The sequence below is a fragment of the Pyrus communis genome, chromosome 17, assembly GCF_963583255.1.
Source record: "Pyrus communis chromosome 17, drPyrComm1.1, whole genome shotgun sequence".
Classification (NCBI taxonomy): domain Eukaryota; kingdom Viridiplantae; phylum Streptophyta; class Magnoliopsida; order Rosales; family Rosaceae; genus Pyrus; species Pyrus communis.
Window position 1 is genome coordinate 2,501,930 of NC_084819.1, and position 132,654 is coordinate 2,634,583.

General features: G+C 37.0%; 11 protein-coding genes and 4 pseudogenes across 21 annotated transcripts; 9 read left to right on the forward strand and 6 right to left on the reverse strand.

Annotated features, from left to right (window-relative positions):
- Positions 1-920: 920 nt before the first annotated feature.
- Positions 921-2,473, forward strand: LOC137721787 (UDP-glycosyltransferase 92A1-like; annotated as a pseudogene).
- Positions 2,474-7,498: 5,025 nt separating this feature from the next.
- On the forward strand, positions 7,499-9,048 carry LOC137721801 (UDP-glycosyltransferase 92A1-like). The gene has a single exon (XM_068460813.1). The coding sequence runs from the start codon at positions 7,500-7,502 to the stop codon at positions 9,021-9,023; it is 1,524 nt and encodes a 507-aa protein (XP_068316914.1). The 5' UTR covers position 7,499; the 3' UTR covers positions 9,024-9,048.
- A 3,313-nt stretch (positions 9,049-12,361) lies between these two features.
- On the forward strand, positions 12,362-14,298 carry LOC137723715 (UDP-glycosyltransferase 92A1-like; annotated as a pseudogene).
- A 4,046-nt stretch (positions 14,299-18,344) lies between these two features.
- LOC137721876 (probable glutathione S-transferase parC) lies at positions 18,345-19,204 on the reverse strand (annotated as a pseudogene).
- An 848-nt stretch (positions 19,205-20,052) lies between these two features.
- On the reverse strand, positions 20,053-30,032 carry LOC137723660 (transcription factor IIIB 60 kDa subunit-like). Of its 2 annotated transcripts, XM_068462859.1 has the most exons (19): positions 29,671-30,032; positions 29,462-29,583; positions 29,258-29,339; positions 28,899-28,974; positions 27,961-28,046; positions 27,790-27,866; positions 27,487-27,543; positions 27,237-27,349; positions 26,531-26,610; positions 26,330-26,416; positions 25,899-25,979; positions 24,920-25,075; positions 24,690-24,848; positions 24,024-24,164; positions 23,202-23,282; positions 22,011-22,124; positions 21,604-21,693; positions 20,779-20,832; positions 20,053-20,484 (listed from the first exon to the last, which is right to left on the reverse strand). In XM_068462859.1, the coding sequence occupies exons 2-19, from the start codon at positions 29,518-29,520 to the stop codon at positions 20,281-20,283; spliced, it is 1,797 nt and encodes a 598-aa protein (XP_068318960.1). In that variant the 5' UTR covers positions 29,521-29,583; positions 29,671-30,032; the 3' UTR covers positions 20,053-20,280. The 2 variants fall into 2 exon arrangements, with proteins under 2 accessions (XP_068318960.1, XP_068318961.1); XM_068462860.1 differs by having other exon boundaries at positions 29,462-30,032.
- Positions 30,033-30,840: 808 nt separating this feature from the next.
- Positions 30,841-34,534, forward strand: LOC137721882 (uncharacterized). The gene is made up of 6 exons (XM_068460909.1): positions 30,841-31,241; positions 31,656-31,851; positions 32,021-32,093; positions 32,611-32,660; positions 33,756-33,869; positions 34,299-34,534. The coding sequence occupies exons 1-6, from the start codon at positions 30,902-30,904 to the stop codon at positions 34,429-34,431; spliced, it is 906 nt and encodes a 301-aa protein (XP_068317010.1). The 5' UTR covers positions 30,841-30,901; the 3' UTR covers positions 34,432-34,534.
- An 883-nt stretch (positions 34,535-35,417) lies between these two features.
- On the reverse strand, positions 35,418-38,857 carry LOC137721881 (tyrosine--tRNA ligase 1, cytoplasmic-like). The gene is made up of 10 exons (XM_068460908.1): positions 38,689-38,857; positions 38,435-38,582; positions 37,898-38,187; positions 37,720-37,816; positions 37,170-37,275; positions 36,981-37,063; positions 36,646-36,791; positions 36,375-36,480; positions 35,868-35,927; positions 35,418-35,751 (listed from the first exon to the last, which is right to left on the reverse strand). The coding sequence occupies exons 1-10, from the start codon at positions 38,799-38,801 to the stop codon at positions 35,731-35,733; spliced, it is 1,170 nt and encodes a 389-aa protein (XP_068317009.1). The 5' UTR covers positions 38,802-38,857; the 3' UTR covers positions 35,418-35,730.
- A 2,633-nt stretch (positions 38,858-41,490) lies between these two features.
- On the reverse strand, positions 41,491-43,592 carry LOC137723419 (protein WHAT'S THIS FACTOR 9, mitochondrial). The gene is made up of 2 exons (XM_068462613.1): positions 43,514-43,592; positions 41,491-42,963 (listed from the first exon to the last, which is right to left on the reverse strand). The coding sequence occupies exon 2, from the start codon at positions 42,850-42,852 to the stop codon at positions 41,572-41,574; it is 1,281 nt and encodes a 426-aa protein (XP_068318714.1). The 5' UTR covers positions 42,853-42,963; positions 43,514-43,592; the 3' UTR covers positions 41,491-41,571.
- Positions 43,593-46,368: 2,776 nt separating this feature from the next.
- On the forward strand, positions 46,369-51,382 carry LOC137722723 (probable phospholipid hydroperoxide glutathione peroxidase). Of its 2 annotated transcripts, XR_011066786.1 has the most exons (8): positions 46,369-46,532; positions 47,337-47,413; positions 48,760-48,821; positions 48,914-49,032; positions 49,689-49,856; positions 49,946-49,986; positions 50,535-50,582; positions 51,106-51,382. XR_011066786.1 is itself a non-coding variant. In XM_068461795.1 (7 exons), the coding sequence occupies exons 1-6, from the start codon at positions 46,389-46,391 to the stop codon at positions 49,976-49,978; spliced, it is 603 nt and encodes a 200-aa protein (XP_068317896.1). In that variant the 5' UTR covers positions 46,370-46,388; the 3' UTR covers positions 49,979-49,986; positions 51,106-51,382. The 2 variants fall into 2 exon arrangements, 1 of the variants encoding a protein (XP_068317896.1); XM_068461795.1 differs by lacking the exon at positions 50,535-50,582 and having other exon boundaries at positions 46,370-46,532.
- A 224-nt stretch (positions 51,383-51,606) lies between these two features.
- LOC137721678 (B3 domain-containing protein REM10-like) lies at positions 51,607-53,749 on the reverse strand. 2 transcript variants are annotated; one of them, XM_068460703.1, is made up of 4 exons: positions 53,408-53,749; positions 52,600-52,888; positions 52,385-52,494; positions 51,607-52,100 (listed from the first exon to the last, which is right to left on the reverse strand). In XM_068460703.1, exons 1-4 carry the CDS (start codon positions 53,489-53,491, stop codon positions 51,774-51,776), a joined length of 810 nt encoding a protein of 269 aa, XP_068316804.1. In that variant the 5' UTR covers positions 53,492-53,749; the 3' UTR covers positions 51,607-51,773. The 2 variants fall into 2 exon arrangements, with proteins under 2 accessions (XP_068316804.1, XP_068316803.1); XM_068460702.1 differs by having other exon boundaries at positions 52,600-52,912.
- Positions 53,750-55,546: 1,797 nt separating this feature from the next.
- Positions 55,547-57,769, forward strand: LOC137723711 (B3 domain-containing protein REM10-like). 2 transcript variants are annotated; one of them, XM_068462904.1, is made up of 5 exons: positions 55,547-55,741; positions 55,963-56,064; positions 56,568-56,880; positions 57,026-57,138; positions 57,275-57,769. In XM_068462904.1, the coding sequence occupies exons 2-5, from the start codon at positions 55,981-55,983 to the stop codon at positions 57,593-57,595; spliced, it is 831 nt and encodes a 276-aa protein (XP_068319005.1). In that variant the 5' UTR covers positions 55,547-55,741; positions 55,963-55,980; the 3' UTR covers positions 57,596-57,769. The 2 variants fall into 2 exon arrangements, with proteins under 2 accessions (XP_068319005.1, XP_068319006.1); XM_068462905.1 differs by lacking the exon at positions 55,547-55,741 and having other exon boundaries at positions 55,763-56,064.
- A 1,368-nt stretch (positions 57,770-59,137) lies between these two features.
- On the reverse strand, positions 59,138-65,979 carry LOC137723135 (pentatricopeptide repeat-containing protein At1g06710, mitochondrial-like). 3 transcript variants are annotated; one of them, XR_011066854.1, is made up of 6 exons: positions 62,930-65,979; positions 61,267-61,561; positions 60,714-60,872; positions 60,476-60,537; positions 60,096-60,252; positions 59,138-59,604 (listed from the first exon to the last, which is right to left on the reverse strand). XR_011066854.1 is itself a non-coding variant. In XM_068462306.1 (2 exons), the coding sequence occupies exons 1-2, from the start codon at positions 65,924-65,926 to the stop codon at positions 61,517-61,519; spliced, it is 3,042 nt and encodes a 1,013-aa protein (XP_068318407.1). In that variant the 5' UTR covers positions 65,927-65,979; the 3' UTR covers positions 60,906-61,516. The 3 variants fall into 3 exon arrangements, 1 of the variants encoding a protein (XP_068318407.1); XR_011066853.1 differs by having other exon boundaries at positions 60,087-60,252; XM_068462306.1 differs by lacking the exons at positions 59,138-59,604; positions 60,096-60,252; positions 60,476-60,537; positions 60,714-60,872 and having other exon boundaries at positions 60,906-61,561.
- Positions 65,980-85,704: 19,725 nt separating this feature from the next.
- Positions 85,705-92,886, forward strand: LOC137722488 (disease resistance protein RPV1-like). Of its 5 annotated transcripts, none has more exons than XM_068461496.1 (7): positions 85,705-85,939; positions 86,691-86,912; positions 87,020-87,124; positions 87,239-87,964; positions 89,304-90,414; positions 90,842-91,123; positions 91,211-92,886. In XM_068461496.1, the coding sequence occupies exons 4-7, from the start codon at positions 87,369-87,371 to the stop codon at positions 92,540-92,542; spliced, it is 3,321 nt and encodes a 1,106-aa protein (XP_068317597.1). In that variant the 5' UTR covers positions 85,705-85,939; positions 86,691-86,912; positions 87,020-87,124; positions 87,239-87,368; the 3' UTR covers positions 92,543-92,886. The 5 variants fall into 5 exon arrangements, with proteins under 5 accessions (XP_068317597.1, XP_068317599.1, XP_068317598.1 ...); XM_068461497.1 differs by lacking the exon at positions 85,705-85,939 and adding an exon at positions 86,456-86,591; XM_068461498.1 differs by lacking the exons at positions 86,691-86,912; positions 87,020-87,124.
- A 17-nt stretch (positions 92,887-92,903) lies between these two features.
- Positions 92,904-94,700, forward strand: LOC137723224 (disease resistance protein Roq1-like). Its single transcript, XM_068462384.1, has 3 exons — positions 92,904-92,912; positions 93,196-93,910; positions 94,030-94,700. The coding sequence occupies exons 1-3, from the start codon at positions 92,904-92,906 to the stop codon at positions 94,698-94,700; spliced, it is 1,395 nt and encodes a 464-aa protein (XP_068318485.1).
- Positions 94,701-107,422: 12,722 nt separating this feature from the next.
- LOC137723226 (disease resistance protein RPV1-like) lies at positions 107,423-114,583 on the forward strand (annotated as a pseudogene).
- The last annotated feature ends 18,071 nt before the right edge of the window (positions 114,584-132,654 follow it).

Here is a 132,654-nt window from a genome sequence, read left to right on the forward strand (position 1 = left end):
ATGGAAGTTGGTGATTAAATTATTATTTAAATATTGATAATGGAAGTGTTATTAGCACTCCAAAAATCTCATTCTACACTCCTCACAAGTGTATTTTTCTTTCCTAATATAGAAAGTTTGGAATGTAGAATGTGATTTTTGGAGTGCTAATAACAATTCCCTATTGATAAACATGTTAATTTTTTATTAGTAGCACATCTTTTAATTTGTAAATATTGTTTAAAAATTAATCTTTCTATCATTTCTCTTAATTCCCCAACACAGAATGATGATTTTGAGTTTCCCTTACACAATAAATAATAAGAAAAATGAACAAGAATGATTGAAGAAACAATTTAATTGATAAAAATTAAATTATCTGATAATTCAGACGACTAAAAATGGAAAATAGTACTGAAAATATCTGTCTAGTCTCGGTTTCATCGTTGCCGATATTGTTGAGTTTGCTTATGAATTTAGTGGGTGTACGTTCGTGTATGTTCGTTGTACTTGTAACGGTGTTCACGTATGATCAAGGTCATGAAGGGTGATCTTGACCATAACATGTACTCTCTTTGAGTTTATGAAATAAAACTATCGTAATCATTAAAAAAAAAAAATCAATTTTTTAGTTTTATTTCATATATTTATAGCATTTGTTTTGTTATTTAAATTAACTTAGTGTAGCAAATGGTAGATTATTGAGGAGGTTAGTACCATTTTTTTAATACATTGTCTCACATTCAATCATTTTACTAACCGAGATGGTCAAGTAGTCAAAGACGAATTCTAAACTCGTATTTCATACGGCATGTCCTTAGTTCTGTTCCTTGAACTCTCTCGCACCCATCCTCATAAAAAATAGCAATATATTTTTCTTCTTCTTCCTCCACCTCCTCCTCCTCCTCCTCCTCCTCCTCCTCCTCCTCCTTACAGATAATTCAGAAAACCCTCAGAAAAAAAAAAATGGGATTTGAGAAAGAGCATATAGTGATGCTGCCGTTCATGGCTCAAGGCCATATCATCCCATTCCTAGCACTTGCAAAGCAAACCCAACAGTCCACAAACTTCACAGTCACCATCGCCACCACCCCTCTCAACATCAAATCCCTCCAATCCACCATTTCCTCCGTCTCATCCAATCACAACAACATCCACTTGGCCGAGCTTCCCTTTTGCAGCTCAGACCACGACCTTCCCCCCAGCACAGAAACCACCGAGAACCTCCCATTCGCCAAAATGATCAACCTTTCCGCCGCCTCACTCGCCCTCGAACCTCCTTCTCGCCGCCTCATCTCCTACATCATCGAAAAAGAAGGCTGCCCGCCGCTATGTTTGATCTCTGACGTGTTCTTCGGATGGGCTACTGATCTTGCAAACAGCCTAGGAACTGTCAATGTGACTTTCACCACGGGCGGGGGCTTACGGAACTACAGCCTACACATCAGTCTGGCTCAACCTCCCTCACCGCTCCACAAGCAACGAATACTTCACCGTCCCCGGCTTGCCGGAACGCTGCAGGTTCCACATCTCTCAGCTGCAGACGGTACAGATTCTTGGTCAAAATTTTTCCAGCCCCAGATTTCGGGTTCTACAAAATCTTTTGGTTGGCTGTGTAATACTGTGGAGGAAATTGAGCCGTTGGGATTGGATATCTTGCGGGATAACTTGAAGCTTCCTGTTTGGTGCATTGGTCCTCTAATTCCTACTGAGGCACTCAAAAATTCATCCACATTGGACTTAAAGGTCTCGAGGCAGCGCGCTGGAAAAGAACTGTGCTTTTCCGCCGAGAAATGCTTCAAGTGGCTTGACTCGCAAGGTTCGAATTCTGTAATTTACATCTCATTTGGTTCTCAGAACACAATCAGTGCAACCCAAATGATGGAATTGGCTGTTGGGTTGGAAGAAAGCGGAAAGCCTTTTGTTTGGGTGATAAGGCCTCCGGTGGGCTTTGATCTGAAGGGAGAGTTCAAAGCACAGTGGCTGCCTGACGGGTTTGAGGAAAGAATGAGTAAACGAAAACAGGGGTTGCTAGTGCACAACTGGGCACCCCAGTTGGAGATTTTGTCACACAAATCCACTGGGTTTTTTGTGAGCCATTGCGGGTGGAATTCAGTGATGGAGAGCTTGAGCCACGGCGTGCCGATTGTGGGGTGGCCGTTGGCGGTGGAGCAAGCTTATAATTCGAAGATGTTGGTGGAGGAGATGGGTGTGAGTGTGGAGCCGACAAGGGGTGTGCAGAGTAATATTGGATGGAAGGAGGTGAAGGAGGTGATTGATTTGGTGATGGATGAGAGTGGGAAGGGAGGGGAGATGAGGAAAAATGCCGGTGAGATTAAGGAGAAATTAAGAAAATCAATTAGAGGTAATGATGGTGATCAAGGAAAGGACAAGGGGTCTTCTGTCAAGGCCATGGAGGATTTTGTGGCTGCTCTTGTATCAAAGAAACAAGATTAGTCAAAAGTTACTTAGAGGTGATTAGGTTACCGGTAATTTCAAGTCAATTGAGAAATTCCTATTGTTAGCAAATGGATAGGTTTTGATTCAAAAGACGTTTAATCAATGTTTGCCACTTTAAAAAGTTATTTTGCTTTTGTTATCTATGAAAACTTGAAAAAGAACTATACATAAAATGTGAAAGCCTATTAGTCGAAATACCCCTAAAATGTCCTTGCACCATAAGAGAATATCATCCTAGCACCACAAATTGGTTAAGTGATGATGAATAGAGTAGTTTTTGTAATCGGAGGCCATAATTTTCCAATCACTTTGGGTTGTAATGTGACATCCCGTCCCGAAATTATCTAAATCGTGCATGTGAAATGACCCTTTTACCCCTAGTTTGTTTCGTTTTGTTGTTTAGTCATTTTGTGTGATGTTGGCATATGCTGGGCCACACACACACACACACGCTGTCATCTCCCTCTCCCTCTGTCTTTCCCTGTCTCTCTCTCTCTCTCCCGAGCTCCCTTCTTTCTTCTTCTTCCTTCTGTAAACGTACGGACACACACACATAACTACACCAAACCATTACAGATCGAGGAAACTAAGGGCACAGTCGAGATCGTGAAGCTTGTGGGAGCACGATCGCACCATTTTCAGGTAAGAAATCCGTTGTTTTCACGTCGATTCGACAATGGCAGATTTGAGCACTATTCATGGAAACTTATTTCATTACGTTTTTGGGAATTTGAAGTTCATAGATAGCTTGGTGGTGTCCCAAGGAGCCTCGGAGTGCTTCGTTGGAAGAGTTTTGACGTCGGAATAGCTTGGTTCGAAGTTGGCCGGTTTTGGTTCGTGTGGACAGGTATGATCTGGCGATTTTTAACCCTCGAAACTTGTATAGCGTTGTTCTACTAGTCTAGGGCTTTATTTTGGTGTTAGAATCGTGAAAAATGGTTGAGGAACGACAGAGAAAACGAGGTTTGAAGGTTTTTCCAGTTTCCGGCGCCGGCGACGTCGCCTGAGGCTCGCCGGAGAAGGTGACGGAATATTCCTGACGCCGTTGACGGAATCCGTTAGAACTAACGGAATATTCCTCACGGCGTCAGTTGACGCCGTCAGCGTGCCAGGCACGTGCCTGCGCGTGGCCGTGCCTTGGCCGGCGCGTGTGGCGGAGGAAATTTTTTCTAAAAATATGGGTGTGATCCTGAGGTTGTGTAGAGCACGTTGGTATATTCATTTGTCCAATTTGAGCAATGTATGAGAAGTTATCACAAGAAGTTGGTTATGTGCTTTAAAATTAACGTTTTTATAGTTGTTTCGCATATAGGTGATACGTATCTCGAGGACGAGCGTGGTCACTCGAGGCAGGAGGGCTACGACCCTTCCACATACCAGTGAGTGGGCTTTTGTTTTCCGTATATACCTATATACCATTATTTTCCCAGAAATTGAGTAAAAAGGGTTATTGTCTTATGCCATGCATATTATTATTATTGATTATGCACCCTTAGCTGCATTACTAGTTGCATACACATACATATGCATATTGGGTGCTGTGGACGCACAGGTAAGTGCCAGGTAAGTGTTATTCATGTTTATATTTCAGTAGTGGTTTGAGATGCTTAGAGAGCTCATAACCTGCACCCCCGGTGTTAGTGTTCCCGCCCAAAGTAGGGCACAGTCCTTCACGTGATGTTCACCTCCCGCACCACACGCTCAGCTTGGATCCAAGTTAGGTGCACAGTCCTGTCGTACAGACCACATTAGGTGGTTCCGACTCGTAGGTGACTCGCGATTATTCGCACAGCCTTCACGTGATCGTAGCACTAGAGCGTATATATGTTTTACACCCAGGCCTGTCGTACAGACCACTTTAGGTGGTTCCAACTCGTGGGCAGGTTCAGTTATTGAGTTTGAGATTTGAGCTCTATATGCAGCCGTACAGGTCACGTTAGGTGACTCCGGCTGCCAGATTATATGTTATCGTTATGAGATACACCTGAGCACTTGCATTCCATTATGAGGTTTTGATATGGCATATTGGTAAGCATGATTGGCATACCCTTGAGCATGTTTGGTATATCTATACATACGTATATATGTTTATCTTCTGGGAAGTATACAGGTTTTACAGCGAGGGGTTAGAATGTATTTTACTTAATGGTTTTCGAAAAGATTTGTTTTTGCCCACTCACGCTTTTGTTTTGTGCCCCTCCAGGTTCTAGTTGCTTAGCTGTTTCGGTGGTTTCCCAGAGGGCTTTTCTGGCATTTCTGACAGACGCTCACCAGCGTAGGGTCACCCTCGGGTGTACTATTGTCGTATCATTTTTCTTTGGACTGCTGTAGACTTATTGCTCTGAACTTAGCGTCTCACTTACGCTAGCACATGTTTCTAGTACTTTGTATGCTAGTTTTTAATTATTCGTACTTTTATTACTACTCTATTAGCTTCCGCACGTGCACATGGTTACGTCACCTTTGTGAGACGGCCAGCACTCCCTGATCTCGGTTGGGGCGTGTCATGTAATTTATTATTTATTGAATATAGTACTTTATGTTGTTTCCAATTTATTGAATATTTATTCAAATGATTGGTTAAACAATTCTTCCTCTTCCTGATCGAGTTCCCACATCATCCTTGAGGAAGAAGAAGACACTGTAAGAAAGAAGCAGAAACTATGAATAATGATAGAGATTTTTGTGAAGAATGAAGTAGAAACTATTAATAATGATAGAGATCTTGAGAAAATTGGTGTGAGATTTGTGAGGATGGATGATAGATTATATGGAGGATTCAAAAAGGATTAGGTTGTAGATAATGTCATGTGGCATGCCGTCATTCATTAAAAATCTTATGGAAATCTATCCTCAAATATTGTAAACAGATTATGATATGTGGTGCGATGTGATTGGTTAATAATCTTATCAGAAATCCATCACCAATAATTGTATTTTCGGATAATGACACGTGGTGCAACGAGTACGATTAAAAATCTTATCGGAAATCCATCCCCAATAATTCTCTTTTCGGATTTTATGACAAGTGGCGTAACGAGAATGATTAAAAATCTTATCCGAAATTACTAATAAAATTATTTTGTATTATTTAATAATACTTTGGATAATGACACATGGCACAATGAGAACGATTAAAAATCTTATCCGAAATTACAATTAAAATTATTTTGTATTATTTAATAATACTTCGGATAATGACACGTAGCACAACAGGAACGATTAAAAATCTTATCCGAAATTACAATTAAAATTATTTTGTATTATTTTATAAATAAATAAAATACTAATATTTTATTGTCTATTGCCAGGGCTATTGAAGTGTAACGGTAGAGATGCAAAAAGCGATTACTGTTCATTAAGGGCAGTTACTGTTCGCCAGGTGAATTGAATAGTAAATAGCCTGTGAAGAGGGCTCTCACGCTAGAGTTGCTCTCAAGGGAATGGAGGATTTCGTGGCTGCTCTTTTATCAAAGAAACAAGATTTGTCACAAATTAATGAGTGGTGATTATGTTACTAGTAATTTATTAACTAGTTTTTGTATTGAAATTGAAATTTAATGTGTATTCAATCATGATTTTAAGATAGTTTATTAAAAGGGAGTTTTAACGAAAAGTTTGCGATACTGTTCACTTTAACGAAAAACCACATTTTTGCACTAAAAAGTCAAACCTAGTACTATTCATTTTACCCTTTATTTTATCCTTATTGTTAAAACTCAAAGTTTTCAAAACATTTTCATTAGTTTTCTTTTATTAAAATTCTTAGAAATTTAGATGCATTCAATTAGGATTTTAATGAAGTTTATAACATTTTAGGTGTATTCAATTAGAATTTGATTTTAAATAATTTCAAAAAGTTGAGGAATTAGAAGGGAAAGATTTTGTAGTGTATTTTAAGTATCCACAAATCTCACATCTCCCTATGAGATTTTGAGGGAATTGAATCAAAATTTTACATGGAATATCTACAAATCAATTAAACTCCATAAAAATCTATGGATTTATAAATTCATTAAAATTCGTCAAATTCTCAACTGAATACTCCCTCAAATTTGTAGACTAAATTTTTTGTAAATTACATGGAAGTTGGTGATTGATTTATTACTTAATTGTTGATAAATGTGCTCATTTTTTATTGATGACATATCATTTGGATTGCTAATTTAGTCTACAAATTTAGTTTGCATAGCATTACTATTTGTTTATATGCCAAACCTAATTGGGCAAAGAAATGTATCCGGTATGGTCCACTTACTTTTATCATTCGCCAAACTCAAACTTCAAATGTGGCAACGTACGACACCCAGCCTTAGAAATGCAAAAGTACGCATGATATTGTTTCAACGTCCTAACCTTCCTCTTTTGTTTATGAGTAATGCTAAGGAGATTAAATTTGTAGACTAAATTTTGTAAACTAAATGACATAGAAGTTAATGATTGATTTATTACTTAATCGTTGATAAACCTGTTCATTTGCTATTGATGACACCTTGTTTGGTCTGCTAATTTTTGACTTCCGTAGCATAACTCTTTGTTATACGCCAAACCTAATTAGGCAAATAAATTTATCCGGCATGGTCCATTGACTTGGGAAGGGATCCTCTCCGGATCCCTTCCACCAAGTCCTCCCCATCAATCAACTGAGATCCTTGAAATTTGATCGAACTGTTAAAGTTATTATAACTTTTAAAATGATCTCTGTTTTTAGCTGTTGGATTAAATTTCAAGAACGAGATTAGTTAATGGGAAGGATTTGATAGATGGGATCGGAAGAGGAACCCTTTCGTTTATCATTCGCCTAACTCTAACAAATGTGGCAACGTCAGTCACCGTAAGAATTTCAAGGGATACAGAGTTGGCATTGTGATCGCATTTCCTACACCGACGACTTGTTTAAATCCTCAAAGATTACTGTCTACTTCAGTAGTACGAAAAATTAAAGAGTTTCAGTGTTTCTCAAATTGCGAAGACGGAAAATAATTCTTCTTCTTCTTCTTCCTCCCCCTCACCATTACAGATCATTCACAAAATCATCAGAAAAAAAGAAAAAGAAAAAAATGGGATTTGAGAAAGAGCATATAGTAATGCTGCCATTCATGGCTCAAGGCCATATTATACCATTCCTAGCACTTGCAATGCACATCCAACAGTCAACAAACTTCTCAATCACCATTGCCACAACCCCTCTCAACATCAAATCCCTCCAATCCACCATTTCCTCCGCCTCATCCAATCACAACAACATCCACTTGGCCGAGCTTCCATTCTGCAGCTCAGACCACGACCTCCCCCCCAACACAGAAACCACAGAGAACCTCCCCCTCACCAAAATGATCAAACTTTTTGCTGCCTCACTCATCCTCGAACCTCCTGCTCGCAGCCTTATCACTGATATCATCAAACGGGAAGGCCGCCCGCCGCTCTGTTTGATCTCGGACGTGTTCTTCGGATGGGCTACCGATCTTGCAAACAGCTTAGGCACTGTCAATGTGAGTTTCACAACAAGCGGGGCTTACGGCACTGCAGCCTACACATCAATCTGGCTCAACCTCCCTCACCGTTCCGCAAGCTGCGAATACTTCACCGTCCCCGGCTTCCCAGAACACGGCAGGTTCCACATCTCTCAGCTGAATCCGTTTGTAAGAGCTGCTGACGGTACAGATTCTTGGTCAAAATTTTTCCAGCCCCAGATTTCGGGTTCTACAAAATCTTTTGGTTGGCTGTGTAATACTGTGGAGGAAATTGAGCCGTTGGGATTGGATATCTTGAGGGATAACTTGAAGCTTCCTGTTTGGTGCATTGGTCCTCTAATACCTAATGATGCACTCAAAAACTCATCCACATTGGACTTAAAGGTCTCGAGGCAGCGCACGGGAAAAGAAATGGGCTTTTCCGCAGAGAAATGCCTAGAGTGGCTTGACTCGCAAGGTTCGAATTCTGTAATTTACATCTCATTTGGTTCTCAGAACACAATCAGTGCAACCCAAATGATGGAATTGGCTGTTGGGTTGGAAGAAAGCGGAAAGCCTTTCATTTGGGTGATAAGGCCTCCGGTGGGGTTTGATCTGAAGGGAGAGTTCAAAGCAGAGTGGCTACCTAACGGGTTTGAGGAAAGAATGAGTAAACGAAAACGGGGGTTGCTAGTGCACAACTGGGCACCCCAGTTGGAGATTTTGTCACACAAATCCACTGGGTTTTTTGTGAGCCATTGCGGGTGGAATTCAGTGATGGAGAGCTTGAGCCACGGCGTGCCGATTGTGGGGTGGCCGTTGGCGGGGGAGCAGGCTTATAATTCGAAGATGTTGGTGGAGGAGATGGGTGTGAGTGTGGAGCTGACAAGGGGTGTGCAGAGTAATATTGGATGGAAGGAGGTGAAGGAGGTGATTGATCTGGTGATGGACAAGAGTGGGAAGGGAGGGGAGATGAGGAAAAATGCAGGTGAGATTAAGAAGAAGATAAGAGGATCAATTAGAGGTAATGATGGTGATCAAGGAAAGGAGAAGGGGTCTTCTGTTAAGGCAATGGAGGATTTTGTGGCTGCTCTTTTATCAAAGAAACAAGATTTGGCAAAAATCAATTAGAGATGTAATTTATTAATTAATTAGTTTTTGTGTTGAAATTTAAAGAATAATATTGTCACTTTCAAGTCATTTGAGAGCTGATGATACTTGAGTATTCACTAGTGAATACTTATTTCTGATTTTGTCGAATGATATTATAATACATATGCTATTTAAAAAAAAAAATTGAAATAATGGATATGTCATTTGATCTTTCTTTAGACTATAAAAACAAATAATACGTTACATTTTTTTATTGGGCCAAAGCGGAAAAGGTTTTAGAATTCATGAGGGACCGTTGTAATACCAGTCAATTGAATGTGCTTAAAGCTCCATATTCTCAGTGGCAAGTGCTGCTCAATGGTTCTCTCCGAATACGAAAATGTTTGAAAACGTTCTCGAAAGCCAAGGGTGTAGGAGCTTACCTCGTCTGATTACACACTGGTGGAACCTATGCTTTACAATAGGAAGGTGGATCAAATGCTCCTAGAAAGATAAGAATCAATGCAATCGAGTAGCGAAGTCTAATAAAACGCTCCAACTCAAGGGAGAGGGATACATACAATATAGACTAGAAAGTACCGAAGTATTATCCTGTAAGAAATTTATATGTTTGCGAAGGGATAGGTTTTGTTTCAAAATATGTTAGGCAGTGGGGATGGCATCCAAAGTCCAAAAAGGCCTGCACCTGGCTAAGAGGGTAGGGTTGAAACTTGGAACAAATGCCCTCATTATGCCTTCATGTGTATGCTACATGTCAACTTGTGAAAATTGAAGTTATGTGAATTAAAGTGGAAATTTATTCAACCTACAAATCGACCTTTCACTTATGACACCCTAAGTTGAGTAATTGTAATGCTTATACACCTGTAAAATTATAAATTATAATTTTTATACTTAATATTACGGTCTAGTTCTACTTCTTTAAGTCCAGGATCTTATGTTCAAATCTCGTGAATGAAAATACCAAATTAATCTATTGACCCATTTTGTAGCTTAACTTAACCCTCACTTCTTAATATAAACATATCCATTATATTAAAACAAGATTTAGTTTGTATATGAAAAGGGAGTTCAAACCCTAATATTTACAAGGGTTGTGATTTTCACACACCCTTAACTACTTTTCCAGGATCCTCGTCCTTAGATTAGGAGAGGATCATGGTCCCTTTTCCCACACCATTCCCTATTTTTTTAATACTTAATTGGTATCCTAGTATTTAATCTTCCATATATACCCTTCCTACTTTTTTATGGTAATTAATGAAAGATTAAATAGGAAGGGGTATATATGGAAGATTAAATAGTAGGATACCAATTAAGTATTAAAAAATATGAAGGGGTGTGGGAAAAGTAGTTAAGGGTGTGTGAAAACCACAACCCTATTTACAAACATAATACTTACGTCCCATTTGGTATTTTTTTTTTCTCACCTTGAAAATGCTTCACTTCAAAGTTAAGAGAGAAAAGTGTGTAGTGAATATCCTACTTATTTTAAAAGTAATCGGCTGTAGGTTGTAGGTTATGGTAGAGCTCGTTTAGAAGTACTTTTAAAATTGCTGAAAGTACTTTTGGTGAAAATGTATGTAAAATCAATGCTTAGTAAAAATGCACACAAATCCTGTAAAGCACTTGAAGTGTTTTATGCAAGAAACTCATGCTTCTTATAAGAAGCATTTCAAGTGTTTTTAGGACCCAAAAATATTTTCTCTAAAAACATTTTTAATTATTTTAAAAATACTTCTAAACGAGTCTATAATGTTGTGAAAAATTGATTTCATAAAAAATGGAGCTGAGCTTTAACGCATATTTTAAATTCTTTTACTGCCCTCACTAATTTTTTTAAACTTATGCTGCTTATCCTTCTACACACATCACTTTTACAAGTAGACTTCATAGCACAACAACAACAATTATATTCTACACACATCACTTTTACAACTAGATTTCATAAAACCATTCTATTTTACAGCTAATTAACATGAATAGTTATTTTTAAAGGCATTATCCCAAACCAGTTGTGTACTCCCACCCTCTTCACTCACTCTCATTCATTTTATAAACAAGGGCATTACTTGAGTCATGTCCACTCATTGCAACTGTTAAGCTGTCAACCTTTCGACGTCGTTTGGCATACATGATCTGATTCGAATGGATGTGACACTATTTTAAAAGTGCATTGAAAAATGAAATGAATAAATTATGTCCAATATAGAGGTAGACGAAGGATTACCCAAAAAGAAAAGTTGTCCATTTCAATTATCTCCAAATGGGAGGACTAAAAGGGAGAAGTTTTCTTCATTTCTAATCATCTCAAAATGAAAAATCATTCTCCATAACCTTAGGTGAATGCAACATATACTTGTTTCACATATGACCAGGTTCACTACCAAAGGTGAATGCATAACCTTAGGTACTCTTCATATCATCCTCTTAATTAGCCGCTCCATCACTGTCACAGTATCCTATTAGAATAATCTATTCCAGCTAATTGCCCTTATTTTTTCCAAAAATGCTCAGTGTAGTCTTTACCGAGTTTTTTCTTTTTGTTTATCCACCAGAATTGCGAGAGCAATCGTTCTTAATCTTTATATAAATTTACTAGCAGCTTAAAGCAAGACACATGTTTGGCAGTGATGATGCTATCTCTTTTCTAGCTATCCGGCGGCTAAAACTACTCTGCCCATCCATTAACACGATCTGAGACTTTTCGAAGTGACTTGCTCCGATAGTTCGTTGACGTCAATTCACTTCACATCGTGAGGTTCATTCCGGAGCTTATGTGATATCAGTCATTTCGACCAGCTCGATCTTGTGGTCCAAAATTCATGGTCCCATAATACCCTTAAATGCTAAATAATGAGATCGTATAGAAAGTTCATTTCTTGCTTTCGTAGAAGTAGATATATTAATTTTTTAAGGGGAACAACTTACTAGATTCAAGACATTTAGAGAATTAGTTTCAAATTGTGACGTTGAAGGTAGAAGATGAAATATTCATTCCGAGAAGTTGTCACTTATAATTCTACAAAGTTTTTTGAGATAGAAATGCTAAGGAGACTCTTTTAAAGTGAGACTTTATATGAATTCTCCACCACCTCATATTTTTGACACAATGTTTTGTAATGTTGGTACGGGAATATTGGTGCATAACCTGAGAAATGCAAAATGTTTCAAATTGTAACGTACGCTACGCAACCTGAGAAATGCAAAAGCATGCATAATCTTGATGCATAACTGAACTACAAACCATAAGGGAAAAAAAAACAAGAGGAAGAAACAAAATACATAATTCGTTTCGACGTGACATCCTCTTTTGTTTATACAACAAACCTAATTAGGCGAAGAAATGTATCGGGTCGGGTGATGCATTGGCTTTTAGTATTCTCCAAACTCCAACTTCAAATGTGGCAATGTCTGTAACTATCAGAATTTCATAGAATACAGAGTTGGCACCGACGATTCGTTAAAATCCTCAAATTTGTCACTACTCTCTACTTAGTAGTACAAAAAATTGAAGAAATTACAATTTTTTTTCAAATGCCGATGTAATTGATAAAAAAGTTGAAGTACCCAGTAGTCCGGACTATCAAAGACGGAAAAAAAATTGTTCTTCTTCTCCCTCCTCCTCACCATTATAGATCATTCAAAAAATCATCAGAAAAAAAAATGAAAAAAAAGAATGGGATTTGAGAAAGAGCATATAGTAATGCTGCCATTCATGGCTCAAGGCCACATCATACCATTCCTATCACTCGCGAAGCACATCCAACAGTCAACAAACTTCTCAATCACCATCGCCACCACCCCTCTCAACATCAAATCCCTCCAATCCACCATTTCCTCCGCCTCATCCAATCACAACAACATCCACTTGGCCGAACTTCCGTTCTGCAGCTCAGACCACGACCTCCCCCCTAACACAGAAACCACAGAGAACCTCCCCCTCTCCAAAATGATCAACCTTTTAGCCGCCTCACTCAACCTCGAACCTCCTGCTCGCCGCTCTGTTTGATCTCTGACGTGTTCTTCGGATGGGCTACCGATCTTGCGAACAGCTTAGGCACTGTCAATGTGAGTTTCAAAACAAGCGGGGCTTACGGCTTTGCAGCCTACACATCAGTCTGGCTCAGCCTCCCTCACCGCTCCGCAAGCAACGAATACTTCACCATCCCCGGCTTCCCGGAACACTGCAGGTTCCACATCTCTCAGCTGAGTTCGTTTGTAAGAGCTGCAGACGGTACAGACTCTTGGTCAAGATTTTTCCAGTCCCAGATTTCTCTTTCTAAAAAATCTTTTGGTTGGCTGTGTAATACCGTGGAGGAAATTGAGCCGTTGGGATTGGATATCTTGAGGGATAGCTTGAAGCTTCATGTTTGGTGCGTTGGTCCTCTAATTCCTGCTGATGCACTAAAAAACTCATCCACATCGGACTTAAAGGTCTCGAGGCAGCGCGCGGGGAAAGAACTGGGCTTTTCCGCAAAGAAATGCCTCGAGTGGCTTGACTCGCAAGGTTCGAGTTCTGTCATTTACATCTCATTTGGTTCTCAGAACACTATCAGTGCAACCCAAATGATGGAATTGGCTGTTGGGTTGGAAGAAAGCGGCAAGCCTTTCGTTTGGGTGATAAGGCCTCCGGTGGGGTTTGATCTAAAGGGTGAGTTCAGAGCAGAGTGGCTGCCGCACGGGTTTGAGGAAATAATGAGTAAACGAAAACAGGGGTTGCTAGTGCACAACTGGGCACCCCAGTTGGAGATTTTGTCACAAATCCACAGGGGTTTTTGTGAGCCATTGCGGGTGGAATTCAGTGATGGAGAGCTTGAGCCAGGGCGTGCCGATTGTGGGGTGGCCGTTGGCGGCGGAGCAGGCTTATAATTCGAAGATGTTGGTGGAGGAGATGGGTGTGAGTGTGGAGCTGACGAGGGTTGTGCAGAGTAATATTGGATGGAAGGAGGTGAAGGAGGTGATTGATCTGGTGATGGACGAGTGGAAAGGGAGGGGAGATGAGGAAAAATGCAGGTGAGATTAAGGGGAAGATAAGAGGATCAATTAGAGATAATGATGGTGATCAAGGAAAGGAGAAGGGGTCTTCTGTTAAGGCAATGGAGGATTTTGTGGCTGCTCTTTTATCAAAGAAACAAGATTCGGCAAAAATCAATTAGAGATGTAATTTATTAATTAATTAGTTTTGTGTTGAAATTTAAAGAACAATATTGTCACTTTCAAGTCATTTGAGAGCTGATAATACTTGAGTATTCACTAATGTGTACTTATTTTTTATTTTGTCGAATGATATTATAACACATATGCTATTGAAAAAATATATATAATAATGGATATGTTATTTGATCCTTCTTAGACTACAAAAACAAATAAGACGTGATATATTTTTTTTATTGGGCCAAAGCGGAAAAGGCCTTAGATTTTAAGGAAAACTAACAAAAAAATCCTCAAAAACTTTTATTTTAATGAAAATGACAAAATAAAGGTGTAAGTGCATAGTACTAGGAGTGACTTTTCAAGATAAAAATGTCCTTAACGTTAAAAGTGAACAGTACCAAGAATGTTTCATTAAGATTCCTTAGATTTTACAAAGGACCGTTGTACTACCAATCAATTGAATGTGCTTAAAGCTCCATATTCTCGATGGCAAGTGCTGCTCAGTGGTTCTGTTCGAATGTGAAAATGCTTGAAAATGCTCTCGAAAGCCAAGGGAGTAGAAGCTTACCTCGTCTAATTATGCACCGGTGGAACCTATGCTTTACAATAGGAAGGTGGATCAAATGCTCCTAGAATGATAAGAATCGATGCAATTGAGTAGTTAAGTCTAGCAAAACGCTCCAACTCAAGGGAGAGGGATACATAAAATATACACTAAAGAGTACGAGTACCGAAGTATTATCCTAAGAAATTCATATGTTTGCAAAGGGATAGGTTTTTTTTTTTTTTCAAAAGATGTTAGGCTGTGGGGATGGCATCCAAAGGCCCAAAAAGCCAGCATATGGGTAAGAGGGTAGGGTTGAAACTTGAACAAATGCCCTCATTATGCTTCCATGTGTATGCTACGTGTCTAAACTTGTGAAAATTGAATCTATATGAATTAAGTGAAACTTTATTCAACCTACAAATTGACCTTTTATACTTAATACTAGCATATAGGTACACACAAAGTGTTTGATATATATATATGTTTTTTTTTTTTGAAATAGGAGAGAGGAAGAGAGTGATAGAGAATGTGGGAGTGGGAAGTTTTATTTTTATTTTTATTTTTTTATTAGAGATATGTTAGGATTACATGTATGTGAGGTTTTGAAAGAAAAAATAAGCAAAATTTGGTTGTGTGAAATTACATTTCTGCCCCATATTTCTTATTTATGTCATGTTTTAATTAGAAGGTTAAATTGGTAATTTCATAAGGTTTTTGTCACATTCCAGCCCGGGACGGATCACTTCCCGGGCCCGCTCCACCACCATAGCACGATATTGTCCGCTTTGAGCCCCGACCACGCCCTCACGGTTTTGTTTTTGGGAACTCACGAGCAACTTCCCAATGGGTCACCCATCATGGGATTGCTCAAGTCCCCCTCTCGCTTAACTTCGGAGTTCTCACGGAATCCGAAGCCAGTGAGCTCCCAAAATGCCTCATGCTAGGTAGGCATGAGAATATACATTTAAGGATCACTCCCCTGGGCGATGTGGGATGTCACAGTTTTGGTTGACAATGAGTGTTTTATTAATTAGTAGAAATTACAGTCTAGTAGTACTCTTTTTAGTAGAGGGGCTTATGTCGAATTTCATGAATGAAAATACCAAATTAATACATTAGCCCATTTTGTAGCTTAACTTAACTTCTTAATGTAAATATATCCGTTATATTAAAACAAGATTTAGTTTGTATATAAAAAGGGAGTTCAAACCCCAATTTTTACAAACGTAATACTTACGTCTCATTTAGTATATTTTTTTTCTCACCTTGAAAATATTTCACTTTAAGGTTAAGAGAGAAAATTGTATAGTAAATATCAGATTAATTACACTAACATCCCTTAAGGTTTTTTTTGAGTTTTCACAAAACCCCCCTCACATTTGAAATATTACACTAACACCTTTAGATTTTAATTCATTTTCACATATCCCATTCACTCAAAATTCTACTAACAAATTGACAACTTTACCCTTATAATTAATTACGTAAACAATAAAAAAAAGTCTTTATAATTATATAGAAAGAAAATATTAAAAATAAATAAAACATTAAAAATAGAAAAACCATCACTCCAAAAACTCCCATGAAATCTCCTGCATTTGACTTCATTGCAATTCTGCAACCCTACCCACCATCGAAACCTCCTTTGTGTGTTTTCCCAAAGCCACCACACAAACTACCACTTCAACTTCAACAACAAATTCAGACTCTAAAAAATGAAGGGCAACCACCCCTCACCGATAAAACTGATATAACAAGACAAGAAGACGTCAACAATCCAGCGAATAAAGCCGGTCTTGCGTCGTGGGTCAAATTAGATTTGTGATCAGCCACTCTGCATCGCTTAGCCGTTGCAAGATCGATTCATTTCAGACCATCACTTTTGCGTTGTGGATTTTGATTTGCTGTGGTCAACTGCATTCATACCCATTTTTCCAATTTTCAAATCTAGCACCCTAACATTTCTGAATTTGGCTCTATCTTCCATTTACACCTCATCTCTCTCTCTCTCTCTCTCTATGAATCTGTTTGAAATTTTTGTTGGATTCTTTTGGAACGTTGTTTAAGTGTTTAAGTTGATGATTTCATATGACGCAAAGTGTGCAGTGGTTATAACATAAGATAGAACTAAACGTAGATGTAAAACGTTTAGAAACTAAACTGCACAAAAATTTAGAGTTCAAAGAGAATTAAGTATTGTGTGCAAGATAATTGGGTCACAGCCACCACTTTGTGATGAAGAACTACAACAATAATAATCTGTTTGATCTTCACCCCGTTATCAGGCATTACATAATTTTAGTGACAATTTTTAATGTTTAAATTATTTTTTAATATTTTCATTTTCTATATATAATTGTAAGGATTTCTTTATCGTTAATTAAGTAATTAGTTATAAGAGTAAACTTATCAATTTATTAGAAGAATTTTGACTGAAGGGGTTATGTGAAAGCGAAATAAAACATGAAGGGGTGTTAGTATAATGTCTTAAATGTGAAGGGGTTTTGTGAAAACTCGATAAATCTCAGGGGGTGTTAGTGTAATTAACCCAGTAAATATCCTACTTATTTTAAAAGTAATCGGCTGTAGGTTGTAGGTTGCGGTAGGGTTCGTTTGGAAGTACTTTTAAAATGATTGAAAGTACTTTTAGTGAAAATGTATGTAAAATCAATGCTTAGTTAAAAAGAAAAACTAATGAAAATGGTTTGAAAACTTTGAGTTTTAACGATAAGGACAAAATAAGGGGTAAAGTGAATAGTACCAGGATTGACTTTTTTGTGTAAAAATGTGGTTTTTCGTTAAAGTGAACAATACCGTGGGCTTTTCGTTAAAACTCCCTAGTTAAAATGCACGTGAATCCTGGTAAAGCACTTGAAGTGCTTCCTGCAAGAAGTTCTTTTAGAACCCAAAAATATTTATTCTAAAAACTTTTTTAATAATTTTAAAAACACTTACGTAATGTTGTGAAAATTTGATTTCATAAAAAATGGAGCTGAGTCTTTAATAAATATTTTTAATGCTTTTATTGCCCCCATTAATTTTTTAAATAACGATGTTTATCCTTCTACACACATCACTTTCATAAGTAGATCATAGCACAACAACAACAGTTATATTCTACACACATCACTTTTACAACTAGAGTTCATAAAACGCTCAACCATTCTCTATTTTACAGCTAATTAACATGAATAGTTATTTTTAAAAGCGTTATCCCAAACCAATTGTGTACTCTCTCCCTCTCCCTCTTCACTCACTCTCTTTTATTTTATAAACAAGGGCATTACTTGATTCATGTCCACTCCATGCAACTGTTAAACTGTCAAGCTTTCGGCCTCGTTTGGTATACATGATTGAATTGAAATGGATGTGATGCTATTTTAAAAGTATGTTGAAAAAAGAAATGAATAAATTGTGACCAACATAGAGATAGACGAAGGATTACTCAAGAAGAAAAGTTATCCATTTCAATTGTCACCAAAATGGGAGGATTAAAAGGAAGAAGTTTTCTTCATTTCTAATCCTCTTCTAATCCCCACAAAACGAAAAATCATTCTGCGTAACCTTCAAAATAATGGAATTTAAAGGATTATCCATTCCAATCCAGTCATTTCTACCAAACGAGTCCTTAGCTCCTAATTTATTCCAAGCATTTTCTTGACTTCCAAGACAAAGTCATAGACTTTATATTTGTCAGGAAGGGTCTTGGAAACACTCTCCCTCAGGCTGCACCTTTTCACCGATTGCATTATCTTTGGGCACTCTTTCTCCACGCTAAAATTGCAAAACATCTCATATGTGTAAAACCTGCAGGCAAATCGTACCAGAGCGACATCCAGGAGGCGGAAACGATCGCCTTCGAAGTAAGGCTTCTCCCCAAGCTCGCCTTCTAACAGCTTTAAGACTTCTACAAACTCGTTCTTTGCTGCTTCCTGGTCTGCTCCCTTGCTAGCCCACATCCTTCTCCCACAGTCTGCCATCTGCACAAATATATAATGAATGGTCTTACTCTACCAATGCCCGAGGCCTTTTGTGATAAAACCCTCCCACCAGCTGGAACTGATGAGACAACATCAGTGCTTAACTATTCAACTGTTAAAGGATATTCTTGGAATTAAAGAGTGAAGAAATAGGTACAATTTTCACTCGAGGATGAGTTACCTTGTTGTCGAAAAAGTCGACCCAAAATCTTGCTTTAGATCGTCGATAAGGATCCTCTGAAAGTAGAGGAGGTTTGTGATCACTCCAAACGTCAGCAATGTATTGAAGAATGATGAGGGATTCACATACGGGCTTATCGTTATGAATGAGGACAGGAACTTTCTGATACACTGGGTTGACTTTGAGAAGCAAAAGGCTCTTGTTTTTTTTGGAGAAGATGTTCTTCTTCCAAATAGAGGTAATGAACTCCCTTCTCCGCCAAAGCAATTTTCACTCTCGTGACATAAGGACTTGTCCAGAATCCCATAAGAACCACTTCATCCCCATCACTCATTTGATTACTTCCTTTCTGCTGTTTGGAGCAAAGTTGGGACTATTATATCTATATGGATTAATAGGAAGAAGTTCCAAGGTATGTGTGTGTGTGTGTGTGTGTGTGTGTGTGTGTGTACATAGATTCTTTGACAAGGAAATCAAACTTGGCCTGTATGTATGACTAGCTAATAAATAAATTGATTTTCCTATGACAATAAAAGCGACTTAGGGTTGGTTTGAAAATGTTTTTTAAATTATTGAAAGTGTTTTCGGTAAAAATGTATTTGAAACTATTTTTTTGTAAAAATGCAAGTAAATCTTGAAAAAACACTTTAAGTGTTTTTGGTACCCAAAAATATTTTTTATTCTAAAAGGAGTTTCAGTTATTTTAAAATCAGATCCAAACGAACCATTAGCCCAGAAGCTTTGTAGCATAGCTAGTTAATAGCATTCCTCCTTACATCTGGACTCCTGAGTTTAATTCCTCCCTCTATATATAGCTTGTATCTTCCTCGCAGTGTGAGAAATAAATAATCATATACATCGCTTGTATGTCTTCCCAATGTGAGAAATAAATAATCATAAAATTAATAGAAAACAAAACAAGAGTTTAAAAAGAAAAAAATAAAATTCTCTCTTGTGGACTGCTATTTTTTTTAACCTCAGATTCAAGGTCTGCTTCGACATAAATTAAATTTACGTGCTATGTACGTAATCCCTTACGTCTATGCTGAGAACCTACCAAGTCGATACTTGAAAATCTGACACTCACCCGTTAACTTAACATATCGTATCGTGTCAACCCGTTAAAAAAATGGATAGCCTCAGTTTTGACAAAAAAAAAAAAAAACGAAAAACAGCCTACACTTCGTATACAACACTAATTTTTGTAAAAAGAAAATGTATTTTCAGTCTTACATTACAAAAAATAAACTAAGTGTCCAGTATCCAACTTTGAGTAAGAAAACAATCTTAGGGGAAGGCTGCAGAAATGTGTCCGGAGTGTGACCGAGCAAGCCATATCGATTTTGATATATGGAAACACTTGAATCTAGCTACCTAAGGGCTTCAATAAGACGCTGACAGAAAGCGCCATCAGTAGCCATCATAACCATAATCTTCATCGTCGTATGGTTGTTCATCAACATTTTCATCATCAAGATTGTAGCCAAATGCTCCTTCGATTCCCTCCTCGTCTTCATATTCATTTTCTGGACCCAACTCATCGACATTGTCGCCCGCTTTGTCTGTGTCAAGATGAGATTCAAGTTTTTTCTTCTTGGAGCCATCTGGAGCTTCCTGTTAGAACAAGCAAAACCATATATAAATCATCAGCAGCTGAATTGAAGACGCATTCAACGCCAAACCATGAAAGTACATACAACGCCTAAGCTATCAACAAAACAGAGACATACTGGCAGCCAGCTAATAAATATTGCACGACAATTATACAGAAGATTCAAAGTAGATTCCAAAAATAAAATTAGCGAAAAAACAGGTATGAAACTCGCCATAGGCATGCCGCATGCAAGCAATAAAAGAGAATAGAGATTCAGCATTTAAAAACTAGAACACAATAAGAGAGGCATGTACATCTGTTTGGAATATATGCTCGATGGCTTCAAAATTGATTTTTGAGCTGAGTCTCTGCAAGGAAACCATGTTGAAATCCGTCAAAATCTGAAAGAACTAGACAATATGGTCTACAAATCTATGTAAAAGATTAATGAACAAAGTGCTCCACACATACAGCATATTATCAATCACCAGTTTACTTCAGCATTTGGTCAATCAAGAAAATTTCAGGAATGTACACCTTTCAGACTTACAGTAGGCCCTACCCTACAACAAAGTGACAAACTCACCCCAAGCCTGCAGACCTAATGTCATCTTCTTTATGCAACTTCTATCTAAGCCTTATCGCATGTGAACTCAAAAGTCATAAATACCAGAAAATGGACAACTTATATGGAACTGCTGAGGGGCCCTAACCTACCAGACGATAACTCTTCTCTCACTACTTAGTCCGGTTAATGATTTGACTTCGGATGTTTGGGATTTGCTCTAATTTGTAAATAAATAATAAATTATCACTACACCCTAATGGGAAATTGCTCCAAACTTCAAATTGATCTACTAATAAAGATGAATATTCGTGAAAAGCTCAGGCAAGAAATTTAATCAAGGAGCTAAAATAAATACCGATTCAAGATCGTAAGGTCTAAGATTAAGACATCCAAAGGTCATGCCTAAACACTCCCACTTTTGAGTGTCCTAAATCCTTACCGTAAAAAGAGATAGTGGCCAGGAATGATCTACTTAATTAAGCTAACTACTAGAGCCTCTCCGTTATAACATCTTTTTTTCCCTTCTTTTTTTTTTTTTTTTTTTTTTTTCCATATAAGAAGCTATAAATACCTTCTTAGTCAACATCTGGTGGGTAGCTTCGGCAGCATTTTTAGCTGGAGTAGAACTCCTTGCTTCGGCTTCTCGAGCTAGTTGCCTTTCCTGAAAATAAAAATTTCAGAAATAAGGAGGTTGCAAATCGTGTGAAAACTTATGAAGACGAAACAGTTGTGCCTATGAATAAAATAAAGGGAGTTTTAATGAAAAGCCCACGGTACTGTTTACTTTAACAAAAAACCACATTTTTACACTAAGAAGTCAATCTTGGTACTATTCCCTTTATTTTGTCCTTATCGTTAAAACTCAAAGTTTTCAAGCCCTTTTCATTAGTTTTCCTTAAAATAAAATCTGTTTATCATATTAAAGAGAAATGATATAGCAGAATAGGTTCCATTTATCAAAAAGATGGGAGAAAAAACCTTTCTTTTCTTTGCCATAGCTGCTGCTGTAGCCTGCCCAAGGTTCTTTGCATCTTCTGGAATGTCAGGATCCATACCAGCAGCCTTGTTTTGTCTCTCCTTTTCTGCTTGCTCCTGCAAAAGTTTACTGGGTTAGTGAAACATATGACAAGTATGAAAGATGACAGCATAAAACCAACATAGATGCAGATATATCATGCCATGCGTGACATGGCTAGGCTTTAGAATGATTTGGGATGGCTATATACCTTGCCAACCCCGACTTCTCCCAGTAATGAGCCTAGACTGGAAAGGCTGTTCTCTGATGGCTCTAGGGTAATTGTTTGTGCTCGATGTTTTATATGTTCTAGCGCTCTAAGCCATATATCTTCTTCTGTTTTGGTTTGGTCTTCTTAAGGAACCTCTCTGCTGTTTCCTTTGAAAATACATACTTGGTAATGGTTATCACTTTCTCCCTCACAATTAGACCAACAAAGAACTCACTAGCCAAAGTTGAGTTACAAATTTCTTCATTTCGTACATAAAGAAATGCTGATCTCTCATATACCAATAATATTATGGCTTCTATTTTAACCAAGCATTTGACTTTTCCAACCCAGCAGTTCCTTTTTCCGCATTATCACCTATAAAATTTTAAAAACTAAAATCACAAACCCAGCTCCACTATGGTCGAGGACCTCTCAGCCAGAATGGGGTCAATGGCCTCTTGCCGGATCTGAACTTTGCGGGTTTTGGGGAGACACTGACAGAGTCTGATAGCAATGGAGAGTTCTGAAGGCTCTGCTGGAACCGGGTTTGTGATTTTATTTTTTAATTGTAAAGGGACATTGATAAACAATGGGTTCAAATAGAAACTCTCTTCATATCGAAGTGGTTATTGTTTATTCACTACTTAAACATGAATATACTTCCATGTTCTCAGAAACGGGGACCCCATTATTATGGATGCTCGTTTTCCACTTTAAAATGTCAAGGTTTGAGAGCTATCGCCCCTTTACTCTAGCAAGTAATCAAGTAAAGTACCCTAAATAATCCAGTATAAAATAATGTCAATTCCAGGACCAGAGATCAGCCATTTCAATTCTGTAGAGATATATTAGATATACATCTTTTGTCATTATATTTGGGATGCATAACGACAATCTGTCAAAGAATCACGAAATGGTAACTAAACACCGTCAATAAAGGTACCTCAATGTACTCCCGGTTCATTTCTTCCCAAATCATCTGTTTATAACGTTTCCCCTCTTCATTTAGAAGGTAGCTATCAACCTGTGTGATATCTCAAATAGTAAGTAATAATCTAAAAGTACAAGCACAATGAACCAAAATCGATGCAAAAAAATGAATCACGTGCATAAAAACAAATAAATAGTTCAGGCAAAAAAAAAAAAAAAAAATACAAGTACAGAATTATGACTTACTATCATCAGAAGGTCGTCATCACGGTAGATGCATTTGTAACCAATCATTTATGATATCTCAATTACATGTGTAAGCACACTCTCTGATGTTAAACTCAAGGTGGGACATGCAAATTTAAAACAATGGGAATAAACCCAAATAAAAGACATTGAGAAAAGGCTATTTGTTCATTTAACCATTACAACCGCTAATCAGTTGTATTTTGAAAGTGCAAACAAAATAAACTATAACAAAAAGGCAAACCAACCATGTTAAACCATTATACAGGATCAAGTAATAGCTGAAAAGATAACGCATCACATATAATAGAAAAATATAAGGTCACATGTACATAACCAAAACAGTTATTACAATCTAACATAGGAATAAGTGTTAATGAAACCGAGTCAACAGACAGAAATTTTCAGCTCATACAGTGTTGCTCTTAGTTTTAGATTATAGAATCATTAATAATCAACTTTCATATCTCTGGAGCAGCCCCAATCAAGTATTTGGTAAATGAAACTGAAAAGTTATGTTACAAGCAAAAGTACTTTTACAGAGAACAGAAATAAAAAATAAAACCTGTCTAGGTTAATAATTACAAACCTCTGCGTCCTCGATATCTGAGAGGTTGTCAGGCTTATCACAATCTTCAGCATCCGCATCAACAGTGGTACTTTCGGGCTCTGTAAACTGCGTTCTTTCGTCTCTACTTTCTGCTTTTGATTTGTTCAGTTCTTTCTCAAACTATCAAGATGAAATGAGGAAAAATAAACATCAGAGCAACTTTGTTATATGACTGACAAGGATAGTAATTAAGGTGTACAAGGTGGAAGAGTTATTATAAAGAATTGAGGAGAATCAAAAGTTCCGGAGATCTATTTCGATATGGAAAACTAGCCTTAGAGAGAAGGTCTGAGCCCTCCAGAAGACCTACTATACCTCTCCATCTATTAGCACTTATAACAAACATAATGTAGTGGGTCCTCATAATGCTTTTCCAAAGCAAAAAAGCATAATAGACACTCAACCTTCAGTTCCATCCCACATGCATCTCAATAAAGTATAACCCAAACAAGGAAAAATCAAGACCATTCCAAATCAAATAACACTGGACCCTCAAAAAGAAATTAGGACATTATCAACTCTTAAATCATGCCCGAAGAGTTTTACATTTTATGTGTAAATAACAGCAATATGAAACACCACTATTGTTATTTTACCACCAATTACTAACTACATAGCAGAAAAATAACTAAATGTAATGGTTACATTTGGTAACTGTTTACTGTTGTCCGGGCTTTGGCAAGGTTCAGCACCAGAATCTGTAGCAATTTGCTCAGCAGATGCCTCCTCCGATCTCTTTACTTCGGCACGCTGGAAAGCTGGAGGATTAGACCCTCCCTCAAGTCCACCTGAAATTTGCATAAACTACACCAACCCATTAAAGCTTTAACATACGTTGTACGTCCTATGGAAACAAAAAAGTGAATTGGACTCACATCATCGTAACAAATTCTACAAAGTCCATATGCAAATGGTTTTCCACTACCCTTATGCTCACAAAGGACATCATCTGCATTACCCACTTTTAATGCCAAAATTGGTTCTTTGCTGAATTCTTCCAGCTCCCTGGCCTTTTCAAGGAACTCCTCAATCTGGAAAAAAATAAAAAAATAAATAAACTAGCTTCAAGGTGGGGAGTATAAGAGTTCAGTACTTACATATCCCAAACAAATGCATGGGGAAAAAAAAAATCAGATACTGAATATCTTTTAGGTCTAAATTTTTTTGCAGCTTATTTAAATGTCAAATACAGAGAAATAGATAAATGCTAAAAGCAATTGCAACTAAAGCCCAAAGGACAACCAAAATAATATAATCACTGAACCCTAATCTAAAAAATGTCCATTAATTTTACTTTTAAAAAACTATTATTATCATTAAGGAGAGGGGGCAGGAGTCGGAACTGTTACAATAATTTAGGGGAGGGGGAAGTTTTGAACCCAGGACGCATGGGCAGAAACCGTGTTCCGGATCGATCCCTATGCAGTAGTCTCCATCACGCAGGGCTGTAAGGCTTTTAATATAATAGGGGCACGCTAGGCCCTAACCTGGGTTGGTTGGGAAAAGGCCATTATATGCCCAACACCATCTCCACTAAGATACTGAACCACATGCACTTATTTAAAAAATTATACAAAAGCCAGGAATTGTACACGCATGTGACTACAATAACATAGAAATGTTTTGGCATGTCAAATTGATGTTACCATTCAATTGTTTCTAAGTCAAGAGAAATGTGGAGATGGAGTGATGGGCAATGTACAGGCAAGTAAAGAATGATGGAGGAAATTTAAATGGAAATGATGGAAATTTAAAACTGCAAGTTAACCTATTGTTGTCCTCATATATGTAAGCTATATGGCTGAAATGGAGATGTTAGAAATTACAATAAATGTCCTACTGCAAGTAACATACCGTCAAGCTTCCAGATTCAGTATTCTCAAACTCAACTAGCCGCTTGGTCAATGTTGCATCACAAACATGCACAATCCTAGTCTGATAAAATATACAAGATACATCATATAAAATGTAAGGGCTGAATGAACATCAAATGTTGAATTGTTACATAATCATTTTTAAGAAAAAATTTGATGGGACAAAAGAGTTTTCATATTTAGAGCACAGGACTGAACTGAATCTGATTGAGAAACAAGACATTCATAACTTGACACAATATAAACAAAACAATGTGTAATCTTTCATTGCTGAAATTTTTTTGTATTAGAAATCTGGAATAAAATAAAAAATCTAACTGGTGTGCCCATATAATAGATTATCCACAACGAAAAAACCAACTCATTCGAAATATTCTTACCACTGTAGAGTAGCAACTGAGTGTGACTTACAATATCAGACTTGGAATAATTGAGACCATGTGAATGTCCAGATATATATAGCGCAGCACCACATAGCCCACTGGGTTTTCTGCCTGTCTGTAAAAGAATTGAAGATCTTTCATACGACAATGACATTCAACCTCCTTGAAGATTAACACTAAATCAGACACCCAAAATGCATCAATATTATGCTGAAAAGGGTTAGCAAACCTGCATCCAATCCCGTTTCATGCTAGTGATAATCCGCAGTGCAGTTTGCATGACCCTTTTATTCGTTCCTCCTGGTAAACCTACAAGGTGTATTTGTAACTGTTATGTATCCCTGTTTAATATGTATCAGATAATTATTGGGTATACCAGCAAACCTAAATACGGGTACCAGAAGGAACAAGGTACAGAGGACTTATACCCAAAACAAAAGACATAAATAAAAAATAGTGTGACATAAGACATTAACAAATTGAAGATGCTTGGAAAAAGTAAAATTGTAAATAGAAATCCAAATTATCTAAAAGCCCTGACTAGCTAGTTCTAGCTGCAAACTAAGTGTTTAGGCCTAATAAATTGCTCAAAAGGTTAACAAAGCACAAAACAGAGATGTTAAATATGGAGGATGTACAACTAAAGCAGTAATAACTATGAATTGATGTCCGCGTCCCCATGTCCCATTGCATTTTAGTCTCATCAAACCAGAAAAGCAAAGGAGAAGACACTTTGTTGGATTTGATACTTATGTAGTATTAACTGAATACATATTCTTCCATATAACCACTCAGCCGAAAAAGTTTCAACACTGCTTAAAAGTAATGACCTTTTGTTGGAAAGGAGTGATGCAATTACTTTGTGAACAAATTGCATTTAAATCCAAATCCTAGAGTAAGAAAACTATTTGTTATTGCAGAGTTCTCACACTTACTCTCTGTAAATTTATGAATGAACCAAGAAGGATCAACAGGTTTTTGGACAATTGGGTGCTCATTGAGCCTAAGAGTTTTGCAAAGTTGCAAAAACACAGCACCTAGCACGTAACTGCGAATCACATTATAGGAAAGCAATATTAAACCCAAGGGCAAATGTTGAAGGTTAAATCCAAAATCAGAATGTCATTACTGAAAGCAAGGGAGAAGAAAGTCAGAAGTGAAGAAAAAAAGGAAAGGCTCTCTCACACATTTATCTTCAAGTAGTTCGAAAAATCAATAAGTAGATACGGCCTCCTCTTTTCCCTGTGAGACAAGATTCAAGTTCAATATTAGCACATATCATCATGGGGTAAAATTGAATATGAATAAGAAGATAAACATGGCTGGAAATAATTAATTAAACAGCTTAACTGTTTTTTTTTTTTTTTTTTTTCTGGCTGCTTGGGGTGATCTGCTTGCCACCCCTCATCTATTTTCTGTCTCTTTCTTCACTGTTTCTTTATAGAATAAAACAAATAAATAAATAAAACCGCAAACAAGTTTTCTTACCGGCATGCAATGTAAAGACATGAAGCCAGTACTTGCTCTGATTTACGCCCCCTGGTGAAATTTTTCTCTACTGCAATCTTCAAAAGGAGAAGAAGATCACAGGTTTAGTCTTTTAGATTTCCACAATTTCTGTAACTAGAAACAATGAAGCTCAAATACATGAAGGCGTACTCTATAAAAGCGCTTAGCTATGTCAACAATTTCTTCATTGTCTCCCATATCCAAAGCATTTCTCATACATCTTAATTCATATTCGGCTGCAAATCCATAAACAATCAATGAGACTATAGATAAGACAAATCACATTATCTTCATTAACTCCTGAGCATGATAAAATTGACATGTTAAAGTTTATTAAATTTTCAAAAAGAAAGTAGTAGTTAATCATCCTAGTTTGTGCAAGTTGAGTAACTGCTAACATCAAGACATGAATAAATTGTAACAACAGAATGTGCTGAGTTTAAAGAAAAACACAAAGCGGTAATACAGACTCTGGCTCTAGTCTTTACTCTGGCTGCTGGCATATGACCTGCCTTGATTAATGGCAGGTGATTTCACCCAAAACTCATTCAATGGACTCAAAGAGACTCAAGTACTAAGTATATTACATGTCTGTACACAAATGCAAGTGGTTATGCCCCTTCTATACATGTATTGGGGTGTTGAGTCTGTAAATGACTGAATAAAGCACACTCCAATTGATAGTGCAACCTAAAGGCTTTCTTCTAGTTGATTGACCAGAAATGGTGACACATGATCCCTGCAATATTTCGATTTTCCAGTTCCATGTCTACTGCAAGTTCCCGACCAGATTTTCTTATCGTGTTCATTAGTTTGTAAGTGCACTAACTTGAAATCAAACCTCAAGAGAAAATTCTACTCCTGCCATCCCACTCCCCAGAGGTTAGCACTTCTTAGAACCCAAACCAAAGAAATAAAATAAATTCTTTTTAAAAACAAAGTACTTGAAAATGGAACTCTTCCATTAATAGAAGTAATTATATTTCTGAGGAAGCATATGCCAATATTACACGGGGTCATGAAAGCTTAAAAAAAAAGAAGCAATAAAAAACCCAAACCTTGAAAAACAAAAGCTCAACGAGCCATACCGTTCTCGAAGATCCTTTCGCGAGAAGCTGAGATATCACTTTGAATGGTCCGTACAAATCTTCCAGCCACTTGGCTCTGCAAACGCATAAGTAGAAAAGCTTTAAACAGAATATAAATCAATACTTCTCCATAAAATCACTCAAAAAATCACATCTTAGTGATTTTATGTAGAAATACATTCCATGTGATTCCTCATAAACTGATTTTACGGAGAAGCACATCGCAGAAGCGATTCTGGCCGTCCCACAATCACTCCGAAACGAGCCTTAGTATGCATTTGTTACCAAGTATAATATATATATATATATATATATATATATATATATATATTTTAAGAAAAAAGGAAATTGGGAAATACCTGGCCAGCTGCATTTTTAACGAATGTGGTTTCCTCACTGTATTGTTCGTACTCCAAAACCTTTCCACATCCGGGACACGAACTACAAACAATTGCAAAGCAACATCACAATCCAATTCATAACACCCCAATAGAAATTCTTTATGTAAAAAAAATACTAAAAATATAAAATAAAATTATACAAACAAAAATTGGGATACTCACATTCTACCACCATCGCTAATTCCAGAAACTGGCTTTCTACAGTGAGAGCAAAAAACCATTCTTTGAAATTAAGAGCCAACTCCGCCACCGATTTTCCCCAATTAGGAGGAAGAGCAACCGCCCTGTTTGTTTCCCGAGAAAATCAGACAGAAAAAAAAATAGAGCTGTACCTTAAATTCTCAGTAAACTCAAACGGGTCAATGAAATACCTTTCGGTTTTGGGGGCTTTGGCAGCAAAAAAAAACCGCCAAGAGTGAGTGGGGGTCTGAAGTGAGGACAAGTGGAGAAACGTGGGAAGATGTGAGAGAGCACGTTTGGCAAAAACTTAGGGTCTCGTTTAGTACGCCGTATAAAACACCGGAGTCAGAGAACCTGAAAGGATGGCTTTTGCCCCGATGCGGGGGCGCGTCCACGTGGACAGGTGGGGGAGAGTGAGCGAAGCTTGCAACGAGGAACGATGGATTTGGGCTGAGCAGAGACGGCGCCGGCGCGGAGGAGAGAAAGGAGAGGTTTTGGGGTTTTGGGAATCGAAAAGATACAGAGGAGGAGGAAGAGAGGGAAGAAAGGCAAGGGTGGCGGTTGTTTCAACAGTGCATCGGTGGTTTTGGGGTTTTCAATTGTTATCCATGATTTGGGAATATTGTATTAATGGTGCTTCAATTTTAACTTAATTAAAGAAAAAGTCTTTTAATTAAAAATTCATGATTATTGATCTCTCAACTCATCATCAAGACGAAAATTATAATATTTTTCATTAGTTTGTCATAATTTCGTCAAAATGAGTCATATCATAAAAAACCATTAGCTACAATTAGGGTAAACTGAGAGACCATTACTCAATTGCATTAAAGGTGGGGGACTGTTTCTCCAATTGGTTTGGAGTTGAGGGTTACAATTTTTCTTATTTAGTTTTCCATATTCACTCCTTGATTCAATGTGGATGGCACGTGACTCATTTTGACAGAAGTTTTAACTAAGTTAATGAAAATGATCATAACTGCACGTTTTGATGAATTAAGGACCCTTGACCATGAATTTTTAATTAAATAACCATTATTCTAATTAGGTTAAAATTAAATGGCCATTTCTACCATTTCCTCTATGATTTTCAATAGTTAATATATATACCCAAGTCCACCCTAATTTCAACCAAAATTAATTTGATTAAATTCCACTTATCACTGTTCTTGCCGAATGAATTTTGAAGCTAACGTCACTGTGGTCCTTGTTTGAGGACCAAAGAGAAACAACCACAAAACAGGGACCAAATTTTCAATTCTCTTTTCATTGGGTAAAAGTGAATGGGGCAAAATTTGAATTTTCGAAATAAAGCGAGGGCATGGTGGCTAAAAACAAACGAATTCCTAGCTAGCTGGTAAGAAAGCTAAAGTCTTTAACTTTTTAGGGTTTAGCGGAAAGTGTCAACAAGCAGCTGCAAAAATGGGGAGCGGGAAAGCAAAGAAGCCATCGAAGCTGTCTCACAGAAACCCTAAGAACAAGGGCAGGCCGCTCGGCCCTAAGACGAAGAAGACGAAGGCCCACTCCCACACCAAGGACAAGAAGAAGAAGGAGAAGAAGCAACGGCTCAGCAATGGCGGCGGCAATGGAAGCCCAATTGACGAGAAAGCGAGCAATCAAAGCAGCCAAAACGACAGCGGTTTAAGCGACGGTGCTGAGGTACAACCGGCATCGGCGTCCGCGCAGCTCAGCTTCTTCCTGGACAAGTTTCAGTCCGCCAATGGCGTTCAGCTTTCCTCTCTCGAGTTGGAGTCCTTCAATGGTACCTTTTATTTTGTTAATTTGTCTGTTCATGTTTTTTCTTGCATATTATTGATTATGCGGTCTGTTTGGTTGGTGAGAAAATGTTGAGGAATTTGAGAAAATTGCATATTAATTTCTATTTCTAATTAAATATATTTTTTAGATGAAAAATTCGTAAATACTGGTACATTTTTTCTGGGAAATTTTCCGGCTAAAAATTGCAAGCAGATGAGAGGATATAGTTTTGTGCGTAAGGGGAGGTATCCAAATTCAACGTATTAGTGCCATTGGCTGAAGATAGCTTTCGAAATTCAGTCAAACTAGTTCAGTATTGACGTTCAATTTATATTCAGCATTATTTTTTATATGCGGCAATTGTGAAAATGCCTCCGCCTGAGGAACGTGCTTGAATTGTTTTCGTTTAATTTTGCAGATAAGTGTATTCTGGATCTGTCTGAAAGCTTGGATCAAGATGTCAGCAGCTTGTTGAAACATGTGAAGGAAGCTTTTGGTCCATCATGGAAACAAGAACTTTGTGGAAAGGATCTTGTGGATGGGAAAATTGATCCGGGGAGTCCAGCAGTTCTTATTATTAGTACTTCTGCGTTGAGAGCGATAGAACTTCTTAGGTGAATAACGATATTTTCCTTCCTTATAGTACCATAACTTGAACCATTTGCAAATTTGATTTTGCCAAACCCCTTATGTTGATTTTCATGTAAAATGTCTCAGTAGCACCAGAGACTTTAACCCCTTTTGTTATGTGCATATCGCTGAAAATTTATTCTGTTCCTGTAGGGGCTTCCGGTTGTTGACCAATGAATGTCGTGCAGCAAAGCTGTTCTCTAAGCATATGAAGGTTGAAGAACAGGTAGTTACTCAGAATTTTAAAATTCTCTAGTTAATGGCGCATTTATTACCACATATTACTCCGCAATGTTGCACCATGCTCTACTATTTGCTAGGATTATTAGCATCTGTCTGGTTATAGTTCAGCATGTTGAGCTTACCCACGTGCAATAGTTTATACACTACCATGAGTTGTTACTAGGCATGGAGTCAGGGAAATCTTTTGCCGTTCCTTTCAATTTTAAATGCTTGTGTTGGATGGTCTACAAATTTTTGAAACAAACATATCATGACTAGGATTGAAACCAATTGTATCCACATCATGGTCACTCCAAACTATCACCAGGTTCATTGTGAATCTTTTTGGGCATAAACTTGTAAATAAATGTTGCATTACCATTTTATTTTTTTTTATAACATTTCTTACTGTTATTTTAGTACTGTAACTAGTCCTATTTCATCTCTCTGCTTAGCCTATCAGCTGTGTTTTTGCATATGTATGTGTACGTTCTCTTTCAACCCCTTTATGCTTTATGCAGGTATCCTTGTTAAAAAACCGCGTCAATATCGCTAGTGGTACACCAAACAGGTATTTATCATAATTTCCTGTAGATGCAGTAATCTTTCATTGCTTATCACAGCCCAAAATTTGCAGCTTTTACTTAATGGTACATTTAATCACGGTATCATCTCAAATGAACACGGTGCGATGTTAATGTGTTCTTTACTTTGAAGTAACATGACTGGTTCTTTATTTATTTGGTGTTCATTGTGTATTGTGGGCTATGCAAAATATATTTTTCTATATAAAAACAATTTCACCCAATAAAGCTCATTTTAACTAGAAACTACAGCTTTGATATTATTTGCTATGAAACGGTAAAGATAAAGAAAGTACCAAGCCACCAATGGGGATATGATAGAGCTTGAAAACTAAGAGCTAGGAGTAATTATTCTTTAAGGTTTCAGTTATAAGTCGCATCATTATATTTAGTTTGTATGTGAATGAATATTGATTAGAAATTACACCATGCTCACCCTGGAGTCAGGTTTGCCTTGGGCTTTCATTTCCTCTTCTTTTGTTCCTGTTAACTTATTCTCATATTTGTTTTCAACTCAACATTCTTGTTTCTCCCTTGATCTATATGCATTATAACTGATTTTCCAATTATAATTAAACTTGATATTTGTATAATAAGATCAATACTCTCATAATTTGATCCCTTAGATCCCCAGAAACCAATTTGTAATTTTGTATTCTGCCGGGTAAGTTGGTCGCTGAAGTCAAGCGAAAGAGAAGTTGAGGATTTTGTTGCCATCCTGCATCATGTATTTGCTGGATGGGGTAAACATTACGAAGAGAAATCTAAGATTGTTATTGTTCCTAATGGAACGATTGAGACTCATCCTTAGCACTGGATTTCTGTACTGTGTTTTTAGCAATTTGCAAGTTTGTTGGATTCTAGCAGCGTATATAGCGTCATTCCAGAAAATTCGAAAAGTTTAGGTTGAATGTCTTCTTTATCTATTCTCATGGTTTGCTTCCCTTTTACTTCGTTTTTAGTTCATAAGGGTGCAGACCTGCATTATCATATGGCAATGGCATGTCCTTTATCTTTCCTGTTTTCAAGTTCAGTTGTGTAAATTGAATAATTTGGTTCTTATTTCAACTCATCGATTTCAGGATAAAGAAGCTAATTGACATTGAGGCATTGGGGCTTTCACGGCTGTCGGTGATTGTACTTGACATGCACCCAGATGTTAAGGGCTATTCCCTGACTACGCTTCCACAAGTCAGGTTAGGCTATGAGTCATCTCTCTACATTACATTTGCTTTCTCTAGGATTTTTCTGTTCCTTTTTTTATCGATTTCCCCGTTCCTAAATAATGAACAAATCAAAGCCCTACCTTCGGATCTCAAATGACAGGGTGGAGTTTCAAACCTTCCTTAAGGTTTATGCATTATTTCTCGGGAGATTCTTTTGCAAACATATATTATGCTCAAATCCATAATTTGATACCGAACTAATGGTTGTCTATGAAGAATCTTAACCCTCTCCCTTTTCTCCAATTTCGCTGGCCAGAGTGCGCAGTGATAGTTCAAAAATCACAGTGAAGAAGCTTGATATATGCTTTTTCGTTTATTCTCGTCTTTGTGCTGTGTTTTGGATCGAAAATCTTTCAACTTTATGCACTCCACATGCCTCACATTCAATTTATTTGGCAGAGATGAATTCTGGGACTTGTACAAGAACTACTTTCACGATCGACTACAACAAGGTTCCTTGCATCTCGGTCTCTATGGTCCGTTAACATCTGGGAAAGAGCTTAAGGGGAAAAAGAGGGGCCCGACTGAATAACAAATTTTACTCCATTTTTTGTGCAAATTTTGAGCTATGTTATGTATCCTCTCTTAACTTTTATTCATTTGAGTCTTGATAATATTAAGTTGTTTTATGTCCACGAGGGAGCATCTGTTGTACACAAAGGAGCAATATTTCCACTGCGCTAACGAATCGTACAAAATTAACTAATAACAAAACTATTCATATGCTCGAGCATCCTAATAGTAACACAAAAGAATATGTCAAGACATGGTCAATGGCTGATACAAGAAAACAAAAACATGTATAAACTCGTATTATTGTGTAGGTATGAACAACAAAAGTCTTATCTCACTAAGTAAACATTGTCCCACTAAGTAAGGTCGATCAAAGACAAACATTGTGCTGATCAAGGGCAGAACGAATCAAGGGAATATGTCATCTGTTTTTTTTTTTTTTTTTGGAACAATATTCATCTACATTAAGAGGGTAGGGAGTAGACTAAGCTTTACAATGAGTTTATAATAACGTGGTTCAAATTCCTTTTTGGTAAGAACCTAACCTAAAACCTTTCACTTACAAATGAAGAGAAATACCACTAAACCGTAGTATTAAGTGACGAATACGTCCTCTGTTGACTTAGGTAAATACAAGTTTGCCAATGGTAATGACAGAATTCAATGCCTATACCTTTGTGCAGCCGCAGGACCATATACTTTGTTAAAATTAAATTTAAACAGCCAGAGGTTGTCTTTACTTTTGGTTGTTTTGAGGGATTTGCGATAACTGGATCACCATTTTCACCAATATATTCAGTTTAACATATCCACAAAATTATTGATATGTCCGACAAAATATCCGTAAAATCAAGCATCAATATGAAAAGGGGTGAAATGCAAATTTCATCCTACCCTATATCAATGAATATCTACGGTATTTACCGATTTACTACAGAAATTTACTACCGTATACTAAAAGAAGTCGTAAAGTCTTCTTCTTTAGCTAAACCGAAGCATAACCCATAAGGATGCAAATTAGGTTTAGGCATAAGTCGCATTGCAAAATTGTTTGTTTACTTCTTGAATTGTTCTACGTGATACAAAAGACAGAAGGGCTAAAGAAAAACCCTTCCTTAGAGTTTCGAGAAAACGCATGAAACAGCAATATGAACGAATAGCAATGTATGGAACCCGAACAATTTCATGCATATAAAGAATCCCATAAAGGTCTTGTAAAATATATCAGAGATCAAATTGAGAAATACAGGTCTTTTCATCCAGCATTCATGATAGAGCAGAAAGGTAACGATGACAAGTCCAAGCTCCAATAATGTTATCACCTGGTGACTCTATATTTCTACAAAACAACAGAAAGACTCGGTTCAGTTCTCTTACCTTAGAGCTACTTCGAATTAATAACTCTGAATATGCAATTACGAAAAGCGTTTTGTATCAAAAGAAAAAGAAAAATACCTTAACAGTTTGCAATAGTTGTTTTGCAGCCTTGTCATTCTTGAAGTGTGCTCGTACAGGCTGCATACCGACAATAAGAAAGTTTAACCCAGCAGCGGCAAAGAGTAGCCAGGCATTTATCTTTCTCCCTTCTTTTTTCATTTTCGTTTTTTTACCAGATAGGCATAATTTACAAAAGAAATACACTTGCAGTTTGAGATTAAAGCAGAAAGAGAGATCCCGATCAGCTCTAGGATGGTCAACTATTTAATGTCAAAGCAGACATTCTTGAACCTATGAAAGATGGTACATTTTTTTATGTAAACTAGAGAGCAAGATCAGTTAGGCCCATCAAATATAGATTTCTTTCCCCGATCCTAACTGTGTAATGCAACATTTTGAAAATCCTCTAACAATTAAGTATGGGATGAAACCGTCACCACTCTCATGTTTAGTCAAATTGGCATCAGGCCGTCAATTTGGGAGAGGTAAAAATCAAAGAAACATACGTATAAAAAGTGAACCTACCTCCAGTATCTTGTTCAATGCTTTTGATAAAGCTGATTTAAGGTCTGCTGGATGTAGCTCGCCGCTTTCATAATCAGCAGCCAATTCTTCAAAGGTTTTGAAGGTTCTGTATTGGAAGGAAAAGGAAGGGGGCCAAAAAGTACAATTAGCCAAGACAACAAGATCAATTTTTTTTAAATGGCATTCTCGGTAGGATATAAAGCTGAATTAGCAAAAGCCTTTAATTAACATATTAAACCAATACAGATTTGATCTAAAGTCTATCACTTACTTATTTCCACCATTGTTTTCAGTCCGCTCAACAGAAAACTCATTGAACCAAGGTAGAACGAGATACTTCACATATTCCATACAGGGATTCTCATCGACAACATTTGGAGGACAGTAAGCTTTCTTTATCTTCAAATTCACTTCAGCCTAAGAGAGTGATATATGTCAAAATTTTAAACATATATATAGTGGATTACGATGGAAGATAAAAGCCCTAGCTTACAACTTGAATACATTTGTCTTCCAATCCACATGCAGCTTATACAGATAATTTAACCTTGACCCTCACAGAAATTGAAAATTTACTTCACCTCTAGTAGCCTAGTAGCAACCCACCTCTTCATCTTCCATGAATATGGAGGATGTCACATCACTTTTAGACATTTTCTCCTGCCCTTGCTGCAAACCAGATAACATGTCTGCAAATCATCATTTAGAAAAACAAACAAAAACCATGTCACCACTCCCATGTTAAAGGATAAAACATCAGAATTGCAACGGGTGGAATAGGATTTAGAATGTTACGGTGTGACAAGATAATAGGCTTGTTCTTCTTTTTGATGTCATCGCAATACTCTCTTGCAAGCATATTGACTTTACGTTGATCCATTCCCAACTGGCAGATGTCCGCCTGTCAAAAGGAAAAATATTTTACAAGTCACTCTTATTTCAACAGGGATATATTCTCCCTGTTCTTTTCCATATAACCAAAATCTAGCGGTTTTTCTTTTACATGCATCCTGATCAGAAGACGCATCGTCTAAACAAGATCTAGGTAAAAAGTGAGTCTCGGGACTTCCCTTTATGGGGCTCCAGTAAAATGGACCTTTATGAGCCTCGTACTATTTCTAGTTTTCCCTATTACGCTTTTCATATCCATGTAATTCTATACAATAGGTTCAATAACTGAAGTAGCACAAAACAAATGTAATGTCCCAAGTGGACCTATCATATACTCCATACACAAAAGTTAGCACCATTCCTTTAATAATCCATGTCATATTCGGTTTCAACACAATGCTGCATGGGAAAGAAAACCTACTAACAAAAATTCAAAAGTAAAATAGCAAGCTACCTGAAGAAAGAATATATCTGCACACTGCATACAAGGGTAGAGAATTTGGGCTGCCGTTAATTCATCTTGCTCAGTTCGACCCATAATCTGACTACACCTGGAAATATAGAAGAATAAAAGCATATAAGTACAAGGTCCACAGAGTTAGGTACAATAAGCATCACAATACGGTAGCTACCTAATTATTCTCGGAAGTTTATTTTTCCGAGCTATATCCATCACACGAGGCCAGTACTCGTGTGCTCTTGCGTTAATCTCCTTTGACGACCACAAAAACTCAACTTTTCCAGTGTCCAAATTCATCCCCGCAGCCCTCCATATCTCAATCATGTAGTTGCCAACTGTCTCTATCTTTTTCAAATCACCCCCCATCTTATTGTTCAACTGCGCAAACCAATCTCCAATCCACATCTTCACTCGGCAGCCAGCAGATGTCAGCTTGTTAACATTAATAGTCTTCATAACTCCCTACACAACAACCCATTCAAACCTCATAAAACAATCAATGCTCAAACAAATATCCGCCGTTAAAGTTATTACTACAATCTTTCTTTCGAAGCACAAAGAAATTCTTCTATAACCCCAATAAACTTACACGAAGAACACACTACAAAGTTCAAATTTAGAACCTTTTCAAATTCACAAATACACAATTCATATCAATTACGTTTCATAATTACACATCTAATGATTCCTAGAAAAACCGATGTAAAACCTGAGCAATGTGCATTCGACCCGAGGGTTCGAACCCGTCGTAGCAGATGGGTTCAGTCTTGTGAGCCAGCAGATTCAGAAGCTCATCCTCCTGAATACACTCCTCCCCCACGCTCCTCACGATCTGGTACTTCTCCTCCAAGCTCAATCTTCAGAAAAATCACAGCCATACAAACACACAATTTCGAAAACAATTCAGATCAACAAGCGAATTTAGAAACGGAAAGGCAAAAAAATACACTGATCGAAGCTTACGAAGGGGTTGGATTTGATGAACTGGAGGGTTGGTCATCGACCTGAGGCTCGGATATGGAAAGCGACTGGACTTGGTCGGCCGGCGGGGATTGCTCTGTTGTTTCGGTCGCCATTGGAGAGCTACGAGAGAAAGCAGAGAGTGCGTGGTAGTTTATCTTGGCGGCTTAGTTTTAGGGTTTATCTGTTTTGTTCTTGATTCTTTTACGCGACCTTTTTCAATGGACCCCACCACTATGGAGAGCTAGGATTAAAGATGCAAATCCAACGGCTGTGAAAGTTTTGAAAATTGTAAAAACATAAAAACTAGCCAACAGGGTCATCTCCACATCCTTTTGGTAAGAATTCTAAAAATTCGTAAATGATATCTGTTCATCATATATCGTGCGTTCAGTTTTTGTCAAGTATTGTTTGTGTTTAATTTAAAATAAAAATATTTAAAATAATTTTTGATTGTACGATGTACAATAAACGAATACGATTCACGAATTCTTAAAATTTTCATAAAGAGAATCCGATGAGAATAACAACTTGGTAATAAAAGTGGGATCCACTTTGTTCGCCTCGTCCATTAAAAAGGAAAGTGCAACATGACATTTTCAATGTGCTTGAAACCCATTGCAACAAGACATCTTGCTAATGAAAGTGAGATATCACCGTTGATGTTGTAAAGATGGCTGGCCACTAAGAGCTAGCTGTCCACTAAACAAAGGAAGTGGAAATTTAGGCTGGCCCCTAAGAACATGTTCTTCCACTATGAGCTATCGGCTGCACACTTTTGGTGCTCTTGTTTTCCTATAAATGTAAGACTTACGGAACACAGAAGAGAGAGAATTACACGGCAAAGAGAGGAAGGAATGAAGAGGAAGAGAGAGAAGAAAGGAAGGAGAGAGGAGAGAATAGAGAGAAAGTTATCTTTGTAATCTTATTATTTCATATTATAAATGAAAGCATCATTACTGTCATGAGGATGTACTCCAATCACACTGACTATAGAGGAATCTCGTAAATTTTGTGTCTTATTTATTTATTTCACTGCACACACTATCGATTTTACAACAGTTGAAAATTTTTACGTCGATCTAGATGCATGCATTGATTCTCATGGTAACGTAGAGAGGAAAGACGACACGACACCCATTGCCTTGGGGATATCACCGACTCCGCCTACTCCTCTTGAGAATTCTTAAATTTGAATCTCGTGAATGGCAAGTTGCATACCAAATATCTTCCTCATCTTTGAGTGTAAATACATCATTACACTAAAAAGGATGATACTAATGACAAAGAAGATAACCATCCTTCAGCCCGAGGGGCACAGATTTTATGTGAATAAATAAATTTCAAATAACTGGAGCAAACAAATGAAATTTACGAATTCAATTTCAAAAGTGAACAAAGAACAAAAATATACAGTTTGAGATGCAAGTTCCCGGTTGAAGAAACTATACATCTTTCAGAAACCTGAGCCACTGGCAGTTGTAATTGCTCGAGTGCTTGCATATGATGTTGCCAAAAGATGAATTTGAGAAATCTGCATCATATGATTCGTACGTTATGTGGCACCGGAATTTGTAACCCAGCAATCCTGCAGGAGCAAGGTGCAACCGTTGTATTGGCACTCATAGCAGTCAATGATGGTCGGAGGAGGAACCTTTTGTTGCTTAGTGTAGTCGTCGTTGTGAAAACCAATGAGAAACGAGAGCAGTAGCCCAATCTTCCGACATATATGGCATGGTTCGATGCAACAGAAGGTGATTGAACAGTGATTTGCACATCTGATAACAATCTGAAGCGTAGTTCCCTTTTTATGAAGCAAACGTGGCAAGTCGAGTTCCATTGTAATCAGAAACAGGAAACTGTGCTTTACGGACAGATTGCAGAGAAGATGCAGTCTTCACTTTAGGAAATCTCTGGTAGTGTTGAAATAAAATCTTCCTCTGACATAACCTCTATAAATTGAACCCTCATGACGTGCAGTAGAATAATTGACTTCCGAAAACTGGGACCAGACACTCCATGAAAGAATGAAGCTTTAGGCAAAATAGATTGATTCTTAGCTACCGTAGCAGAGAGGACGGGGATTTCACTCTGATCAAGAGCTGCCTTGTGACATCCCACATCGCCCAGGGGAGTGATCCTTATATGTATATTTCCATCCCTACCTAGCACGAGGCTTTTTGGGAGCTCACTGGCTTCGGGTTACATGGGAACTCCGAAGTTAAGCGAGTAGCGCACAAGAGCACTCCCAGGATGAGTGACCCATTGGGAAGTTCTCGTGTGAGTTCCTAGAAACAAAACCGTGAGGGCGTAATCGGGGCCCAAAGCGGACAATATCGTGCTACGATGGTGGAGTGGGCCCGGGAAATGGTCCCCCCGGGCCGGGATGTGACATGCCTCCTAGCAAGCAACTACGACGTGAGAGACAAAGATCAAGATTCAAGAATGAACAAGAGAATTTCGAAGAATTTGATCTGAGAATAAAATAGCACTGTTCGTTATAATCATCTACGTCAATTTTTTGCACAGTACTCTCCAAATGATTAGAAATAGAGCAGAGGGCAAGTCCAGGTAAGAAAGCAAATACCTCACTTGCAAAACACAGAGGTCGAGTATAATCAGAAGATCTGAAGCAAAACTGCAAAATATAAACTGATTGATATTATTACCATTTCAGTAAAGGAAAGAGAAACGTTAACCGAAAGATCCCCACTGAAGACGAAGAATAATAGGCAACAATGAGTCGTATCAGGAAACATTATCTACAAATTTCTGTAAGTTGAAAATAATTATACTTACCATTATTTGCAAAATTCTGGCAGTGATCATGCGGCTGATCCCAAATATGGTGTCCAGAAGCGATGAATCCCCTCAACCCAATCCTCTTCACAAATGAATCCTAGGTTCATGTTGCTCATCCGAGTCATACTCATAAAACAAATTGTTATCTGACTCTTCTTCAGAACTGAATTGGTTATTACCAATACCATCAACATGTGGATCCACGTCGATGCCATCACCTTTATTTTTCTTGTATAAACCTTTGCTCCTATCTAGGAACCCTTTTCTCAACAGCTTTGCAAAGTTTTCCCTCAATTCGACCGTAGGGTGTTTTTGCAATAGTTTTTGACGGTCATAGGCTTCCCTTAGAACGACAGTTTGAGTGGCACATTTATTTGAAATGTAGAAAATACCTGGATGGCGCTCAAACACTTTAGTGAACTTTTGAGGTAGGGCCAAAGGTTTGCGAAGGTTGCTCACATTCTTACGCTCAGTTTTCTTGTTTATAGTTAGATGAAGAAGCTCGTGAAAGACCCCTACAATCCTCTTCTCGGATACATCTGTACGAGGATCTAAATGGGAGGCATCAGAGTAGGGGGAGGTATAAGGGAGGGTCTGCCACTCTTTCAACCACTCCATGCATTTTCTCTTCAATCCAAAACCCCTTGTAAATCCAACTGGAAAAGCTAGACAGCCACTTCTTACATCTTCTTCCTTCTGTTGCCGGGCGGAGTTCCTTTGCAAATGGGAGACAGCAAGGTCCTTTTCCCAGGATAAGAGCTTCAAGCCAACACGGTCATCAGGGAGGTGTACAAAAGAGAAAAGGTCACGGTGATGCGGAATCACAGAATGAATGTAATCATATGGCAAACCGAGGTCCCATTTCAGTTGGTCAAGGGTTTGTAAAGGAAGGGTCCAACCCTGGGTGAGCATGAGCAGTTTTCGAAGCCTATTAATGAAATCTAATTGATTCTGCTTAAGGACATTGAGTTCCTCTTGGTGTAGCTGTAGGGCTTCAGGAGTCAAGCTAAAGCATGGGACTCGAGCGCCTCCGCCCCAAAAATCATAGGACTCAACAAAAACAGATGGGTACCTCCTAATAAAAGTAGCGAGCTTCAGATCGTGAGGAAGACCGAGTTGTCCCCGATGACAAGTGAGCCGGTATACAGGGATGCAGCACTGAGGTGAGGAAGAAATAATGGAAACCAGAATGCTGGCAGCCTTGAGATCCCTCTCAGAAGCCACAACAAAATCCAACGCCCTATCTTTCACCCATTTCAACCTCACATTCACAAGACCACGCGTTTGCTGATAGTTAAATTCTTGCAGACATCCACGGAGGAAACCAAACCCGCCTACCTTAACAATTACAAGACACTGGGCCATGATCCTTTCTTGGTAAATATGGACGAGACGAGCAGCGTTCTTGAGTTTCTCTACATCTCCCGTTATGCTAGCCTAAACGGCACGACTTTGTGCTCAACCCAAGAAGCGCAACTGCAAAAGGAAGAATCAACACCGGTATAAACAAACGCAACGTTCCAGCAGATTGTCAAACAACGAACATGACATTACTCTGGAACACAACCTGAGCTAGGCATTTTATCAAACATGTTACGAGCGAAAAATCATAAGGATTCAACATGAGATAAGAGTGTCGGTTGTCGACTACCTGACGCCCTCCCCTCCTTCTTTATCCGGACTTGAGACCGGCAATGTAAGATCAGAGTTAAGTTACGAGCGAAAAATGATAAAACAAAATAAAAAGTTACAGTTTTGTAATTGCAAACGAAAATCTACGGTTTAGCAGCAAGAGCACAGGAATGATTAATAAATAAAACAAGAAAATTAACGATTGGAAAACGAAAATCAACCAGTTCTGATTACATTAAAGAATGAATAATTAAATTCGATATGTATGGGGAGTAAGTGAAGAATTGATAAGGCGATGGGACTGTCGTTTCCTTATATTTCTCCCTCTTATTCTATAAACCCAAAACGACGACGTCCGTGAAACCGAATGAAAATCGATGGCCTGAAATCCCACCTCCTCCGCACCACCGTCCCTTGAGAAAATCTCCACCGTGCTCAACAGCTTCCAATGGCTTGCTTTCCCCAACTATCTGAACAGGTCCACTGCATTAGTGATGCTTGATGAGTCAGGATCCTCTCCTAATCTAAGGATGAGGATCCCCGTGACCAAGGATGTGGGCCATTAGATTTTTATCCAACGGCTACAAACAGGGGTCCCTTTAAAGTTATAATAATTATAACCGTTGAATTTTTGTCCAACGGTCCACATCTATTGGTCATGAGGATCTTCATCCTTAGATTAGGAGAGGATCCTGGTCCGAGTCTGAGACGTTGGAGACGACGAGGAGAGACAGGTAAATTCGATTCTGTTAAGGTTTGTACGAGGTGGCATAGCTCTTAGCCATTGGATCTGGTTGAACGGTCTAGATTAAAGAAAGGATATGAGGGCAGACAAAAAGGAGGCAACAGAATCCAGCCTAATGTGCCTCCGGTGGAAGTGCTTTAAAGTATCTGCAAATTAGCTGTTAAAAATTCCCATAAGATCTGAACTTGTTTAGATATACTTTTAAAATGATTGAAAGTACTTTTAGAGAAAATTATTTTAGGTTCCAAAAGCACTTAAAATGCTTTATGCAAAAAGCACCAATTATGTGTTTATTCCAAGAAGCACTTTAAGTGATTTTCCAGGATTACTTGCTTTTTTATTAAAGATTGGTACTAAAAACATTTTCACCAAAAACATTGTCAGTCATTTTAAAAGCACATTCAAACGAGCTTCATAACAGTAAAGACCACATTTAACATTCTCTAATTCAAGTGTCGATTTCTATGCGACGTTGATATGAATGTAATCATTTATTATAATTAATGTTGAGTTGATCGGTGCAATTATCATACCTCTTTCTTGTTTTCAATCAAGGAAGGTGAGCGTGTGTCAATTTAATAATGAATTAAATGTCCCTTATTAATTTAATCATTTATTTTATAATGTAAAAAAAATAATAGCTTAATTTGACATATTGGTTGAAGAACAAAATTTAAAAAAATTTGGCCGCCCACTAGAAGGACAATAAGGTCAAAGGACTATATTTTAGCCTTCAAGTGAAGTAAATTTTTTGTAATGTACATTTAGTTTTAAATATGAATAAGAGCCATTACAAATTTTCTTCAACAATATCTAACAATTTTTGTTTAGATGTATAACTTAAATATGCACTAAAAAACTAACATCTCCATAAGCATATGTGAATCATGAGCAACACTCACCCATCTTGCCTAGGCATGACAAATTCTTGCATGACCCGTTAACTCGACATGAAGTGATACAAAAATAACAGGATTCGCGTTAACTTGTTAACAAGTCTGATCGTTATTGGGTCACATACTAAGAACCCATTAAAATATTGTTTGCCAAGTCTAGACATTAGACATGACAATTTATAACATAGCTTGTTAACCTGATATGAAACGATATGACCCGTTAACAAATCAGATTTTTATTGAGTTACCTGTTAAGATAAGGAGTTTAACACACACAAACCGTTAAAATAACGGGCATGACACGAAAATTATACAAACATTACAAACAAGACCTATTTGTCAGGCCTAAATTATTATAATAGTTTCGAACTCTTCCCAATCTCCTTAGTAATAGCAAAATTAACATCAATAAAAAAATAACCTGTAAGCACATCAATAATGCCAAGCTTTCACTCAATTTTTTTTTTTTAACAAATGATATTATCTACACTAGGAGGTGAGTTTAACCTTATAATGAGCTAACAATCATGTGATTCAAATTCGCCGAGAATTAGACCTAAAACCTTTTAGGCCATCTCCAACGAAGGTGCTATGTTTAGCCCCCGTCCAGATTTTAGCCCTGCAATAATTTTTTTTATTTTTAATGAACAATGTTAGACCATGTTTCTATATCATCTCCAACCTAATGGGGCTATTTTTGGCCCAATAATTTATTATTTTAAGTTTGTTCTTTAATTTTATTGGTTAATTGAATTAGACTATCATATTAAAATAAAATTTCCAAACATAATTTGAGTATCATTTGTCACTAAATGAATAAGACTCCAGACATATTTTAAGTGTCGTTTGAAGACGTTGTCATTTGAAAATTATTGAATAAATTAAAGGAAAAATTATTGGAAGAGTAAGAGAATGATGTGTATGAAAAGAGTGTTTGAGTTGAAGAGAATGTGAATAATTGAATAAAAGAAGGTAAGATGGTATGTAAGGGTAAAAATGATATGAGAAATGGTGTAGAAATATTTTAGGTATTTATAGAAAAAAAATTAGAAATTAGAAATTTTGTATTAAAAAACAAATCCAACTAGGCTCAATTGAAAAGGTAGGTTAACTAAAGATGGCCAACTCACTGGCCATAAGGCTATATTTTGGCCCGATGAGTCTAAAGATATTTTTAAGCCAGACCTTTATTAGAGATGAGTTTTGTGTTAAAAAAATTATCTTCTGAACTATGATCCTATGACCGGCCGATTGGAGATGCCCCTTCGCCCCACCCCATGATTGGTTTTGGTGGTTGATTTAGGGAATGTACTTTAATTTATTTAATGTAATGTAAAAAAAACAAACAAAGGAATTACGATAAAAAATGATATAAAATAAGAGGGAGACAGAAACATTTAAAGAAGGAAACAGAGTAGAAATGCCAATAATTGACAAAAAAAAAAAAAAAAAAAAAGTGTTATTGGTATTTTAAAAATCTCTTTTATATGTGTTTTTCATTGTTAATATAAAAAGTTTAGATGCTTGAAATGGTAATAACAATTTTTTAAAAAAATAAAAAATAAAAAGAAGCAAAATTGTCAATGCAGTATGAAAGAGGACCTTCCCAATTGCGGAAAGGCGTAGGCATGCGTTTGTTGAAATTCACCAACTGGGTCTCTCTCTTCTTTTTGGGTTTTGCTTTCGTCTGCTACTTCTACACTTCTCAATTCTCTTCTCCTCGAATTATGGCTGAAGAAAGTTCCAAATCTGTTTACGACTTCACTGTCAAGGTACTGGGTTTTCATTCTTTTCTGTTTCATTCTCATATGTTATGTTTGGTTGCTGAGAAAATCTGGGGAGAAACTAATGGAAATTAAAGATTTGAGCTTTTTGTATAATAAGTTTCATTGTTCAAAGTAACATAGTAGTGAATCCATTCAGTTGGACTGTGGAACCGTAGTTCTGATATCTTGCTTTTGAGGTGGGTCTTCTCTGTTTTGGAATAGTTTCATCCTTCTATTTGCTTTTGATTTTCTGTGTGTTCACTTTAACTTTAGTATCAAAACAACGACAACAACAACCAAGCTTTATCCCACTAAATATGGTCGGTTCTGAATCCTAGAACGCCACTGCGTTTGATTTTGCATTATATCATCCGATAACTCCTGCGTTTGATTTTGCATTATATCATCCGATAACTCCAAGTACTCCATATCTTTTCTTCTAACTTTAATATCAATTTTTTTCTCTTCATATTTTGATTTTTGAATTATGATTTTTTTTTTTTGGATATTTTGAATTTTTTCCGATTTTTGTTGTTACAGATATGAAATTAAATATATTGAAGTTTTACGAGAGAAAAAGAACAAAATCATAGGCCGTTCTGGCCAGATCAATTGCTTTGTTATGCTTCTTCTGGAGTTTTAGGAGACAGCTGCAAATTTCTGTAGTTATATCTTATATTGCATTATGTTTGATGAAATGACTTTGGAATTTCAGATTCAATACTGATTTGAGTACATTCAAATTGTAGACTGTTCTATTTGACAACTTGATCTGAAATATATTTGTTTATGCATTGAATTCGGTTGCAGGATATTCATGGTAACGACGTAAATCTGAGTGAATACAGTGGGAAGGTTCTTCTGATTGTGAATGTTGCTTCAAAATGGTAACTACCTTGATCTCTTCTGTGAATGATTTCTTGACATTTTTGTATCCCTATTCCATGTTAATCGTGACACCCTGGGCATTTGTGTGCTTCTTTGCATATTTGGAAATTCATGATACAAATCTTTTGGTAATAAATCTCTATTGGCCTTTTCTGTGGAGCGTTGTTTCTAAACATAATTTATGGGGAATTAGGGAGGGCTTTAAAGAATTTTTCTTTGTAGTTTAAATATCTGCTGGTGCTCTTAAGAGAGAGATTTAACATTTGGAAATAGACGTTTGAGATAATATGTCGCTTTATCAAGAACATTTTTGTAGTTGTATACTAATTAATTAGTTAATTAGGTATGATCCTCTCATTAAGAATATGAATTTTTTATTTTTTATTTTTTCAAAATGTAATCATTTATCTTTTTCTTTTTGAAATTTTAAGTCTTTATTAAGTATGATTTCTCCTAGTTTAAATACAGGTTCAGCTTTCATGTTATGCATATATGTTCCTTAAAGGTCCGACTCCTTACGAACAAATACATGGTTATTACCTTCAAATTGAATTTTACGGGGATTATATATGAAAAGAAGTGCGGACTACACATACATTATCCTGATGTGGAAAGTTAAATTAGATTGTTTCTCTTACATTCAGATGATCTGTAAAATGGTCTAAATTGTATTGTATTTAGGATAACGCATTTTATTACAGATGCATTAATTTGTCCTTTTTGTATTGTATGTAACATAGGTCTTGTTTGGTAATCTCGACAAATGTTTCCTTGTTCTTTTTGTAACTTTCGTTTTATTTTCTTTTCTTATGATGTAATATATTAGTGATATTTCTACTTGGATTGTAATTGAAAGATTGAAAGCCATGGACTTCAGTAAGTGTAAAATTTATAAAAAATTTGAATCTAAAAATTCCTTTTGAAGATTGTACTCATTGTCTTCCTGTTTGATACCAGGAAGTTTGTCACGAAATCTTAGTTGTGTTCACTAGTTGGTAAAATTTCATCGGATTGTTTAAAGAAAAAAAAATAATAATTGTACTGTGTAGCAAGCAATAGATCCCCTAAATGGAAAAGCATTTTATCTGGTACTACGATGTCCATCCTTCAAGATTCAGAGGCAAGACTAATTATTTAATCTCCTTTTTCTAAGATCTTGATAAACAGTTCTTTCTTCAGAGCATTTCACTGTTAACTGTACACGTTTTCTATGCTCAGATGAACTTGTAGATGATGAATTTTCTAGTGAATCATGATGTTCTTAGCTGAATTAAGTGTTCGACATGCATTTCACCTCTGTAACCTCCGTTGTCCCTCTTGGCTCACTCTTTTATTAATTTTGCAGTGGTTTAACACAATCCAACTACAAGGAATTAAGTGTTTTGTATGAAAAGTACAAAAGCAAAGGTATGTGAACCTTTGCAGAGCAATGCCAAAAATTTGTTGATTCATGTGTTTCATACTTATCCATGGGGGTTTTACTTTTTAATTTCTGGCAGGTTTTGAGATTTTGGCATTTCCTTGCAACCAGTTTGGAGGACAAGAGCCGGGAAACAATGAGGAGATTCAAGAAGTTGCATGCACTAGATTTAAAGCTGAATTTCCAATCTTTGACAAGGTATCCTTATATTGGAGAAAATAAATAAATGATAAGTTTGTTAGCAATCTGTATGCAAAATTCTAAATAGAAATCTTTTGTTTGTTCTTGGTGCTATATGGTTGTTGGTAGATATTACCAACAAGTATCTCCACACAAGTGCACATAGATTATGTGCTCTTCAAATTTCATACATCAAATAAAATGCAGAGAACTAGTTCTACGGTTTTACTTAAATAATTTTTTGATTGATGGCTTTTCTAATATTTAACGACTACTACACATATAAAGTGCCTAGATTAAGGCCTGGTTTGGTACTGAGGTGATTCTAAAAAAAGCTGATATCAAAAAAAGTTGGGAGTTGTTTTTGTGTTTGGTAAACATTCAGCTTCAGCTTTTTTTCATAGTTTTGGGTGAAAAGAAGCCAAAAACAAGAAGTTGCAAAACCCAGCTTTGAAAAACCGGCTTTTTTTCACATCTGTTTTACATAAAAGTTTACCAAACACTATAATACTGCCTTTTTTTTTCAAAAGCACTTTTGCAAAAAAGTTTACCAAACACTCTGCTGCTTATTCTCACAACACAGCAGAAGCAGCGTTTTTTCAAAGCACAACAATACCAAACCAGCCCTAACTAACTCATGCACAACTAATTTAGTTTACTTGTGGTCATTGTAGATTGAGGTGAATGGGAAGAACGAGGCACCCCTGTACAAATTCTTAAAGGGACAGAAAGGTGGGGTCTTTGGGAGTGGCATCAAATGGAACTTTACGAAGTTTCTCATTAACAAAGAAGGGAAGGTTGTGGAGAGATATGCTCCTGTGACATCACCTCTTAAAATTGAGGTCAGAGTGATTTTTGTGATGATCTGTTTGTTTGCTTTGGGGATAATGAAGACAACAGCTGCTGATTTATTTATCTTTGCTCTGTGCAGAAAGACATCCAGAATCTGTTGGAATCTTCTTGAGTATCAAGGTCTGTATGTTTCTTTGAGAAATGATACACATTACAGTCGGTTGCATTGGTGTTTGACTTTACATTTTTATTAAAAAAACATTCGTTTTGGTAAATGACATTTGAATCCCGAATCCCAGGACCAGTTCTGCATGCTTCATGATATGCCTGCTTTTATTAGGATAGAGTGGTTTAGATCATTTAAGGATAATTTTTCGGGTCTTCAGTGGTGTTTTCACATGCTGACCATAAGGGACCTTAGAGTTGAACAATGATACTAGTTTATGCTCTGTTAAGTTATTCCCTTTTGGTATTTACCTTTTTGACCTACATGTCCTGCAATGGAATCGAGCCGGCTGCAGAGTTGGAGTTTATCTAGTCTATTTGAGATGTGGGTTTTCTTGATGCCTTCTTGTTTGCCCTTCTTTAGATGAACAAGCACAATAACAGTTTGGTTTCTTTTTCCCAAATATGAAATATAAGGTGACATTTAGATCAGAGTTTCATCCAAGTTTATGGAAGTCCGAATTACAATACGATCCCTTCCATCATGTTGCTAATCTTCGCAGATGGCGCTACACCGCAGTGGCGGAAAGCAATAATGCCTATGCACCCTGGTGTGGGTCCTCTCCTCCCCCTTAACATTTAACAATTTAACTGGCTAACGCTATCTTAAACAAAAACCATGTTGGTAATCTTCTCTTTCATCTTTAGCAAGTATTACTATTACCTCATTATCATAACTCTCACAAGAACGTCTCGTGTGTGAATATGTATTTCACACTGTTAAAAACCAAGCATAGGAGTGGTGCGTAGTTGGATGAATTTTTGGGGCAAATTGAGGTGAAGTACCAATTTGGATAGTTGTTTGAACAAAATAGTTGTTCGCTTTTTCTTTTGCTTGAGTGACCTGGTTCTAAACACTAATTAGGTAACGAACATCTTGGATTAGGTCACAACTTTCATTTTATATGTACATTGTTTACCATGCTTTTGTTCCTAAAACATGTTTTGACGTATCAGCTGGTATAAAATTCTAAAAATCAAAAGTTCCTTATTGTAAACGATAGACGTTTAGCATTTAGTATTTAGAAACTTGCCTTGTTCTGACTCTTACCATTTTCCCCGTGATATTTGCAGGACAGCAGGAAGTGTATGGTCTGACCTCACAGAAAATAAAACGTGTTTGCAGAAACAGATGAAGAAAATGATCGAAGCATAATCGATTGATATGTAAAGTTTGATTGGACTCCAAACGACCTATATTTTTTTACCTTATTGTTATGAATGAGTAGATGGATACTTGTTCAAGGTTGCGCGTGTGGTACGAGGGGAAGCCTATTCGAACCTGTATCTGTACTATGTGAACATCGATATTCTATCATCAATAATCAAAACAGCCTATTATTTACATAAATTTTCTTGTCTACGGGGACTTTTCCGGTTCAAAGACATTCCTTGCTGCTGCACCTTAGCTTAACTATATCTTGAAAGAACTTTGCACATCCATGAACAGGCAAAACATGGAAGCATGGAATGTTGATTAACTTGGCTTTTGATTAAAATTGGAACCAAACCAGCTGATTTAGTTTGGTTTGTCGAATGACTGGTTTGTTTACCCTACCCTGTGAGTGTGTTGTAAGTGCGGGAATTCGATGCATCTACCTTCGAAAGTAATTTGATGCCGGAAAAAACGATTTCCACGCTCATTTCTCATTTTGCAAGTCTCTATTTAATTTTGTGGATCCACGTTTAAAATATTACAACCGATGAGTATTGCGATACGAGAGTCTAATCTGACGTAAATTCTAGCTTGAGTTTTCCACATCAGGGTCAGAGGCATCAAGTTCAAGTACAAGACGTGGCCTCTTTCCTCCGGCTTCAGCTCTGAAGAAATGAATCTTCATTTCACTTCTCTTTTTATTGACAAGCTCGAACACGACGGTGTCCCCGGTTGAAACGTTGTTCGCACGCCAACATGCAATCAACCCTTCCGTCATGCGCAAATGGCCGCTACCATACTTTGTATTATCGAGCCGGAGCTTAACTTTCCATGACTTCCCATTTGGATCTATAAGTCTCACCCTCTCCTTTTTTATGAGACCTACTGCTACAGCTAGTTCCTTCGGTACGGTCTGCAATATCAAGGACAGAACACAAAAAACGGAAAGAAAATGCTCAGTCACTTGTGTCACGGCCCAAGGAAGCGCACGCAGGCACCTACGTCAAAAGGACTAGTCACTAATGAGGCTCCCTGTAACCGCTTATAGTAAACACATGTGACGTTAGGTTGTGCATGGTGTGTGTTTAATTCTAAGCGATTGCAGGGAGCAGCGTAATAACTAGTCATTTTGGGTACAACACCGAGATGGCACGCGCTTCCCTGGATCGGAGAAGGTTTCATAAATATCGTGCTCACCATTCGATAAGGGTTCTTCGACACATCTCCTTCGAAGCATGTATACTTGGATCTGAACACGATGAGTCCATCTGATGTTTGTTTCACATCAGCAGGCTCGTATGACATGCCTGTAGAGAAAATAGCACATTCGAACACAATGTCTCCAAACAGATACACATGAATAAGAAGAAAAGAAACACCCATTTACCACATACAGAACTTGTATAACTCACTTTTCTTTCGGTTGCGAATTCTAGCTTGATTTCCAGTTGTCTTCTTGGCAGCTGCAGATTCCTCCTTTTCGCATCCAGTTGGATTATAGATTTTGACATCAAACTTTGTGTGGCCATCGTACTCAAAAACCAAGAAATTCCCGATTTCTAAGAGATGATCCTCCACGAAATGACGCCAACCCTTGCGGAAGAAAAACTTTCCTTCCTTTCTCCCTTCCAATCCTACTGTCCACGATTCTCCACTCGGGCTTCTAAGAGTGCATTTGCAGGGAGGCCGTCCATTGAAATTCTCCATAAATAAAGGTGGCAGACACTTCAAAGTTTCATGGTATCAGAAAACAGAAATGCAGTTGTGTAACATCAAAATATGAAAACAATTAATCAAACACTGCCTAATTCTATGTCAAATCAGAAAAGCCATAGCATGTGTGACTGAATCAGCCAATATGAATGCATGATCATAAATCCAATGAGAAGTTTGTTTAATTTCCGCGGTTACAAAAGTCTGTATCGTTCAAGTGGAAGGTTCTATATATACATCACAAGAAAGCACTTAATTTTGCAGAAGAGTCTGAACAGAAGTGTTTGTTTTGGCCTTGGAAGGCAGAGTGCCTAACAAATATAAATTGCCAAGAAAACATGTTCACTAACAAGAACAACAAAATCCAAAAGTTAAAAGGCAATGCTCATCTAAATGACAGAACAGATAAAGAAACAGAAAGTATTTGTCATCCATTCGCTGCTGCAGCGACCGATCATGAATTAATCTCAAGTGAAAACGGAAGCTAGTGAAGGGGCAGGATGTTACCAAATGCCGAGAGAAGTCATCATGAACTAGGGGCTTGAAAAAGGATCGCACTCTCAGTGCAGGATTTGTTGATTTCCTCGCCATTTGAGCGGAAAAGCTTTGCTGAAATTCTGAAAATGGGTGATAATACACTTCAACTAGTAAATCGAAAACCGAAAAATATTGTAGCAAATTTCAACAAACTACTTCTTCATAAAGGAGCAGACTTGGGAAACAAGATGATGGTAGTCCTAAATGGTTGTTTGAAATATATTACATGCATGCTGCCTTGGGAATTTATAAGTTGAACAAAGAACAGCTAGTAATTATATATGTTGCTGATTAATTACAAAATTTACAAACATAGGAAGATCTTCAAAACATGATTAATAACAATACTATAAACACTAAACAAACTTATAAGTAAAAATAATTCAAACTGATATGCGTTTGAGAAGCTCGTATCGGTTTCACAGATACAAGACGATGAGAAAACATACCTGCAGATTCTTTAGGGGATTTCTGGGAGAGAAGATTGCCTCAAAACTCCATCCTTTGTCTTGACTAGTTTTTCCTGGGAAACATTAGACACGAGGAGGAGGAAAAGTAAAACTTGTGAAGGAGGTAAAAGGTTCAGCCACCAACCATCATAAGTTTCTTTTAATTTTCCTCACATTTTTTGCAATCAAAATTGACATGCATTGAATCATTTGCTTGTGCATTATTTGCTCATTTGGGATGATGCAATATATATATCTGGATATGGAAACTCTAGACAAATTCATGGAAAAGTGAATTTTTCCAGTTTTGAACAAGTGATTTTGTTCTCATCTCACCTTCCCCCGATCAATTACTTCACTTCTCGACCAAAAAAATCAACTACTCCTCCACTCATCACCTAATTATCCATCTAGTATTTTGACTAAAATTGTTGATCAAACAAATGGTGATAAAATGTATAATAATTTTGTTGTTTAAACATAAAACGGACACATTTGCTAACGGTCTCTACCCAGTAAGGGGGCTATATGCTAGTTATCAGGCAGGGTTGGCTACAAGTAGCCTTCAAGCCTCGAGCGAGCCCTCTAACAAAGCTTTTGTGGAGCTCACATGGGCTTCCTATTTGTTTCTTCGCACTCTTTCAAATCATGACAACAACAAAATGTAGATTCTTTTTTTTTTTTTTTTTTTTGGGTAAAAAAAAGGTGTCCTTGGCTCCCAATTCTTTCTCTAAATTGTTTCTATCAAGAACACTTTAAATTGGAAGCAGATTTGGAAGAAGCCTGGCAAACGGTGAAATTGTCTGTAGACATGCATGGATGGAACTTTAAGCTCACTTAATCTGGTTGAAGGCTCCATGACTGCTGTCTCTACAACCACAAGGAAGAGGGACCCAGCTCCTATGGCTAGGGTTCTTGAACCACTCTTGTCAAGAAATGTTCCAAACGCAGTAAAATTAACATGACATTACATTAGTCCATGCATGCACTTAAAACAAACAATAGGAGTTAGACGTTGCGTAACTCCTCCCTTGTCGAAAAAAAATAAGAGAGGAAGCAGTGCTTGTTAACTTTTTTCGGAATGCTGATAACAATTCCCATGCATTAAATAAACGATCTTTAGATAATTACGTGATCTGATGAGGCTGAAGTAATTGATTGGGATGGTGAGATGACAGGAAAAAAGAATCCAATGCATCATGGATGCTAGATTTGGTTCTACACTTTGAAAAAGTCACTTGTTCAAGGCAATACGAAACTGGAAAAACCCACCTAGACAGATCAATTAAATATTTATTAAATGCAGTAATAATTCATCCCAAATTAGCTAATAATGCACATGCATGGTGGGTGCACTTGTAATTCCCCACCCCCCCCCCCCCCCCCCCCCCCCCCCCCCCCTTCAATAAATTTGTGACTGTTTATGTAATTCACATATATAGTTTGACAAAGATCACCAGCCAGCTAGCAGAGTTGGCATCAGCTTCAATCCCTCACCTCAAATTGATTGGGGAAGGTGAGATGATCACTTGTTCAAAACTGGAAAAGTTCACTTTTCCATGAATTTGTCTACAGTTTCCATATCAGTTACATATATATATATATATATTTCGTCATCCCAAAGGAGCAAATAATGCACATGGAAATAATTCAATGCATGTCAATTTTGATTGCAAAAAATGTTAGGAATATTAAAAGAAACTTATGATGGTTGGTGGCTGAACTTTTTGCCTCCTTCACGAGTTTTACTCTTCCTCCTCCTCATGTCCAATGTTTCCCAGGAAAAACCAGTCAGACAAAGGATAGTGTTTTGAGGCAATCTTCACTCCCAGAAAATCCCCTGAAGAATCTGCATGTATGTTTTATCATCATCTTGTATATCTATGAAACCAGTATAAGTTTCATAGTTAGACAGCATCCAGATAATCTATTTCAACCATTCTTTTAGGAGTACATTTATCTTGTTTCCCCAGTTTGCTCCTTTATGAAGAAGTAGTTTGTGGAAATTCGTTGCAATATTTTTGGGATTTCCGTTTACTTGTTGAAGTGGATGATCACCCATTTTCGGAATTTCAGTGAAGCTTTTCCGCTCAAATGGCGAGGAATTCAACAAATCCTTCACGGAGAGTGCGATCCTTTTTCAAGCCCCTAGTTCATGATGACTTCTCTCGGCATTTGGTAACATCCTGCCCCTTTAGTAGCCTCGTTTTCACTTAGAATAATTCAAGATCGATCGCTGCAGGAGCGAATGGATGATAAATACTTTCTGTTTCTTTCTCTGTTCTGGCATTTGGATGAGACATGCCTTTTAACTTTTCGATTTTTGTTCTTGGTTCTTACTGAGCTTGTTAAATTTTTTGGTAATTAATGTTTGTTAAGCACTCCGCCTTCCAAGGGCAAAACAAACACTTATGTTCAGACTCTTCTGCAAAATTACAAAGTGTTTTCTTGTGATTTATATATAGATGAACCTACCATTTGAACGAAACAGACTTTTGTAACCGCGAAAATTAAACAAACTTCTCTTTGGATTTACGATCTTGCTTTCATATTGACTGATTCAGTCATGCATGTGATGGCTTTTCTGATTTGGCATAGAATTAGGCAGTGTTTGATTAATTGTTTTCATATTTTGATGTCATACAACCGTATTCTGTTTTCTGATACCATGAACTTTGAAGTGTCTGCCACCTTTATTCATGGAGAATTTCAATGGACGGCCTCCCTGCAAATGCACTCTTAGAGGCCCAAGTGGAGAATCGTGGACAGTAGGTTTGGAAGGAAGAGAGGATGGAAAATTCTTCTTCCGCAAGGGTTGGCAGAATTTCGTTGAGGATCATCTCTTAGAAATCGGTAATTTCTTGGTTTTTAAGTACGATGGCGACACAAAGTTTGATGTCAAAATCTATAATCCAACTGGATGTGAAAAGGAGGAAGCTGTAGCTGCCAAGAAGACAACTGGAAATCAAGCTAGTATTCGTAACCGAAGGAAAAGTAAGTTATACAAGTTTTGTATATACATATATACACTACAGGCATGTTCCTTTCTTTTCTTGTAATGTTGCATATACATATACACACTACAGGCATGTGTATCTGTTCGGAGACAATGTGTTCGAATGTGCTATTTTCTCTACAGGCATGTTGTACAAGCCTGCTGATGTGAAAGAAGCATCAGATGGACACATCGCATTCAGATCAAAGTATAAAACATGCTTCAAAGCAACTGTGCCGAAGATTCCTTATCGAATGGTGAGTACTTTCTTCAACCCAATTTGTAAGCCAATTATGTTTATGAAACCTTCCCCAATAGATCCTGGGAAGGGCATGCCATCTCAGCGCTATAAACAACCGACTAGTCACTGATGATGTTCCCTGCATATTGCAGACTGTCCCCAAGAAGCTAGCTGTAGCAAAAGGTCTCATTGAAAAGGAGAGGGTGAGGCTTATAGATCCGGATGGGAAAGCATGGAAAGTTAAGCTCCGGGTCGATGAGATAAAATCTTGTGGCAGTCGTGTGCTCATGACGGAAGGGTTGATGAAATGTTGGCATGCGAACAACGTTTCACCCGGGGACACCGCCGTGTTTGAGCTTGTCAACGAAAAGAGAAGTGAAATGAAGATTCATTTTTTCAGAGCTGAAGCCGGAGGAAAGAGGCCTACTGTTGTGCTTGAACTTGATGCCTCTGACTCTCTTGTGGAAAACTAAAGCTAGTTGACATTATATAGGGTTGATTGTGGAACAAGATTATTGAGGTTTTTGGAATCATATTAAGAACATATTCATTGTGGTGGCAACATGCTACTCTATTTGTGTGTGATGAACAGTTGCTTTTGTATTCCCTAACTTACTGTTGTAGTGGCGGAGTCAGGATTTTCAAATAACGGGTTCATGATTTTGACCAAAACTTCATTAGACTATTTCGTTGAGTGGTAGGAACATGTGGATTCTTGCCAACATCTACTAAAGGCTTATGCCAACATAGGTCAACAATTACTATGATATGTAGCGACTTATCAAGAGTGACTACAGGAAACTATAACGTAATGTTGAAGACTGCCAAACTTGTCAACAGAGACATTTCACTGAGTGCTTGATGCGCAAAATAAAGTCGCACAAAAGAAGATAAAAAAGGAAGACAGGGATGATAAAAAAAAAATATAAGAAGTAAAAAGAGAATGTTGTAATTTAGTTTGCCTAGTTGTTTGAAGTTGTTGGGATCATGGACAACAAATGATCCCATGTCACCCTTGTTTGTTTGCAGAATTTGAATTGAATAAATAAAAATGAAATTAACAGACAACAAATTAGCACACATGAGTTGAAGGAGAAAATAGGCTAGCGAAAATTATTTTCTAGACAACAAATGAAATTTGAAGGTAGATGTATCAAATTCTATTGATTTCAAATTTCAGGGACCAAAGTGATAAGTTATACAAATCTCATAAACCATTTTGGTTAAAAAGCCAAAAAAGAAAATAACAGAGAGGACGTCGACACAATTTCGTAGCCGTCTATGTATCTATTGATTTCAAATTTCAAGGACCAAAGTGATGAGTTATGCAAATCTTATGGACCATTTCGGCTAAAAAGCCAAAAACGAAAACAGAGATGACATCGACACGTGTATCTACTAATCACGGGAGGAGGATTCTCTCCCCTCTTTTGGATTGGCATACAATGGGATGCTGTTTTGGATGGGTACTAGAAAGGAAGGGACCTTTCTTATTGGATTTGATTTGATCTGTTCAACATCAAGTACAAGAACAAGAGGACTAAATCGACTGGTGTCGGTATTATTGATTAACAATGTTTTACTGCATCTGATGAGAAGCCTGGAGTTAGGCTTCTGTATGCGTCCCAAGGATGTCTGCAACTGTGCAACTACGACAAATGTTCGCTTGTTCTGTCAGTTTGGGGTTTGATATTAGATAAGGAGTGTTTGATTTTGAAGCCCAGGATTCTCATGGACCCATATACACTTTTGGGGTACTCATATGCCCCGGCGCTGCCTGCATGTTAATCTGCTTGCTTTGGATCCAAATAACAACGATTTCTTGTATTTATGTATAGACGAAAACTTGGTCACGTGCAACATTCGTACAACATTGCCCGAAAAAAGAGATCTTGCATGGACTTATAAATTAATCTCTTTTTTTTTTTTTTTTTTTTGTCGAAAAGTAACGTTTCATTAAGTAGGAAAAGAGGTTACAGGCCAATCCAAAGGACAGCATAATAACCGAAAATACACTGGGGGAAATCATAAACACAAAACCCAGCCCAATGAGCAAACAAACGAAAACTAAAACCCTAATCCCTATCTTCCAAACGCAGAGAGCAGCTCCACCTGCCACTGCCGCCACGAACGTCCTGCCAGCAGCCACCAAGGCAGCAACACGAGAGAAAATGACCAAGTGGTCAATTCGACCAAGATATCGTAGCACAAAAATTACAAACCCGCAACCAGAAGAGCACCACAACCAAATGTTGTCAAAAGGGTATTTCAACATTTTCCATGTTTTCCCAAAACAGTGCAATGGTGGACCGACTATGGAGAGGAGTTTGCCTGTTCACATTCTCAAAAATGGGTATGCTGCTGCTAGTGTGACTAGAACACATGTCCTACCTTTTCCCTTGCAATCACCTCGTACATGAAAACCGAAATTCAAGGTGACTCGAAATGTTGTTGAGTAGTTTCCTCATGTTGGTTAGATGCACTGCAATCAAAATGAGCACACGCAGAGAATGATTAAATCAATGCAGATGACATAAGCAATTATGGTCGTTAAAATTCATTCGATTCAAAACTAGCTCCCCCAAAAGTAAAACAACTGCAGGAGTCGAAAGAATCTAAAAATCTTGCCCAAAAGTGCAACGGCACAAAATAACTGCGGGCATTGAAGGAATCTAGTAAGTGCATTAAAACGAAGACATTGCTTAACCATGGATTTACATGCATTGCCTAGTCATTTGACCATCATCGTGATAATTTCTATGTTTAAAAACATTGTCCTTGCATATGGAGTTGTTCAATGACAATTGGATAACTAATTTCATATTTGTTGATTTCTTAGCATGAACGATCTTGAAAAGGAATTCAATACATTGATGGCTCGGATCATTAGAGCACATTGTAAGTGATTCTTCTCTAAAATGAGGACATCAGACATCCTTATAAGACACCAATCGTATCTCATACCTGACTTACTTCATAAATTCAAGCACAGTATTTTGTTAGTTGATCAACGACTATCCTCAAGGTTCACAAGTAGGAAGCTTGTGACGGCAAATCCCAGACATAATTTTCTGGCATCGTTTGTCATTATGAGGAAGTTTGACTGGAGCTTCTCGCATCTGTGTAATGCCTGCAATTTGACATTAGACACCTTATGAGATCTTGCGGAGAATTTCCAAACGCAGCTCTGATCACATAATCCTTATTACACTCAATTCATAACTCAAAGTAATTGCTGTAAGAGTAACTAGGCAAAATAAGTTCAAGCTCATACAGAAATTTCATCCTGTAAACTGTTTTTCGAACAATATTGTTTTGTTTCCATGCATAGGATATTTAAATAACACTACTACCTTGACATGATTGATTGGAAATCAAATACAACTTCCCCTGAACTCAGTTCCACGTCACCAACCTGCTCACTCAATGAGCAACAACAGCAGTAAGTAATAGAGCTACACAAGATCATTCTCGCCACGATGAAGTAGCAAATAACATGGTGAATTATCTGTACCTAGTACATAAGTATTTGAACAACCATACATTTAAACAAGTGCAGAGATATGAATAATAAAAATCTGAATTTCTGACCTTCTGATGACTCACCATGAAAATGGCTATGGAGCAGTAAATAAATTCTAGCAGCAGAGACCTGCTGCATATTCTCATTAAGCAGCATCATCTGAAAGCCTTGGTGCAGAACATCGAAACTATGTTGTATGGATACAATTTAGGAAATGTGAGATGATACTGCAAAACCACAATTTTCTAAAAACTTGTTATGAAGACTACAAGGAATATTACAATCACATAAGATTCTAATGAATAGTTTTGTTTTCATATTAGCTTCTTTAACATCTTAAAATACCCACTAAGCCCTTTTTCAATCATACCCCCCATTTCTTCTATAGAAATTTTACAAATAACCCCTTCTACTCTTGCTTGTATCCCTTATGTATCCATCATACATGCCTCACACATATCCATCCCATAACCAAAAATCAAAATTTCCAAGAAATCAACAAGATACAGATTTGGAATATCTGACATCCATCAAGGCATCATGGGGAAGTATTGGTATTGGATCCTGCATTCTCAAGATTTTTGGGGTAACCATGCTATGAAATTATATAAGATGACTTACCTCCTTTGAATAGGTAGGAGATAAAAGTTCTAGTTTTCTTGAATTTCTAGCCGCTTCACAAAGTGAAGTAAAAATGTAGTCACTTCATTAAGCAAGCAACAATCATTCACATCCTATGTTGCAGATGCTTGCACACGGACTCTGATAGAAATGCGGTCCACTCCTCAACAGAACCTTCAACCAGGTCACCAGGTCCAGTGAGTCATCAGATGGTGCATGAGTAACAAAACATGATGGTCTAGAAAACACATTAATTTCTGTCAGATGTCTTTTCTTGCATATGCCAATGGATATCCTGCGCAAATAATTGAGATATATAAGAAGAATAAAAAACAAAAACAAATAATTTACAGTGACAAGCAGAGGCAATTAGATATCAGCAGCACCAACTGTTTCAGATTACAGCTTCCCATACTTTTGAAGTTTGCACCAAACAAGCATAGATTACCTCTCGATAATAGTTTTAAAAATTGATAAAACAAATAAATAAAGCATATTATCTAAGTCATTAAATAGAAATTTTGGGAGAAAAAATTGTTGATTTCATCAACAATTCTGTTTTTTTTTTTTAAAGAAAAAAAAAAGCCCAGTTGTAAGAACTAGAAAGCAGAAGCACTGGCTGCTGCTGTGGTATCAAAAATCTGTGTGATCATTATGTTTCAAAGATCTTTTCAAAATGAATCTAAAATCCTGGACTAACCTCTAAATGCTACAGAAAGGGTCTTCACAGACCTTAAAAAAAGCACAAAAGACAACTTATAGGTAGATACTGTAAATTTACAGCTTGCGGCAGCTCAATCACATACTGCAGCAAAGTAAGATAGCTCATCCACAACAAATCAAAAGGCGCTTATGCGAAATGCTGCCGAGACAGTAAGGCAAAGTTGAGAGATAAGAACAAAACTGCTGACTGAAAGATTGTTCAAGTAACCACTGATCTTATACAGCATAAAGAAAATTCACTTCACAAGAAATAGAGGGCATCATGATGAGGAACTACCAGACGGTGGGTTGACTCCTGAACAGACAAGTCGGCCAAACCATTCAATATAAGATACACAAACAAACAATTCGCTCAAGTAGTTGAATATGAGTTCCAATATTATCACATTTTCTTAATTCATTCCTTTGAATAGTCAATAATGGCTTAAAGGTCCACGCACAGATGCAAAATGCATGGCCAGTCATAGCATTTTACATGCTTATACAGAAACAAATAGACTTGTTACTGTGCTTCCTTAATTGTGCATGTGCTCACACAACACAAAATGTCACATTAAATTCAACCCTTCTCAAAATTAAAACCATTAACATAGAAGCTGTTCAACGTTTTATCTTATGCAATATTTCTTAAATGCAAATTAGATGTTCTCTGTGCACAATTCTTAGTTTGAGCACTGGATTGAGGTTTATTTGGTTAGGGTTTGATTGTGGGGCTTAGGGAAGTAAAGGTAAAGGGCTAAGAAATAAAAGCCATAGGAAATTTTTTTTTTTTTTTTTTCATTTTCTAGGGCATTAAATGTATCATATTCCCACCTAAAAGATAGAAGCAAATAAAAGAAAAGAAATGATTAAAAATATACATAAAGAGAAAAAAGACTTCATGCAAAAGAAATAGTTGAAAGCTACAGTATGGAAGAAAAGACGAAATAGAGAGACGAACCATGTAGCATATGCTATCTGATAGTTGAAGAGCTTCATCCCACTTGTTAGCTTTAATAAGCCCTTTAATAAGATGAAAGAATGTATCCAGCTCTGGAAAACCACCATGCCTCATCATGTCTGCAAACATCTCCAGTGCCTTACCGACCTTATTTGCATGTGAAAGACTTTCAATCAATGAAGTGTACATATTCTTGTTCACAGATGTAAACGGTGAAGATGACGAAATCTCTTCAAGCAGCTCAAGAGCCACTTCCAACCTTCCAGCCTTTACAAAATTATCAATCAGAACTTTGTATATGTGAGTAATTGGCACTGTGTCACATTCACTCATCTCATTTAAAAGCCCAAGAGAGGTCATGAACTCTCTATTGTAACCTTCAATAACTTTACGGTAGCCTGCCATATGCTTTGGCCAATGTGTTTGTTTCATTTCATCCAAAAGCTTATGAGCTTCATCCAGTAGTCCAGTTGAACAGCAATGATTTATCAAAACCCCGTAGGTGATAAAATTTGGAGCACAACCCTTAGAGCTCATTTGTTTAAAAAGCTCAAAACACTTTTCGATATTACCTGCTTTCCCAAAGCCATCTATCATTGCAGTATAAGTCACGACATTTGGATAACACCCTTTTTCTTCCATCATCAGCATAAGCTTATAGGCTTCATCTGTTTTTCCAACTTTACACAGGGCATCAATCATCTCTGTGTAGATAACAACATTTGGTGCACAAGAGTTTTCTAACATTTTGGACAAGACTTTTAAAGCAAGATCCAGTCTTTTATCCTTAAACAACCTATCAATCAAAGAACTGTACGTATACACATTTGGACTGTACCCTTGCTCTGACATCTTAGCAAACACCTCTTGTGCTTCATATAGCTTCCCATACTTGCAAAATCCATCTATAAGAGCATCATAAATAATATGGTTAGGTTCACAACCTTCTTCTGACATAGCATGCAATAAATCACGGGCCTCTTTAACCTTGTGTGCTTTGCATAAACCATCCACCAAAGCCCCATAGGTATAGACATTAGGTTCTCTAAAACTCTGATCATCACTTCCAAAATACTTATCAACATCAGGGACGTCCACATTACCTCTCATTCTCTCATATATCTGGCAAGCCTTTTCAATTCTACCAGCTTTACAATGACCATCAATTAAAGCAGTATAAGTAATAACATTAGGACTGCAACCTTCAGTCAACATCATCTCAAAGAGTTGATCAGCATCAGACACCTTCTTTGCTTTAAGGTATGCATGTATAAGAGCAGTATATGTCACCACGTTTGGAGCACAACCATTTCGTATCATTTCATTAAACCAGCTCCGAGATTGTTCAATAAGGCCAGCTTTACAAAAACTATCAATTAAAATAGTATAGGTATAGACATCAGGAACAATACTGTTCCTTTTCATTTCTTTAAACAACAAAAATGCTTGTTCTACCTTGGAGGCATTACACAAAAAGCCAATAACATTAGCATACGTACTAGTGTCAGGAACAAAACCCCTGCTCATCATTTCGCTGATAACCTTATAGGCTTTCTCAAATTTTCCGGCACCGCAAAGACACCATGCAAAATTGCTCACATTGACCTTACTTAGAACAACCCCTGCATCAAGCATCTCACCATAAGCTTTTTCAGCCAAATCTAACATATCTGGGCTTGGTAATTCCCTGTTTCCACATATACCACCAATCAAGATATTGTAAACCACGTAGCCTGGCTGGCATTCACATCTTACCATTTTCTTAAGCAACTTATAAGCATAAGAGTAATCTCCGGACCTGCAATAAGCATGTACAAGAGAACTAAATATCTGAGGGCTTGGATAACAACCTTCTGTGATCATCATACTAAGAATTCTCTTGCACCTACCGAGCTGTCTTTTCTTCAAACACCCACAAAGCAAAGTCCTATAGGTCACAACATTAGGAATGCAAGAATCACATCGCATTCTGTTCAAAAAATCCATAGCTTCCTCAAAAAGTGAAGCTTCACACAACCCAGATATCATCTTCGTGTAAAGAATAGTATTGGGCACAAACTCTTCCTTCTCAACCAATGCAAGAGCTTCCTTCCACCTCCCAGCTTTGCAAAGGGCGTGAACAAATGAACCAAATGTATACTCATCCATCTTAAACCCTGAATCCAACATCTCCACATGGACCAAGTGTGCTGTGTCCAACTTATCTGCTTCTAGAAACACTTGAACTAAAGCATTGTAAGTTGCTTGAGTTGGCTTGTATCCGAAATCCTTGAGCCTCCCCAGCTCTTCCAAAGCTACATTCCACAACCCATTTCGGCAATACTTCCGAATCAAAACATTAAGCAACTTCCTAAGCACCTCTCTATCATCACCCTTAATTTCTTGCAGAAAATGTTCCGCCACCCTCTTATTACCACACTCCAATAACTCTAAAAACGCGTTGTACACGGGAGCAGTGTGACTAAACCCAATTTGTCTACCTGCCCATATGAAAAATTTCACACCCAATTCAGGATTTTGTATAAGCTTCAACACCTCCACCACCAGAGTTTCATTCAGATTATCCCTAAACTGCCTAAGAAACTTCTGGGTTTTGTCATCAAACTCATCATTATTATTCCTGATAGCATTCGAAATCAAAATGGCATTGTTAGAAAACTTAGCTGATTCAAATTTTGGCATCGAAGACCCACCACCAACACTGGTATCCAACACCGAATCGCGCAGAGAGGCGAATTCCTCTGCCGAAATAGACTCAACTCCAGAACTCTCCAGCTTGAACAAGTCGTTGGGATCGACCAGACCATCGAGATTGTCCTCCGAAGAAGTGCAAAGTAATCTGGGGAAGCAAGGTTTTAGACTTTGGTGGGAGGATTTGAATGGAGAAGGGAATGGGTGTGGTGGGTTTGTGGAGAAAAAGGGGTTGGACTTCAGAGGTGACGAAGATATGGTGGAAATTGATTGCCAGACGAGAGTTTTCAACCGCCTTCTGCTCATTTTTGAACTGCGAGAGCTTGGAGCGGGTGTTTGTTTTCAGGGTTTATGATGGGGTTTTCCTTTCTGGCCGGAAAGAAAGACGATATAACTTACAAGGGCCTGTTTGAAACGTTTTTTAATAGCGTAAAAACCGTTTTTGGCAGCAAATCATTTAAGTGCTTTTTTTAGAAGCACTTAAATATTTAATGGTTAACAACATTTTGCACCTTAGAGCGTCTCCAACAGTTCTTTAAATGTAACTCTTCAGGTGTACCATTTCTAAGAAAAACTTCAGAAAAATTACCATATTTTTAGTTTAGGTACCAATTGATAGGTCAATCCAAATCATTTTATACATATCACTAAATCTCACTAAATTTTTCAATAATTAGTGGCCGGCCAGCCTTTAGATGACTTTTCTGGCAACCCTCGACTTTTTCGATGATTGGCTGGACAACCAGAGGCGGCGTTGAGGGGGAGCGAAATGTGCAATTACACAGGGCCCCCAAATTTGAAGGGCCCCAAAAATTTTTGGTATCTTATATTTATATGTATTAATGTTATATATTAAAAATATACTTTAATTGGCACTTTAAAAACTTATAGTGTACTTTTCATAAGTGTAAATTTTTTTTTCTTTCTAAATATAAAAATTTGGAGTACACAATAAGAAAACAGGAGTGCCAATAACACCTTAAAAAACGATTTTCTTTTCAATTTTATTATATAATAATGCTATATATTCAAGTGAAACTTTAAAGTTAGAGTTTTTGAAGCTTTTTTTTTTCTTTATTTGGTTGCTTAAGGTTGAAATGTTTTTGATTATCTAGTGAAGATTATGTTTGTAACTCTTTTTACTTATTTAATGACATTTGTAAACTTACAACTAGTGAGTCCTAAAGGTTGTTTTGATTTAAGTTATTATTTTCTCGTACCAATATATTGTCCTATGTTGTAGGCATAATTTACTGAACAATTATGGAAGCCATATAGAGAGAAAAGGTGCGGCATAGAGAGAAGAAGAGAGAGATGTGTAATTGTGTGGTGTGTGTTATTCCACCCCATTATGCCTTTAGTTATAGTAGTAGGGAAGGTTAATTCCTTACCCTTTAGGATTACAACATTTAATAGGTAATCTACTCCTAATAGGAATATAAGATATATTCCCATATCTACTAGGATTTACGCAATCACATTCCTAATCTAATAGGACTGCAACACTCCCCCTTGAGTGTGTAAATACTCAAGTAAATGGCGCATCAAGTATTCAGCGATGAAGTAAGTACAGTTGATGAAGTCGTCGGCACGATGAGCAAATACGAGTCTCAAATCAACGGAAGAATGCATAAAAAAATAAAACTCACAAAACCTCGTTATGGTAAAACCCAAAGTGGGAGAAAACCCATAGACTAAGGAGAAAAATGAGAAGTTGCATTAAGTCAAAACTATACATCTTTTGGACGCAAGTAGAAGAGCTCACAAGGGTATGATAAGCCCAATATAGGTGTCTCGTTAAAACCTAGTTAGGTAGCAAAAAATCCAATGGGAAAAATGCTCCTAATCGTAGGGAAAAAGAGTACATTAAGATCAAGTGAGTATACTTTTGGATACTCCCCCTAAGTTTGACATAACTTCCACATGAGAACTACAAGCATTGCATATGATAGTTAGGTATACCAATTCCTCAGACAAGTTTCTGGAAGGTTGATTTCGGCAGTGACGTCGTGTAGAGGTCGGCAAGGTTGTCTGAGATTGGCTTGCATGACTTCAATCTCCTGATGCTTTGCTGATGTAGATATGGACGCAATATGTCTTGGTGTTAACTTCGTTGATGTATCATGGCTTGATCAGGTTGATACATGTGGCATAGTCTTCATGGATCGTTGTTGGGACTCAATGATGGATGAAAAATAGCAAGTACTTCGAATATGCTCAACAAGAACTTATAACTATGTCTCACTTGTGGTGTAGTAAAGTAAGGTAAGTCTTGGAATGATTCGAAGATTTCGCAACTAAGGACATATTGTGGACCTTCAAGATATTGAGATATCCCTAACGGTAAAGACATAACCATTCGAGGATTTTGCCTTGTGCAGGTTTGATAAGTAACCTACGTCAGCATAACAACAAGGCAAGCATCATTTCAAGGATCAGGGGGTTGGATCCGCTCGAGATGTGTTGGGATTTGCCTTCATAGTACCTTCAGGGTGTGTCTTTAATACCAATTCAATGGTTACGTGTAGGCGCGGCCAAGATCAATAGCGAATGAGATGTCTTATCTAATACAATGAGCTAAGTACAACAAAGCGCAAAGTTGAACTTTAGATATGGAATTTCGGATTCCATAGCCCTTTCAAGGGTCTCGTTTGCATATAACGTATGGACGATCAAATGTATACTCAAAGGTGGCACCTTTAGGGTGTAGTTCAACTGGTAGACCAAAATACCGTCAGAACAATGCTTCAACTTCAGGTCAAGGCATAGACGAGTTTTCCCAAGATATTTCATCTCAAATTCCATCTTTAGGTGCAAGGTAGTTTTCTCAAGCTCTTCTGATGTCTTAGTGAGAATCGTGTCAACGACATAAACTGTAACTCTAGCAATTCGAAATAAGACTTCATAGTTTAACACGCAAGAGCATAATTCATCCATGGCTGATCAAATAATCACTTAGATGGTTATACCACTTCCGTCAGATTGTAAGTGAATGCCTCAAACAAGTTAAGAAGATGTTATGTGGTTTGGAACTATTTGAACTAGTCCATGTAATTCTTTGGGAACTTACATGTAAATCTTCGTATCTATATCCCCATGGAGAAAACACTAACCACATTTCATAATGTTGCTATCAATCACATGACGTTTGAGAGAAACCTTGCACCGTAAGGCGTGCATTATATCGCACTATTTCATTCATCTCATAACGCTTCTTTTCCCACTTGTAACACAATAGGGTTACCTTGGGCAGTGTAGGAACGACAGGTCCAATATACACTTTGTAAGGAATTTGACCTGGATTGTAATTTCCATTGTCTAATTAGTTCTAAGTTGTCACTTAATCAACGAAACACAGTTCGATATCGTCGCTTTTATTTATGTTGATAGCTACCATATAAGTGAAAACATCATCAATGGTAATCTCATTTCAATTCCATTTAGCTCATCCAAACTAGTATACTAGACTAAGAACTTCAAGTCTCACGAGTAATCTGAATTAATCTCATGAGATGGAAATGATTTAAGACAACGATCGAGTTTAGATTCATTGTTGTGTCCTGTCTTCCTCTTCCAGGGAAGTGAATCTTATGAACCGAATGATCTGTCATGCTCTAGGAAAAGACAGATTGATTGGCTATTCGCCGGTATATCGGACCGTCCAACATGGGCGTCCAAACCGTCCAACAAGGACGCCACATCCTCCAAGGATGTTGACTCGATGTCCATTACGTACGTCTATCCTTGCGGAATGTTTGCAGCTAGTATATGATCACGTCACTTTAGCTTGATCAGAGGAATGCATATGGAGCAACATTATGAAAGCTAGAATTTATCGCACTTGCTTATCACACGTGTGAGGTATGGGGACCGAGATGAGACATAGTGGGCAACTTCCATGCAACTTCGCGTCGTTCGAGAGGAACGTTGACATTCTTATCTCCTCCTAACGGCGGGAAGATTATCTCATTAAAGTGACAACCCGTAAATGAGAGGTAAAAAGATCACGTGCAAGGGCTCGAAGAGAGCTAGTGTGAAGGAGAATCATAATCGACAAAGATTCACATCCTTCTTTGATGACGCATAGTGGTACGTTGCAGTGGCGCAACTTGGCACATGAAATGCTCACCCAAATGCGTAAATACGAAAATCGTCAGGTTCGTACCCAGTAACTAACTGTAACGTCATATTGATTGGGTGGCAATGGGCCTTAAGGCAGACCAACATAACTGCATACAAGATTGCATAGCCCTAGGTAAAGACCAAAAACTTGGTACGTTTACCAAAATTCGGGTGATCATTTAAATTGCGCTTTATGATCGCTAGGCGAGGCTATTTGGGGTGAACATGAGAATTTGATGTTCAATTATAAACCCAAAATACATGCAATACTTTGTTGAAAACCGTCGATATAAACTCTCCGGCATTATCTAGTCTCCCGGACTTTAAGGTATAAGTAGGGTGGTGAGCCATTAATCGCCCATGAGGTTTAGTAGTAATGTGTGTGGACAAACATGTGACCAGTTTGTCGTTTCATCAACCAAAATCATAAGTATTTATATGATCCGCATTTTGGTTGGATTAGTTCACATATATTCCCTTGAATCCACTATGAAAAAGGGAGTCGTTTCGTATCTTTGCTAGGGATGATTTAGAAATCAAATTTCTCAAAACGAGCGAGTTTTGGCAAGTGTGCTTGTAGGCACAAGATCTTTACTTCGGGTAAGGAGATGCATTGTAGCATTATTGTTCGACCTAAGTGTCCCAAATGGTCGTGCCAAAGCAAGTAAACTGCTCGAATCACCCGGCTTCTGGCCGGCCACATGTGGCGTGTTTCCAGTTAGGAGACAACCCATTGGCCCCAAATCAAAGTTGCATGCTCATTTTTTGAGGTGGTGCAATAATATTCCACTCTATTTTCTTCGGTGGTTTCATTTATAATCATTGTCATCTCGAATATCCTTAAAAACTCAACGACAGGGAGAATTTAAGGTCCCTTAAATGGTGATTCAGTACGATTCATACAATGAGGAGCGTGCCAATGCTCTTAATCAAGTTGGACAGACCTGAAGTGGTTGTTAGAGATGTGATTTAGGTATAAAGTTAGTGTGTGTAGTATCGCATTCATCCAAACAACTAATTCTCCCACATTCCTACCTGATCACGTGTTTAGTTGAATTGGTCACATGTATTAAGAAACATGATTCAATTAACTCATATTCGAGGATAATATCAATAAGATTATCCATAACTAAAACATACACCAAACTTGAATCCAAGAACATGGAAAAATGTTCACAAAGTAAATGGTTTACTAAAAGGATTCAGTTAACAATGCCATCCAAGTCAAATTTATGCTTTTCCAACGATGTTTGGTGGAGCAAAATTAGTCTCACATATTGACTATGAGAATGGTACTCCTCAACAACATTGGTAGGGGCACGAACATGTGCATAACCAATGATCTATTCCATCAAGATGGAAGTACATTCTGCAGGGTTAAGGTTTAGGAATATTATCCATTATTCTTGAAGTTTTAGGTCTTAGAATGATCACACTTCAGGCATGATGCCACACCTTGGCAGACCCTGATTCTACCATATGTTTGTGGTAGTAATTAGATCCGAGAATTTGGTAAACTTCCGCATTCTACACTACTGCTTCAAAGGCGAGTTAGAAACATAGAAGGACGAGAAAAGTATTTTCTAGTCAAAATTCAATTGGACTTATAAACTTCATAATTGTATTCATTCATGGACATAATCATGGTGTGCTGCAGGCAATGTCTTTCATGATTAAACGGTCTGTATGAGCAAGCCAAAGAGCCATGGAATCCTCGATCGGGAGGTATTCCCGTTTGTAATGCTTCGGGCATAAGTCTTCGAATGAAGATCATGGCAGAGGCTTATTCAGCTATTTCATGCCATTGTTGGCTACAATGGTTTCTCAGCTTCTTAATAGTCGAGTGGAGAGTCACGTTTTGTCCCCCACATAAAGTGGTTTCTATTAGAAACGTCCAAATCAGGAAAAAACGAACTTGTGACGGTTCGACAATCCACCGAATTGGAGGGAACAAGATTGTGATTGGTGCTTTGGGAATGAATCATCCATAATCATCAAAGTTAGAACATTCGAGTTCTAAGACACGGTTTACATAAAAAAAGGTCGAGTTTTCATGGGTGTATTGTTTTATGAAAACTTCGGGGGTTTCAAAGGCACTAAATTTGAAACTATAGGTTCAATTTAGTTTATGAACATTTAGTTCATAAAAGAGAGGTTCCTGCAAAAACACATAATGCAATATGCTGATTTAAGTGTAGTGGATTTGAGTTTCTTCGGGAACTCAAGTGTGAGAGCTTTGTTACTATGAAAGTATGCCAACGGATCAAAGTATAAAAATAAATTATTGAATCGTTAATGTCCAAAAGTGATCTTCAAGTCAATAATTTTGGATTCATTATCAAATTAATGGACTGCATGTCACTTTTAATTAATTCAATAAATCGGGCCATACGGGGTCGATTGTAAAAGCTAAATAATATTAAAATAATATTATCAAGTCGAAAAATACCATAGCCCATAAAAGGGTTGGGTGCCGTGAGCAAAGGAAGTGCTCGGAGGTGGGCTGTAGGCCATAGATCCAAGCAATAAGGCCAACCATGAAGGCTGGCGCGTTAGGCTAAGGGGGGTGGCAATGGTTCAAGGCCCAGCAGGGTAGCTGGCCTGTTGGTTTGGCATGGGGAGCCCAGCCTTATGGGCTGGCTGCAAAAAAAAAACTGCAAGCCGAGGCTAATTCAAAGCCCAACAAGCATGACAGCTTGCTGGCGTGGGCCGAGACAAGGGATCAGGGCTGCAGGCCCGTGCCTGGGAACAAGCCCAGCATGCTTCTAGCATGTGGGTTTGGGCTCGGGTGGACCAGGGATGTTAGGGCCGTGTGATATGTAGGCCAAGCCGAGGCTTGGTTGTTGTTCGATACGGAGCAGCAGGCCCAAAAAGGACTACACAAGTGGTCCAAAGGCATCAAGGTGATGCCATCCCACGGTATTGCTGTGGTGATGCCAAAAAATACCTAATTTTTTTTTTCGAACCTCGGGTTTAAGAAACCCTAAATATGCTTCTAATTTATTTTGTATACATTGACTCACATATTCCATATAACAATTTAATTGTGCGATGCATGAAACAGATATATATATTGACAAATATATAAACACATACAATATATATATCGTAAGGAAAATATAAACATAGAGGGGTTCATGCATCATGGGGAATGTTTTCATGCTTCATAGTCGTTTCAAATATCTTACTTTATTTTAAGCGTACCTGATTGGCAGAAAACAACAAAAGCCTTTGAATTTGTAGAAGTTCCTTCTCGGAAAACCAGAATTGCATCTCCAATGCGCTATATCACGTTCTACACAGAAAAATTAAATTGAATCAATAGCATGTAGATCAATTTAATAAAATAATAAATTAATCATAAAAAGAATGATTAAAATGTAATACTCCCCTAATTGAAGATCAAACTCTCTTTAGCGCAGCGTCAAGAGCGTGCTGATAACGTGTTGTAGGCATAATTTACTGAACAATTATGAAGGCCATATAGAGAGAGAAGGTGCGGCATAGAGAGAAGAAGAGAGATGTGTAATTATGGGGTGTGTGTTATTCCACCCCATTGTGCCTTCATTTATAGTAGTAGGGAAGGTTAATTCCTTACCCTTTAGGATTACAACATTTAATAGGTAATCTACTCCTAATAGGAATATAAGATACATTTCCATATCTATTAGGATTTACAAAATCACATTTTTAATCTAATAGGACTGCAACATCCTACTTTTTTAAAAAATAAAAACTATCTTAAAAAGGGGTCCTTTTATAAATTTTTCACAGGCCTCCGAAATCTTAGAAACGGCCCTATGGACAACTATCCAACTTTCAGTGACCAGTCGATCAACTTTTCAGCGACAAAGAAAACATGACTTCCAAATGTCTTCAATGCAATTTGAACTAAAGACCTCAAAATAGACTTGTAAATGGATCAGATTCGGATGAGTTCAAACTTGATCCATATTCATATCCATTTATAATCAAATTAACAAATTCAAATCATCGGGTCTAACTTGTCAATCCATGTTCGATTAGCATCAGATTTGGATCAGATGAGACTAAGACCTAGAAAAGATTAAAATATCTTAGCAACCTCATCCTTTTATTATATATATATATATTAGTTTTATCACAAGTGGTCTTTTATGTTTTGCCAACTCATCAGTTTGGTCTCTTATGTTTCAAACTCATAAATTTTTTCTTTATCTGTTACTCCGCTTATCAATGTGGTCCCTACCGTCTAACTCCATTAAAAATTTCATTAGTGTGATGTGTGGGACCCAAAGGGGCCTAAAAAGCCAATCATGATAGTGCCACATGGACTAATCATTCGTTTTTAAAATTATTTCAAATTCCAAAACAATAAACCACTCACTCCTTATAAACCCAATACTAAGCCAATCATTAGGCATTTTATTTTTGGCAAACAAAAAAGTTTGGAATTTTTAATTCAAGATTTTACCACAAATAGTCCCTTATGTTTTGTCAACTCATCAGTTTGGTTCTTTATGTTCCAAACTCATCAATTTCATCATTCATCTCTTGCTTCGATCATCAATGTGTCCTTCTGTCTACTCTGTTAATGAAATGCGTTAGTGTGTAATGTGGCACCAGTGTAAGGCCCACAAAGCCAATTACATAATGCCAATTGGATTATGTAAAAAACAACATATAATATAAATAAAAAAGATAAATATAAACTCCGCAAAATGAATTTGGGATACGTTTTAAATGCAAATTCATTTGAATTAAATGAGTATTAAAATCCTACAACGTTACTGAAAACAAAATTTAATGATATTGTGTGTTGGTCTCAATCTTAATATAGCCGTTGTCTAAGTCTGCCACATGGACAAACGTCACGTGTTATTGCCAATCTACGTACACCACATGGACCAATACTTTAAGAGATATTAACGTGTTATTGCCAATCTGTATATAACACGTGTGTCTTAAACGTATTTGATGATAATTCTATATAAATCTATTCGATGTTATTGCCAATCCATATACATTCATAGTCTTCCTCAAATCAGTACGCATTGCAATTCATATCGCTTTTAAATCACTGTTGTTATTTGCTTTTATGTTCGACCATTGTGCCATCCTCGATATCTTGCCACATTGGTTAAGGCTTGAGCTCCTTGAGCCATGAGGCCGAGGCGTGTTCAAATCCAATCACTGCACTCGGGTTCTAGGTTGGTAGAACAAGTTGTCTGAGGCGAGGGGTTTTTGCGGCTGCGTAGATCAAATGGTACTCGATTACGAACACAGAGAAATCGAAAACCAAGGAAGATAAATTCCCCAGCTGAGACGTGAAGCTCTCTTCAATATTCCTTTCAGTGTTTCGCTTGATTGATCATTGGACCAAGTACACAATCTTCGAGGAGCATTGAAGAAGTTAAACTTTGACACAGTCAGGTCAAGCTTTTTCCAGTGGATTGTCTTGCAGCAAGCAGCATTCCAAGGAGCTTCAGACCCGAGTAAGAGGTATGAAATCTAGAAAATATAAAGTGATGAATATTTTTAACAGAATATCATAGTCCATGTTTGCACAATTTTTAGCTCTGGATCTCTGTCATTTCAAAAGAGATTGTACCTCAACAATGATAGCTTGTCGGTCCAAGTAGCTAAAAATTGGTGGCTCTCAACATAAATATATCTTGTCCTAGAGAGTGTAACTTGGTGCACTTTTATTGTGGTTCTTAAGACTTTGTGACGACACATGCATGAAAGAAATGAGACAGGTTCTTATAGAGGGTATTTTAGAACTTAAAATTACAGAAAACTCATTTGCTTTGTAACGGCAATCTAAACTTTCAATTTGTTGATTGGATACTTGAAGTGTTTATGTTTATGAAACTGAACCCTGCACCCTGCATGCAGTCTGACATGTGTATGAGGAAACATAATGAAACTAGCGTTAGTCCTCTCAATTGTGTTCTAAGAGCACATATTTAGGACACAATTCGGTGTTTATTCCTTCCAATAATGTGCTCATATGACACAATTGGGAGTAATAATAAGTACCATGACGCTAGGTTAATTCCAGTTCCTCGTACAGATGCAGATTGCATGTAGGGTTCAATCTAAGAAACATAAGACGCTTCAAGTCCAACATATAGGAAGTTTTAGATTGCCGTTACAAAGCAAAGAGAGTTTTCTATAATTTCAAGCCTAGAACACCCTCCATAAGAACCTATCTCATTTCTTCCACGTGTCATCACATAGTCCTCAGAGCTACAACAAAATAGCACCAAGATATACTCTCTTAAGACTTGTAGCTCTTAAGACTTGTGATGGCACATGGAAGAAATGAGAAAGGTTCTTATAGAGGGTATCCTAGGACTTGAAGTTACAGAAAACTCATTTTGCTTTGTAACTCCAATCTAAAACTTTAAATATGTTGGCTGGAGACTTGAAGTGTCTTATGTTTTTGAAACTGAAACCTGCATGCAGTCTGACGTGTATGAGGAAATGGAATGAACCTAGCATCATGAGTGATAACTCCTCTCAATGAGCAAATATTTAGGACACAATTGGGTGCTTATTCCTACCAATAATGTGCCCATATGACACACTTGGGAGTCATAATAAACACCCTTGTGAACTCACTTGGGAGTCACAATTGGGTGCTTATTCATTCTTGGTGCATATATGCAGAATGGAATTGACTGAGAAAGCTGAGGCATTACATCTGCACACATTGGAGAGAGGAGGTCAACCAGATTATAAGACATGGGAGTTCCTTATGAAAGGAAGGTTGACAAGATTGTCATTGCAGACCATCGGACAATTACTGTAATTGTTAAACCCCACCACCAAATTATTGTGAATTTTACACTCCCCCTAAAGGTTTACACATTTTACAATTTGGTCCCCTTATCCTTAACCAATCCGGACCCTCCCTTTTAGATTCTCTTTCTTTCTCAGTTTTCCACGTGGCACCACCCTAACTCATCACTATCTCTCTTTTTCCCCCGAGGCCTCACATTCTCTCAGCACTCACTCTCTTCCCTCTCTTAGATCTTACTCATCTTTTTCTTGGTTTCTCCTTCCCCGATCAAACCCACACCCCAGACACAACCTTAGGGATACCCTGAAGACGATCCAGCGCCACCACCACCCTTGTGAACTCACTTCCTCATCTCTGTGCAACCCAGAGAAACGGCTCAGGCGAGTCCCGAGACTCTCGACCCAAAATCCAGCCATCTTCGGCCTTTTCATGGTGATTGGAAGGTACCAACTCTCTCCCTCTCATCTCTAGCTTTATTTTGGTACTAGGATCGTACCCTAAAGTTGTGTTTTGAGCTTGAACGGAATCAGGAGAATTTTCTGGTCGGATTCCTGTTTTCCTTGTATTTGGGTCCGACGACCCATGAGCGGGTTGGGCCGGCCCAACTCTTTTAGAATAAAAACCCAATACCCTTGGTTTTAGGCCTTTGGGCCGAGTGTGCCACGGGCCCTTGGCCCAAGTCCTTGGGTTGGACCTTAAGCCCAACCTTTTAAACCCCATTACCCAAAATCCTATCCCTGGGCCGGGCTTTCAAGCCCAGGCTCGTTAAGCCCTAAAACCAAAAGCCTAGAAGCCCAACCCGGTTTTAAACCCAACCCCAACCCCTTGACTCGGTCCAACCTAAACCCTTTGACCTGACCCGGTTTGACTTTGACCCAGACTTGTTGACTTTGACCGACTCGACTCGTTGATCAGTTGACTTTAACCTGGTCTGATTGTTGACCCGATCAACGGTCATAGTTGACTTTGACCGGTCAATGGTCAACCTTGACTTTTTAGGTTTCGTTCGAGACCCCTTCTAGGCTAATTTCGATGTCCTGGACCCATTGTTGACATCCATTTTCCCAAATCAAATCATTTGGATATAGTTTTATTAATTGAACCTTTTATGTGCTTAGGGGCAATTATTGGTGACATTTTCGTCTTTGATTGTTTGCGTGGCTCTTCTACGGCGAAGTATCTGTGAGTGGACCCTTTCTAAAATGTATGTTTTATTAGTAGAAATGCATACATGAAAAGAATGATTTAATGATTACGTTTGTGAAACGTTTTATAAGAAATTGATTATCATGCTATACTAACCTTATTTTGGAATACCATATTTTCTTTCGAACTCATGTTCTTGTCGGATATTTGATGGATGATGATATACTATTTAGAACATGTTTTTAATCACTTCTTTATAGTATAGATGATGGATGACTTTATACTATGAAGATGATTTTGAGATATATATACCTATGTTTGGAAAGATTATGTTCAATGTTTTGTGCGTATCTAGTGGTCACTATTCCGCCTAGGGCGAGGATCTGGTGTTGGCATGTAGGCTGGGAGAAATAATCCTTGGCTTCGGGTCGAGGGACATAGAGCTAGCGAAGGGCCTAGAGAAATAATCTCCAGCTACGAGTCGAGAAACATGGTGCTGGCAATGGGCCGGGAGATTATATTTGGATACCACTATTTAGCACACTATATATGAGATATGCTTTATGAGATGTTTTATGGCATGCTTGGGCTTTCGGAAAGCCTACCACTTACTATGCTATTAGTTTTCATAAAGCTTTGGGGGTTAGTATGTTGATAACTGTTTTACTATGTATATATATTAACTTGGTCCACTCATGTTTGTTTGTGCCCCCTCAGGACTTAGAACTAAGGCGTACAATCCTGGTGTTAAGGCACTTCCTCATCGGCATCTTCGAGTCCTCTCGGTGTAGGACCCTTTCCTTGTCCATTCAATTTTATAGTATTTCTTTTAGGGTTCTAGTTTAGTGTATACTCCGAACACGTTCCTTAAATGCATATTCATTATATTTAAATTCTTAACTTTTATTTATTTGTGTTTGTTTTTAATTCTCATGCATCATAAATGGCTTGCGTTACCTTGGGTGTTGATTAGCAAGTGTCTATCCTGGTGTTTGGGAGAATATCAAGGTCAGGGTGTGTCAGTAATGGCCTTTGCTGATTATTTCGAAAAGCATGGGAACATTGAGGATGCCAATTGGTATATCAGATTGTGCACCGAAAAAAATTTGTTTTATATTGTCACTAAAAAATTATGCACTGAAAGAATTCCTTTTAGATTGTGCACCGAAAGAAATCCTAAGAGATTCATGAAAGACATCCTTACAAATCCATAGAAATCTACAATAAACATATATGTAAATCTGCCAAAATTCATATAGAATTGTAAAGTTTATTAAAATCCTTTAAAGTCTGTCACTTGAAGAAAATCCATTAAAATCCTCTGAAATCCACATTTTACTTTAGTGCCATGAACTCGGTGGTTTTTTCAAGGAATCTATAGTTTATGTGTTTCTTGTCCACTACAATTGTCTTTTTGGGCTTATTTTGTTGCCTTATTTTTGAGGTGATAAAAAAGGAACACAATACAACTATACTTGGTGGTAATGGTGGATGCACACAGAGACTAGGGTGGCAGCATGACTCATTAGAGGTCCGAAAAATGCCATTGAAGGCCCACTAAGAACCTTTTGAACGCATGGTACCCTTTTGTGTTCACAAAGTGTTCGATAAAATCCTTGTTTCACATATCTCAATGACACTCGGGATCCCTTAAATTAGGAGCCCCGGTTAATACTGGATCCACCAATGGTTGGTGGTTTTCAAAGAAAAGGAAAATGAGTGCCCAACAACCAACTATTTCCTTTCATTTTCAAAGAAAAAACCCACAATTTCTGAAAGAAAAAAGCTTATTCGTCTCCTTCCTTTGAAAATGGTCATTCTTCATTGTTATTTACCAATCAATCACAATTTAAAATATCTTTGCCACTTAGCTTTACGATGTAGTGATATTTTTCTTACTAGTAAGTGAAAGATCTTAATTTTTACTCTCATAAATAAAAAGTTCGATACAAATTATCTCCAAATAAAAGAAATATGTGTTTAAATCAAGAATAAAGAATGACTTCTTTTATATTCGAAGTTTTTTTTTTTTTTTTTTTGGGGGGGGGGGGTGTATGATATCCATGTACCCCTTCTCACACATTTTTGGCACTCGGATCAGATGAAGTGAAGAAGATCAAATGACATAAATTAACAAAGGCATGTGAGAAGTAAAAAGGAGTGTGTGGATAGCACACCTTTTTTTTTTCTTTTGTCAAAAAACAAGAAATTTCATTGATTGAGAAAAACCTAATACAATTACATTAAACTAGCCCAATAAGGTGGGGATAACCAAAGCCCACTCAACAAAAAGGCAAAAAAAAAAATCCTAACCTTCAATCGCAATGGTTGACCACTGTTGCCTTACCTCGCCAACGACCACAAGGGTAGCCACCCAAAAAATCAATTCCGTGTTGTATTCAATGAAGGTATCCCAGTGTAAAATAATTCAACGTGCAACAAAAACCGCTACACTAGAGAAGAGCCGGACCACAAACACGAGCCCCTGCAAGTAGAACAAAAAGCCAAACAACCAACTATTTCCTTTCATTTTCAAAGAAAAAACCCACAATTTGAGCAACTTGCTCAAATTTTCTCACCATAGTGTAGTTTTTTTTTTTAACCAATAATTTACATTGCTTCACTCCACAAAATTGTGAAGAATTCTTCTTCAAACACTTCGTGAACGATTGACAAAGTTATGTGGTTATTATCAAAATCATCTATATTATAAATTATTCTGTAAAAGATTATCTTAGAAAAAAAGGCCAACTAAAACTAAGTTCCTCTATTCAATCAACCATAACAAATAAACAGATAAATTGTAATATTTTTATCTAGTCCGACCATCTATATTTATACAATTAGTTAACCAAAAGAAAATAATGAGAAATTGTTAACGAATAAGAAATTGTCTGACATTCTCCAAAATTCAACAGCTAAGAGCACTTTTATTGGGCACGTCAAATTTTAAATACGACATTTAAATTTGACAACTTATCTAATACTTTAACTGTGACATCCCACATCGCCCAGGGGAGTGATCCTTAAATGTATATTCCAATCCCTACCTAGCACGAGGCCTTTTGGGAGCTCACTGGCTTCGGGTTCCGTAAGAACTCCGAAGTTAAGCGAGAAGGGGGTTAGAGCAATCCAATGATGGGTGACCCACTGGGAAATTGCTCGTGAGTTCCCAAAAACAAAACCGTGAGGGAATGGTAAGCCCAAAGCGGACAATATCGTGCTACGGTGGTGGAGTGGGCCCGGGAAGTGATCCGCCCCGGGCCGGGATGTGACAATTTGGTATCAGAGCTTAACCTTGGCCGTGGTGTGCCGACGAGGACGTCGGGCCCCTAAGGGGGATGGATTGTGACATCCCACATCGCCCAGGGGAGTGATCCTTAAATGTATATTCTAATCCCTACCTAGCACAAGGCCTTTTGGGAGCTCACTGGCTTCGGGTTCCGTAGGAACTCCGAAGTTAAGCGAGAAGGGGGCTAGAGCAATCCCATGATGGGTGACCCACTGGGAAATTGCTCATGAGTTCCCCAAAAACAAAACCGTGAGGGAATGGCAAGCCCAAAGCGGACAATATCGTGCTACGGTGGTGGAGCGGGCCCGGGAAGTGATCCGCCCCGGGTCGGGATGTGACATTAACATTTTTAAAATTTCTCTTCATCCATAAATTAAATTATTATGTTATTAAATCAAATTATAATTTTTTTTTAGTACAACGATATATTTTATCCTACAGAAATGAAGAGTTCGATTAAGCCACACAATGACAATCTAATTTGGTATCAAATTTGCTATCCACGAGATTCTATCCTAAGAAATCTCACTTACAAGTGAAGAGGAATACCACGAGACTTGTAGTACTGAGTGGCATAATAATAATTTTTTTAAATAGAAACAACAAAGTCACTCAATACTACGGTCTGGTGGTATTACTTTTCACTTGGAAGTCAGAGGTCTTGGGTTCGAATCTCGTGGACGGCAAATTCGATACCAAATTAGACTGTCTATTATGTGACTTAGCTGAACTTCTCCTTCTCTTCGAGTAAAAATATTAATGTACTCAATAAAAAAAAAACAATAAAACACTCAGCGGAGCAGTCGGTTAACTCTCAAAGAGTGGAGCTTCTGCAGATGGGTCTCTGAGTTTTTAGCTTTGGGTTGGGCCAGTTTCTCTGGCTTTTGGTCACTTCTACAGGCTTTTCATCATCTGAGCTTCCGTGATTGACTGCTGGCGAGTAAAGTAAAGTAGAGGTCCATATTATGAAATTATATTGTTTGTGCATTTTTTGGAACATTGACTGTCATCGGTTATTTGATATATGTAGTTGGATTGGTGTGGTGATTATGCTTACAAATTTGGTTTTTTGAGCTTTAATTACCGGACGCCAAAATCTGCAAGTAAGTTCTGTTGGATGTAAGTATATATTTGGGAGGTTCACTTTTACAGTACAAACTACAATCCCATTTGGAGATTGTAACTATTTATACTTTCACCAATTATCTCCCGTTTTGTTGGCCACAATCTCCGAGGCTAAGGTCGATGGTCCTCTTTTCAAATTCTACTGAAACTCTTCGTATTGTGATTTGTATAAGGTTGCCGCGTCATGTTGTCTTCTTTTCACTAAATTGTTTCTTGTATTCTTTGTTCATTCAAAGTGTAAGGTCTTTTTAAAAGGATTATCATTTAATCATTCGTTTAATGTTTTTTATTGCAGGAATTAACGTTCCTACTTCACAGTCTTTTCTGAACTATGTGCTCTTGGCAATTGTATATTGAGGTATCATGCTTTACCGAAGGAAGCCACTTAAGGTCATTTTTTCTGTGCCTCTATATGACTACCTTTTTTCTTTATCTAGATATGATTTCTTTTCTCTTTATGTGATACAATTTGGTTTCAGACATCTACATCTAGCTAAGTTTTAGTGTTTTTAGACTTCATTATATAGATTAGTAGCATGTTGTTAGACGGCAGAATCGGAGGATCACTGCAATCATGATGTCATGTAAAGGTGCTTGAGTTGGGGTTTTTTATTTGAATTTTTGTACGCGTTCAATAGCTTAATATATCTCATTCATCTCAAATATTCCGTTCTCCTTCTTTGACATATTATCAAGCGCTCGCCTCTTTCTCTTCTTTTTCACTCGCAAGTTACAAGTCTATTGTTAGTTCCTTGACACTACAAAAAAATGGTCTAAGAACATGTCACGCTCCGGACCCGGAATCGATAATAAAAACTTGAATCCGAATCCGAAACGTGAGTTAAAAACTAAATAATTAAAAAGAAATTGACACAGGTTGAAAAATAAACTCTTCTTATTAAAATAATTCATGATTCTTAAATACATAAATAATTCTTTACAACCTATAGTAAATAAATGAATAAACTTTCTCTACTCCAATCTCATCATGCCTACCCTCTTGAATGTCTAGTTCGTAAACATGCATAACAATATAACAATATAGGGGTGAGCTTCAACAGCTCAGTAGGGACATATCCTTACCACAGTAAATTGACAATATTAAATTAAGTGTCATGAAATCATATAGCCAAATATCAAAACAACAATTATAACGATGCATGAATGTAATGCAACCTCTTCATTTACCCCCGTTAATTTATATAATAAAACATGCGAACCTACACGGCTCATACCATGCATTTTACCCCCACAGAGGTGGTTCAAATGTTTTATTATAGAAACTAACCCCCATATTATATCCCAAGTTCATAAACCCCTTTTGCTAGTCATCTTATCTAATTCCTTGATCTCTAGCCCAAATCACCCATCGACAATTCCATCGATATCCTATTCTATTGTGCACATCAGGCTTGCCTGGAACTGGTTTCACAATGAATAGATTCAACTACACAAAAGATCCTTTCCAACTACCCTCCTTTCCATACTTCCAATATGAATGCTGAAATTCCCACCACATCAACATGAATGATGTACAAATAATATCAATTTATCTTCCACATGTATCATAGTATATTCTCAACGAATAACATTTCAACAATAATTCCATAACCAATAACAAGTAAACACTTAACTGAAGCAATTAGCCCATTACTATTCAACCACATTAATCAACCAAAAAGATCACAACATTATCACTTCACAAAATTTAATAAAATCAATTTCCGTAAAGGTTTGCCTTATTTCCCCTACCTGGATTCCAAAGCTAAAACAAAGATCCATATCATTACCGGAATAGCTAGTTGTCCACGTACTTAAGCAATTTCCTTGATCACTCTTAAGCCATCAAGTATTTTTTCTACTCTCCTTTATTTTTCTAATCTCTCTCTATATTTATACTTACGTGAACATATACATTTTCCCTCTCTATCTGTTCTTCCCTACGTTGCATGCACTGCATGCTTCCTCAAGCTTTGCATGCCATCTAAACTTGGTAGTAAATATCAACCGTTCTCTCTGTTTTAAAATGGAGGGAATCCTATTTATACCATATGGAGTCGGTTACTGAACTTAGTAACCAAGTCAAGAAAATAATAGAAAATACATAGTTGGCTACAGATGTACTTGAAAGGTTCGCTTCTTATCTCATTGGAAAGTCGAAGGTGTCAACCCAACAACAAGGATTAATGATATGGTGCAACCACCTAAGGCTATTTGAAGCCACGTCCCGCTTATAGCTTGGAACACTAAGCAACTAGGTTGCTTATTCACTTCTAATACATCACACTACCTCATATTGCATGGCATTGTTAAGCCACCTCCTGTAACCTACGTGGCTGCCAAAGAAAAAGATAATAATCTAAAATAAGACACATTATGTGATAATTGATCGCTACATTTTTATTTAATACCTAATCACCTTCCACCATGTGTACTAGTAATATGGTCCCTGTCATTTTGGCTGGTCACCACATGGCACACACCTAGCCATTCAATGGTTGCCATCTAACATCGACTCAATGATTAACCTTACAGTTATTTGACCTCTAAAAAATTATACAAGATGCTACGAGCTCATAATAATTTTTACTATCTTCATACAAAGACCTATTCGATAAATAAGTTTCAAATACTTCTCTTCTTTGGTAATAAATTCTTGGAATTTCACAGAATACAATTGATTGGTGCCCTTTTCAATTTCGTTGAGCGTGCGCGCGCACACACATATATATATATATATTTGTGCTTTTAAGTTTCATTTAGCACAAAATTTTTTCAAATGTGCATTTTGAACCAAAAGATACATTAAATTGTGTCTACAAAAAGTTGTATTGTGCCTATTGAAATTTGAATTCAAAAGTTTGTGTTACTATGATTATTTTTGGATCGACAAACCTCTATCTTCGATAGTTTATATATTAAACAAGGATGGTTTACCATGTCCATCTTAAGTCTTGTTTTGGTTCGAGTGATTTAGGGTTACACAATGGTGTGGTTTGTGTCGGATCTTTGCCCCCTATATCACTCATAAGTAGTTTATTTGTGTTATATTTGTTGGTTGTTTTTGTAACTTTTTGGCTTTGCCCCGGTTATAAATCCAATTTACCCAAAAATAAAAGTTTGTGTTACTATTTATGGTATTAGTAATTATAATTTTTATTAATTTTTTAACGCACAAAAAACAGTTTTGTGCCCTTTAATAGTTTGTGAATTCCCTCACAAGTCTGGACACGATTATATTTTAATATTAATTTTATTGATCAACACCCTACATCCCACTCAGTTTTAGAAGCAGCCTTACTCTTTCTCATCTCTCTTTGCCTTTCCTTTCCTCTTCTACTCCGCCTCCCTCAGATTGTTTCTCCCCTTTGACCCTTTCTCTCTCTACCTTCTCCAGACAAATCGTGGAGGCTCTCGAGCTCCATCATTGCCAGAATCTCCTAGCAGAAACGCTCTGCACGCGGTGCAGGAAGGTTTGGGAAGATCGGGTCTGGTAGGGAGGGATCAGGGGAGGGGGTGGGTTGGGTTTGGGAAGATCGGTGGATGTAGAGCCTGAATCGGGAATCGCGTTGGGATCCGAGTCTGATAGGGAGGGATCATGGGAGGGATCATGGGAGGGAGGTGCGTCGGGTTAGGAGGTGTTTGTGAGAGAAGAGCAGGTGCGAGTCAGAGAGGGAGTGAGCAGTCGAGGTCCTCGTTTATATTTCGTAGCCGTCGTGGAAGCCTTCGAATTCGGAGTCAGCCGCACCTCCGGTCGTAGGAAGTGGAACCTTCTTCAGCTAATTAATTAAGTGAGCAACATGCAATTAGCAAAGGAAGCCAGAATCGAAGTAGCCAGAGAGATAAGGTAAAATAATGGTTTGTGAAATCTCTATGATTTTAGGATTAATCAACTATAGGATTATATCTTACCACTTCAATATTTTATAAAACTATTTTTCATATATTACACAGCAAGCATTGTAAGATCATCTCTGATGGTTGGGCTAAAAGCTAAAATTTTTAACCCGAAAAATTTAGCTTTTAGCTCAGGGACTCTAACCGTTCTAGCCTAAAATTTTAACCGAATTATTAAAAAATGAACTTAGGCTATTTATTTTGTTAAATTAATTTTATTTTTTTAAATAAATATGTAGACTATCTTAAATTAATTTTATGAACATTTTAATCAAAAAAAATTTAAATTTCGATAAATATTAGGTGGAGTCCACTCCGATTTTTGGGCTAAATTTTGGGGAGAATTTGGCATTGGTTTAGCATTTAGCATTTAGCCGAAAATTTCCCCTTGGGTTGGAGTGGGTTCGGGGGGAAATTTTGGGGGGTAATTTGGTTTTTAGCCCATCATTGGAGTTGGTCTAAAATGTGGTTATTAAATACACAAACAGTGATGAAATCTGTGGATGTGGACGGCCGTGGATTTAGTTCAGGATCATTGCTTGGTATATATTGTAAGGACTTAGTCAGGAGGAGTAAGGACCACGTTGTTATTAGACAGCCCGGTTCGAATTCTAGGCTTAATTCTCATTTGTTTCCATTTCCACTTTTGTGTGTAATAAAATTTTGCTTAATCTGATGTTGTATTTGTGTCTCTGGAACAGTCGCATATCTTTTTGCTGAATTGTGATGTTTGCTGCAATTTTCTACTTAAGACATGCTTGGGGAGTTTTGTGTTCCGTATTCCTGTATGTTAACTGGAAGTTTTTTGCTTGGAATTATAGATATAATTTCAAAAAGTTAATTCCTTTTATTGCTTCTTGTTGTTCATCATTGCAAATGCTCATAAAGGATATAAGGTGATGGGTACAATGTTAGTAATAAAGGTTAGTTTGTTGACAGAGCTTGAACTATTGAATAATGTTGCAACTCTCCCCCATATTCCTGATGCTCTTTCCTCATGTTTTTTCGTCATGCCATACTTCGCTTTTAGGTTCATCTGTAAGTTTCTGCTGAATCTTCGAACCAGTTTTGGCAGTTGGTTGTTGATCCTGCCACCAAAGAACTATTGCATTATACTGAGAAGCCGGAGACTTTTGTATGTAATAGATGCAATTACTGTCCCTAAATTGTTCATTTAGTTGGTGCTTGATGATCTCAATTCTTTGTTCCCGGCCACATTATGTAAGGGTTATCTATTTTCTAAATGTAGGTGAGTGATTTGATCAATTGTGGTCTATATGTATGTACTCCCACATATTTTACTGCCATTCAAGGAGTCTCCAGTCATCAAGAAGTGTGCAATGGCAGTTTTTCTTCTAGTGTGAGAGAGACACAAACAGATGGATGATATTGAAGCTAATATCCCCCCTCATCGAGAAAAGAGACACAAACAGATGGATGGTATTGAAGCTAATATCCCCCCTCGTCGAGAAAAGAGACACAAACAGATGGATGGTATTGAAGCTAATATCCCCCCTCGTCGAGAAAAGTATGATGTGTTTATCAATTTCAGAGGTGAGGACACCCGCCTTGGTATTACCAGCCATCTTCATGCTGCCTTACTTCAGAAAAAAATTGAAACCTACATAGATTACAGACTTCAGAAAGGAGAAGAAATCGGACCTGCCCTTCGAGAGGCAATCGAGAAATCCACGCATTCGGTGATCATTTTCTCAAAAGACTATGCTTCTTCCACATGGTGTTTGGATGAGCTTGTGCATATACTCGAATGCAAGGAAAGATATGGCCAGAAGGTTATACCCATATTCTACAAAATCAAACCATCTTATGTACGAAAACAACACGGGAGTTATGCGGGTGCATTTGCTCAACTTGAAAAACGTTTCAAGGACAGTATTGATAAGGTGCACAAGTGGAGGGCTGCTTTGAAAACTGCAGCCGATCTGTCTGGGTTTGATTATTCAAACAAAGACGGGTAAGTAACTCATTCTTTAATTTGTATAAAGTTGTAAATTTTCTTTAAACTTGTGACAATTTGATTTGTGCTAAGATTTGGTAAAGCATTACTATATATTATAAATTTTCTTTAAACTTGTGACAATTTGAGTTATAAATTTTCTTTACACATATTTACAACTCTATCCACACACATTGTACAATCATATTTACAATTCTACTTACATATATACTAATTAGCTTTTTCGAACTTCCTTGATCAACACATGGATTTTTTTTTTGCCCTCATATGTATGCTTCTATGTTGCAAATTGAAAAAATAGAAGTTGTTAATATAAATCAATGACATTTTAGTGAAGATGACGGAACACAAGTGTAATTATTGAGGAGAGACTCTCAGTTGCTTCCAAGCTTTTCATGGTTTATGTCAACAGACACTAAAAATTGGGTAACTTGGCATATCGACAGAAGGTTCAACATCCAAATCAGGTTTAAGCAATTCATCAGGATATATGTCCTCCAAGAAATGTTTGGGCCCACAGTTTGATCTGTGGTACTCTTATTGCATGATTTTGGGGAACAAATCTTAACAAATATAAGAATCACCCTATTTAGTTCTCTTCTTCATAAGGGATAATCTCATGTAAGAGAACTCAAAACAAATTCAAGGTAGAGCAAGCTAAAGATTTAGAAGATAAGGACCCCTTTTAGCATCATCTAATACTATGCATTAGTCTATACACCGCGAAATTCAATAAAATATGTATCACCCATAAATATACAAAACCCATCAAACAAAAGGAGTGGTTTAGAAGGATACTCATTCTCTCAGGAATCTGCTCCAGAAGATTTCTTCATCTCTTCAGAACCGCCGAAGAAGACTACCCACTCATCCCTCTCTATTTCTCTCTCTGCAATCCCTACAACTCCCTCTCTCTCTCTCTGTAACCCTTCCACTTACTGAATCGCAGGTCTCATACAAACAGGTCTTACTTGCCCCTGTTCAACATCTCTCCCTCTACCTCTCCCTTGCCCTCCCCCTCCCCCTCCCCCTCCCCACAATTGCACGCCTCCCTCTCTGTCTCTCTGTAATTAGTTGTACCCTATTTAAACGTATCTGATTTCTCTTTAGGGTTAGCGGTTTAATTAGTGAGGCAAGTTTACTTTCATCAATAGATAGTCGGTTGAATGCTATAATATGTAAGCACACTTAGTTGAGGAGAGAATAACAAGATTTTTTTTTTTTTTTTTTTTCACAAATATACGGTGTTAAACCTTTTAGTATATTTCTTTATTTACGTGACAAATTTTTCAACACGCCTTTAAGACTAACTATTTCATACTTATATATATTCCAGGACGGAGGCAGATCTAATTAAGAATGTTGTCGATCATATTTGGACAAATTTGAAATGTGAATCATCATGTGATTTAGAGGAGGGCTTGGTTGGAATTGAAAGCCACATCGAGCAAATTGAATCGCTACTGGGCATTCATTCACAGGACGCTTGCATCACTGTAGGTATTTGGGGCATGGGTGGTATTGGCAAGACCACCCTTGCTGAAACTATATTTCACCGACTCTCTTCTAAATTCGAAGCTTCTTGTTTTCTTAAAAATGTCAGGGAGAAATCAGAACCACCAGATGGACTAGATCGCTTGCAAAATAAACTTCTGAGTGAGATATTAGGGGAAGAAGGTCTATCCATAGGATCGATTGGTGTTCAAAATAGGCTCAGTCGCACAAGGCTCCTCATTGTTCTTGATGATGTGAGTAGTCCAATGCAAATGCAGCTTTTAGCTGGTGATCGTCTTCGGTATGGCAATGGAAGTAGAATCATTATCACAAGTAGAGATAGGGACACACTTAGACAAACTGTTAAAGAGGATAATATCTATGAGGTTAAGGTATTAAAACCAGATGACGCTTTTCAGCTCTTCTGTTTGCATGCTTTCAAGGATAACACTACTCGTAGAACAGCTTATGAGGAGTTGGCGAAAAAGACCGTGGATTATGCCAGACGCGTTCCTTTAGCTCTTACAGTTCTGGGGTCCTTGTTCTTCAATTGCAAGAACAAAGAAGACTGGAAAGATGAATTCAACAAATTGAAACAATCTCCCAGTGAAGATATCCAGAAAGTGTTGAGAATAAGTTATGATAGATTGGGAAAATCTGAGAAGGAGGTATTTCTGGATATAGCATGTTTTCATAAGGGGATGAAAGTGAATGAGGTAAAGCGAATGTTAGATGTTCGTGGATTCTTTCCAACATCTGGAATTAGAATTCTCGTTGATAGGTCTCTCATATCAATTTATTCAGATAAATGGAAAGGGGAAATCATAGAGATGCACGATTCGCTACAAGAAATGGGAATGACAATTGTTCGGGAACAATGTATTGAAGATCCCGGTAAACGGAATAGGTTGTTCACGAATGAGGATGTCCATCATGTACTGAAGAGTAATACGGTAAGAGTTAAATGCATTCAATTTTTTCTTTTATTTTTTAAGAAAAAATAAATAGCAAACTTTAGATGATAACACAACAAAGTAAAACTCATTTATAATAAAGAAGTCAGATTCTTAAAAAATTAATTTGAGTGAATTTTTATTGCAAAAATGTTATTCTTATTATTTATTTATACCATCATTTGTACCTTCTCTCCAATAAAGATGGGACCCAAATGCGTTGATGGGTCCTACACTCTATAGAAAGATGGTAGAAGTGATGGTACAACTAGATGGTAAGAGCCATTTGGTACTACGAAACTTGTGCGTCATTACCATCGCAAATACTCTAGATTATTCTAGAACTTTGTTGAATTCTTTTTCCAAATAAGCATTACATCTTACCATGTTGAAGATATATACATTTAAACTTTGTTCTTATTGTCAGGAAACTCCAATTGTTGAAGCCATTGAACTTAGTACGTCGTATGAGAGTGAAAAGCAACCATTGAACTTCAAACTGATGTCAAACCTAATAATGCTTATTGGGCATACTTTTGGATTATTAGACAACAAATCCGCTGCTTCTCTAGACCTTCCCGATTCTCTTCGTTACCTTTACTGGTGGGGATATTCACCGGAATCTTTGCCGTCAAAATTTTCCCCGGAAAATCTAGTTGAGCTTCATATGCCATGGAGCCGAGTTAAGAAGCTTTGGCAAGAAGACCAGGTATATTATATGCCTATTCTATTTCTTGTATAAAATTAAGTGTAGAAATTATATTAATTCTTGATATTCTCTCTCCTCTTGTTACAGAGACTTGTGAACTTACAAGTGATCGATCTGTTTCACTCTATGTATCTAACTGAAGTTCCAAATCTCTCTGGGAGTCTAAAAATTGTGAACATAAATCTCTTTGGCTGTGAAAGTTTGGTTGAAATTCCTGGGTATTTTCAAGATCTTGACGAGCTTACTCATCTTGATCTTCAAGGCTGCAGAAGTCTCAAGTATCTTCCAGAGATGCCAAGAAATATTGAATACTTGGATTTATCTGAGAGTGGTATAAAGCAGTTGCCCCAATCAGTTTGGTCTCATGAAAAAATTTCTTACTTGGGTATAAGTTCGTGCAGATACCTTGAGAAACTTCCAAGCAACAGGTGTAAGTTGAAAGTTTCTGGTTCATTTTATATAAATTCCTGCACATCTCTTGGCGAGTTTTCTGAGCTTCCCAGGGATATAAATGAATTATCATTGGTTAGTTGCACGAGACTTGTGAGTCTACCAACCAACGTTTGTAAGTTGAAATATCTCGAGGGACTCAATCTTTCCAGATGCTTTAAACTTGAAAACTTCCCAGAGATCTTGGAGCCAATGGAACATTTGAAGTCCTTAAATTTAAGTGGAACAGCGGTTCAAGAGCTACACTCATTAATCAAGTTTCTCCCTGCTCTCAAAAGACTTATACTAAAACGTTGCAAAAGGCTTTCAAGTATCCCAAAGAGCATTTGTACGTTGAAATATCTTGAGGTACTCAATCTCTCCGGCTGCTGTAAATTTGAAGACTTCCCAGAGATCTTGGAGCCAATGGAACATTTGAAGTTCTTAAATTTAAGAAAAACAGCGGTTCAAGAGCTACACTCATTGCTTGAGTTTCTCCCTGCTCTCAAAATACTTAACCTAGAACGTTGCAAAAGGCTTTCAAGTATCCCAAAGAGCATTTGTAAGTTGAAATATCTCGAGGAACTCAACCTCTCTTGGTGCTCCAAACTTGAAAACTTCCCTGAGATTTTGGAGCCAATGGAACATTTGCAGTCTTTAAATTTAAGTGGAACAGCGGTTCAAGTGCTACACTCATCTGTCGAGTTTCTCCCTGTGCTCAAAATACTTAAACTACGATTTTGCAGAAGCCTTTCAAGTATCCCAAAGAGCATTTGTAAGTTGAAATATCTCGAGGAACTCGATCTCTCTTGGTGCTCCAAACTTGAAAACTTCCCAGAGATCTTGGAGCCAATGGAAGATTTGCGGTGCTTAAAATTATGTGGAACAGTGGTTCAAGAGCTTCACTTATCAGGCAAGTTTCTCCCTGCGCTCCAATGGAATTCACTGTTCTCCGAGGCAATGGAAGATTTTATGGAAGATTTTTGGTAAGCGGAACATCGGTTAAAAAGCCGTTTTGAAAACCACTGACAGATGTAAACAAGATCATAAATTTAAGGGTAGGGGAACTTATAGCTTCCAAAAGTTATGTTCGTGGTCATACTATATAGGCGCAGAACTGTAACCATGGACAGTGTTCATGCCTGCACTATCAGCTCGAAATGTCATATGCAACGACGACATGTTCTCTTTCAAGATAATGTGGCATGATGGATGGGTAGTCATTCTATCAATCAAGATTGCACATTCACATATGACTCAATTTAATTGTATTTATGGATGTTTGTATGTCAATTGGCCAGCAAAAAATTATTCCCAATTACAAATAAAATTTTATATCTACAAAATACCTATGGCATACGTAAGTTTTTACATCTAAATACGAACACATTATGCAAAGGATGAACATCCAGCAGCAAAGCATCTCGCAGAAAAATATGCTTGATCTAGCCTGTTATGATCAGGAATTCAAGCTCAATGCCACCAACTAAAACATTGTCAATCATCCACCACCCAATGAGGATGAATTACACCTGATGATGTTCTGTTTCTATTTGTTTTTGGTTTTCTTCTCTTTTTTTTTATTTTTATAACATCTTTATTTCAGATATTAATTTCAATTTTCTTTTGATTTTCTGCAATAGTCGCTACATAACTTGAAAACCCTTGATCTCGGCCATTCCCATTCCTTACAGAAATCACCAGACTTTTCACAAGTCCAAAATCTTGAAGAGTTGATATTGTTGGACTGTAGTAGTCCGTTCGAGATTCACCCCTCCATTGGTCATCTTCAAAGACTTTCTTTGGAGAGCCTTTCATACTGTGTTAAGCTTATTTCTCTTCCAAGGGATTTCTATAAGTCGAAATCTGTTGAGACTCTTCTTCTTAATAGATGTTCAGAATTCATAGAACTGCATGAGGATATAGGGGAGATGATATCACTGAGAACGCTTGAAGCAGAGTATACAGCCATAAGACAAGTACCACCTTCTATTGGTCATCTTAAAAGACTTTCTTTGGTGAACCTTGAGTGGTGTGATAAGCTTATTTCCCTTCCAAGAGATTTCTATAAATTGAAATCTGTTGAGACTCTTCGTCTTAATGGATGTTTACAATTCAGAGAACTGCATGAGGATATAGGGGCCATAAGAGAAGTACCACCTTCCATATTAGGATTGAAGAATCTCACTCATTTATCACATCACCGCATCAGCGTAGAGCTCAAAGGAGAATACAAATATCTGCGTTGGAAAGGATGCCCTTTAAAGTCCATACCAGATGACTTTTTTAATCAACCAAGACTAGTTGTTTTAGAGATGCAGGAAAGCAAACTGGTACAAGTTTGGTTCCAAGGTACAATGAATTACACCTGATGATGTTCTGTTTCTATTTGTTTTTTTGCTTTTCTTTTATTTTTTATTTTTTATAACATCTTCATTTTGGATATTAATTTCAATTTTCTTTTGATTTTCTGCAACAGTTGCTACATAACTTGAAAACCCTTGATCTCAGCCATTCCCATTCCTTGCATAAATCACCGGACTTTTCACAAGTCCCAAATCTTGAAGAGTTGATATTGGAATGGTGTATGAGTTTGTCCGAGATTCACCCCTTCATTGGTCATCTTAAAAGACTTTCTTTGGTGAACCTTTCATACTGTTTTAAGCTTATTTCTCTTCCAAGGGATTTCTATAAGTCGAAATCTGTTGAGACTCTTCTTCTTAATAGATGTTCAGAATTCACAGAACTGCATGAGGATATAGGGGAGATGATATCACTGAGAACACTTGAAGCAGATCATACAGACATAAGAGAAGTACCACCTTCCATAGTAAGATTGAAGAATCTCACTCGTTTATCCCTATCAGGTGTGGAAAGTATTCATTTGCCACATTCGTTACGGGGATTAAACTCTTTAAGGGAATTAAATCTCTCATCGTGCTATTTAGCTGATGATGCAATCCCTAAGGATCTTGGGAGTCTAATTTCTTTACAAGTTTTGGATCTTTCATGGAATGATTTTCATACCCTACCCAGCCTCAGTGGTCTTTCAATGCTTCAAACATTGAGCTTAGATTGTTGCTTTAACCTTCATACAATCCCTGATATACCACCAAATGTGAAAGTGATTTCTTTTCCGCTCAGTTGATTTACATGCTACATTTTCTGAGATGATTTTGATTGTCGCAGTAATTGGTTGCCGAGATATTGACTTGAAAGAGTCTTCTCACCTTCCTCAAACTGTTTCTTCAGAGAAGCCTGCAAAGGTCTCGAGAGGTACTCTTCGATTCCCATGAGCCTTTTGCGAAGTAGCTGTTGTTGCTGCAATGGTGGAGTCACTGGTGGTATGAAACATAGAACTCTGGATTGAGCTGGTGGAGGGAGTATCCAAGCACGAATCCATATATCGAAAATAGTTTACCCTTTTCGACAGCTCCTTTTGCTCCCAAACTTTTTGGCATCTTTTTGGTGTAGAAAGCTTCCTCTCCTCGAACCAATGGGGCACGAGGCTCCTCCTATTCCATATATGAAAAAGGAGCTACTTTGTAAGCTTTTGGATTTCCTGCTTATGTGTCAGACACAGGTTGACTTGGAGTGATTCCAAATTTAGTCAGCTTCGCTGTGATGCCTGAATTTATCTAATTGATCTATTGGGGTGATTTCCAATGCACCCTTGTTGTGATGCCAAAGGCCAGAGTGATTCCAGATCTCTCTTTTGTTCCCATCTCTTCTTATTGTTACATACTCTAGATAAGATATATGGTCACTCGTGCAATCAAAAACCTTTTTCTAAGAATAAGACAATTAAGCATCCAAGTTGAAGAAAATCAAACCCTAGCTTCACTGAAGTCGGATGGAAACTGTCTTTACTGAAGTTGGATTATCGCACCAGAATTTGTCTCTAGCGAGGGTGAGATGGAAGAGAGAAAATGGACTACATACTTGGCTCGGCAACGTCAAACCCCAAGACCAATGACTAATGCAAGTTAGAATATACCAATCCATTAATGGGGTTTAAGTAATGCATTTCAGAATCCAAGTTGAGCATACATTGGAGAGAAGAAGCTATCCAAAAAGTGAATAACCACCCCGTGATATAGAAGGTGATTGCTACTGGAAATAGGATCACACTGCAAAAGAACAGAGAGTAAGCAGCTAACATTTAAATATATATATATATATATATATATATATATGATAATTTGTATTCGTTGATCTTCTTCAATTTATCCGATCCAACAGTCGAAAATTAAAAAGGTATGTGGATATCACACTCCTAATGAAAATGAGACACGTTCTTATAGAAGGTATCTTAGGACTTGAATTTACATAAAAACTCTCTTTGCTTTGCAACGTCAATTTAAGACTTCCAATGTTAGCTGGAGACTTGAAGTGTCTTATGCTTCTGAAACTGAAACCTGCATGCAGTCTGACATGTGTATGAGGAAATTAACATCATGAGTGTTTGTTCCTCTCAATGAGCACATATTTAGGACACAATTGGGTGTTTATTCCTACCAATAATGTGCCCATATGACGCATCTTAGGCTAGGCTCATTCCAGTTCTTCATGCAGATGTCAGATTGCATGCAGGATTTGTTGGAAAACATTAGAGTTTAAATTTTCCAACAGGATTCAATCTGAGAAACATAAGATGCTTCAAGTCTCCAACCAACGATTTGAAAGTTTTAGATCGCTGTTATAAAGTAGAAAGAGTTTTTTTTTTTTTTGTAATTTCAAGTCTAAGGACGCTCTCTTTTAGAATCTATCTCATTTCTTCCACGTGATTGCCATCACATAATCTTAAGAGCCACAACAAAAGAGCACCAAGGTACTCTATGAGTCTCATATATGTATTTATGTTGATCATAATTCGAGCCACCAATTTTTAGCCACTTGGATGTACAAGTTGCCATTATTCAATAACAATCTCTTCTAAAATGGCAGAGATCCGAAGTTCGAAACTATGCGAATATGGAATACGACATCCTCGTGCGAATATTCATCACTTTAAATTATCTGAATTTGATATCCGTTTCTCGGGTTTGTAGCTCATGGAATGCTGGTTTCTTCAATCCAATCCACTGGAAGAAGCTTGACCTGACTATGCTCAACATTAGTATCGTTGTTTACTTGCTGCACATGCCAACAAGCCTTTGTGAAAAAAGGCCAGCATAGATGGGAGGAAGAAGAAAAGGCATGCGCAAGCAAGTGAACAATGAGCATTCGTGGCAGATAAGTCTCCTCTTTAAGCCAACTTAGGTTTTTGGGAGGTGAAACCCAGTTTATGTGCTTGAGTACTTTCGTCTTGCTGGTTTCAAAGTGATAATGATCCCCTCATTTATGTTTAAACTTAATTTTAGAGCCATGGACTCGGTAGTTTTTTTTTTAGCAAAGTTGCAACATGCTTGGCCTCGGCATGCCAGTCGGGTGCAGGGCGGTGAACGGAAGGCTTAGATCTGAGGGCCAAAAGAGGTGTGTCAACTTTGGCTCTGAGCAGAGTTTGTGGGAGGGATGGCAAGAGAGAAGTAAAAGCAAATGAACAAGATGGAAGATGATGGATGTTGAGGGTTGAAGAAGGGGGCTTGCAGAATGGGGATTGGATTTGGCAAATGCAAAGTACGGTTAAATATATCGGGAGACGTCGAAGAACACTGGAAAACAGCGACGAATAGTGGGAAACTACAAAGAAAGTCGAGAGAAAACTGTGACTTCTCAAATCTACAACCATGAGCATCGATAAGGCAATACACATGCATAGCTAATAAAAAGGAAAGGGAGAAGAACGAAAGCATTAAGATGGGGGTGCCACCGACCTCAACTCAAACAAGGAGTGGCGGAGACGAGAAGGGGTTTTGGGTTCGGCTCTGTGCTAGAAGAAAAAGTTACTTTTGAGACGGCGTTATCAACACACACCTCCTTATCTTCAACACATCTCTGTTTCATTTTTACCCTTTGATTTTTTTTTTATTTATTTGTTCTGACAAAAAAAAAGTGTGTAAATAGCATCATACTACTTTTACAAGTCAAGCCTGGTGTTGTGCTTTTGGAATTGCAACTCAAACACCCAACTCCTCCAATGCATAAAAAGAGATTTTTTGTCCTTTCCTTTCTCCTCAGTTTTTTACGTTATGCGCCACTTTGGACTACAGCCAGCCACATACCACCTCCACCGCATTTTCTAGGTAAAAAATGGCCTTTGCCGCTGGTCGTCATGTAGTCGATAGATAGAGGGCCCCACAAGTTACATAATGCATGCTTTTTATATACATCTATATTCATGTGACCAAAAAAATATATCCATGAATAATGGTTGGAAGCTATTACTTTTGGGTTCATGAAAGAAATGAATAATATTATTATATGCTCCTTAGTCCTTTGTCGGTTAGTCCACATCAATTAATTGGTCAAAATGTTGTTTGTCCTTGACAATAATTTTATCTGTCATTTAGTAATACGTAATCGCATTTTTTTCAAAATTTTTTTAAGTTTGATTTTTATAAATGATGAGTTTAAAATTAATTTATTTTCGTCACTATTTAGTGTAACATATTTTTATTTCAAAAAATAATAATTTTATTTGTCACCTAATCACTATAATATAGTAGTATTATTCCTCATTTGTAGGTGATTAAGTGATTAGTTTTATGATCGACTTTCATGAATAAAGAGTTTGATACTAACTTGTTATATATTGAGCGACTTGCTCAAATTTCCTCACTATAGTGTAGTTATATTAAAAAAATCCAGTAATTTACATTGCGTCACTCCATAAAATTGTGAAGGAATTCTACTTTATACACTTCGTGAATGATTGACAAAATTATGTGTTTATTATCAAAATCATTTATATTACAAATATTCTATAAAGATCATTTCTAAAAAAAAAAAAAAAAAAAAAAAAAAAATTCAACTTCGGTTAGTCAATCAACCGTAACAATTAAATAGACTAGTTGTAATATTTTTATCAAGTCCACTATTTATTTTTATATAGTTCATTAATAATCTTTCTGAAAATAAAAATGTTATATAAAATGAAAGTTGTAACCAAAAGAAAATAATGAGGAATTGCTGATGATTAAAAATTACCAGACATTCTCCCAAATTCAACGGGTGAGAGCATTATTGGACATGTCAAATTTTAAATATAACATTTAAATTTGACATGGAGTATTTTAACATCTTTTAAAAGTTTTATGTTCACTCAATATGTTATATTAAATTATTATTTTATTAGATTAAACTGCAATAATAAATGCTTTAAAATCGTTTCAATTTATCTGATGTTCTCGAAGAGACTAATAAATGTTTTAAGATGAAAACATCAATAAAATTAATAAATAGATTTAATAATTAATTAAAATTTAAAATTGCGGTCACTTTTGAGTTTTGTAAAAGTGAGCGATGCTTAATATCATACCATATCAAATTTAACTTTTCGGTTGAAAAATGTTGTTGCATCCTTTTTCAATTTGGACATTTTGACGTTTGGAGATGCTGTGAAACAAAACCGTGAGAAGTGTCGCGTAGAATTTGGTTCAATCAGCTGAGCCGTCGGTTAACTCTATGCTTCGGGTAAAACCTCGATTTCACAGTCCCTTTCATTCATTCATACATTCATTGTATTATCCTTCTTTCTTCCCCAAGGCTGAAGGTCCCTTCCCATTGAGTTCTTGAGTCGTACGCAAACACAAAATCTGCCATTAGTATTTGGGTTTTCGAAATTCAGTAAATTATCATCCTTTAAACGCCATTAACACTCAAAGAGCGGAGTTTCTGCAAATTGGTCTCTGAGTTTTAGCTTTTCCACTCTACTGTTCGACACATTTAGCTCGGCAGTGTATTGGGTTCTTTTAAAGCCTTTGAATTTGGGTTTTTCTCGGATTTTTTATGGCAAATATGATGAGGTTTAAAGATTTTTGGGTAAAGAAGACACTGGTGGGTCTGGGGTTGGGCCAGTTTCTCTCGCTTTTGATCACTTCTACAGGCTTTTCGTCGTCTGAGCTTGCAAAAAAAGGTTCTATATATTTCTCTTATTTTCTACTGTCCTTGTATGTTTATTTCAATGCGAATTAGTAGATGTGTGTGTAATGACTGCAAAGAACAATATAATCCGTGATTGATTGCTGAAGAGTAAAGTAAAGGTCCATTTTATGAAATTATATTGTTTATGCATTCTTCCCGACCCTCACAAAGCGGTGAGGCTTGTTGGCTTGACGTCACTCTTTTTTTATATTGTTTCTGCATTTTCTGGAACATTGACTGTCATCTGTTATTTGATATATGCTATTGGATGGGTGTGATGATTATGCTTACAAATTTGGTTGTTTGAGATTTAATTACTGGACGCCAAAACCTGCAAGTAAGTTTTGTTGGATGTAAGTATACGTTTGGGAGGCTCACTTTTACAGTACAATGTAAGTTTTGTTGGATGTAAGTACACGTTTGGGAGGCTCACTTTTACAGTACAATCCCATTTGGAGATTGTAACTATTTATACTTTCACCAATTATCTCTCGTTTTGTTGGCCAACAATCTTCGAGGCTAAGTCGATGGTCCTCTTTTCAAATTCTACTGAAACTCTTCATATCGTGATTCGTATAAGGTTGCCGCATCATGCACTCTTCTTTTCACTAAATTGTTCCTTGTATTTCTTGTTCGTTCAAAATGTAAGGTCTTTTTACGAGGATTATCATTTGATCATTCAGTTAATTATTTTTTTTTCTTTTGCAGGAATTAATTTACCTACTTCAGAGTCTTTTCTGAATTATGTGCTCTTGGCAATTGTCTTTATATGACTACGTTTTTTCTTTATGTAGATACGATTTCCTTTTCTCTTATGTGGTTGAATAGATACAATTTGTTTTCAGACATCTACACTAGTTAAGTTTTATTATAAATAAAAATGATAAAAGATAAACTGGGCGAAAATAAATGCGTTAGTATGTGATGTGGCACCCATGCAACTCTCACAAAGCCAATTTCGTAATGACCAGTAGATGTAAAAAAGAACAAATAATAAATAAAAAAGATAAAAGATAAACCTGGCCAAAATGAATTTAGGGTATGTTTTAAATGCAAATTCATTTGAATTTTAAATGAGTATTAAAATCAAACAACCTCACTTAAAATGAAAATTAATGATATTGTGTGCAGGTCCCAATCTAAATGTGACCGTTGTCTAAATGTGCCACATGGACAACTAGTTGGAGAAATTTGACGTGTTATTGCCATTCTGTATATAACACATGTGTCTTAAACATATTTGATGGTAATTCTATATAAATCTATTCGATGTTATTGTCAATCCACACACATTGAGTCTTCCTCAAATCACTATGCATGGCAATTGACATTGCTTTGTAATCACTCTTGTTCTTTGCTTTTATGTTCGGCCATTGTGCCATCCTCGACATCTTGCCACATTGGTTAAAGCTTGAACTCCTTAAGCCATTAGGCTTGTTCAAATCCAATCAATGCAATCGGGTTCTAGGTTGGCAGAACAAGTTGTTTGAGGCCAGGGGTTCTTGTGGCTGCATATAGATCAAATGGTCATCGTTTACAAACATATAGAAATGGAAAACCAAGGAAGATAAATTTCTAGATGTAGTGAAATACCAAGGATTTGCTAGAATTTTAATGAGTGATGGATTTTGATGGATTTGAGGGAGTGTGGTATAAATACCAAATGCCATCCCTTAGATTTCTTTTCACTCCGTTGCATCTTCGTTTAGCTCCTGAAGTCTAAGCGCTTCAACCACGCTCTCCAGGATTCAATTTATATCATTTTGCTCAAAATGTGCTTAAAATTTGTAAGTTAGGAGATATTGTGGAAGCCGAGAGGATATTTTATGGAGTGGGAGTCCAATTGCTTTAATTAAGTATGATATTCGAGTCTCCAATGTCCTTCTTGGTGCACATATGCATAATGGAATTGACTGAGAAAGCTGAGGCATTGCATCTGCACACATTGGAGAGAGGCAGTCAACCAGATTATAAGACATGGGAGTTCCTTATGGAAGGAAGGTTGACAAGCCAATAACATAACAATGCCATTGAAGCGATGAAAAATGGGTTTAGTATGTTGCAAGATTGTCATTGGAGACCATCGGACATTATGTAATGGCCTTTGCTGATTATTTCGAAAATCATGGGAACATTAAGCATGCCAATTGGTATACCAAATTGTGCACCGAAAGAAATTCTAAGAAATCCATGAAAGAAGTCTTTATAAATTCATAGAAATCTACTAAAAATACTTGTAAATCTGCCAAGATCCATATAGAATTGTAAAGTCTACTAAAATACTTTAAAATCTGTCACTTTAAGAAAATTCGTTAAAATCCTTTGAAATTCAAATTGACTTTAGTGCTATGGACTTGGTGGTTTTGTTTTGGGTGACTTTGGATGCGGTCCTTATTTATCAATGTCCTTTGATTGAAACCTTATTGGTTTTCAGTTTTTTTTATTTTTTTTTATTTTATTGAAGTCCCTGAAATTAATGCAATAATGCATTTCTATGTAGGTTTTTATAAATTTTAAATTAAAATATGATATTTGTAGTTATTTATATTAATGAGATTTTACATACAAAAAATTGGTAATTTTATATGATACATATTACATACAAAAAGTTGGTACATTTTATACAAAAAAGGTATACGTTTTATATAATGGGTACATTTCATATAAAAAAAAAAGCGTACATTTTACATATAACAAAGTGGTACATTTTAAAGACAAATGGACACATTATTAATAAATTTTGGGTACAAATAAAAGGTCAAAAAAATATGAGTACAAAGAAAAGTTTAAAAAATATGGACACAAAAAGAAATTAATATATGGGTGCAAACTAAAACTAAATAGAAAATTGGCACAATTTAAAAATGGGGTTGCAAATTAAAATGGGTATTGTCACATCCCGCCCCGGGACGGATCACTTCCCAGGCCCGCTCCACCACTGTAGCACGATATTGTCCGCTTCACCACTGTAGCACGATATTGTCCGCTTTGGGCTTACCATTCCCTCACAGTTTTGTTTTTGGGAACTCACGAACAACTTCCTAGTGGGTCACCCATCATGGGATTGCTCTAGCCCCCTTCTCGCTTAACTTCAGAGTTCCTACGGAACCCGAAGCCAGTGAGCTCCCAAAAGGCCTCGTGCTATGTAAGGATGAGAATATACATTTAAGGATCACCCTCTGGGCGATGTGGGATGTCACAATCCACCCCCCTTAGGGGCCCGACGTCCTCGTCGGCACACACGCGGTCAGGGTTAAGCTCTGATACCAATTGTCACATCCTAGCCTAGGACGAATCACTTCCCGGGCCCATTCCACCACCGTAGCACAATATTGTCCACTTTGGACTTACCATTCCCTCACGGTTTTGTTTTTGGGAATTCACGAGCAACTTCCCAGTGGGTCACCCATCATGAGATTGCTCTAGCCCCCTTCTCGCTATACTTCGGAGTTCCTACGGAACCCGAAGCCAGTGAGCTTCCAAAAGGCCTCATACTAGGTAGGGATGAGAATATACATTTAAGGATCACCCCCTAGGCGATGTGGGATGTCACAGGTACAAACTAAAAATAAAAATACATGATACAAAATTTAGCCATAAATATAAATATATCAAATGTAACGTTTCTAACACTAAATGAATAATTTAGAAATAAAATGTAATTATCTTGATATGTAAAATATTTTATTATTGAAGTAATTAATGATGTTTATTAAAACCAAGGGACCTTGATTAAAAATTGAAAAGGAATAAGGTTTCAATCAATGAAGTTGAAAAAAGAGGGATGAAAACCTAATTTCTCCTCTTTTTTTCCTTCAAGGAATCTATAGTTTGTGTGTTTTCTTGTCCACTACAATTGTCTTTTTGGGCACGATATTTTGTTGCCTTATTTTTCAAGGAGATAAAAAAAAGGAACACAATACAACAATACTTGGTGGTAATGGTGGATGCACATAGGGACTAGGGTGGTACCATGACTCACCAGATGTTTGAAAAATGCCATTGAAGGTCCTCTAAGAATCTTTTGAATGCATGGTACGAGACCCTTTTGTGTCCATAAAATGTTCAATAAATTACTTGTTTCGCATATCTCAACGACACTCGGGATCCCTTAAATTAGGACCCCCGGATAATATTGGATCCACCCATGGTTGGTGGTGTTCAAAGAAAATGAAATTGAGTGCCCAACAACCAACTATTTCCTTTCCTTTTCAAAGAATAAACCAACTATTTCTGAGAGAAAAAAGTTTATTTGTCACCTTCCTTTGAAAACAATCATTGTTCATTGTTATTTACCAGTCGATCACAATTTAACATATCTCCTCCATTTAGTATTACGATGGAGTAAAATTTTTTTTCACAAGTAAGTAAAAGATCTCAATTTTCACTCTTATAAATAACAAGTTTGATACAAATTATCTCGATATAAAAGAAATATGTGTCTAAATCAAGAATAAAAAATGACTTCTTTTATACGCCTAGCTTCCTCTTTCTTTTCTTTTGTCAAAAAACAAGAAATGAATTGAATGAGAAAAGCCCAATAGAATTACATTAAACTAGCCCAATAAGGTAGGGATAACTAAGACCTACTCTAACCCTTGGAATAAAACTCAAATTTTAGGTTTTTAAACTTCTCCAACTTGCTCCAACCCTTGAGGAAAATATCAGTTTTAACCCAAAACTCATTTATGGGGTAAATTTAGCTCAGGATTCCTCTTGGGTTAGTGGGGCTGACCCACCATATATGTGTGTTTTTTTTAGTTTTATATTTATAAATTCATTTAATCCAACGACTAAGATCTAATACGATCAAATCCAATGATAAAAGCAAAAGATCTACTAGTCCAAATTTAAATCCAACAGCTAAAGTAATTTGAAAAAATTATTTTATGTGTTTCATATTCTTTCATAGTGTTCTACGAGTTTCATAGGATCAGTTTAGTGATTTTTCAATACTTAGTGGAATCTAAATATTTTTAAGTTAAAATGTCCATAAAATTAAATTAAGATAGTCTACATAATTTTTTTAAAAGTTACTTTAAGAAAAGAAAAAAAATCATCATAAAATCATTATTTAATAATGTTGGGCTAAAATTTTAGCCAAGAAGGATTGGAGGAGAAAAACTGTTTCTAGGTTAAAACCTAAATTTTTTGGCTTAAAAATTTTAGGTTTTAATCCAAGGGTTTGAGATAGTCTAAGGTGAGGATAACCAAAGACCATTCAACAAAAAGGCAAAAGAAAAAATCCTAATCTTCAACTGCAAGGGCTAACTGTTGTCACCTCTATCACCTCACCAGCGATCACAAGGGTAGCCACCCGAAAAAAATTAATTCCGTGTTTTATTTAATGAAAGTATCCCAGTGCAAAACAATTCAACGTGCAACAAAAACCGCCACATCGAAGAAGAGCCAACAGACGCAGACCACAAACACAAGCCCCTGCAAGTTGAACAAAAAGCCAAAACAAATGGTAAGGGATGGTGCTAAAGGTGCATCTAAACACCGTCGCTTTGATAGAAGCCGCAACAAACTTGGGCCTTGATTTCATGCATGAATATTAAATCCCTAGTATATTGCCTTTCTTTCTAATTCCAAGAGTGTTTCTGGAATCCTACTAATACTCTATGCATGGATGCCATTGAATGCGTCCGGAAACTCTGTTAACTTCCATTGAGTGCGTCTGCATCCCTAGATCCTGTTTGGTTCCATTGAGTTCATATGGATTATGGAATCCTACTTCGTGTCTTGTGTGTCAATTCTATTCTATTCCATAAGTGCATCTGGAATGTGTAACATTGTGATTTGTTAGCTAAGCTCTTGTGTATGATTTCTATTTGATTGCATGAGCGCGTTTGCGATGTGTAACATTGTGAGTCAAGCCTACTGTTGTTCTTATCTCCTAATTTTTTTACTTAATTCCCCCAACCATCCCAAATAATTTATCCCCAGTTTGGACCACAGCCAGCCAGAGGCCAACTCCACCGCATTTTCCGGGTCAAAATTAGCCTTCGCCTCTAGTCGTCATCTAGACATATTAGTATTTGGGTACTATTATTTTTGTCATGAACGACATTAATATTATTATATACTCCTTAGTGCTTAGTCCACATCAATTAATTAGTTAAAATATTGTTCGATCTTAACAATTATGTTATCTGTAGGTGATTAAGTGCGTAATTTTATGACCGACTTTCAAATACTAATTTATTGTAGCCGACTGATTGAGCGACTCGCTCAAACTTATGACAAAGTTTCAGAAACTAATTTATTGTAGCCAACTGATTGAGTGACTCACTCAAACTTATGATGCATGGGTATAGATCACTAACACCCTTCTCAAACACTGCATGAATGATACACAAATTTCAATGCTTATTATCAGGATCATATATATTATAAATCACTTTGTAAATATTATTTTTTAAAAAAAAAAAAATCAACATGAGCTATGAAATCTGTTGCTGGCTACTGGCCCATTTTCGTGATTATTGAATTTGTTGAGATACTAAAGCTGTATGTATCGCTCCTGAGAGAAAAACAAAAGCCATGTGTTGCGTCTTGGCACTAGTCACTGGTGTTGGTGTTTGTTTATTGCAAGTTGGAGCATGAAGCTGCTATATAATTTCTCAATGCAAATTGATTAATATGATGTCCATCAATGTTTCATCAGCCTTTACGGCCAGCCCTCGGCCTTTCCTGTTGTCTTGGCCCTTCAAGTTTTGGTGATTGATTGCTGTGTCCTGACACCTTGTCACTGGTGTTGGTAATTGTTTGTTGCAAGTTGGAGCATGAAGCTGCTGTACAATTTCTCAATACAAATTGAATAATATGATGTCCATCAATTTTTCATCAGCCCTTGGCCTTTTCTGTTTGTCTTGGCCTTTCCTCCACCGACCGCCTTAAAAAAAGATGTGAACTGATGACGATGTTCCCTTAATTTGTCTTTCTTCACGTGTGAACGCGTTGAATTTTTGTACGCGGGAGGTAAAGGCGCTTGGCTAGGGTTTTTTTAATTTCTTCTCTTTGATGATTTTCTAGGAAAGCCTGAGCACCATAAAATTTTTAATAACTTAAAGGTTTGTTTGGTATCTATTTGAAAACTTTTATCATTTCTCAAAATATTTTTTAGGTACATTTCTTGAAAATAATTTTCTTTAAAACTCAAAAATTGAATTGGTTTGCAATTTAAAATTTTTAAATCTTACGACTTAAAGTAGAATAAAGAGATCTAAAAAAAGAGGGGTTGCAAGAGAGGTAGAAAGAGAAGAGAGGAGGAAAGAAAGTAAGAAATGAATGAAGGAAAAAGAAAGAAGAGAGAGTATCGGACGACATAGAAAGGAAGATCAGTGAGAAAAAGAACCTAAAAAATGAACAGAACGGATTGGAGGAGAGATGAAAAAGGTAAAAAAAAAAAAAAAAAAAGAGGAGAGAGAAAGAAGAAAAGAGAGAGATAGATTTGGAATGAGAAGGAATGAGGGTGAGAAAATAAGTGAGTTTAATCTTAAAAACTCTAAAAACTCATTTTTTATGTTTTCAGATAATAGACTATATTTTTGAGTTAGTCTTGAATTCAGTTTTTGAAAATAGTCTTACCAAACAAGTTTTTAAGACTTAAAACTTAAAAATTATTTTTGAATTTAAAAAGTTGGATGGTACTTAATAAATCTCATCCATCTAAATATCCCCTTCTCTTTGTCTTCTTTTTTACTCACAAGTTACAAGTCTATTGTTAATTAGTTCCTTGAGAGAAACAGAAACAGATGGAGTGGATGGTGATGGTGATGGTGATGGTGATGGTGATGGGGATGGGGATGGGGATGGGGATGATGATGGTGATGGTGATGGTGATGGGGATGATGATGGTGATGGTGATGGTGCTCAGATGGTTAACATTTTCTTCTCCCTCATCTACTGCTGCTGGAGATGATGATTTTGATGGTATTGAAGCTAATATCCCCCCACGTCGGGAAAAGTATGATGTGTTTGTCAGTTTCAGAGGTGAGGACACCCGCCGTGGTATTACCAGCCATCTTCATGCTGCCTTACTTCAGAAGAAAATTGAAACCTACATAGATTACAGACTTCAGAAAGGAAAAAAAATCAGACCTGCCCTTCGAAAGGCAATCGAGAAATCCACGCATTCGGTGATTATTTTCTCAAAAAACTATGCTTCTTCCACATGGTGTTTGGATGAGCTTGTGCATATACTCGAATGCGTGGAAAGATATGGTCAGAAGGTTATACCCGTATTCTACGACATCAATCCATCTGATGTACGAAAACAACACGGGAGTTACGCGGCCGCATTTGCTCAACTTGAAAAACATTTCAAGGACAGTATTGATAAGGTGCACAAGTGGAGGCGTGCCTTGAAGACTGCAGCCGATCTGTCTGGGTTTGATTATTCAAACAAACATGGGTAAGTAACTCATCTTTAACTTGTATAAAATTAATGTAATGTCTTTGCATAAGAAACAGATTAGCATGCATTTCAATCAGCTTTTCGAACTTATTTACAACCCCTTATTTTCGAACGGACTTTTTTTTTTTTTTTTGCCCTCATATGCATGCTTCTATGCTACAAATTAAAAAATAGAAGTTGTTAATCTAAATCAAAGATATTTTAGTGAAGATGACGGAACAAAAGTGTAATTATTGAAGAGAGACTCTTAATTGCTAAAAACAATTGAATACTTTGCATTTCATATATAATATACGTTAAAAACAAATATATGTTGATGTACGAATTTAAATGTACCGGGTGGAGAAAAATAAAATTTCTTTTGCTCATGAATAATTAAAACTGACATATGTTAAAGCGTACATATGAAAAGAAAGTGGACTTTTCGAATTGTTCATATCACATTTTCTATTAAGCTAACCACAATAAACTTTTCTATCACAATTATCTGCATCCAAGTATGAATAAAAGTTAACTAATGTGATTATTTTCATCCTATTGTAAGTGGAAATATAAACTTTTATTTTGCTGACTTGTATACTGGGAGAAAAATATGCATAAATGTTGAAAAAGATTTATAAGATCTTAAAAAATGTAGAAAATGAGTAGCAATTACCCTTCCAACTCAACTTGTGAACGAAAAGGAGGAAAAGGTAAACCAATGATTGGGTTTTCATTTTTTGTGTCACTGCTCTTGTCATATTTGAAGCAAAGCAACCAAACAGCATATAATAATTCCAATTTCGATCCACCCATCACAATCCCAGACCTGAAACTAACTACTCTGAAGTATGTACTTCCTAAAGAATATGAACTTGTGTGTGTGTATATATTGTCACGTCTCGATTCAGCTTACGTCTAGGATTGACATGTGAGACAGAGACGTAGCGGACATCCTAACATACGTACAAGATACGAAATTAAATACTAGAACTAATACCTCAAAATGAACATGATAGTGGACTCTCCCCCACAAAATATATACAAATCTGTACACTCAAAATACATAACCTCATTAGGGCCAAGACATGACCATAGGCGCTCAAAATATAAGTTCCAAAAGAAATAATACAAAGAAAGATAAAGGGGCAACCTAATCATTCCAAATCTTTGATCTTTGCACTGCTACCCCTTCCGGCTCCTTGTAAATCTACTATGGCTTGTCACTAGTACAATCAGTGCCTGGAGTTTGTGCTAACGCACCATAGCGAGTCCGAAAAGCTGTCTTCGCTATGTCCTCATCTTGGATTCTCAATTGATGATAACCAATCCGCAAATCTAGCTTACTAAAATACTGAGCACCTTGAAGTTGGTCAAACAAGTCATCAATCCTCGGTTGAGGGTACTTATTTTGCACTGTCACTCTGCATCCTTATTAAGCTCACGATAATCGACGCGCAAACACATGATCTGTCTTTTTTCTTCACAAAGAGAATGGGAGCACCCCAAGGTGAAACATTGGGTCGAATTAAACCTTTATCCAATAACTTCTGTAACTGCACTTTGAGCTCTCTAAGTTCCAAAGGCGCCATACAATACGGAGCCTTAGAAATAGGTGCTGTCTCTGGCATAAGGTCAATAGTGAACTCAATCTCCCTTACCGGAGGCAAGCCATGTAAATCTGCAGGAAATACGTTAGAGGATTCTCTAACTACTAGAATGGCATTAATCTCACTATTTCCTTGCTCAACAGTTATGACATGTGCCAAATAACCCTGACATCCGTGTCTCATGAGTCGTCTAGCCTTGGCAACTGATATCATTACTGGTGGTGGAACATGTTTATGAACTCCAGCAAACTGAAACTGAGGTCTGTCAAGTGGTCGAAAGGTTACCACTTTCTATAATAATCGAAATTCACGTGTTATATGGATAGGTAATCCATGCTTATAATGACATCTAGATCTCGCATTGGAATTATCATCAAATCTGCTGTCATCTCACCCTGATCCACCTGAGCATCACAAGATCAAACTACTTGGTCAACAATATAAGGCCTCCAAAACAAAGAGGAAATAGAGTATGAACAGGTCATACTTGCCCCTGTTCACGCCTCCATCTCTCCTTCTCTTTCTGTAACACTTTCCTCACCAAACCTAAACAATTGTCCCTCGATCTCACCAACTGCAACCCGCACCTCTCCCTAGTCTAAAATGATAATTGCCTACCCACCTTTTACCTCAGGTCGTTGGATCTAAAATCTGGATGGGCATTACGGTCATTTGCACATTGAATCAGGCCTTCCGCGTTAACCAGTCAGAACAAAGACCACATTAGGCCCAAAAGCACCAATCATCCCCCCGCGAATAGGAAATTTTTTTTAAAAGGATAAAATTTCTGTAAATAAATCAAAATTCCCAATTGAAATTGCCCTATAGCTTAGCTACAATGCCACCCCTCCCAACTTTAGACTAGGGTAATTACGAAATTGCCATTTTTTGTATGTTTGGGGAGGGGTTGCCCTGTTCCTTGGCCATGCATGTAATTAGTTGTAGCTTATTTAAACACATCTGATTTCTCTTTAGGGTTAAACAATTTCAATAGTGGTACAAGTTCATTTTTTTGAAAAAGAAAGTGGGTTGAATGCTATAATATGCAAGCTTACTTAGTTATATTGTTGTTTACCTGAAAACAAATGTATTTCTATTTTAATATTACTTTAATTTTATTTTTATGAGAGAATACACAAGATTTCTTTTCTTGCACAAATATATGGTGATAAAACTTTTAGTATATTTATTTATTTACGTGACAACTTTTTCGACTGGCCTTTAAGACTAATTATTGCATTTTTCCACATAATCATATATATATATATATATATATATATATATATATATATGTGCATATGCCAGGACGGAAGCAGATTTAATTAAGAATGTTGTCGATCATATTTAGACAAACTTGAATTGTGAATCATCATGTGATTTAGAGGGCCTGGTTGGAATTGAAAGCCGCATTCAACAAATTGAATCGCGACTGGGCATTGACTCAAAGGACGCTTGCATCACTGTAGGTATTTGGGGCATGGGTGGTATTGGCAAGACCACCCTTGCTGAAACTGTATTTCACAGACTCTCATCTAAATTCGAAGCTTCTTGTTTTCTTAAAAATGTCAGGGAGAAATCAGAACAACCAGATGGACTAGATTGCCTGCAAAAGAAACTTCTAAGCGAGATATTCAAGGAAGAAGGTCTATCCATAGGATCAACTGCTGTTCGAAATAGGCTTAGCCGCACAAAGGTCCTCATTGTTCTTGATGATGTGAGTAGTCCAATGCAAATGCAACTTTTAGTTGGTGATCGTCTTCGGTATGACACTGGAAGTAGAATCATTATCACAAGTAGAGATAGGGACACACTTAGACAAACTGTTAAAGAGGATAATATCTATGAGGTTAAGGTATTAAAACCAGATGACGCTCTTCAGCTCTTTTGTTCGCATGCTTTCAAGAATAACACTACTCCTAGAACATATTATGAAGAGTTGGCGAAAAACACCGTGGATTATGCGAGAGGCGTTCCTTTAGCTCTTACAGTTCTGGGGTCCTTGTTCTTCAATTGCAAGAGCAAAGAAGACTGGGAAAATGAATTCAACAAATTGAAACAATCTCCTAGTGAAGATATCCAGAAAGTGTTGAGAATAAGTTATGATAGATTGGGAAAATATGAGAAGGAGATATTTCTGGATATAGCATGTTTCCATAAAGGGAAGAAAGTGAATGAGGTAAAACGAATGTTAGATGTTCGTGGATTCTTTGCAACAACCGGAATTAGAATTCTCATTGATAGGTCTCTCATATCAGTTGATTCAAAAGAATGGGTAGGGGAAGTCATAGAGATGCACGATTCGCTACAAGAAATGGGAAGGACAATTGTTCAGGAACAATGTATTAAAGATCCCGGTAAACGGAATAGGTTGTTCACGAATGAGGATGTCTATCGTGTACTGAAGAGTAACATGGTAAGAACCAAATGCATTCAATTTTTTCTTTCTTTTTTTTTTTTAAGAAAAAATAAATAGCAAACCTTATATGATAACACAACAAAACAAAACTCATTTATGAAAAGAAGTCAAATTCTTAAATTATTAATTTCATTGAATTTTATTGCAAAAATATTATTCTTAATATTTATTTATACCATTATTTGTACTATCTCTCTAATAGAGACGAGACCCTATGCAATGACGGGCCTTATTTCTATTAGAAAGATGGTACACGTGTATAACTAAGTGATGAGAATAACACTACTATTTTTATTGTGCTAGGAAGTCTGTAGTTTTTTGTACAATTATCTTGGATATTTAACTAGAAACTTGTATATCATTACCATCTCAAATACTCTAGATTATTGTACAACTTTGTTGAATTCTTTTTCCAAATAAGCATTACACTTTAACATGTTGAAAATATTTACAATTAAACTTTGTTCTTATTGTCAGGAAACTCCAAATGTTGAAGCCATATTGTTTAATTGGCATGACCGTGAAGAGCGACCATTGAACTTCAAACTGATGTCAAACCTAAGAATGCTATTTGTGCGTAATTCTCATATAATTGACTTCAAATCCATGGATTCTGTAGACCTTTCTGATTCTCTTTGTTACCTTCACTGGTTAGGATATATTTGTACTATCTCTCTAATAGAGATGAGACCCCATGTAATGGCGGATCCTACCTCTATTAGAAAGATGGAACAAGTGATGGTACAACTAAGTGATAAGAATAACACTACTATTTTTATTGTGCTAGGAAGTCATGTAGTTTTTGTTATTTTATTACAATTATCTGGGATATTTTACTAGAAACTTGTACATCATTACCATCTCAAATACTCTAGATTATTCTACAACTTTGTTGAATTCTTTTTCCAAATAAGCATTACATTCTAACATGTTGAAAATATATACACTTAAACTTTGTTTTTATTGTCAGGAAACTCCAATTGTTGAAGCCATATTTCTTAATTGGCATCGACCACCATTGAACTTCAAACTGATGTCAGACCTAAGAATGCTATTTGTGCATAATTCTCAAATAATTGACTTCAAATCCACCGCTTCTGTAGACCTTCCCGATTCTCTTCGCTACCTTTACTGGTTTGGATATCCACTGGAATCTTTGCCGTCAAAATTTTCGCCGGAAAATCTGGTTGAGCTTCATATGCCATATAGCCGAGTTAAGAAGCTCTGGAAAGAAGACCAGGTATATTATATGCCTATTCTAATTCTTGTATAAAATTAAGTGTAGAAATTATATTAATTCTTGATATTTCTCTCTACTCTTGTTACAGAGACTTGTCAACTTACAAGTGATCGATCTCTCTCGCTGTAAACGTTTGGTTAAAATTCCTGGGTATTTTCAAGATCTTGACAGGCTTACTCATCTTCGTCTTCGAGGCTGCACCAGTCTCAAGTATCTTCCAGAGATGCCAAGAAATATTAAATACTTGGATTTATCTGAGAGTGGTATAAAGGAATTACCCCAATTAGTTTGGTCTCATGAGCAAATTTCTTACTTGAATATAAGTCATTGCAAGAACCTTGAGAAACTTCCAAGCAACAGGTGTAAGCTGAAAGTCTCTGGTTCTTTTAATCTAGATGGCTGCACATCTCTTGGCGAGTTTTCTGAGCTTCCAAGGGATATAAGTAAATTATCATTGATTGGTTGCCAGAGACTTGTGAGTCTACCAACCAACATTTGTAAGTTGAAATATCTCAAGGAACTCATTCTCTCCAACTGCTTTAAACTTGAAAACTTCCCAGAGATCTTGGAGCCAATGAAACAATTGAAGTCCTTAAATTTAAGTGGAACATCAGTTCAAGAGCTACACTCATTAATCAAGTTTCTCACTGCTCTCAAAAGACTTGAACTACAAGGTTGCAAAAGCCTTTCAAGTATCCCAAAGAGCATTTGTAAGTTGAAGTACCTCGAGGTGCTCAATCTATCTGGGTGCTCCAAACTTGAAAACTTTCCAGAGATCTTAGAGCCCATGGAAGATTTGAAGTCCTTAAATTTAAGTGGAACAGCAATTAAAGAACTACACTCATCAATCGAGTTTCTCCCTGCTCTCAACATACTTAAACTACATTATTGCAAAAGGCTTTCAAGTATCCCAAAAAGCATTTGTAAGTTGAAATATCTAGAGGAACTCGATCTCTCTTCATGCTCCAAACTTGAAAACTTTCCAGACATTTTGGAGCCAATGAAACATTTGGAGTCTTTAAATTTAAGTGGAACATCAGTTCAAGAGCTACACTCATCAGTCGAGTTTCTCCATGCTCTCAAAATACTTGAACTACATGGTTGCAAAAGGCTTTCAAGTATCCCAAAGAGCATTTGTAAGTTGAAGTATCTCGAGGTACTCGATCTCTCTTGGTGCTCCGAACTTGAAAACTTCCCAGAGATCTTGGAGCCAATGGAAGATTTGCGGTGCTTAAAATTACGTGGAACAGCAGTTCAAGAGCTACACTCGTCAGTCGAGTTTCTCCCTGTGCTCCAATATAATTCAATTTTCTCCGAGCGAATGGAAGATTTTTGGTAAGTGGAACATTGGTTGAACAGCGGTTAAAAAGCCGTTTTTAAAACCACTGACAGATGTAAACAAGATCATAAAGTTAAAGAGTAGGGGAACTTATAGCTTCCAAAAGTTATGTTCGTGGTCATACTATATAGGTGCATAACTGTAACCATGGACAGTGTTCTCGCCTGCACTATCAGCTCGAAATGTCATATGCAATAACGACATGTTCTCTTTCAAGATAATGTGGCATGATGGATGGGTAGTCATTCTATCAATCAAGATTGCACATTCAGACATGACTCAATTAATTTTATTTATGGATGTTTGTATGCCAATTGGCCAGAAAAGAATTACTCCCAATTACAAATAAAATTTTATATCTACAAAATACATATGGCATACGTAAGTTTTTACATCTAAATACTAACACATTATGCAAAGGACGAACATCCAGCAGCAAAGCATCTCGCAGAAAAATATGCTTGATCTATACTGTTATATGTTCGGGAATTCAAGCTAAATGCCACCAACTAAAACATTGTCAATCATCCACCACCCAAAAGAGGATAAATCCTGATCAACCACTATAATTACACAAATATAATCATACACACTACAATATACATCCACTTATACATATAATTATATATATACAAGCATATACGTATAGAGAGAGTAACTGCGCAAGACCTGTTTGGGGGAGACCGGAGCCCTGGAAGAAAGTGACGGCTTCATTGCCATTAATCCAGCCATTGAGTTCCAAATTGATTTGGAACTCATTTCCACCAACATAAAATCTCAATCAACCACTATAATTACACACACACACACACACACACACACACACAAGCATATTCATATATAGAGAGTGAAAGTACCTGGGCTGCGCAAGGACCTGTTTGGGGAGACCGAAGCCCTAGAAGAAAGCGACGGCTTCATTGCCACTAATCCGACCATCGCGGTCCAAACCAGCTCGTCAGAAATATGCATCGAAGAGATCCACGTTCGCTGATTGGTTGTGCGCCGAAGCAATGGCCACTGTCGGATTGCGATTCGCGGAAGATCAGACCATGGAATCAATTAAGAGCGCCGCACGCTCAGGCTGCCGTACGTGTGAGAAGCGCCGGGAAGAATCAGAAAACCACAATTTCGGAGGACCAATATTTTGATGCCTTAGAAAACAACGACGTACAGCGGGGATTTGGTAACCCTTCTTCTCCGTTTGGAGGAAAATCAGAAGACGACGGAGACACTGAGAGATGGTCGTGATATTTCAAAACTGCCACTGGTTCTAATGAGCCCAGCCCATTGAGTCTTACCAACTAGTGCTTCAATATGAAGAAAATGAGACAAGTTATTATAGAGGGTATCTTTGGACTTGAAATTCTAGAATACTCTCTTTGCTTTGCAACGGCAATCTAAAACTTTCAATATTTTGGCTGGAGACTTGGAAGTGTTTTATGCTTCTGAAACTGAAACATGCATGAAGTCTGACATGTGCATGAAGAAATTAGCATCATGAGTGCTTGTTCCTCTCAATGAGCACATATTTAGGACACAATTGGGTGTTTATTCCTACCAATAATGTGCCCATATGGCACATTTTAGGCTAGGCTTATTCCAGTTCCTCTTACAGATGTCAGATTGCATGCAGGGTTCCATCTGAGAAACATAAGATGCTTTCAAGTCTCCAACCAACGGTTTGAAAGTTTTAGATTGCCGTTATAAAGCAAAGAGAGTTTTTTGTAATTTCAAGTTTAAGGACACCCTCATTTAGAACCTATCTCATTTTTTCCAAACGACCGTCATCACATAATCTTAAGAGCCAGAACAAAAGAGCACCAAGATACTCATTGAGTCTCTTAGATGTATTTATGTTGATCATAATTCGAGCCACCAATTATTAGCTACTTGGATGTACAAATTGTCATTATTCAGGAACAATCTCATATAAAATGGCAGAGATGCAAAGTTCGAAACTGTGCGAATATGGACTATGCTATCCTAGTGCGAATATTCATCGCTTTAAATTTTTTGGATTTGATATCTGTTTCTCGAGTTTGTAGCTCATGGAATGCAGCTTGCTGCAATCCAACCCATTGGAAAAAGCTAGACTCAAGATTACTTTCGTTGTTTACTTGCTTGCACATGCCAACAAGCCTTTGAGTAGTCCTTATGAAAAAACGCCAGCATATATGGGAGGAAGAAGACAAGGCATGCGCAAGCAAGTGAACAATGAGCATACATGGCTGATAAGTCTAGGGCCGGCTCTGAGGGTAGCAATAGTTGGCGGGGCTGCCTAGGGCCCCCAAATTTTTTATATGTATAAACTAATATTACAAACTTTGTCTAATCAAATAAGAAGTATACAGGCTTTAAGCTTTTGAGTATTTGCTTATAGAATTTTGTTAATCATATCGGTTACTATTGTCTCTGCAGAAAGAAATTTTTCAAAATAAGTTGATCAAATATTATCGTCGATCAACTATGTCACAAGAAATATTAAATGAGTTAGCTATATTTTATCAATTAAAAAAAAAAGAATTGGATTAGATTATGTAAACTTAATTTGTACATTTGTGTCTAAAAACGCAAGACGTATTAATTTTTAATGATATTTGACGTATAAATAGACTTTTTCATGTATTTAGCGAATATTATTTTGTACACATCAATGTACAAAGATCGGGGATATGACTACTCTAGGGCCCCATTTCTAAGTGATGATCCTCTCATGCTTCATATATTGGATTGTATCCTTGCAATTCTTTGCCACATGTTGCCATTATTTTTGGGATCAGATTTTTGGATACGAGCATATAAACCTCGAACAATCTGGGAATGAGATTGCAAAACCAATAGTTGGATTAAGATTTTTTTTTTCCACTATTTTTCACAATTGGATCGTTGAAGACTTGAGTTTTTCTCAGTTTGCCCCTATGTTCTATATAATCTTCTTAATTAAATGAAGTAGGTTTGATGGTAGCGCTACTTGATGCTCATTTATGTTTATTAGTGCCATGAACTCTGTAGAAAGTCTCTATGGACTCTCCGGCATCTCATGTTTTTAGCACAATTTCTGTGTCAACATTATAAAAATTGTGTCAAAAACGTGAGCTGTCAAAAAGTCTATAAAGAGTTTCACTTTGAGAAAGTCTTCTTAATTAGCATTTTTTTTTTTTTGCAAGGACTCTATAGTTGTTTATGTATTTTTTGTCCACTGTAATTGTCTTTTTGGGGCACATTATTTTGTTGCCTTATTATTCGAGGTGATAAAAAAAAGAACGGAATACAACTATACTTGGTGGTAAGAGCAGATGCACATACGGATTAGGATGGTCTCATGACTCACCAGAGGTTCGAAAGATGCCATTGAAGGTTTTTTGGGGATCTTTTGAATGTATGCTACGAGACTCTTTTGTGTCCAATAAATGTTCGATAAAATACTTATTCCCGCATGGATATGGATCGTCTCCTAAGCTAATGGAGAGGATCCTCCTAACCAATCATCATGGACCGTTAGATAAAAATCCAACGGTTACAAATAGTGGGGTCCCTTTAAAGTTATAATGATTGTAGCCGTTGAATTTTTATCCAACAGTCCACGATGATTAGTCAGGAGGATCCTCACCATTAGCTCAAGAGAGGATCCAAATCCTTCCCGCATATCCCAATGATGCTCGAGAGGATGCGTTTAAAACTTACATTAGGACCTCGCGATTATCCCTGGATGCACCAATGGTTGGTGGTGTTCAAGAAGATGAAAATGTGATGCTCAACAACCAACTGTTTCTTTTTCTTTTCAAAGAAAAAAAACCAACTATTTCTGAATGAAAAAAAAAAAAAAATTACTTGTCTACTTCCCTTTAAAATAGTCATTGTTATTTACCAGTTAATCATAGTTTAACATATCTCCACTGCTTAGTATTGCGTAGTGATATTTGTTTCTACTAGTAAGTGAAAAATCTTAATTTTCGCTCTTATAAATAACAAGTTCGATACATGTTATCTTGAAGAAAAAATAAGAACATGTGTCTAAATCAGCAATAAAGAATGAGTTCTTTTACACCAAGAAATAAAGTGGGGTGATCTAGATTTTTTGCAGTTCGTTGGATTATTTACAAGCGGTATTCAAGCTTTTATTTTTACAACCTTAGTTACGACTAATATAGACGAATCCATGGAACGTCATCATTGGTTAGGCAAGCTTCTTTTTCTTTTGCCGAAAAAAGAAAAATGAAATTTCATTTAATGAAAAAAACCCAATACAATTACATTAATTAGCCCAATAAGATGGGATAACCAAAGCCCATTCAACAAAAAACCAGAAAATAAAAAAGGAAATCCCAATCTTCATCCCGCAAAAGCTGGCCGCTACCGCCGCCATCACCTCGCTAGCGACCACAAGGGTAGCCACCTAAAAAGAATCAACTCTGCGTTGTATTTGATGAAGGTATCCCAGTGCCAAACAATTCAACATGCAACCAAAACCACCACACAGGATAAGAGCCAACAGATCCGGACCACAAACACAAGCCCCGGCAAGTAGAACACAAAAACCAAAATAAATGGGAAGGGGATGGGGCTAAGGGGGCATCTAAACATCATCGCTTTGGTGGGAGGATTTGAATGGAGAAGGGAATGGGTGTGATGGGTTTGTGGAGAAAAGGGGTTGGACTTCAGAGGTGACGAAGATGTGGTGGAAATTGATTGCCAGACGAGATTTTTCAACCCCCTACTGCTCATTTTTGAGCTGCAGCTTGGAGCAGGTGTTTGTTTTCAGGCCGGAAAGAAAGACGATAAAACTTACAAGGGCCTGTTTGAAACGGGTTTTGAAAAGCCGAAAAACTGTGCTTGGCAGCAAATCATTTAAGTGTTTTTTTTAAGAAGCACTTAAATGCTTAATGGTTAACATTTTGCACCTTAGAGAGTCTCCAACAGTTTTTTCAATGTGACTCTTCCAATGTACCATAAAAACTTTAGAAAAATTACCATATTTTTAGTTTTGGTACCAATTGATAGGTCAATCCAAATCATCTTATACTTATCACTAAATCTCGCTAAATTTTTCGAGAATTAGTGGCTGGCCAGCCAACTTTTTTCTGGCAACCCTCAACTTTTTCGGTGATTGGCTGGACAACTATCCAGTATTCGGTGACCAGTCAATCAACTTTTTGGCGACAAAGAAAACATGACTTCAAAATGTCTTCAATGGAATTTGAACTCAAGACCTCAAAATAGACTTGTAAGCGGATCAGATTCTAATCAGTTCATACTTAATCCATATTCATATCCATTTATAATCAAATTAATAGATTCAAATCATCGGGTCTAACTTGTCTATCCATGTCCGATTAGCATCAGATTCAGATCAGATGAGACTAAGACCTAGAAAAGATTAAAATATCATTAGCAACCTCATCCTTTTATTATATATATATATATATATATATTAGTTTTATCACAAATGGTCTTTTATGTTTTGTCAATTCATCAGTTTGGTCCCTTATGTTTCAAACTCATAAATTTTTCTTTATCTGTTACTCTGCTTCTCAATGTGGTCCTTACCGTTTAACTCCGTTAAAAATTTCATTAGTGTGATGTGTGGGACCCAGAGGGGCCCCGAAACCCAATCATAATAATGCCACATGGACTAATTATTCGTTTTTAAAATTATTTCAAAATCCAAAACAATAAACAACCAATATCTCACTACTTATCAAGCCAATACTAAGCCAATCATAAGGCATTTTATTTTTGGCAAACAAAAAGTTTGGAAATTTTAAATTCTAGAGTTTTACCACAAATAGTCCCCTATGTTTTGTCAACTCATCAGTTTGGTTCTTTATGTTCCAAACTCATCAATTTCATCATTCATCTCTTGCTTCGATCATCAATGTGTCCTTCCGTCTAACTCTGTTAATGAAATACGTTAGTGTGTTATGTGGCACCAATGTAAGGCCCACAAAGCCAATTACATAATGCCAAGTGGATTATGTAAAAAACAACAAATAATATAAATATAAAAGATAAATATAAACTCGGCAAAATGAATTTGGGATACGTTTTAAATGCAAATTCATTTGAATTTTAAATGAGTATTAAAATTCTACAACGTCACTGAAAACAAAATTTAATGATATTGTGTGTTGGTCCCAATCTAAATATAGCTGTTATCTAAGTCTACCACATGGACAAATATTTGGAGAGATATTGACGTCATGTGTTATTGCCAATCTATGTACACCACATGGACCAATACTTTAAGAGATATTGAAGTGTTATTGCCAATCCGTATATAACACGTGTTTTTTAAACGTATTTGATGGTAATTCTATATAAATCTATTCGATGTTATTGCCAATCCATATACATTCATAGTCTTCCTCAAATCACTACGCATTGCAATTCATATTGGTATGTTTTTGAAACTGAAACCTGCATGCAGTCTGACATGTGTATGAGGAAATGGAATGAACCTAGCATCATGAGTAATAACTCCTCTCAATCAGCAAATATTTAGGACAAACTTGGGTGCTTATTCCTACCAATAATGTGCCCATATGACACACTTGGGAGTCATAATAAACACCCATGAGGCTAAGCTTTTCCAATTCCTCCTACATATGTCAGATTGCATGCAGGGTTCAATCTGAGAAACATAACAAGATGCTTCAAGTCTCCAACCAACGGTTTGAAGGTTTTAAATTGTCATTACAAAGCAAAGAGAGTTTTCTGTAAATTCAAGTCTAAGGACATCCTCTTTTAGAACCTATCTCATTTCTTCCATGTTACTGTCATCACTTAATCTTAGGAGACAGAACAAAAGAGCACCAAGAAACAGTCCGTGATAAGATGTATTTATGTTGATCATAATTCGAGCCACCAAATTTTAGCTACTTGAATGTACAAGTTGTCATTATTCAGGAACAATCTCTTGTACAATGGCAGAGATCTGAAGTTCGAAACTGTGCGAATATGGACTACGCTATCCTCGTGCGAATATTCATCACTTATAAATTATCTGAATTTGATAACCGTTTCTTGGGTTTGTAGCTCATGGAATGCAGCTTGCTGCAATCCAACCCTTGGGAAAAAGCTTGACCTGATTGTGATTATTTTGTTGCTTGGACATGCCAACAAGCCTTTGAGTAGTCCGTAAGAAGAAAGCCCAGCATAGATGGAAAGAAGAAGAAAAGGCATGCTCATGCAAATAAACAATGAGCATACAGCGGGAATGATATTCGAGTCTCCAATGCCCTTGTTGGTGCATATATGCAAAATGGAATTGACTGAGAAAGCTGAGGCATTGCATCTGCACACATTGGAGAGAGGAGGTCAACCAGATTATAAGACATGGGAGTTCCTTATGGAAAGAAGGTTGACATAGGAGCCCCGGTTAATACTGGATCCACCAATGGTTGGTGGTTTCAAAGAAAATTAAAATGCGTGCCCAACAACCAACTATTTCCTTTCCTTTTCAAAGAAAAAACCAACAATTTCTGAAAGAAAAAAAGTTTATTCGTCTCCTTCCTTTGAATATGGTCATTGTTCATTGTTATTTACCAGTCAATCACAATTGAACATATCTTTGCCATTTAGCATTACGATGTAGTAATATTTTTTCTTACTAGTAAATGAAAGATCTTAATTTTCACTCTCATAAATAATAAGGTCGATACAAATTATCTCCAAATAAAAGATGTATGTGTTTAAATCAAGAATAAAGAATGACTTCTTTTATATGGCAAGCTTCTTTTTTTTTTTTTTTTTTTTCTGGGGTGTGATATCAACGCACCCCTTTACTTCTCACACACCCTTCTAATTTTTGACACTCGGATCGGATGAAGTGAACAAGATCAAATGACAGAAATTAAGAAGGGTGTGTGAGAAGTAAAAATGAGTATGTGGATAGCACACCATTTTTTTTTTTTTGTCGAAAAACAAGAAATTTCATTGACTGAGAAAAGTCCAATACAATTACATTAAACTAGCCCAATAAGGTGGGGATAACCAAAGCCCACTCAACAAAAAGGCGGGAAAAAAAAAATCCTAACCTTCAATCGCAAAGGTTGACCACTGTCGCCTCACCTTGCTAGCGACCATAAGGGTAGCCACCCGAAAAATTAATTCCACATTGTATTCAATGAAGGTATCCTAGTGTAAAATAATTCAACGTGCAACAAAAACAGTCACACCAGAGAAGAGTCAACATATCCAGACCACCGAATCGTGCAGAGAGAGGAATTCCTTTGCCGAAATAGACTCAACTCCGGAACTTTCCAGCTTGAACAAGTCATTGGGATCGACCAGACCATCAGTAGTACTTGCTCCAACTATGCGAAATTATAAGGCCTCATTACTAGACTTTCCAATTTCATGGCTAACGAGTATTCCTCTTTTCATTGCTACAAATGCACTAATTGCAATCATATCATCGTAAAACGGAAGAATGGGACCTCCAATAGAGGCTAGCTAAGATGTCACCGGATCTACAACCAATGCTATAACAAACTTTGTACATTGCAAAATGAGCACAAGGTGCTTTGCCATTCGACTTTCCAAACATGCTAGCCCTTTGCACAAAATTTCCAGCAGCTGTGTTAGATGTTGCAGCATAAACATGTTGCTAGTGAAGATCAGAGGAAGTGAATTGCATCACATTGCAATTCAAAATGAATTGAAGTGTTCTTAGTTTAAGTTTGAACTTATAAGTTGAATGTAATTGATAACTTGGAGACTCTGCCATCTGTCCAAATTTGTTAAGTTTTTAAGTAGTCCTATGTGGAGCACATGAGCACTCTTACGTAAGTGAGGTGTGTGGCTCCCTAACGGTTATATTTTGTTCCGTTCATTTCCTTCACACCGTATGTATATGTGTATGATCGAATGCCTCTGTAATCGAACCCAAGAGGAATAGAAAGAGAGTAATGTACTCTCCGAGTTTTACAACACCGTTGTTCATCTTAGTGTGTCTCAATTTTTTTTTCCAAAAAAATCATTTTTTCTGAGTGAGGTCTATGCTAGATGCAATATGTGCATTGCTAAACCAGAAGGTTTTGAAGAAGAAAGTAGGGATGAAGCTTTGTCCAAAGCCATGGAGGCTGAACTGAAGATGATTGAAAAGAATCAGACATGGGAGCTTGTTGATAGGTCTATTGAGAAACCAATGATTGGTGTAAAATGGGTTTTCAAAACCAAAATGAACTTGGATGGTACAATTCCAAAGCATAAAGTCAGATTGGTTGTCAAAAGGCTATCCATAGAAGCTTGGTATTGGCTTCAATGAAACCTTCACACCAGTTGCAAGGCTTGACACAATCAGAACCTTGATTGTTCTTGCTGCACAGAGAAATTGGAAGCTATATCAGTTGGATGTGAGTCTGCATTTTTAATTGTTTTTTATAAGAAAAGGTTTATGTTGATCAACCTGATGGTTTGGTAAAGTTTGGAACTAAAGACAAGGTGTATGGATTGAAGAAAGCTCTCTAGCTATAGGCTAAAACAACCACCTAAAGCTTGGTATGATGAGATAAATACTTATCTACTAAGCTGTGGTTTTCAAAGGAGTCCTAGTGAAGCCACATTATATATCAAACTGAGAAATGAGGAATCACTGATTGTATCCATCTATGTGTATGACATTGTGTATACTGGAAGCTGTGCAATGTCGATTGAAGAATTCAAACAAAATATGATGAAGAAATATGAAATGACTGATCTTGGATTGCTCTATCATTTCCTTGGAATGGGATTGTCTAAGGTCAACTAGTATATTCATAAACCAGAAGAAGTATACTCTTGCTCTTATGGATAAATTTGGCTTGAAAGATGATTTTAAACCAGTGAGTATACCTCTTCTTGTGAATGAGAAATTGAAGAAGAAAGATGGAAGTGAACCTGCAGATGAAGCTCTTTATAGGCAAATGGTTGGTAGCTTGTTGTACTTGACAACTACTAGACCTAATATATTCTCAAGATTCATGCACAACCCTACAAAAAAAATACTTTGGGACAGCTAAAAGAGTACTAAGGTACATTAAGGGAATCTTGGATTATGTAATTGAATATGTCAAAGGTAAGAAGGCAATGATTGTTGGCTAATGTGATAGTGATTTGAGAGGTGATGCGAATGATTTGAAAAGCACATAAGGATATGCATTTTCCTTTGGAAATGGCATTTTCTCTTGGGCTTCAGTAGAGCAACACAACGTAGCACTCTCCATTATAGAAGTTGAGTATGTAAGTGCATCTGAAGCCACAACTCAAGTAATTTGGCTTAGGTTTGTCTTGGAAGATTTTGGTGAGTTGTAAACTGAGGCAACACCATTGTATTATGACAACACCTCTGCCATTGCCATGACAAGGAACCTTGTGTTTCACTAGAGGTCCAAGCATATCAACTGAAGGTATCATTTCATTAGGGAAGCTTTGTAGAACAATGTGATTGACTTGGTGTGCTGCAAATCTAAAGAACAACTTGCAAACATATTCACCAAAGCTTTACCTAAAAAAAGGTTCAATTATCTTAGAGGAATTCTTGGAGTCAAATCAGCAACAACCTTAGAAAGGAATGTTGCAGCATAAAGATGTTGCTGACGAATTTCAAAGGAGATGAATTGAATTCACAATGCAGTTCAAAATGAATTGAAGTGTTCTTAGTTTAAGTTTGAAGCTTATAAGCTAAATGTAATTGATGACTATGATTAAAACATTTAAACGATGGAGATGTGCCATTTGGCCAAGTTTGTTGAGTATGTTAAGTATACCCACGTGAGCACTCGTACAGTAAGGCGTATGGCTCCCCAACATTTATATTTTGTCCTACCCCTCTTGTTCCACATTGGGCAACAGTGGTTTTTCACTAGCCTTTATATAGGCTTATTCATTCTTCTTGGTAATTAGAACTTGGACCATTTGGAATGAGGATTGAGGTTTGGGCCACTAATTGTGTGGATTAGGCTTGATGATTATACTATAATATTAATATTAATTAATATTAATTAATCAATTAGTTTTAATTTCGAATTCAGTTTTTAATTAAATTAATTAAAAACGTTTTGATTAATAGACACTACTCTTTGGAAAGAGTTGTATCTCTTTGGAAGGAGTTGTATAGCTTCATATACATCCAAAAGGTGTTTGAAGAGGTATGAAAGAGCCTATATAACTGGATTTCTCAATTCCATCAAAGATCATATTTTCTTCCTCCTTGTCTTCTGTACAAAATTTCTAGAGAGTAAACACACAAAGCAATTCGCTAGAGTTCTATAATCCAGTGCGGGTTGTAGAATTAGGTAGTTGTATCCTGGTCGAGCAGACGTTGTAGAACCATAAGCACACAAGTGGGACAGAAATATTGTTCGAAGGATATAGCGTTTGTGCTAGCCTCTACCTTCAATTCATTCAAGTTAGTATCATTTTAATTTTTTGTAATTATTGTGAAATTGCATTCTGTATTGCAAGTATTTTTGAATAATAATGTATAAGTATTTCGGTTCTGTATTTCTATTATTTTATTGTTTCTAAATTGTTCTCCAACAATCTTCGAACAGTATGGAACAATCAGGAACTAAACCTCATTCTGAAAAGCCTGAGAAATTTAAGGACAGAGACTTCAAAAGATGGCAGCAGAAGATGCTGTTTTATTTGACAACCTTGAATTTGGCTAATGTTCTACGCGAGACTGTACCTACTGCAGATGGAGAAAATATTTTTTCTGCAAAAACTTTAACGGCTATAGATGCCTGGAATCATAATGATTTCCTCTGCAGAAACTATATTCTCAATGCATTAGATGATTCATTGTATGATGTCTATGTAGTATGCAAAATAGCCAAGGAACTTTGGGAATCACTTGAGAAAAAATATAAAACCAAGGATGTTGGTTCGAAGAAATTTGTTGTGGGCAAATTTTTGGACTACAAAATGGTGGATTCTAAGTCCGTTGTCTCTCAAACCGAAGCTCTCCAGAAAATCATTCATGACATTCATGTTGAAGGGATGGTGATTAATGAGTCTTTCCAAGTGGCGTCCTTTATAAAAAAACTACCACCTTCTTGGAAAGAGTTCAAGAATTATCTCAAGCACAAACGTAAGGAGATGACCCTTGAGGATCTCATTGTAAGGCTGAGAATAGAGGAAGATAACATAAAGAATGAGAAGGGTCTGGTTTCGAGTATGGAAGCCAAGGCGAATGTTGTTGAAGGAAGTTCATCAAAGCAAAGGCCGAAATTCCCGAAAACCAAGAAGAAGGAAAATAACTATGCCCCTGGAGTGAAAGGCAAGGATTTCAAGAAAATCAAGGGAAGTTGATGGGTTTGTGGAAAGCAAGGCCATAGGGCTCAAGAATGTCGTCATCGAAGGGATCAAGGTCCTGAAGGTCAAGGCAACAACAACCGCGCAAACCTAATTGAAAACAATGTGGATGCCCTGGCTGCAATGATTTCTGAAATCAACCTTGTATCTGACCACGCTGATTGGTGGATAGATACCGGTGCAACTCGCCATGTGTGTGGTGACAGAAATATGTTCTCGTCGTACCAAAAAATCGAGGGAAACGAGCAGCTGTTTATGGGAAATGCATCTGCATCTGTTGTGGCTAGAATAGGGAAATGTGTTCTAAAATTCACTTCTGGAAAGGAATTAACCCTCATTGACGTGCTGCATGTCCCCAATATAAGGAAGAATCTTGTTTCTGGTCCTATCCTTAGTAATAAAGGATTCAAACTAGTTTTTGAGTCCAATAAGTTTGTACTAACTAAAGGGGGAATGTTTGTAGGGAAGGGTTACCTTGCTGATGGATTATTCAAACCAAATGTACTTGTTAATGCTATGAATGAAATAAATAATGCTTCTGCTTATATTGTTGATTCGTCTAATTTATGGCACTCTAGATTAGGACATGTAAATTTTCGTTCTCTTTTTAAAATGCATAATTTAGGTTTGCTGCCCAAAATTGATTATCTAGATAATGTTAAATGTGAGACTTGTACATAATCGAAATTTGCAAGTCAAAGCTTTAAATCAGTGCATGAAAAGTCAATTGATTTATTAGATTTAGTTCATAGTGACTTGTGTGATTTTAGATCATATCCAACTCGTGGTGGAAAGAACTATTATGTAACATTTATAGATGATTTCAGTAAGTATTGTTATGTTTATTTACTTCATAGTAAGATGAGACCTTGGATATGTTTAAGACATATAAGGCAGAAGTTGAGAATCAACTTAACAAGAAGATTAAAGTCTTAAGGTCCGATAGGGGAGGAGAATATGAGTCTCATGCCTTTGCTAAATTTTGTGCCACACATGGCATAATTCATCAAACAACCCCTTATACACCGCAACAAAACGGTGTTGCTGAATGGAAAAATAGGACTTTTAAAGACATGATCAATTCTATGTTGAATAGCTCTGGGCTTCCACACAATTTGTGGGGTGAAGCTTTACTTACTGCAAATAAAAATCGAATTCCACCTAAAACGAGAAAGGAATCACCATATGAATTATGGAAAGGAAGAACCCCAACGTTTAAATTGCTTAAAGTGTGGGGTTGCCTGGCAAAGGTACAAGTCCCATTGCCAAAGAGAACAAAATTAGGGCCTAAAACTATAGATTGTGTTTTTATTGGTTTTGCATCTAATAGTTCAGCTTATAGATACTTAGTTTTTCATTCCGAAGTAAGTGATATACATGTCAATACGATTATAGAATCTATAAATGCAATATTTTTTGAGGATATATTTCCATACAAAATAGGCAAGTCTAATTTATTAAAAAAGAGATTACATGATGATGTATTTGAGGTTAATGACGAACCTAGAAAACATGATGAGGGCTCATCCTCATCTAGAGTTCAAGAAGAAGAAGAACTTGAACTTAGAAGGAGTAAAAGGACAAAAATTCGAAAGGACTTTGAGCCTGATTTTGTGACCTTATTAACCGAGACAGAACCTCAATCATTCAAGGAGGCCATGTCCACTCCTGAAACTCCATTTTGGAAGGATGCAGTTAATAGTGAGATAGATTCCATTATGCAAAATCATACATAGGAATTAGTCGATTTGCCCCCTGGTAATAAGCCAATTGGGTACAAATGGATCTTTAAGAAGAAATTAAAACCTGATGGTACAATTGACAAATATAAGGCTCGTTTGGTAGCTAAAGGATACCGTCAAAAACATGGTTTGGATTCTTTGATACATACTCGCCTGTAACGAGAATTACATCAATAAGATTGTTGATTGCTATAGCTGCACTCCATAACATGGAAATACATCAAATGGATGTAAAGACTGCATTCTTAAATGGAGACTTAGATGAGGAAATATATATGGAACAACCCGAGGGGTTTGTGGTTAAAGGTCAAGAACACAAAGTTTGTAAACTTGTGAAATCGCTATACGGGCTTAAACAAGCTCCAAAGCAATGGCATGAAAAATTTGACCATATTATGATCACACAAGGTTTTAAGATAAATGAGTGTGATAAGTGTCTACACAAAAACTCAATATAATGCTTGCATTATGTTGTGTTTATATGTAGATGATATGCTTATAATGGGAACTAACAAAGAGATAATAAATTGGACCAAGAAGATATTGAAATCAAGTTTCGATATGAAAGATCTTGGATTAGCTAATGTGATTCTTGGTGTAAAAATAAAAAGAAACCAAGAAGGATATATTCTTACACAGTCCCACTATATAGAAGCTACACTTGGAAAATATGGTCATTTGGAAAGTAAAGATGCAATTACTCCTTTTGATGCCAATAGCAAACTTAAGAAGAATAGAGGAGATGCTATATCTCAACGAGAATACTCACAGGTTATTGGAAGCCTTATGTACATAATGAATTGTACAAAGTCTGATATAGCATACTCAGTGAGTAGACTGAGTAAATATACATGCAATCCTGGGCATGATCATTGGGAAGCTTTAATTCGAGTATTAAGATGCTTAAAGCATACAATGAATTATGGATTGCATTATACAAGGTATCATCCTGTGCTTGAAGGATTTATTGATGCGAATTGGATATCGGACAGTAATGATACAAAATCCACAAGTGGATATGTATTTACTTTGGGAGGAGCAGCAATATCTTGGAAATCTTCTAAACAAACATGCATAGCCCGATCAACTATGAAATAGGAATTTATAGCTCTCGATATGGCTGGAGGAGAAGCTGAGTGGCTAAGAGATTTTTTGGAAGATGTTCCCATATGGCCTAAACCTGTAACGGCAATATGTATACACTGTGATAGTTTAGCTGCACAATATCAAGCTAAAAATAGTGTATACAATGGGAAGTCTAGACAAATTAGATGAAGGCATAATACTATAAAGGAATGGCTCTCTAGTGGTGTAATTTCTATTGACTATGTTAAGTCAAAAGATAATATTGCGGATCCGCTTACTAAAGGTTTGTCTAGATAGCAAGTTAGGCATACATGGAGGGGAATGGGTTTAAAGCCAATAGAGTAAAATCAAACTGCCAAACGGAAACCTAACCTAGTTGATTGGAGATCCCATGGTCTAGGTTCAATAGGCAAACTGGTTTTGCTAGATTCAAGAAGAAACACACTTACATACCCATTCCTATGATGGAAGAAGTGTGGTGACTGCTGATGGTGTAGGATACATTAGTTTAATGATATTGATACTTGTAAATCAGGTGGAATAGTAGTAGTTTATTCTTAATCAATATCACCTATATGAGAGTAAATGTGGGGTCGCATTTATGAGAATTACATGGCTACATTCTCTAAAGCTCTCATGAATCCAGGATTTGTTCAGGACCAAAATGAACACAAACGTATGAATTTACAATGTGTTGGTGTGACATATGTTTTACTTATTGTCTTGGTTTACTACGGAGATGAACAGTTCAAGATTTTATATTCACTGCGTCATCTAGTAAATCAGATAAGTATATACTAAGGTAGGTTCAAGTCCAAAAGACACATCTCCCTATGTATGTCACATCTATTGTTTACTCTTGTATCTTAGTGTTTCTAAGACCAAAGAGTTGTCTCAAATATGGGGTATTGTAGGAGTTTTGAGACCCCTCTTGTCCCACATCGAGCAACAATGGCTTTTCACTAGCCTTTATATAGGCTTATTCCTTCTTCTTAGTAATTAGAACTTGGACCATTTGGAATGAGGATTGAGGTTTGGGCCACTAATTGTGTGGATTAGGCTTGATGATTATACTATAATATTAATATAAATTAATATAAATTAATATTAATTAATCAAGACAAGGGCCTTGGGCCTTGGGGCACTTGGGGCCAAGAAATTAAAATTAATCTGATCAATTAGTTTTAATTTCGAATTAAGTTTTTAATTAAATTAATTAAAAAAGTTTTGATTAATAGACACTACTCTTTGGAAAGAGTTGTATAGCTTCAGATACATCCAAAAGGTGTTTGAAGAGGTATGAAAGAGCCTATAAAACTGGATTCCTCAGTTCCATCAAAGATCATCTTTTCTTCCTCCTTGTCTTCTGTACAAAATTTCTAGAGAGTAAACACACAAAGCAATTCGCTAGAGTTCTATAATCCAGTGCGGGTTGTAGAATTAGGTAGTTGTATCTTGGTTGAGCAGACGTTGTAGAACCACAAGCAAACGAGTGAGACGGAAATACTGTTCGAAGGACATAGCGTTTGCACTAGCCTCTACCTTCAATTCATTCAAGTTAGTATCATTTTAAATTTTTGTAATTATTGTGAAATTGCATTCTGTATTGCAAGTATTTTTGAATAATAAAGTATAAGTATTTCGGTTCTGTATTTCTGTTATTTTATTGTTTCTAAATTGTTCTCCAACACTTCACACCTTATGTATGTGTATGTGACCAAATGCCTCTGCAATCGAATCCAAAGGTATGGTTATCTCGGGATGAAAAACCCTTCTTTGTTTAGCATTGCTTTCACTTCCTCCGGTGTCAGTTTTGCTGCAAATCAAGTGACCACACTGCGTTATGCATGAGCAATCCTCTTCTGGCTTGCATTTGTAGTAGTTTAAGGCAAAACTGACTGATAACAACTGTCTAAATCTTATTCTACAGAAAATTTCAAAAAGACCGGCTTTTCGAGAAAAACTAAGTTTGGAGGTTATTTTGCTCCTGTTGTAGACAGATTTTTCAGTGTGACCGTCACACAAGATGGTACACCACGTGTCCCTATATAAATAATGCGATATGTGTGTTAAAATGTTAATAATTTTAAATTTTAAATTTTGCAATATTTACATAAAAACACTTGGTGTACCATCCATGCTCCTGTCATAACTAAAAATTTCTTCCTGTTGTGCAACTGTTACGATTCTGTATGCTTCTTTACTCAATGTACAAGTAACTGTAACTTTGTATTAAGCAATATAACTTTTACAATGACTTCTTTCATTTAAAAGACTTACTATTTATAGTCGCAAATGACATTCAGACTCGTAAGATGATTGGTTGTGGTATTAGGAAGGGGAAGCTCTACTACTTGGAGCTGACATCGCACAGTTCCTGCATGTTGACTCAAGCTCTTGCAGTGGAAGGAAATCAAGTGGATAGTAATAAAGCTTCAGAGATTTGGTTGTGGCATCGTCGACTTGGACATGCTTCTTTCGGCTATTTACAGAGGTTGTTTCCTAGCCTATTTGTTAAGCATGATGTTTCTAGCTTTAAATGTGGTGTTTGTGAACTAGCTAAAAGTCATCGTGCTTCATTTCTATCCAGTTTGAATAAAAGTTCTGTTCCATTTGTGATAATTCATTCTAATGTTTGGGGTCCATCTAAAACTGCTACATTTGGTGGTGATCATTGGTTTGTTACTTTTATTGATGACTTCAAATGTATGACTTAGGTTTGTTTGATGAAATCCAAAAGTGAAGTTACTTTTTTATTTCAGTAGTTTTACAAAATGGTACAAGTACAATTTAAGTCACAAATACAGGTTCCCAGAAGTGATGATGGTGGCGAATATGTTAACTCTGAACTTCGTGCCTTTCTTGATCACCATGGGATTGTTCACATGTCCATATACTCCACAACAAAATAGGGTTGCTGAACGCAAGAACTGTCAGCTTCTGGAG

Bases quoted from the DNA above. Each gene is read 5' to 3' on its own strand.
- LOC137723660 (XM_068462859.1), bottom strand. From the start codon at position 29,520: ATGGTTTTTTGCTCTCACTGTAGAAAGCCAGTTTCTGGAATTAGCGAT. The intron at 24,165-24,689 runs GTAACCATTACA...TCATCTTGATAG, and splicing joins ACAGTAAACAGTTACCAAAT to TTTGAGAAAGAACTGAACAA. The intron at 22,125-23,201 runs GTACCTTTATTG...AAACTTTTGCAG, and splicing joins TGAACCGGGAGTACATTGAG to GAGCAAGCAGAAAAGGAGAG.
- LOC137723419 (XM_068462613.1), bottom strand. From the start codon at position 42,852: ATGGCCCAGTGTCTTGTAATTGTTAAGGTAGGCGGGTTTGGTTTCCTC.
- LOC137723711 (XM_068462904.1), top strand. From the start codon at position 55,981: ATGGCGAGGAATTCAACAAATCCTTCACGGAGAGTGCGATCCTTTTTC. The intron at 56,881-57,025 runs GTAAGTTATACA...TTTTCTCTACAG, and splicing joins TATTCGTAACCGAAGGAAAA to GCATGTTGTACAAGCCTGCT. The intron at 57,139-57,274 runs GTGAGTACTTTC...TGCATATTGCAG, and splicing joins CGAAGATTCCTTATCGAATG to ACTGTCCCCAAGAAGCTAGC.
- LOC137721678 (XM_068460702.1), bottom strand. From the start codon at position 53,491: ATGGCGAGGAAATCAACAAATCCTGCACTGAGAGTGCGATCCTTTTTC. The intron at 52,495-52,599 runs GTGAGTTATACA...TTTTCTCTACAG, and splicing joins AATTCGCAACCGAAAGAAAA to GCATGTCATACGAGCCTGCT. The intron at 52,101-52,384 runs GTGAGCACGATA...TTGATATTGCAG, and splicing joins CGAAGAACCCTTATCGAATG to ACCGTACCGAAGGAACTAGC.
- LOC137721881 (XM_068460908.1), bottom strand. From the start codon at position 38,801: ATGGCGACCGAAACAACAGAGCAATCCCCGCCGGCCGACCAAGTCCAG. The intron at 37,817-37,897 runs GTAGCTACCGTA...CTATATTTCCAG, and splicing joins AAACTTCCGAGAATAATTAG to GTGTAGTCAGATTATGGGTC. The intron at 36,481-36,645 runs GTAAGTGATAGA...CTTCCAATACAG, and splicing joins GAAAACAATGGTGGAAATAA to AACCTTCAAAACCTTTGAAG.
- LOC137723135 (XM_068462306.1), bottom strand. From the start codon at position 65,926: ATGAGCAGAAGGCGGTTGAAAACTCTCGTCTGGCAATCAATTTCCACC. The intron at 61,562-62,929 runs GTTCGTCTCTCT...TTATTTGCGCAG, and splicing joins CAGATAGCATATGCTACATG to GATATCCATTGGCATATGCA.
- LOC137722488 (XM_068461496.1), top strand. From the start codon at position 87,369: ATGGATGATATTGAAGCTAATATCCCCCCTCATCGAGAAAAGAGACAC. The intron at 87,965-89,303 runs GTAAGTAACTCA...TATATATTCCAG, and splicing joins GATTATTCAAACAAAGACGG to GACGGAGGCAGATCTAATTA. The intron at 90,415-90,841 runs GTAAGAGTTAAA...TCTTATTGTCAG, and splicing joins ATGTACTGAAGAGTAATACG to GAAACTCCAATTGTTGAAGC.
- LOC137721882 (XM_068460909.1), top strand. From the start codon at position 30,902: ATGGGGAGCGGGAAAGCAAAGAAGCCATCGAAGCTGTCTCACAGAAAC. The intron at 31,852-32,020 runs GTGAATAACGAT...CTGTTCCTGTAG, and splicing joins AGAGCGATAGAACTTCTTAG to GGGCTTCCGGTTGTTGACCA. The intron at 33,870-34,298 runs GTTAGGCTATGA...TTTATTTGGCAG, and splicing joins ACTACGCTTCCACAAGTCAG to AGATGAATTCTGGGACTTGT.
- LOC137722723 (XM_068461795.1), top strand. From the start codon at position 46,389: ATGCGTTTGTTGAAATTCACCAACTGGGTCTCTCTCTTCTTTTTGGGT. The intron at 46,533-47,336 runs GTACTGGGTTTT...ATTCGGTTGCAG, and splicing joins TTTACGACTTCACTGTCAAG to GATATTCATGGTAACGACGT. The intron at 47,414-48,759 runs GTAACTACCTTG...TTAATTTTGCAG, and splicing joins GTGAATGTTGCTTCAAAATG to TGGTTTAACACAATCCAACT.
- LOC137723224 (XM_068462384.1), top strand. The intron at 93,911-94,029 runs TGAATTACACCT...ATTTTCTGCAAC, and splicing joins AGTTTGGTTCCAAGGTACAA to AGTTGCTACATAACTTGAAA.
- LOC137721801 (XM_068460813.1), top strand. From the start codon at position 7,500: ATGGGATTTGAGAAAGAGCATATAGTAATGCTGCCATTCATGGCTCAA.